The sequence below is a fragment of the Atractosteus spatula genome, chromosome 6 (assembly GCF_055471065.1).
Source record: "Atractosteus spatula isolate fAtrSpa1 chromosome 6, fAtrSpa1.hap1, whole genome shotgun sequence".
Taxonomy (NCBI): Eukaryota; Metazoa; Chordata; class Actinopteri; order Semionotiformes; family Lepisosteidae; genus Atractosteus; species Atractosteus spatula.
In genome coordinates, this window is record NC_142711.1 from 60,640,929 (window position 1) to 60,758,836 (window position 117,908).

At 41.1% G+C, this 117,908-nt stretch overlaps 5 protein-coding genes across 8 annotated transcripts; 3 read left to right on the forward strand and 2 right to left on the reverse strand.

Moving 5' to 3' along the window:
* The first annotated feature begins 7,572 nt into the window (after positions 1-7,572).
* ripk1l (receptor (TNFRSF)-interacting serine-threonine kinase 1, like) lies at positions 7,573-26,297 on the forward strand. 3 transcript variants are annotated; one of them, XM_088919346.1, is made up of 12 exons: positions 7,573-7,755; positions 9,026-9,211; positions 11,324-11,480; positions 13,563-13,700; positions 14,726-14,957; positions 17,097-17,246; positions 18,093-18,169; positions 20,595-20,670; positions 21,266-21,769; positions 22,864-22,935; positions 23,602-23,748; positions 24,497-26,297. In XM_088919346.1, the coding sequence occupies exons 2-12, from the start codon at positions 9,060-9,062 to the stop codon at positions 24,790-24,792; spliced, it is 2,001 nt and encodes a 666-aa protein (XP_088775472.1). In that variant the 5' UTR covers positions 7,573-7,755; positions 9,026-9,059; the 3' UTR covers positions 24,793-26,297. The 3 variants fall into 3 exon arrangements, with proteins under 3 accessions (XP_088775472.1, XP_088775474.1, XP_088775475.1); XM_088919348.1 differs by having other exon boundaries at positions 23,605-23,748; XM_088919349.1 differs by lacking the exon at positions 22,864-22,935 and having other exon boundaries at positions 23,605-23,748.
* A 786-nt stretch (positions 26,298-27,083) lies between these two features.
* bphl (biphenyl hydrolase like) lies at positions 27,084-32,734 on the forward strand. The gene is made up of 7 exons (XM_088918187.1): positions 27,084-27,245; positions 28,082-28,185; positions 28,930-29,096; positions 30,106-30,259; positions 30,888-31,019; positions 31,534-31,657; positions 32,296-32,734. The coding sequence occupies exons 1-7, from the start codon at positions 27,130-27,132 to the stop codon at positions 32,384-32,386; spliced, it is 888 nt and encodes a 295-aa protein (XP_088774313.1). The 5' UTR covers positions 27,084-27,129; the 3' UTR covers positions 32,387-32,734.
* An 809-nt stretch (positions 32,735-33,543) lies between these two features.
* On the reverse strand, positions 33,544-38,904 carry LOC148833131 (tubulin beta-2B chain). 2 transcript variants are annotated; one of them, XM_088918184.1, is made up of 4 exons: positions 38,775-38,904; positions 37,384-37,492; positions 35,832-35,942; positions 33,544-34,927 (listed from the first exon to the last, which is right to left on the reverse strand). In XM_088918184.1, the coding sequence occupies exons 1-4, from the start codon at positions 38,814-38,816 to the stop codon at positions 33,867-33,869; spliced, it is 1,323 nt and encodes a 440-aa protein (XP_088774310.1). In that variant the 5' UTR covers positions 38,817-38,904; the 3' UTR covers positions 33,544-33,866. The 2 variants fall into 2 exon arrangements, with proteins under 2 accessions (XP_088774310.1, XP_088774309.1); XM_088918183.1 differs by lacking the exon at positions 38,775-38,904 and adding an exon at positions 38,226-38,415.
* Positions 38,905-39,826: 922 nt separating this feature from the next.
* psmg4 (proteasome (prosome, macropain) assembly chaperone 4) lies at positions 39,827-42,583 on the forward strand. Its single transcript, XM_088918188.1, has 3 exons — positions 39,827-40,091; positions 41,708-41,783; positions 42,061-42,583. The coding sequence occupies exons 1-3, from the start codon at positions 39,915-39,917 to the stop codon at positions 42,180-42,182; spliced, it is 375 nt and encodes a 124-aa protein (XP_088774314.1). The 5' UTR covers positions 39,827-39,914; the 3' UTR covers positions 42,183-42,583.
* Positions 42,584-42,693: 110 nt separating this feature from the next.
* slc22a23b (solute carrier family 22 member 23b) lies at positions 42,694-99,916 on the reverse strand. Its single transcript, XM_088918182.1, has 10 exons — positions 98,790-99,916; positions 85,194-85,297; positions 83,768-83,922; positions 62,675-62,843; positions 61,274-61,401; positions 57,798-57,900; positions 56,190-56,425; positions 55,534-55,566; positions 51,228-51,351; positions 42,694-48,544 (listed from the first exon to the last, which is right to left on the reverse strand). Exons 1-10 carry the CDS (start codon positions 99,216-99,218, stop codon positions 48,166-48,168), a joined length of 1,860 nt encoding a protein of 619 aa, XP_088774308.1. The 5' UTR covers positions 99,219-99,916; the 3' UTR covers positions 42,694-48,165.
* Between the last annotated feature and the right edge of the window lie 17,992 nt (positions 99,917-117,908).

The following is a 117,908-nucleotide window of genomic DNA, read 5'->3' on the forward strand; positions in this document are numbered from 1 at the left end:
AGTACTTCCAGTTACCATTGTCAATTAAATTACCAATGCAATTAAAAATAAGCCAACAGAATGTTGGCATATAAACCATACTCCAAAGAATAGAATTCAAATCAAGGAACATTACAGCATGTTGCAACTGTACAATGCACCACTAAGACAAGACCTCATTTAAAATACTGCGTTCAATTACGGTCGCCAAGATACGAAAAAGACGCTGGTGCATCGGGATTCAGTCCAGAGAAGAGCAACTAGATTCATTCAAAGGCTTAAAGTAATGTTGTACACTCACAAGCTGAAAGAAGGGGGTTTCAGTATTAGGGGATTTCAAAATCCTTATAGACATTGACATAGTCAACCCAAAGGACTTCTTCTGAATCAACTTGGAAACACACTAAAGGGCACAGAAGTAATCCATTGGGAGGTGCCGTTAAAACGTAGAGCAGGAGGCACCTATTTATAAAAAGGGTTGTGGTAGTATGGAACAAGCCATGCCCAGCGGATATCCTGACTTTTTTCAAGAAACAGCTAGACGAGTGCTTTGCATCAATTAGCTAGAAGATCAAGACCGAACAAGCTCTTATCTGAATGGAAATGACCAAAAAGGTCTTGCATTCCACCCCTGTAACTGTGCAGCCATATGAGTAATGACAATGGCTCACAATGTCAATTTCATCATAGAATTTGTATGAGAATTGTTCAGACTGAATGCAGGCAGCTGTATTTATACAGTATATTAAAATGAAGTGCATTTATGTGTTTGTGTATTTACCAGTGAAACTGACTAATAACCTATCTTCGTTGTTTTAAGATGTAAATACACAACAGGATGATGAACTGTGGGTGATGAATGTACTGTACAATTTGTATATGCTCCCTGCTCCACAATAAGATCTACTCAATACCTACAGATCACACAGTAGCTAGTGGTTCTGAATTTTTACAGAGTTTTAAGTATTTGAACAGAATAGACATTTATAATGAATTAGGTAAGTAAGAACAACATTATCTCTTCCAAGCACTGAGAACCCTTTAATTAGAGTTTGTTTTTAATTGAATAGGCAAAGACCAGACAAAGACAAATAATTACTACTGTAGCTGCTTAGCATGATGTATTTTGCAACGGTCCTCAGAAAATGCAAAAATCTGCATCTTTTCTGTGTGAATTAATATTCAGTTTGATTTTACATCTGACAAAATGTAGCCTTCACAGAATGAGAAGAGTTTCTGTGCAGTGCTGCCCTTCAGATGTCTTTTTATCCCATTTAATCATGCCTTGGGATGAAAAATAAAGCTCCTCATATAAGGTCTTTATCTGCTAAAAAGATTTACAAAGTATGTGTACTGGTCTCCTCGCGTGCTCGGTTCAAAAGCAAAACAGCACAAGGGCTCAAGGACAGAAGATAATGCAAAGCAGAAAGCATACCACACTGGATATTCAAAGGATGCCGTCTGTGAGCCCAGGCAAGACTAAGCAAGAGCTAAGAGTCTGCATTAAACCAAAATATAAAAAAAACTAACTGTAAAACCAGTTAGATCAGCAATTTATTCTGTGTAATTCTATATAATGCTGAATCACTACAAAAGAGTTACAGCACCATCACTATTCCTTCACGACATGGATCAGACGTTTCCATAAAGCCTTCATCAGTTCACCCCAGGTATCCCTTTAAAAAGCTCAGAGAAATCAATGAGATGTTTTTGTACCTGCCACCCCTTTCTTGTATCTCAGACAAGTTTAGAGTTATCAAAGTCACTGAATTTGTGAAGGGGGAAGTGAGAATTTTTCAGACTTATGACATAATTCCTGCAAAGTCAACATGCGGAGCATTCAGATTTGAATGGGCTACGGGGTCTTCTGAACTGTACACTCAACACAAGACGCAAAATGTAGAAAAAGACTACATGAATCAAAAGCTTTAGTGGGCATGGTTCTATTTGTTATTGGAGATAAAAAAAACGATATATTCTACTTATTCAAAACATAAATACCAATCTCAAGTTCCATGTAATTGTTTAATTACAAGAGTGAATAAGAAAAAGCGTTTTGATCAGATTTTTGGGCCCCATTTAATTTCCAGGTATCTAAATTTTGCTCTTCACGGTTTCAGAAAAACCGCTGCGATAAATCACAAAGAGAACGACAACATAAACAGTGTGGTCTGGATTGACGCAATCGCCGGTCTGCAGCTCTTTGGCACCGAAGAAGGTCACGAAAAGTTAACAGGAAAACCCCAGAATGCTCCTTCGTACGGCGCGCAGCGTGCTGAATCACGAACGGGACGAGATGTAGGGGATTTTCGAGATGCTCTGCGCCGCGCTGTGGGCGTCCGACAGGAAATGGTAGGAAGGCAGGGGGGCATGAGACTGCTGCAGCTGTACATTGAGGAAATGGTTCTGAGACGCGAAAAGGGGTTGGTGTGGCGGAGGATATGGAAGAATGAGGTGCCCCGCGCCGAGGAAAACAGACTTGTTTTCTAACGTGGGTGTCTCTGTGTGGAGGGTGGGGGTATCCCACTGTTAGTGAAAACAGCAATGCAGGAGGGACGGTTACGACAGTCACGTTTGCTGCTCCGGTCTGTGCACTTTTGTTCAAAGTGGACAGGTGAAACCGGAGGTCTTCGTTAATTATATTCCGCGGCATAAGAGAGCAGTGGAAAAATCATGGCATAGGGGATCCCTTCCCTGATATCACCTACCACCCTGCCTGGCCCTGGAAGACTTGCATAATTCTGCAGCTCATTGTCATGAACAACTCTGTGGAAGAAGACATGGAAAACATTGGAAAGCACTGCAAAGCCAGCAGTTGTGCAGAAAGCACGGCCGTTATTTATATTAATGGCCACACAGTGCATTTTGAAACTAAAGTTTTGAATGATGGGAAAAAAAAAGTTAGATAAACAAGGTATTGCTGATGGTGACTTTTTCGTTTTTATTTTCATTAAGGTTTTTAACTGTTTTCTAGAAAGGAAACGATGCCCTGAGAAAGAAATGGCTGTAAACCTCAAAGGAGTGTAACAGTGGGGACAGAGATGAATTCATATTCTCACACCTGACTGCTCCATCTTCCGTTTCCAATCGTTTTAACTCTCGAATTTCCTCTGAAAAGAGCTGTGCAAACGCGTTATATGTACTGTGTCAGTTATATGTATACTACATGCATCGAAGTTTCTTTATCATCCAGATATTAAAATTGTTGCTGAACCCTGGAAAGCATAATCCTCTGGAAACAATCCTTCTGTGACTGGAGAAAGTCTTCCTGGTGTATCGTAATACAAATATATTGCATCTATCATGTACAGTACCTCATGGTACCACAGCGTTTCATAAAAAGAGCATTTGGAATACTATACACAGAAAATTTCAATGAAGCTATAGACTGCTCTGATGGCATCACTACAACAACTGTCAAAAATAGTTAAAAACTAAATGACGACGCCCCTACAGAAAAGTTTAGAACATAAGAAAAATTGCAAACAAGATGACATTTGGCCTCTTGTTGCAGGTTTGGTTTTTTTTGCGATCTAAGTGTCACATAGCGTCTTTCAGGACCCTGTGCAGACAGCCCAATCCGGAAGGGAGTGAACAGACACGGGGAAGAGACGGGGAACTGGGCTGGGAGACGAACAGGGGGGCGTGGTCCAGGCAAACAGTCCAAAGGGTGTTCGCAGGGAAATCCCTGGGGAGGCAACTGTGTGAAAGAGTTTTTAATAATATGCATTTGTGTTTAGAATTAAGATGATTGAAAATCAAATGGACATTGTAAAGCAAACCCGTTTCAAGTTGCACCAAACCCCCTTTTAAATTAGCAGAAATGTATAAATATGTTAGATTTTCTGTAGTATTTCTATATGCAGACCTTCATTTGTATTGCCAGAGAAATAAGCTTTGATGACATGTATGTAGAAATAATTATTTTCAGATCCAGTACGTCCTCGTCTTTTTTGTGAATTTAAGAATCTTAGCCACGAGAGGGCGACAGTGCCAGTTATTCATTTGAAAGATGAAAAACAGGTATTCGGGTACACTATATTCTGAATACAGAATATAAAACTAGAATCATTAACAGTGACAATAAAACCGATTTAATAAGCAGCATCTAACGATTCTACTCCATAAATAATCCATTCCTAAAACACTTTTCTTGTAGGAGTACAGCCGCGTCACCAGATCTGACGTGAATAACACTCCTAGAAAAAGCGTGGCAGCCATTGTGTGCCAGCAACCTTTCAATTAAGCAATATTTCAGTTCAGGTGGGTCCGATTGTGTAAGGTGAAAGTCCTTACCCTCAGGACATTCTACTCTTACAGATCCAGGGAGTTTGAATGAACTTTTAAATAATAATAATTCCTTACACTTATATAATGCTTTTCTGGACACTCCACTCAAAATTCTTAACAGGTAACGGGGATGATGTGACAGCAGCCATAGTGCGCCAGTACGCTCCCCACACACCAGCTCTAAGTGGGGAGGAGAATAGAGTGATGAAGCCAAATAATAATACTGATATGTAGTTAGTTGTAACAGGTAGTTAACAAAGTTAGCTATGTGTTTTGTTTAATTTAGTTATAGTGTTTTTACGTGACATGCGTAGTATGTCATGCATAGTAAGGCTGTTGTGCGTCATTCCTGTTCCGGTAAGGCGGGAGAAGGCAGTATGGCGTAAGAGCCAACAGCCTTGCGTTGCTGCTGGTGTCTTGGCTATATGAACGTCTGCCCGGTGTCTGGTATAATAAAGACTCGCTCCCTTTTAGTGCTGGATCTCGTCGCCTTCGTTAAAACCCACGCTTACAATGGCACGACCTGTAGCACTGTTCCCCCAATCAACAGGCTAAGGTTTCACGTTTCGGTATTCTGGTCAAGGGGAACACCTGTTGGGTTACAGCGGCAGGCTTGATTACCCTGGAGACTCCCCACACCAGTACTGAGCAGGATCAGTGTACCTCGCTTCACCTGACCGGATCTGATCAAAGCCAGCTAGAAGGTAGTAACCAAATACACAATACATATGTCAATAGAAGCAGTTCGTGGCATGATACATAACATTAAGTCTCAGTTAAAAAAATATTGCAATACGATATGTGATCAATAACTTTTCAGTTAGATACCTTTTCTTAAAAAAAACAGATATTTCCTTCAGCTGTCTTCTTCAGCTAAACATTCAGCCATTTCTTGCTGTTATTTTGTATTTTAATCAGAATTTGTTTTGGAAAGAATGGCAACTTCAGAAGTGTAGTTATCTGAATAGCGTTTGGAGCCGAATTCACTAGGTGGTGCTATATACAGTATCAAACAAGTGTTTCCTCAAAACTTCCTCAAATTCAAATCGCGTTTTACCAACGAAGATTCTTTTTTTACTGCTTTGGCATTCCTCTTTGTAAAAGTGTGCCTTTTCTTGAATAGTTATTTGTATAAGTCCCTCTTTGTAAAACTGTCTCTTTCCTTGAATAGTTATTTGTATTAGTACATCTTATTATTTTGTTCGTCAAAAGGTATTCGCTCAGCTTTTTGAATGGCAACTCTTAAAAGGCTACAAAAAGGTGATCATATCCAAACAGATACTTTAATAATTAAAGTTTATTTTGTTAATTCAGCTCAGAGATGGAGTGTGTAAAAAGTGGACTCTCCGCCCATCGAGGAAATGGAGTTGCCCATTTCTGCTCAACTGATTTTTTTTTCTTGCTGTAATCTTACCAAACGTTAAAGTACAAATTCTTCCTCAAACCCTCACTGTACCAGTCTATTATTGTTCGGGCTTTGTAGGACACTTTCGTCCGAACCCTGCGCGACAAAAACAAATTGGTGTTCCCCAACTCCCTTCCTTACAAAGTCCTTCGTGGATGTTTTTTTTTTAAATCCACTCAATCTTCCAAAATGCAATCTTGGTAAAACCATCAAGAGAATACAAGAAGATGAAACAGCATGTCGCACTATAACCATGACTTACACAAGACAAAAACAAAAATAACGGGAAATAACAGACTGCTACAGTATACAGGTCTAATAAGGATATCTTAAACTCTAATATTTATACTGAATATTAGAATACATTTTCTAAATGTTATGAATATGAATACATGAGATGTTGTGAATATGAATACATAAATTAATCTGTGTTGTTGACGTAAGTTCGTGCTTTTTATACAGTATATTTGAAAAAGACAGGTGTGGTGACGGCTGTTGGTTAGCCGTGGTCACGTACAGTGTGCGGCCGAGATGTTTTCTCCCAAAACAGAGACTCCACATTTTGGAGGGCTGTGCACCAGCGAGCTCTGAAAAGCTTCAGAATCGCGATTCACTGCTTCCTTTTTGAAACCGTAGACATTGGTGAAGAGGAAACGCCCTGACAGACTCTTTTTCACACCTTTTTACCGTCACACCACCGATCTTGGGGGGGGGGGAAAAGGGCGAGCCTGCAGTTCCATTCAGTTTTTCATCAAAATACAGCTCCCCCACCCCTCCGCAGCAGGCGCAAGGAGAAGCAGCAAACCATAAATATTTTCAGACTGTTATGTTTATTCGCTGGGAATGTACCATTCAGTTAACAATATACCCCTACTTTCTAAACATATCAGTATATTATAATTCTTAAAGTATATTAATATAAGCATATTAAACACCGTCTCGGGCAATTCAGAGAACTTGTGAAGGGCTATACATTTTTCCCAGCCCCTTTCTGAGGTCTCCGGGAAACGTCATTAGTTTAACTCAGATGGCTCATACAGTCTCGGCGCCGCAAGCTTTTCATGAATTTATTTGATCGATTTTCACGTCTCACCTCCCGTCCTTGAGAGCTTGTTGTATCAGCGTGGACGTGGACTACGCTCTGGTCCGCTCGACAAAGGAAGGGCGCCGCCCTGCGGTCGTGGGGTGATCTGTCTCACACCTGGCTGCCAGCAGCGGACACATTGTAGCCAGGCGGTAAAGGCGATTGACTTAGCGCCGTGTTTCGCAATGCTAACCGGTCCTTGACACAACCTTAAATAACTTTACCTATTAAATTGTATTCTTCCAAAGCAGGATGGCCTTAAAACAGCTGGTTCTTGTTACAGAAAAAAAAAGGTTTAGCTTTCAACCCCTCTCGATCTCAGACATGGAATTGGACTTTGGCTCCAGCTCCACCCACGCGTGTTTGCCGGTAGCGTGGAACCGTTTTGCACGACATCTTCACACACACACACAGCCAATATCACATCTGCCTCCATAAGTTATTATTTTTCTTTTTGTGTTACTTTACATATACTTGGTTACCTTATATTATATACATACACACCTGTATACTTCTACGCTTATATATCCTCTATTTTACCGGCACTCATGAGGTTTATTAGTGCTTTGTCGCTGTCGTTATCAGTATCAGTACTATTAAAAGGCTAAAAAATAGGTAAACAGACATCACATCCAAATAGATACTTTAATTCGGTGGTTATGCTCGGAGATGGAGTATAAACAGTGGACTCTCTGATCATCGCGGAAATAGAGCTGCATTTTCCTGCTGTAATCTTACCCATCTTTAAAGTACAGATCTTCCTCAAACCCTCAATGTGCCAGTCTATTATTGTTCGGGCTCTGTAGGACGCTTCAGTATTGCTGGGTCATGCAAAAGAGAGAGGAGATCGGTTGCTCGGTGTCGATTGTTAGTGTCTGAGAAATCGACACCAGTGGGTTTCCTTCTTGTTCTTGGGTTTCGTTTTGCATGATCCCAGACCCGAATATTGAACAGGAAGTCTGAAAAAGTGCTTTAAACGACGGTGGAATGTGTAAAAGTAAGTGAACCTCTCGTAAATTGTCTTTTTCCGATTAATCGTCCTCTGCGGTGTAAGAGTTTTTTTTTTGTAAAGAAAAATATTTCTGCTTTTAACCCTTTTTGTATGATGTAGGAACTAAGGTATTCCGTTTCAAACAAAACGCTAATAATAATGATGTCTTACAATGATGTCTTTTTACGGGGGATGTAGGAACGGCTTTGTCTCATCTGTAGCCTGGGCATTTTGTGAACTGGACGTGTCAATGAAAGATGTATCGACTGGTTTCATCTTGACAGTAGTAATATTGGTTTTGAATACCCGTCCGGTATTTAATAACGCAGGGAACGCTTTCCAAATATGCTAGTGTTTTTAAAGGTACAATATATTTAATAATGCCGATATTAGTATGTGAATATTCTAAGCCTTTTCTATAGGTTGTAGGCACTTTCCTGCTTCGTCAAACTTTCCTGGTTTGTTCTCTGCGAATACGAAAAAGTTTTTCCTCTTGGGAAGCAGGAGAGGTTATCAAACATAATTCAACTTTCTATAAAATAAATCAGAAAAATAATACTAGAAATAGACAAACGTTTAGAAAAAATACCCGATTATAAATATCTCCCATACGTACGTATGTTTCGTTTCCAAACTGTATTTATCAAATGTAATGTTTTCTTGAATAGTGTGGTTTTACCATGGATAGCGCATAGTGCCCTTATCTTTGCAGTTGTACGTAATAGCTACGAAAGGACATTTTGACAAGATTAACGACTTTTAGAATTTACTTCTCAATTCTATTTCATAACTAATAAGATTAATTAAGACCTAAGGGGGGAGGTTGTGTAACCCTGAAACGAAAAACAACCTGATTATGCATACCAAAGTATGAAGAGAGCACCTCCCATTTTCAAAGGAGCAATATGTCTTTTATTGAGACAATTCACACATGGCAGATTTGCAGATGTACATTCGCAACCTCCCAGGTATTCTTGCTCTGCCCATCTGATTTGCTGTAGCCAGTTGTGTGTTTGTCATGGCTTGGCTGGCAGCTATACGGTGTGGACCCTGTAGCCGCACACAGGGTAGATACAGAATACAACAAGTAAGTAAGATCAGATTGGGAGCGTTACGTGGGTACCATTGCGATTGCAGGGTGTGGTGACAGGAGGGCATGAAGCACTTGGAGTTGAGGGCAAAAGCAGACACGTGTAACTGCGTTGTGTACTAGACTGTTGCACATTATACCGTGTTACTGTCGTACTGAGGCCTCTGCCACATTGTTTCTCTGCAGGCTGTCTGTAGAGCAGCTTCTGGAGAGCGGAGCCATGGCTCTGGAGTCCATCCGTATGAGCTCCACAGACCTCATCAAGAAGGAACCGCTGGACTATGGCGGCTTTGGCCAAGTCTACCTGTGCTACCATCAGAGCCATGCTCTGGTGGTCTTGAAAACAGTTTACACTGGGCCACCACGCAATGAGTAAGTCAGACTCGGGAGTGTTTTACAGGATCGGTTATTCTCTGTAGACCTCTTTCACTGGTACTTACTGTGTTGGAGAAGCTGGCCAGGATGATGGACGAATCGGAATAGAACAACATCTTGTTTTCTAATGATAACAAGATACCTTTAGCTTGCAGTGAGATGTACACTGACATTTTTGGGGTTCAAAACTTTGAATGCCAAAATCTGAAATGCAGTTCCCCATGTCAGTAGGGTGTCGTTTGTGTATTGTCAGCTGGGTGCAGGGCTTCAGTTTTGACCACTAAAAGACCTTGCAGGCCACACCTGGATAGCTATTGTCACAGTTAAAATTGGAAACCAATGGCTTTGCTCTGATTGAAATTGATTGAAACTGCACTCTAAGCGAGATTGCAAGATTTTGCAAAAGTAGATGGCAATTTTAAAAATAAACAGAAAATGTCCTATATAATGATGATACCTAATTTTGTGTTTCTGGAAGACCATAAACTGCATCTTCATGGACTGAGTGCAATTGCCTATAGCTTGGGGATGCATAAGACATCAGGGTAATGTATTAATATAAGTCAAATGTGTATGATTTTACCCTGTTAAGGACTTATCTTCACTGTGTTCACATCTGTTTTCATTTATAACATTGTTTTCAGATGTAGTTCTTCTTGGTGTAGAATATATGGCATAGGTGATCATCACAAATCGCTACATAAAGACATTCCCACCTTTTTCTACTTTCTCTTTGCAATGTATTATGTTGCCATTGTTGCATTTGTATTGCTTTATTTGAAATACGTTTACAGAAATTAAGAGACTCATATATGCTCAGTAATTAAATAATTCTGCAACAACACCTTTGTAGCCCAGATCGAGCACGCTTTTCTTCACAGGCAATTGAGAACAGTAGGCACACCTTTACTCAGAGGTTTGTGAGAACAAGCTTCCTAGCCATGCTGCTGAAGCTGATATCCCTCCTGCTTTCAAGAGGCAGCTGGAAGAGAACCTCAGATCAATTAGCGACTAGCAGCCAAGTCAACTATATGGACCAAATGGCCTCCTTTCACTTGTACCTTTTATTATGTTCAATATCAAGTACCTTTTTGTTTTTTTCTTTTTTCACACACTCGTATATCTGCTTATTTGTTGCAGAGTAAGGTTTCAAGCTTTACAAGCTGTGGCTTCCAAACTTGTAAAACAGTTGTAAGAGTGATTCATTTGTGAGTCATGAAATTTGGGTAAAAATGGCCAACACCCATTGGAGTTTTTTGTTGATCTTTATTTTGTTCCCTCAAATTGTCTGTTCTATCATGTTGGTCTGTGTTCTGTAAATACATTGACGTCTTTATAAGCATCATCTCTACAAAACTGGGTATGCAGAGGGTAGTTTGGTGGTTTTTGTGCTACAATGTGAACCATATACTTAATCACCACTTCCTGTTTCAAGTGGTGTTTCACGTCAATAGATTATTAGAAACAAGGCAGGTGAAGGAAGTAGGAAAATTCTCTATACAGTATTGCTAGATATGAACTAGAAATGAACAAAACTGTATAGCCAAATTTTAATGCCTCTGCTGTGGTTGATCCAATGGTTGTGGTTGTGGTAATTAGTCTGTAGCTCAGGACAATTACAATAGTAATTCCTTGTGCTCTTGAGTGCTTCTCATCCCAAAGAATCCCAAAGCTCTGTGCATATAGGAGAGGACTCACTACTTCATAATATTCTGAAGCCCATTTTTATTAACTTGCTCAAAAGTACAGAGTATGTTACTCAGGGTTTTTTTTAATCTATGCATTCCATAAGCACATCGTTTTTAATTGTATCATATCACCATTGACTTTGAACAGTGTACTTGGGTGATTTGTTGAAGACTAGATTTCAACAGTTTGGACACAAAAATTGCACATTGTGGGTAATAATATTAGTAATCTGTCCAATAAACATATGTACAGTATGTATTTCAGTAGTGTGTGATCTTACCGACAAAAATAGGTGCAAATAATTAATATTTTATTGCTTATTGTCAGTCTCTCATAAGAGAGACTGATAACAGAAAACTGAGGTCTGTTTTATTACAATGTTTTCAGTTCGCTGATGCATCCTTTTGTTTTTTACCACAGGAGCAGCAAAAAATCACTCATTTATGAAGGGAACATAATGCACAAACTGAACCATGAACGCATTGTCAAGCTGCTGGGAGTGATTTTAGAAGATGGCGCCTACTCTCTAGTGATGGAATATGTCCCTAAAGGCAACTTGCTTTCTATGCTAAACAATGTAAGTGTTATTTGTTTGTTTTTTTCAGGATATTGACGGTCTTCTTTTGTAACAGGTGCCCTGACATTTTACTGAACAAACGCGACATGGGCCAAAACACTATGCTCCAGATTCACTCCAGAATCTGCAGTGAAAGTCACATGCTAGTAGCTTATGTGATCAATGTTGAACCAATACAAGACATCTTTGACATTGGAACAAGTAATAGGTTTGTTCCATGCTGGAAAGAGAAGAAAGAAAACACAACGTTTCGGCCGTGGAGCCGTGTGAGGGACTTGAAGAAGGCTCCACGGCCGAAACTTTTTCTTTCTTCTCTTTTCAGCATGGAATAAACCTGTTACTTGTTCCTTTGCAACCTACACATGCTGATGTAGCTCCCCACCTGAACTATCTGTGACATTGGCTTGGTATCAGCTTGCGGAAGTAGTGTGGGGATTCGGTCCCATTCCTCTTGAAGAGCCTTGTGCTTGATCAGTGGTCTCTGAGTTTTACATTCCTCACACCGTCTGTGCTTAAAAGCCATCATCACATAACCAACACGAGTCTAGGATGTCATCCTATCAGGATGAACCCACAGGATGGGCATCATGTAAGTTTGCAGGACTTGATCAATGGGGCTGGATGGGCCAGATACCATTAGGCCAGAATGGTCTGTGTATCACCAAGCGGTCAACCACTCCAAGTGGAGTTGTGTGGTAATTAGGCACTGCAAGGACCCCCAAGTCAACTGACCTGTTAGCGTATCATTCGGCACGTCTGCGCCACACTCGGCAATGTCCAGTACAGAGGTTGACACAAAAGGCTGGTCTGCACACAAGCTTGATTCATCATTAGAGACCTGAGCCCATTGCAAGCTCCAGGGCTGATGGATCCACCTGGAGTAACCTAGTCCAGCCTGCAGCATACTGATGGTGCAAAGGTGTTGTGCTCTTGATAAGGGGGACGTATAGGTTCCTTTCTGCATTTTTCTTTCTTGATTTTCGCCAGACTTGACATTCAACAGGTTAAATCAATTCATCACCTAGGCTCAATCCAGTGTTTCTTTACTGAGGTAATTTAGTGCTTATGCAGCAGTCACTAAAATGTATCGCAGTCAGTCACATTGATTGATCAATGAATCAGAATGATGGCAGAATATTTAATCAATATTCCTAACCTGTGTAATTTATTTTTCTAAAAATGTGCCTGCATTCTTAGTGATGCTCCTTTTGACATTTTGGCAGGCATAAAGTGTAGACGTTTGACTAAACGAAGCTGAAAGATGAATGAGAGATTAGTGAAAGAAGCATTAAACATTAGAAGAGCTTTGAGTTTAGAAAGTTTAGAAAACCCTCAACTCATAAAGGGAGCTCTCTTTATAATAGGATGATGTTATCAGTACTGCTTTGAGTCATGTTATGTTGTTGAAAGAATGCTTTTGATAATCACAATTATCATCTGTTACTCCATATACAGTAGCTCATGTGGAACTCATAAGCAACATTTAAGGCAAGTTTAACTAACAGCAGGTCTGGCTGGAAATATTTCAGTAGAAAAAAGTGTGATCAGTCTGCACAATCCATATTTCATGTACTTAAAGTATGTGGTAACTTACCAGCCAGAAAGCACTGAAAGTGTGAAATGAAATATGAATCTCCAGTGTTATTTTTTGTTTTGCGCGGTGTCAAGTTGAGGGAATTGTCAGGCTGCCTTGTAATCAATAACTTCAAAAGGCAAAGATGTTCTAGCTATTTGGCCCATAATCATGGATTAATCATGGAGTAATCGAAAGCTAAAAATTTAATTTATAATTGGCTCAGTCCACCCATATTGGTCAAATGGTCAATGAAAACATAACTTATATGGCATTCTTTGCGTAACTTGTCCAGGTTATCATTGTTTCAAAGTAATATTTTATTCGTTTTAGAGTTGAAACTAGGGTCCGATAAACAAACCAGGAGTATGATTGTGTCTTAATGTACAGTATAGGCAGTTCTTGCTGGACAGCAGCACTCGCGTGTTCTTTGGTTAATTTTAAATTATTTTTCTTCACTGTGCAGGAAAGACACCCTCGAGAATAAGGTCTGCTTTTGTTTGTTTTAGGTGCCCGTGCCCATTTCAGTACAGGGAAGAATTATTTTAGAGATCATTGAAGGGATGGTGTATTTAACCAATAAAAATGTGGTGCACAAGGACCTGAAGCCTGAAAACATCTTGCTGGATGACGATTTCCATATTAAGGTATTGACTCAGACAGTGGACGACAGTTTTGCCTGTTGTGTGCTGTGAAACTGACAATGCACGAGCCTTAGGTTTTAGGGTTTCGTGTTCTGTCATTTAATGTGGACCATGATAGAAGACTCTCATGCATCTCCATAACATTATACATTGTGTTTTTGTTTCAAAAATATGGATGCAAATCCAACATCCTTTTTGCCATTATTGCGTGTCTGTACCAAGCCCAAGCTGTAATGGGAAATTGCGTAGCATAGCCATTCCGAGTTGATATTTGCCATCGGGCTTGATGAGCTGCAAATGGTTTTCCATAGTCTCTACCAACATCGTGACATCAGTGTGGGACGTGCTGCTCTTCCAGTCCATGTTAACTCCCCTGTAAGGCACTGTGGGGCTTGTGACCTGTCGGATGGTAAATGAATCTGACGGGGGGCCAGGAGAGTGTGTTGGGGGAGAGCATGCACGGGTCCTCAGTCCTCTTCCTCCCTGTGCAGCGCAGGAGCTGTAGGAAGGAGCCGAGTCGATGAAAGAAACAGCAGATCCATATCGGGGGTTTAAAACAGGAAATTAGCGCTCAAGTTAAAGGATGAAAAGCATTCAGTATAAATTGACAGGATTTACACTAATGTTTTATGGGGTTTAAAGTTGTTTTTATTTGTGCTGACTTTGTTTTCAGGATTTTAATTTAAAACATTTACATATCTTTGTTTGCATTGCTGTATCTCTGATAAAAACGTGAATATTTAAACGTATTGGTGTGGTCAGCCTTAAAATAAATGTTTGATGTGAATCGGTGAATATTAAATATTCTGTAAAGCGTTGGTCAATTAGTTGCAGAAAGCTAATTATAAAAGTAGATTTTCTTTTTCAAATTAACTCCTTTCGTAAAGCAAAGGGAATTCTTCACATCTACAAGACCGCTCCTTAAGAAAATGTCCAGCTCGAACTAAGTCCAGTATGTCAGGTTGTTGTCCCCTGTGAGACGGCCCAGCTCACGGAGTGGGGTTTTGTCTGCTGTCGTCTCGTGGAAGATTGCGGACCTGGGTTTAGCTACCTGCCAGACCTGGAGCAAGCTGACCAAGGAGGAAACCCGGAGACAGAGCCGCCTGGGGAACAAGTGTGCTGTCGGCGCCGCTGGCACCCTCTGCTACATGGCGCCCGAGCATCTGGAGAGCATTCATGCCAGGTCGACGGAGAAGTCAGATGTATACAGCTTCGCCATCGTTGTCTGGGTCATCCTGACCAGCAGGGAGCCGTATGAGAGTGAGTAGATCCACGGCATCTCACTGCCATCCTGGCCAAATTGCAGGTCAGGGAGCAGAGACCTGCGGCTCACTGTAACCTTTCCTAATGAGCTGGCGCGGCAGTCTAACTCCATCCTCAGCTGGAGTGAAAATCGGAAATCCTGTGTCACCTTTAAGGGGCTGCTGTGCACACATATGCTTCATAGCAGGCAAAGGGTAAGGGGCTGTTTTTTTTATCTGTACTGTTATTTCAATTTTGCATTGCATTGCTAGGCTTCGAGAAGAGAGATGGAGTTCACAAAGAAAGTTTGGGAGACGCGATCTCGCCCAAGTTCACTTTCACCTCAGCCGCCCTACTTCAGAATCATTCCTAATGGGTTTTTTCTGTCCTACAGAAAAAGCTACACATGCCACAGCAAGCCCCTGTGCCTTCCTTGCATTTGTCTTTTGCAGTCCTTCTCCACCTGCGCTGCGTCCTCCAGGTCAACTCCTCACTCATCCAGGGGGGGGAGTCTGAGCCAAAGCCCAGTGGCCAAGGGGCTGACTCTCACCAGGGTGTGTTCAGCCAAATCTTGCTGTGACTGAGCGCTCCCTATACACTTTCAGTTCATATCATTCTTGGGTGGTGTTGCTCCTCATGGAAAAAGTGTCGGCCCGCGTCGTTCTCTGGTAGCGACTAGGGCGCTCCTAAGCTACAGCGGCACGCAGGCGGCTGGGTACCGGTGACCGGGGTTGGGTGAGCTCGAGGGAGCTGTGGGCGCGTGGAAGGCCGGGGCCTTATCTCTTGGAACCACACCTCTCCGATTGGAGGTGCCCCCAGTGGATCCTGCGTGGACTTTCGAGCTTCCCACTTTGGAACAAGAGTCGCAGCTGTCAGACTCATTATAAGGGCGATTACACGTGTGTGTGTGTGGGGGGGGGGGGGGGGGTTAATGGAACAGTAATTGATCTCCTATTTCAGAAAAAGATTATAAAAGAGAAAAGAAGAACATTCGAATGGTCACAGACAGGAGGAGGCCATCCGGCCGCCCTCGCTTGTTTGAAAGTTATCTGTTAATTGATCCAAGGAAGACACATTTCCCAGGGCCTTGTGCTTCTGGACTCTTCTCCACTGGGCAGCTGGGTGCTTAGTGGTGACTTAGGTATCCAGGTCTTGGGACTACTGCTCAGTGTGTTCTGTGGGGCTTCAGTGTCTTAAGCTAACTCTTCCTTGGCTGAGGACTTCATTTTAATCAGGGCCTTTTCACTGTGTACATTTGGACATATCAGACTACTCCCAAAACCTGAGTAGCTGACAATTCAAATTAATTAAGAATCAAGTAAATAACTGAGTGTTTAGCTGAAGTAGAAGATATTATACTGTGCCTCAACAGGACTGGATTCGGGGATCCTTGCTGCAGGTCAGAGTCACCTATTTCACGTAGGAACTGCTTTTACATACGTCATTTCCCCACGCATGAAATTGCAAAAGAATTGCTTCTTGCTACTCCCCTGCAGTTTGAAGCTCTTCTCCTTCCTGCCGCTTTGAAGAAATAAATGCTGCAGTTCCCTTTTGTGCAGTAGTTTTGCTTCCTCTTTGCGTTTTAAATTTGGAACTTCCTATGTGGTGACAAGCCTAGCGAGGGGTGAGAGATGTTTGAACGAGACAACTGTGATGAATTGTGTGCAGTACAGCAGAGGTTCCCAAACCTGGACGTGGAGAACCACACACCTGCTTGTGTTTCTGCTCAGTTACACTGTTGAACCCCTGTTTTGCCTTAACGGCAACATGTTGGATGCTGCCTGTTAACTAAAGCATTTTATAAGTAAAATACAAATAAACTTTCAAGTTGAAAAAAAACTTGCAAATATTCTCATCAAGCATCTTGTTAGTTCAGTTAAGCCTTCAGTTAGATATCTAATCTTGAGGTATGATGGTAATTCATAAAAACTAGTAGGAGTGTGGGTCTCCAAAAATGAGGATTGGGAATCCTGCATTAAAAACGAAACGGGAATAAATTTGTGTAAATGTATCTGTAGTCAACAGAAACAACTTTAATGGGATTCAAGGGGATCTGGAAAATGTGCTGAGATTTCTCCAGGTGATTCTCTTCACGGAACTGACTGAGTGCAATATACCCTTACAAAACCGAAATAACGCAATGACGTTTCTTCCCAGATGCACGGAATGAAGAGCACGTGTGCATGTGTGTGCGAAACGGCGATCGTCCAGACTTGAGCGCCGTTCCCCGCTCCACACCGCAGCCGATGACTACGCTAATGGTGCAGTGCTGGCACCAGGATCCCAACCACCGGCCCAGCTTCACAGGTCAGCTTTAGCAGGGTGTCATGGGCGCTGTGTGCAGTGACATCCATCAGTATGTGGAGGCACTGTGCCATCCACAGGACCCAAGTGCACAGAGGGGTCAAATAACGTGTAGGTATTGTTCGCCAGTATTCTCTGCAGATCATCTTTTTCCTGATTCACGGCTGCGGTGTTGGGCTATTTTTCTCGTAAAATAATTGTTAATTGTGAAGAGAGAACTTTATTGGATTTCTAAAATTCCAAGCGTGTGAAGATTCTCGCAGCCAACAGTGATGAAGCGTTCTCAGGAGAGAGAGAGAGCTCTGTAACGGAGCACTGGAGGCCTTAGCATCACAAGCTATGTCTCGGCCCTTTTGAAAGACTCTTAGTTTATAGAAGAGATTATACTGTATGTTCACTCTGTAAGCCTGGAGCGTCTGAAGGTTTTCATTTCATCGCAGGCCTTAACGGGCTAAACCAGCTGGTTACTGGCTTAACTGGACCCATTTAAATGCTTTACTCCCAGCGCTTCAAAGCCTCTGCTTTAAAGAGAACTTAAAACCCAGCAGATGCACTGTTCCTGCAGCACCAGGCTTGGGCACCCCGGATGGTAGTGCTACGTTCAAAGCCTCTCGTCAACAATATCGTAAGGCAGGGGGAAATGGCATGCTTGTTATTTGACAAGAGGATTTAATATTCACTTTCTCAGAAATGCCGTTTTGGAATACAAAATACAAAGTATTTCTGTGTGAATCAGAAATCCTTTGCAGGCCCTTTCAGGTTATTATGAGAAATAAAGGACAAATGAAACCTTTGGTTGTTTCCAGTTTGTGTCCCACCCCAGTCTGACCATGTGTTCTGTCATTGCAGAGTGTTACGATATTTTCAGACCCTTCTATGAAGAGCAGCTGGAAAACAGCGTGGAGCAGGATGTGCGCTACCTTAAGGTAATTGACATGATTTCAGCCAGTATGCTTTCTTGATTCCTTAGCTACATGTGATTTAAGACAGCTATAGATGTAATATTCTTGTTGCAATTTGACAGGATGTCCCATTCATTCAAGTCTCCATGCTTAAAGAAAGGACACCTTTTCATTCATGATTCTACAAGATAGGAAATAAGATCTTCTCTTATCAATAACCTCTCTTGTAGTAAATATGCTACTGGTCTCTGTTGATTGTAAAGCAGACGGATATTCCAGACGGACAAGGTTCAGAAGTCTTAAGCTGCTCTCATATGATTTACTGTACTGTTCATGCAGATTATCTTGACTACTCTTTCCAGAGCAGCTGTAAGCCTTTTTGGAATTGTTTAAACAGAGGGGGCCTTGTTTTAAACTTCTTTAAACAGCCTGAGGTTATTCTGGAAGTGTTTTTACAGCATCATACAGTCTTAGACCGTGCACTATGATTTAAATTTCTCATTCTGTCAGCTTTTTTGATGCTTCTAAAACATTGTGTGAAAATGAGTTAGTCTGATAACGGCAGGTCTGATTTAGATAACCAGGGAGTAAGGCTAAGGGTGTTGCACAAACTCATTTCTCCTAGAGCAGGAGGGACCTGTTCATAATAAAAGTGATTCTGAACAAATGTAACCTCCCTGCATGTACAGTCTGTACTAGTACTAGCAACGGTGTCCAATCATGGTGTCTTTCAAAACCTGACACCTGTTCAAAGATCTTTAGATATGTCATTTCCTTTTCCACTTTTGATCCATTCACAGTTCTGTGAATAAACAATGAAAAACTGTTATTTTTTTATTTTACTATAGGTAATATTTCTAGATATTACAGATTAGCAGCATGTGTATGTACTATATACTGTACATGCAAATGCATGTAATTGTATACACAGTATGTAGGTGTTCAAGTTATCTCTAAAGAAAATACTGGATGTATCCACGAAAACATAATCTATATATCCTTTTATATAATACTTTCTCTAATTATAAGTTCAAAGAGACCTTTTGCCTTTTTCACTTCCTTTGTTCTTTATTCTAACATTTTAGTTTCTACTATCATTTCCCTCTTTACACATTCAGTGATTTAAAAAATCCCTTTTTTTAAAACGCAAATACAGGGCACGAATATGCCCAGCACTATCCTCAGAATCACTTCATTACAGAAACTGAATGTTCCCACACCTCAAAACGTGCTGAAACACAAACGAGGGTCTAAAATAATATTTCAGAGCAAATCATGCTCTGCCAGCACTTTCAGTCTGAGAATCAGGAGCTAACACTTCAGTCCTGTGATCAAAATCTGCCCCCTGGTGTTTTTTTTACCGGTTATCTATTTTCATTCCTCCCCCCCCTTTTGACACATGTATTGTCTTGTCAGCAGTTCTATACTTTCTTAAAATACTATTTTTGCCCCGTCTTTGACGTGTTTTGGATCTCATGCAAGCTTTTTTAGGTATTTATTTCTGATGCTAGCCCCCTACATCCTTCTGGATTAAGGGTCCATTTTCTCTGCAAGTTTCACTTGTTTGCTAGAAGTGCTAGAGCTGTAGTCTGCATAGTTTATCGATACAGATGACATTTTGTGCCCTAACACCGACGCCTGCGTACGTCTGCACTCCATCTCGTCTCTTGCAGATCTCATGCTGCTTGAAGTCTTTTGTTCTTTTGTAGTATGTCCAGCGCAGATGCCAGTGCCCTCTGCTGTGGTGAGGAAGATCACAGTTATCCGTAGTGCCCTTGTTTGAATGTCTGAGAAAGGGAAGTTTCTCTTTAAAAGTCACCACAGGAGCTCACGAGGGGGAAGGGCTTTTAGACGATACGGCGGACTCCAGTCTCTCTGCTTCTCGAGAAGAGCTCAGAGGTGTCGAACCGTGTGCTGTCCTGCCGTCATGGAAATTAAAAATCAAGCCCGCTCCTTAATTTACTCCTTGGCCAGGGTCTGTCTGTATTGTTACACTGGTCGCGGTGGCGAGGAAATGGCACACAGTGGGGACCTCAGGCTGCCTGAGACCCCGCCCCAGGAAACTGGCACGGGCCCAGAAGCCTGCAGTGTTGTCCGGACGGAGTGGGCCGATCAGGCCGACCTCCCACATCCGTGAGGACTCCCAGGAGGCAGCACTGTGGAGCTGCAGTAGCAGGACTCGGTGTCCACGCCTCTCGTGAGATCGCGGGCGGGCACTCAGCCCTGTGACAGGGATTCAAACCGTGAGACAGACATACAGCCCCAACCCTCGAGCACACTGAGTGGCCACATTTCTCAGTGGAGATGACGACGTGTTTCGATGGAATTATTCCAGTATTTCCGTGCTTGTTTAATCGACTTGATCTTTAGGAAAAATTAGGTCGGCACATGACGCTCCAGTAGGAGAGCCGGTACGCCTGCTCAACCTGATGTTTCTTTTTTCAAACAGAATACGTATGCAGGTCCAGAAGGTTTCGTGGAGAAGGTGAAGTCGCTTACAACCGAGGATTCAAGTTTACCAGCAGGTTTGTTGTTTTAATCTTATGAAAAGATGCTACGTGATCTGCGTTGATGTGATTCTGTACGGTCTTAGCCATGGATGTAGGTAATGATGACAGTTGCTCTGGCCAAAGAGTAGATATTTTTCGTTTTCAGAATTATACCAAATCATGAGTCACTAACAACCAATCTCTGACATACTGGGCCTGATGCGCAGTTGCTAATTATTTGTAAGTTTCTAGACGGTGAAATAAGGACCAATTTTAAGGCTGTCTGTAGATCCAAAAATTGTCCGTGTGTATCAAAATAAGCAAGGTGTATTTTTTATCATGTAACCAATATAAAAATAGAAATATATATATATAAAAACACTGCATTTGTAGAGATGAACAGAGAGGATGGGTGAAATTAGTTTTCTCTTTCCGTATCTGTGGCAAAAACACTGAATAGACAAAACTGTACGTTTGGCGGTCTGACCTTGGCCTGGACTGTGTGTCTTGGGTGCTCACAGGTTCTCCTGAGATGGTTCAGTTCAGTTACAGTAAAAGGTCTGATCATGCTGTGGTGATCACGGATCAGGGAGCTGCATGGGTTTTTCTCTTCCGCTGTCTCGCGCCCCAGACACCCCGGCTTCCCTGCGTAGCTCCGAGGACCGGCCCGTGGAGGCCAGCGTCGAGGACCTGGATTTCCACTCCGCGGCCAGCTCCATCCAGGCGGACGCCGCCCCGGACCCCGGCCTGCTGGAGAGGAAGCTGGAGGACGAGCTGAATTACCACAACTTCGGCAGCCGCCTGGACGAGCCCCAGCCGCCCCCGCCGAAGCAGGTCGGAGCCTGGGCCGAGCCGCAGCGCCGCGTGTCCTCGGTGGAGTCCTGGACCCAGGCGGAGGCCGCGCCGGCCGAGGGGAGGTTTCCCCGACCCCCTGGGCCCGGCGAGAGCCAGCCCCTGGGCCGCTCGGCCAGCGCCGGGGTGGCGCCGGGGAGCCCCTACGGACTCTTCCCTCCGGCGGCTCAGCGCATGAACTCCGGCCCCACGGCCTTCCCCATTCCGGAGTCGGGAGCCGCGGACTTCACGGGGGGGGGGGCGCCTTTCAGCCCCGCCAGCTTCTCTCCGTTTCAGGATACAGGTAGCTCCTTCTGTGCTCGGAAAAACGTCGGTTCACATCGGCCCAGAGGGAAAGGAGAGGCGCTGGGAGGGGCGGTTTATGTGTAGTGACGGGAGAATGTTGAAACACGGGAATGCATGTCGGATTTACACACCAGGTTATATATACATCATCACTGCATACACTTACAAAGCCACACAAACAAGCTAATTATGCTTTACAGTGGGTGGAGCGGCAGCTCTGTGGCTAAAGATCTGCGTCTGTGGCTGGAAGGTTGCCGGTTCAAATCCTGTGGCTGGCAGAGAAATCCTACTCCATTGGGCCCCTGAGCAAGGCCCTTAACCCCAGCTGCTCCAGGGGCGCCGTATAAATGGCTGACCCTGCACTCTGACCCCCAGCTTCTCTCCCTGTCTGTGTGTCTCATGGAGAGCAAGCTGAGGTCTGCGAAAAGACAAATTCTTAATGCAAGAAATTGTATAGGGCCAATAAAGTGATCTTATCTTAAGAACAGGATCTGTTTACACACCTCAAAAAGTGTTATCAAGTTACATATAGAGTTATCAATATGCAACTATTTTCTATCTACCTGTGTAGGTAGGGTGTACGTGTGAAATATTTGTAATGGAAGGAACATGGTTCATTTAAGTTATTGATCAAGGACCTGCAGTATGACCTGTTAAATATCGATAACCACTTCATGGAGGATCGACAAATGCTGAACAAGAAGGGAATCAAAACTTAAAGGCCATGGTGCCTGATTCTTTTCGATAGAATGCCCAGCGACAAGTTGTACAAATATACAGTCTATATGGAGAAGGTCGTTGGCAATCTCCCACTGCGTGCTGGGCTCAGTCAAAACCTGGAGATGGCTTAGGGAGACCATCATCAGGCATTGAAGATGCACCCTGTCTGAGCCTGCAAGGCCCAAAAAGAAAGCAGTTTGCTGTAATGGTCACATGGGCCAAAGAAATGGCCCACAGACCATATACTTCACCGCCCTTGCTTTGTGTCCTGTAAGCCTGCCTCATCAGTGATCTCCAGGTAGGGAAAATGTGACAACATGATGTTTTAAGAACCATGAAATCCAGACATGTTCTGTGTTGGTTTTTTTTTAGGAAAACCTCTATCTAATAATAACATGGCCTGGCCTATATGCAAAAATCTAGAAATTCCATACAGTACACAAGGTAAGATTAAATTTAAACATTTCACTTAAAATAATTGTATGCTAAAAATACTTGTCCAAAAATAATTGTAAATAATTCAGATGGACAAAATGATGCACTATATTTCTATACACACATAGAAATAATATCATAGATATGTCCACAGTAGGTTTTTAAAGACTGATTAGAGTGCTAGATATTTATTTTACACATCATAACACTGCTTATTTGATACTTTTGTTGACACATACAATAAATGAGAGAATCACCATTTTTACTGTGTAACCGTGTAAGGTACTGTAATATTTTGGATGACAGCCTCAGTAAGTTTAAATGATATTTGCATTGTTTGCTTTTAAAGATAAAACAAAAATGATTAGCACAAATGTTTATCTATGATATTTATAGATCTTGTGAAGGCCTTTGAAAAGTAATACATAAGTTTTCTATGTAAAATTTGTAAAAAGATGTATGTTGTACGTGCATGGTGGCACGTTTGTTTTTTGGCCAGTGTAAAAACATTTGGAGTGCAAGAGAAGTCTATCCCCGAAAGAAATCTAAATGTTAATCTGCCAAAAGACTGTTAAATGTACATGTGATTTACATAAATGCAAGGAGTTATTGGTATTATAAACAGTCTGAATTGATAGAACCGTATTAATAGCCCTTGTTTTATTCTTGTTCAAGCAGGCAGCTGGGTAATACAGAATGTCAGTGGGCTGCAGATTGGAGGTAACAATCACATGAGCATTGCAAGTCAGACTTTCGGTTCACCCCATCAGCCATCAGGCACGCTGTGCAATAATATCTCATCAGAAATGTTGCAAAAATACGGTGAGACGCTGCAATATTTATTCCTCCCTGCTTTTAGAAATCATTCATCACTAAGCTTCTCTTGTTGCATAACATGCAGTATGAATTTAAAATGTATTTTATTTAAATATCTACTTTTGAATCCCCCAGAAGTCTAGGGAGTTGAATATGTTAGTATTATAATCCTTACACTAGTTACCTTAAAGTAGATAACTGCTACTTGCCAGGATAAATGGATGTTTTATAACTGAAAAATAACACTTACACAAATGGTATCTTAACAGTGGCATTACAATACAAATCAGTGCTGAACCTTTTTTTCCACTCATATTTTAGAAGTATGAAAGGTTTAGAACAAACATCTGGTTATATAACTAGAACGTATAATTGTGATTATATATGGTAAATATGAATCCATTATATAATTAGGAACCTAATAACAGGTAGCAGTTCTGCAAAGAAGCAAATTGAAAGGGAAACAGTGAAAGTAATCTGATAATTAAGAATGTTGTCTGTTATCCCATTCGGTGTCTTAATTCTGTTTTGTTACACTGCACATGGTAGGGTTACTGTGAACAGGTGTAGTATACTGTACCTCTCCATTAAATCCATACAGTATAATTATTATAATCTTGTCTTGGGAAAACATGATGAACTGCACCACAGTGGCTCCTGGGTCGCGGTGTTGATGTTCTTTGTCCTCAGAGTGGACAGATCATCTGCTCCGAATCCTCAGGTGCTGATGGTGTGTGTGGTTTTTTTCCCGTAGAGAATTACCCAGTGCAGGAGCAGCACCTGGAGCTGCTCAGGGAGAACCTGGGCAGGCAGTGGAAGCACTGCGCCCGCAGGCTGGGGCTGACGCAGGCGGAGATCGAGGTGATCGACCACGACTGCGAGCGGGACGGACTGAAGGAGAAGGTCTATCAGATGCTGGAGAAGTGGAAGATGAGGGAAGGCTGTGCGGGCAGTACTGTGGGAAAGCTTTACAGAGCCCTTGGAGACTCGGTCACCGATGAGCTGATCAATAGATTACTGCATGTGTGCCAGGGAATGTCTACCCCATAAACTGAGCCACAGCACGTGTCAAACCATATTTTAGTCATACAGGAGAACGTGTGACTTATACTGCTTTTTCATATGGACAAAGAGGCATATATATTAAAATATAATGGAAAGCGACTATAGGAAAATCGCTTTCAAATGTTTTAATTCTTTGCTACTCAATAAAAACTTTATTTTTCTGCGGGGGCAGGGGCTGTGTATTCAGACATACAGGCAGGAGTCTTCGAGTCTTCGGTACTTGCAAATTCTAGAATCTCCATGTTATCTTCGGCACCGGCAGAAATCTAAACCAAAGTCTGTACAATAAACATAAAATGTCAGAAACGGATTGTTGAGCGTCCCAACCCACGTCCACAGAGGCATACAAAATAAAGTAAGCAATAGCAATTCCGTTATTCCGTTATTTGGCTATTTGTCTATGTTGGGGGCAACTGCTCCCCCCCACCACCACCCCCCCAAAAAGATGAAAATGGTGACAGGCAAAAAAAAAAGCTGCAAGGCACCAGCTGTTCCCCCCAGCAGAAACCTTTTCCCAATGCCACGATATCTCAACTGCCAAAATGAAAGCGAATGTGCATGGGATTATATCAGTATGCGGATCAAGCTGTGTGAACTCATTCATCCATTCAAGCTTCTCATAACCGCCTCGTCCGATTCAGGGTCATAGGGGAGCACAAGCCTTTTTCGGCCAGCAACGCACAAGGCAGGATACACAGTGGACAGGACACGTCCTTGCCACATCCGAGATTTTCTGAACTTTCACATTTTCAACTTTCAACGTGAAACTAAATATCGCAAAGCTCCAACCAAATTTGTGCCAAGATCGATTTCTGGTTATACTGTATATTCCGACTGTTTTTCATAGTGTTCATTTTCTGTTCTATGCTTTTTTTTCTGATGCAAAGGTGTCTATTTTTTCTTACTTGATGTAGGTGTAGCGGAGCTAGTTCGGGTACGGTGACGTCAGCGCCCTCCCTGTGTGTAGCAGGGACCTCGGCTGCCTGGGCTGAGGGAGGTCTCCTTTAGCTCATGCGGCTGGTTCCCTGTTGCCTTACACCGGAGACACGGGTTCACGCCGGTGTGTGATTGTAAACAATAGGTGGGAGTTCATGTTGGATTGTCCAGGACCCCATATTCACTCCTAAAATCGCGTGGCTCGAGTCTGAACGGACGCTGGTTATAGTTAGACGCTATAAGAAGTTATTTTATCAATGGTGGTTTAATCTATTTCGATTTTTTAAATAAAGATCGGATTTCTGTTTGTGGTAAACCTTGCTGCTGTCATGGATGCATGAGTCTGCTTAATCGATTGTGCTTTACGTGCTAAAAAGTATACAAACGCCATCATGTCCTTCCTAATGTCTGTGTATTGCAAATGTGGATGTATTGGTGCACTGTGACAGTAACCCCAAGACATCCATTGACATTGAGTGTGTCAGGATATGTAGAAAGTTCTTGCCTGATCAAATCACAATATGAATAAAAACATTTTAGTAATTATTTATAAAGGTATAAATCATTTTAGGAGCACCTCCCCATGAAGTTGACAGAATTCCTGGTAAGGTGGGGAGGTCTGTGTTAGAATTCAAAACCTGCGTTGGACTATGTACTGTAACAGATCACACTGGAGAGACAGTTTCATGAGTTGGAAATATTTATTCCATGCTGAAGGTTTATTCCATGCTGAAAAGAGACACAACGTTTCGGCTGTGGAGCCTTCTTCGAGTGTGGAGTTCCTCCAGTGCATCGTGAGATCCCGAAAATAATCATCAGAAAGGATGTAAAAGACATTGAAGCGTCTGATCATCCCCCATTCTGAGTTCCTCAAGCAGGTGTCCTAGTAAGGTGCATATATATGATATGAAAAGAAGATAAAGCTGTCATCATGATTGTAATGTAGCACAAAATAGGTTATATTGTGTATGCACAAAGAGATCTTTTTTTTTCTCACTTCATTTCCTCTATGCTTTATGTACAAACTTCAGAGTCGTTAAAACGTCTAACTTCGGACTGCAACACGCTCTGGACGTTTTGCTTACGCACTTTCGAAAGAAAAAAAAGGCAACACGACTAGTCTCGCTAAATTAACACGGATGTTTTTTTTTTCTTACAAAAAAAAACAATTATTGGACACTCATTTCATCTCGCGGAAATTATGTGATGGGGGTGGGGAGGGCGAAATGAAACATTTGTTCGAGTTGGCGGAGATGGGGGCGGGGGCGAAACACGGTCCCGTTTCGATAACGAAGCCAACACCACCACAAAGTAAAACCACGCAATACCCCGGATGCTGGCCGAAGGCTTTCCTCCCTTTTCGAGGGCGATTCAGGTGCGGGAGAGATGGCGTGGAGGCAGATCTGTCGAGGCTGGAGGTCGGCTCTGCGCCCATGGGCTGCAGCGTCCAGCGGCGGAGGTGCGCTCACGTCCGGAGCGCCCGGGCAGCCGCTGCTGTACTGGTAACGCTACACTTTCAGTGATACTAACGTGTGACGAGCCCAGGAACGACCAGAGGCTTGGCGCATTTTCTTTTGCTCGTTTGGTTGTCTTGGTTGTTGTTGTTGTTTTAATTTAAGAAAGCTGGCACATTCGCCGGCGAGTCCCTGTGTGGAAGCCGGACTCGTTAGTGAAAGGGTACCCTGAGAAGTCCTTGCGTTAATGTAGCGTGCATGGAAAGGGGTTAAACTGTTTTTCAGTTACAGTACATTCAGGCTTAAAAGGTTTCAAAATGGGTTGTATTTAATGTGAGAGGGTGGGGGATTCTGACCCCGGGAACTAGAGATAGAGGTACCTGTTGACAAACAGGATTCCTTGTCATTTCATTGTAAAACAAATGGACTCATGCCAACAATCAAAGTCCCAGCTCTGCGTTTATGAATTAGCTGGGTTAACAACACGGTAGTTTTTTTTTTTCCCCCAGACCGACATTCACACCAGTCCAAAAAAACAGACACAGGGTTTCTTTCGATTGCTGCCTTGGCAGACGGTGTGAGACCGGACTGATGTACAGAGATCCGGACTTCTTGTTGTGTTTGAGGAAAATTAAGATGTTTCACAAAAATAAATCACTTGGCTGTATTGTGCAGTTCACATTCAACCTGGGGATGAGAAAATAAACTTTCCTGGGCGAGCTGTCGCGGCTTTCATTTGACTCTTGGCCTGTCTGTTTTTTTTTTTAAGATGTGTGGTTAGATAACGTTCGTTATTTTCAATAGGTTTGTTCGCTATCGTTATTCTTTTAAAACAGATACTTCACGCATTATTTTGTTGTTGTTGTCGTCGTCGTGTTTCACAGCACCTCTGTCCAGTCAGCCAGGAGGCGGGTGAATGGAGTCGAGCTTCACTATCGACAGACTGGGCACGGAGGGCACGCAGTGCTGCTGCTGCCGGGATCTCTAGGTACAGAGCTCACGAACACAACCCTGCACTTCAAAATCTCGTAATTCTGAGATTTTAAGTCGCAATTACAAGAAATAAAATCGGAATTCTGAGATACAAGGTCGCAATTGCGAGATCTGTGAACAGTCATAGCAACCGAAGAGTAAGTGTACTTTTTGCATAACCTGCAGTTTATATACTCAGTAGTATATATACTGTATATATGCGATACGGGTTTTACTATATTTGTGAGGAGCAAATGTTGGTAACATGCCCCTGCAATGATCTAGTTTGTTGAAAAACAGGCATGAGAATTGTATTTTTTTTAAAATAACAGTAAAATCTTTTCAATCATAGCTCTCATTTTTCAATTCATTTAATTAGTATGAACTGTTATGATACACAGAAATAGTTTGTGTGATGACTACAACACCATGAGTTTTGCAAATGGGTGTTTAAGCACCCTGTTCATTGCTGTGAAGAGACCCCTGGGGTGTTTAAAACTGTGTTCAAAGGAATTTTTTGTTGCATTTTTGCAGTTTGAAGCAGGTAACAGAGAGCACATTCCACAAGCACACGTACTTAAGATTGGAGGTGATACTGTACGCTTTGTGGGGTTCCCACATAATTGAGCTTTTTTCCTTCTAGAAATAAACCGTTTGATTTTGCCTACGCCCTGAGTAGTTCCTCTGTGTTTTGTGAGCCTGGTGCTGTTTTTTCTTAGACTCTCCATTGGCTGTTCTGTATTGCTATTCTGCTTTTAAGGTAGCGGCCAGACAGACTTCGGCCCACAGCTGAGGTCTCTGAATAAAGAGCGCTTCACCATCGTGGCCTGGGATCCCAGGGGCTATGGGCTCTCTAGACCTCCAGAGCGGGACTTTCCCCTGGACTTCTTTGAGAGGGACGCCAAGGATGCTGTGGGCCTAATGAAGGTCAGAGTGCAGTTTGAAATCCAGCCGTGTCTCGTTGACAAAAAATATTCTGAAGTAAGTCAAGTAGGTAGCTGCGTCAGCATGTGTAGGCTGCAAAGGAACAGGTAAAGGTTTATTTCAGGCTGAAAAGAGAAGAAAAGAAACACAGCGTTTCAGCTGTGGAGCCCTTTTCAGGCGTGAAGAAGGCTCCACAGCCGAGATGTTATGCTTCTTTTCTCTCTTCAGCTTGGAAAAAATATTCTGGCCTACAGTAAAATAAGATAACTTTATTGGCCATATACAATTTCTTGTATCAGGAATTTGTCTTTTTGCGTACCCCAGCTTGCTCTCCATGAGACACACAGACAGGGAGAGAGCAGCCTGGGGTCACAGCGCAGGGTCAGCCATTTATACGGCGCCCTTGGAGCAGTTGGGGTTAAGGGTCTTGCTCAGGGGCCCAACAGAGTAGGATTCCTCTACCGGCCACGGGATACAAACCGGCAACCTTCCAGCCACAGGCGCAGATCCTGAGCCACAGAGCCACTGGTCCGCCCTTCAGGAAAAAATCAGTAGCACCGTTTGTTTTACCGCCAGTAGTCTGTTTGCATCAAGACCTTAATGTACTTCACCAATACAATATATGCTCAGCAGATATTATTAATGAGAACGAAAAGGTCAGTTTTCTGCCTTTTGTTACAAGGATAAGTGAAAAAAAGAAAGCAAGAACAGCGCCAGGGGTCAACAAAGAAAACTCAAGATTTTGGATTGCCCATTCGCATTTGGAATCTTCTCGAGTGAAATCTCTTTGCCCTCAAAGGCCATTTTTATGTTTTCCACATCTTCTGTGAATATTTTAAACCCTGTGGTCACAGTACACGTCCTATGAGAAATTCAGTTCCTAATCTGTGTGCTGGGAAAGTTGGTTTATGATCTCTGAGTGAAATCTAAATGGCAGCTTGAGGGAGCACTGATTTCGTTTGAGTTTGCGTGCTCCTCCAAGAGCTCTGAAGGGTGCGTCATTGATTTTCAGGCATTAAATTTTAAGACATTCTCTCTGTTGGGCTGGAGCGATGGTGGAATAACAGCACTAATTGCTGCTGCGAAGTTTCCCACAGCCGTCAGAAAGCTGGTCGTGTGGGGAGCCAACGCCTTTGTCTCAGAGGAGGATTTGAACATTTACAATGGTGAGGTGTGAGATCCAGTATCGTTTATTTTATTGATCAAGGGAAATTAGTGAGGATGGTTTAGTTTTAGTCTATCATTTTCCCTTTCCTATTTATAGAGACACTCACTGCTGTAAATTTGTGGCTGAAAATGATTTTCAGTGCGTCATTTGGCGTCTTAAGAAATTAAGTGCAGGTGTAATGTAGTTCTCTTGGGTAGTGAGGTGATTTCTGTTTCTATTGATTCTTTAAGGTGTGTTTTAAGCTGTGAAATGGCCTGTTTTTATGAACAGTTTTTCATTGTTTAGCCACAAACCCACGAGCAATAAACAAAAAACACCTAACCATAATGCAGCACCCAGAGACCCCTATCCTCTGTTCGCTATCCCTCCCAAATCCATCCCCCACCCAGGAAATAAATCCACCCCATATTCCATCATACTTGAGTTAAGACTCTGGGCTCGCAACTTGGTGGCTGTGGGTTCAAATCCCAACGGAGACACAGCCCTTTCACCTTTGAGCAACGTGCTTCAGCTGAACTCCGCCAGTAAAATACGCAGCTGTATGAATGGGTGCAGATCTCAGTTGCTTTGGGTAGAAACATCAGCTGAATTAAAAAGATAATACTGTTCCTTTTGTTATTGAATAGCTCTGAGAGATGTTTCAGCCTGGAGTGAAAGGATGAGGGCGCCGATGAGGGAGCTGTATGGTGACGAATATTTCGCTCAGACCTGGCAGGCGTGGGTGGACGGCATCAGTCAGTTTGCACAGAGACCTGACGGTGAGACCAGGGAGGCGGAGGATTTGGGAAAAAAGCTTCCGAGTCGGAAAGCTTTTGTGAGAGGATGTGAAATGCCCTGGCACAATAATCAGAGAGAGTCGAGTAATTGAGATATTCCCAACATTTCAATGAATAGAAAGTGTGTTTTATGGTAATGGTTGTTTTTTTTTTACAAGATTCATAGCATTTTTTAAACCTTTTAATCACAAATATATCGCAGGAAATATTGTTAGCAGGTATTTAAGTTATAAAGTGAACGGAGTGCAACAGCAGTAAAGATTCCAGGTGCAGGGTGTGAATTGCTCTGGGACGGGGCCAGTACGCACCTACACACCTGATGAATTCACCTGCTTACAGTTTCTTTTTTTGGAAGGCAAACCCAGACAGGTCCATCGCCAGATCAGGGTAAAGCCATCTTTTTAGTGTCGACACGGCACTCCGATTCCTCCATTGTCTCTGTATGTCTTTTTACCACGTTAAAATACGTTTTGTTTTCTGTGGGTTTGGGTTTCAGGTAGCATTTGTCGGGAGCTCCTACCCCAGATCGCCTGCCCAACTTTAATCGTCCATGGTGAAAAGGACCCCGTGGTGCCACGTTTCCACGCTGAATATCTCCTCCAGCACGTCAAGGGCTCACGGTGAGGCAGCCCGTACCTCCGCCAGGGACGTGCTAATGCGGCAGCAGAAATCGAGCCGCTCCTCGTGAGACATGGCTGAGATGAGATGGGTTTACTGTATTGTGCTGAATAAGGAGGTCGCAGGTCTCCCGGGGCAGAGGAATACAAATCTTCATTAGCCCAGCTTAATGGAATGGCAAATAACTGAAGTCTGCAGTCTGACAGGAAAATTACTGGAAAGGTGGATGGTGCACAATGAATAATTTACGTTTCTTAACAAGAAGATGCATTCGTTGATGCACAGCTACAGTGATCATTTGAGTAATTAAGTTTTAACTGTATTTTGTATTAGCTGCTTTTCTTCATTTCTCCAAAAGAGTTATTCTGGGCCAGGGAGGGAGATGGAACAGAAGTTCAGATAATTAATGCAGCACAGTCTCATGAATATGAAATTGAATTTGTTCGGAAGGATATTGCAAGTTTCACACTAGAAACAGCATTTAGTTTTGTAATGTTTTCTTTTTTTTTGTTTTAATAGATCCCATGGTATCTGCCAAAATGTGAGATCTAACATAGATGTAGAACCCATATGTGTGTGAACTTAAAAATTAGATTTTATTTAAGATACATAAAATCTAAAATCATGTTATTTTTTTCAGGCTCCATCTAATGCCAGAAGGCAAGCATAATCTACACTTGAGGTTTGCTGGAGAGTTCAATAACCTGGTTGAAGAATTTCTTTGCCTTTGATAACTACAGTGGTGAAATAACCCTGAATTGTAAATGTCTTTCGGCATCAAACATCAAAAAGGATATATTACAGTAGCCTTAATTGGCAACACTCATATGTTCCCTAAAACTGATCAGGTTATTAAATCAGCTGTGGTTTTGATTTTTGGAAAGATCAAACAGAATACCGTCGGACATTTGACCAGAGTAGTGTTTTGTAATATCTTGTACTATGTTAAAAGGTGCTGTATATGCCAAACAGTTTGTAGATGGAGACAAATGTTTTGAAGTCTGCAGATTTATCTGCAGATTGGATGATGTGTTTAAAATGATATGGGATAATTATATGTTTATAAAAATTATTCAAACTATGTTTTGAGTATTCATAAAAAAAATTATGAAGTCTTTATGGTACATACTTAAATGTAGTGCTATTTTCTGGATTATAGTATGATGTTTACATACATGAATGTATATATTTTTTCTCTGATATTTTGCACAACTTAACTTGCTCTACTTACCAAAAATTCAGCTGAGTTAATATTTGAAATATTTGTTTCAGAGCAGAAAGTTACGACTAATCTTGGACTTGATAGTCCCAGATGATTGCTAATCTTGGTCATTTGAACTACCCCAAAATTCATTTTAAATGGTGGATATTCATAACCACACTTGACACTGGGTAAATTCTACAATAAACCTCTTCTGCACAGATTATGTGCATGTGAAGTGTTGAGGTTTTTTTGGGTGAGAGAAGACTGATTGAATACAGTGATATATAATAGGGAATATACAGTGAAATATGACTGTGTGTCTTGGAGGTCCACATGGAAATGCATGCAACTCTTTGAGATGTAACCAAGATCAAGAGTGGGTCTCCCTTACGCCCCAAAGTTTTGGTAGTTTACTACTATTATACCCTGAGCCAAGCTGTAGACGTTTGTATTAAGTATACTGTATGTCTGCTTAGCAAGTGGGAACTGGTACTCAAAAGTGAAAAACACTCAAGTCATTTCAAGCACATGTACTGTAAATGTGAGAAACACACAGGCAATATTGTGGCAGAAAGAAGTTATTATTTGCGTGTGTGCTTCTACGGTTATGTTATTGTCATCATACCTTACTTTTGGGATTGAATTTGCGGATTTAAGAAACAATTACAATCACACTGGAAGGTCCACAGTTTAATGCTGGCACACATTTTATTAAGTTTTGAGAGACCTTTAATACCAGACATAAATTAATCATTCACCCCATTTTCCTCACATAAGAATGGGAGCACATACACTGCCAAAATGTTAATGAATTTCTCATCAGTGTGAACAAACAAATTGTAAGAGATCATTTCTGTTTACCACACAACCGCACAAAAAATTCTGCTCGACATCAACCACGGTTACAAAATACGGAATTAAGCTGCATGTCTCAATGATGGTTTTAAAGGCTAAGACTTTAAAAAGTGTGCTTTGAGCTGAGGTGACCCACTGTGCCAGTCTGGACTCTACGCCTCGTCTTCCCCCTCGTCTTCCTCAAACTCTCCCTGCTCATCTGCAGTGGCGTCCTGGTACTGCTGGTACTCGGACACTAAGTCGTTCATGTTGCTCTCCGCTTCTGTGAACTCCATCTCGTCCATCCCCTCTCCCGTGTACCAGTGCAAGAAGGCCTTGCGCCGGAACATGGCGGTGAACTGCTCCGAGATGCGCTTGAACAGCTCCTGGATAGCGGTGCTGTTCCCGATGAAAGTGGCAGACATTTTGAGGCCCCTGGGGGGGATGTCGCAGACGGCGGTCTTCACGTTGTTGGGGATCCACTCCACGAAGTAGCTGCTGTTCTTGTTCTGCACATTGAGCATCTGCTCGTCCACCTCCTTCATGGACATCCTACCGCGGAAAATGGCTGCCACGGTGAGGTATCGCCCGTGCCGAGGGTCGCAGGCCGCCATCATGTTCTTGGCGTCGAACATCTGCTGCGTTAGCTCGGGCACAGTCAAGGCACGGTACTGCTGGCTGCCGCGACTGGTCAGCGGCGCAAAGCCGGGCATGAAGAAGTGAAGGCGAGGGAAAGGCACCATGTTGACGGCCAGCTTGCGCAGGTCGGCGTTCAGCTGCCCGGGGAACCGGAGGCAAGTGGTGACCCCACTCATGGTGGCCGACACCAGGTGGTTCAGGTCGCCGTACGTGGGCGTAGTGAGCTTCAGGGTGCGGAAGCAGATGTCGTAGAGGGCTTCGTTGTCGATGCAGTAGGTCTCGTCCGTGTTCTCCACCAGCTGGTGGACCGACAGGGTGGCGTTGTAGGGCTCCACCACCGTGTCCGACACCTTGGGGGAAGGCATGACGCTGAAAGTGTTCATGATTCTGTCGGGGTACTCCTCTCGGATCTTGCTGATGAGTAAGGTGCCCATGCCCGAGCCGGTGCCCCCACCCAAGGAGTGGGTGAGCTGAAAGCCTTGCAGGCAGTCGCAACTTTCAGACTCCTTCCGGACCACATCGAGAACTGAGTCCACCAGCTCCGCACCCTCGGTATAATGACCTTTGGCCCAGTTATTGCCGGCCCCACTCTGACCTAAAAAATTAAAACAAGAATCATGTGTTTTAGGTTTTGACTGTTTTATTAGAGCAATTTAGGTGTAAAGTGATAAGGGTGGTAAGGGGAAAAAAATCACTTTTAACCCTTTAACGTTTCATTTAATTTGTTCTAACGTTTATTGTCCTAGGCATTTATTCAATAAAGGCAGCTCAGAAGCCTGCAAGCTGAACTGCTTGAACTGATTGAAGATTACTGTTTGTCTTTCTTATGAATAATGAGACAAAGTATTCCCTGTTATAAACCTCATGCCCCCCAAATGAATTATACTTCATGTACAGATACTGTACATGTATACTGTACAGTATCTGTACTTCATGTACAGATACTTCCTTTTGCCGCATGTTAACAATAGGAGGCCACAATTTTGCATTAAGTGTATTATATCTGGAGCAGGTAACTCCTCCTCTGTCCCTATTTAGCTGTAATAATCAGCACTGCAATGCAGCTGTCATCCCCACTGTGACCTGAGTCACTCCTCTCAGCCGAGACGCAGAGACTCACACTTATCTTGCTGCGTCACACCGGGCCTTTTTTTCTTTTTTTTGATTTCCCAGTTTCGAGGTTTCAATATTTGAGTTCCAGTTTGCATACGAGACGACACCCTTTCCTTTCTCAAGAGTGGGTCTCACACGAGGGAAGCAGTCCTGAATACTGAAAGCGCCCTCCTTCCTCTCTTGGCTGACGGTGAAGGGGAATGTCTGTGAGTGCACAGGCTGGCAGGGAGCCCAAACCCACTCCCTAAACCCACTGCGAAGCTGGAAGAACCAGCATACTGTACGTTTAGCCCACTCTTTTATTTCAATTAACGCTGAAACAAACATAAATCTCAGGATGCCGAGGTTGGAACTGCAGGCATTAACACATTCTAACCAAAGCTTACCAAAGACAAAGTTATCCGGCCTGAATATTTGTCCGAAAGGCCCAGACCTGACGGAGTCCATTGTGCCAGGCTCCAAATCCACAAGAATAGCACGGGGCACGAACTTGTTACCTGGAGGAAGGACAAGGCATCCATTGTGAGTCGACAAAGCAACACTTACCGCGTCGTCCACATTGCTTTCAAAACTAATGTAGCATCGCCGCGTCCTGCTGCATTCAAGACAAAACGGATAACCCTGCTGTCCGCAGTGCCAAAGCTGCCGAGCTCTCTCAAAGGAATGCAGCTGAGGACTCTCTTAACTGTGTGGCGTGAGACGGCAGTTTGAATGTTGTCTGTATATTTCTCACTGGTTCCCTTGGAAGACGGCACCACACACACATCTAAAATGTGACATTCGTGGGGCTTCACATTAAATTTCCCCACAGCATATTTATGAGGAAATCAGACTGTAACAAAAACAATTCTGTAAAACATACAAAGGATGGCAATTTATATCTTCTGAGGGAAATTCTATTTGTGTAACAGCCTATTAACTGATATTTTCTTTTCTGATAACCAGAAAGATTTGGATCCCATGAATAGGGGAAATTATGACATTTTTGTATTTTCTACCACAATTTTGCATTAAGTGACATTAAGGGTCTTCTAGTTTCCCAAGACTGTAGAGTACAGGTCTTTACGTTTTAAAACATATCCTTTTCATCATGGACAACCAGAAGGAAAATCTCTGGACTACCTTTTTAGGGTTGCGTTGTGTTAATAAAGCGACTTTTTGATTAACAATTGTTTGATTTTGAAATAATTGTGTGACTTTATTGGTAATATTGTTCTCAGGTTGAGAGACTTAAAAGGCACATTCAAAGCGTTTTGAACGGCCAAAATTTGTTCTCTCCGGAAAAAAAAACCAGTCCATCTAATACTACATTTCCATTTATTTCCACTTTATATCAACTATATTGTCCCTTGCTTGAATATTTAAATAGGTTCTGTATTATATTTTTTGCGGCAAATTTGGAGCAGGTAAGTCCTCCTCTATCCCTGTTTAGTGTCTTGAGCGGAAAAAAACGAGAAACAAAAGTGTCGACTGGCCTAAAATTGAGAAAAACTGTGTCTTAACTGTAAACTGGTATCGTAGAGAAGCCAGTTCATAACCTAAAACACGTTAATGTCTCCCTGTATCCAGGGCAGTTTTTCACTTCGTGCGCTGTCTCAGCACTTGAGGTGCTGAAAAATAGCGCTTTCACTCCAATGGAGACAGCGTGCTTAATTATCTGCTATAGAAATCAATAGCCATAACTACTGATCGTGCTTTGAGGAAAAATATAATTACAACACACCAATCTTTATACCTAGCATGGGAACGAGTCTGTTACCTTGAAGTATCTGAACAATCTTAATTTTAGAAAAGGGAAGCGTATCGGTTGCATTCGGCGTACGTTTCTCACGCCCTGTTTTCAATAAATGCCTGGATAAAGCACAAAATGATGTCTTAAATACACAAATACCCCGTGCAACCCATCCCATTTAGTCGTGAGACGCTTTGGCGTTTTACCGCTTGCTTCATTGTAGTAGACGTTGATTCTTTCCAACTGCAGATCGCTATCCCCGTGGTAGCTACCGGTAGGGTCGATGCCGTGCTCATCGCTAATCACCTCCCAAAACTGAAATACAAAATCACACGAAACTTCTATTTTCTCTTAACTGTATGCGAGACATAAGGTGCCTGAATCGCTTTAGACCAACATGCTATTAACTTTGATATTTTTATGAAATGGGTAAAAAATGACAGGACGTCTAAAAATGGACTATTTAAAAAAAAGAAGATGTCTGTGGACACCTTAAAAAAGCTCTATACAACGAAACGCAAGGAATATTACCGCACTTTCATCTCTCCCAGTGACACGAATCAAAGAAGACCGCACCCATTTCTCACAGAGAGGGGCACAGTCCTTTGTGTACTGAGTAGGCTTGAAGAGCTCATTCACACATTAATGTGGCGAAATGGACAGATCACGCCAGTGAAACACCAGAATTTAGCATAGTATATCACATACCATATGTGGTATTTATATTGTAAAACAGGAATGCGTTAGATCTAAAATCACTTGACTAAGTCATCTGAGTATGTGAAAAGTAAAACGATTCATGATAGGAAATGACAGTGTGTGTCATCCCTACAACATAACACCCTTCTGCATCAAAGAAGTCTACAGACATAAACCTGCACCGTTTCATGTTGATCTGGAGATGACGTGCTCTCTCCGTTTTCTTTTTTTTCCCCTCTGTCATTATGTCCGACAACCGTCCGCGAAGTTGGGGGGGGTCGGCCGGATTATGTGGGAAGACTCGTGAGATGAGGACAGAAGCACAACGCAAAGCGCGTTTCCACCTCACCTTGGCCCCGATCTGGTTTCCGCACTGCCCAGCCTGGATATGCACAATCTCACGCATCCTTGCGGCTCCGTCGGGATCCTCGTCTTCAGCCTACCGAGAACTGCTCCTCTCGCCGCTGCGGGTACTGGGGTCTTATAAACCTGCAGGTCGGGCGGTGCGCGCCGCCGAGACGCACTTTCCGCAGCTGATTGGGTGACGTCATAGCAGCCTGGTTTCTCGGCGGCGCTGCCCTCCTATCGGGGGACGCGCACTTGAAGCGCTGAGAGGGCTCCGCAACGTGTTCGTTTTTTTTTTTATTTCTGTCTCCCCCTCTTAACTTTTTTCTTAAGTTAAAGAGGGGGAAAAAAAGCATAATCTTACTTATTCGGTACCGATTTGTGGGCTGTTTCTACTGTAACTGGAATTCCAGAAGATGCACTGAAAACCTTATATGGATGGGATTGGAAATTGTTTTTTTCCAATCTTATAAGAAACAATCTTATAAGATTGGTGCCGCTACAGCGGTGTCTGGGAGCGGCGTCTACAGTATGTGTGTGGACGGTGTCTTACCCGGCTCTCAGGGCTGTCGTTCCTCTCGGTCTCGAATCTCATTCAGTTTGAGGTTTGTACCGACCGACTCGCACCGCAGTATCAAATGCACCTTGAATCACGAATCGGAGGGCACACCGGCATTCTGGGCTGTGACACGCCTAACAAAATCCGCGACTGCGCTTGCCGAAGAAGTGAAGCGGTTGGTGCTGCTGTAAGCGCCGCTGGCAGGCCATAATTATTCCGCTCACATTGCATTGCGAGACGTGCGACATGACGGATATCTGCTCCTTATCCAGCGGGTGTTTCTCTTCGACGCAGTGGCCTTAAAGTGAGCGCTGTCCAGTCACGTCCCCGGCCTGAGGTCCAATCTGACTGCAGGTTCGCTGCGTACAGACACCCCGAAATCCTGCAGAGTCACCGGCCTGCAGAACCAGGATTGAACAAACCCCGCATTTCTCAGCTAAACCGGCCGACTCGTCGTTGGTCTGTATAGCAGCTGCACTGATTGATGGATAATTTTATTTTCTGTATAAACATATCGAATTAAAAAAGAAAGATAGTGTAAACTGTTATTTGTCATTCCATGCGCGTAGCTAGTTTATTAAAATTGTAACGTTTCATACGCTGAAATATTGTCTGAGTTATTAATAGAATTGACACAAAATGAATTTAGCGAACATTTATTGCTCCTTTTTTAAAAAAAAAGTAAACTCATTCCCTGCAGAGGTTAACAAAGGTGGGTAGCTGCGTCAGCATGCGTAGGCTGCAAAGGAACAAGTAATAGGTTTATTCCCTGCTGAAAAAAAGAAGAAAGAGAACACAACGTTTCGGCTGTGGAGTCTTCTTCAGCTGTGTGCTTGCTTGCAATTCACAATGTGAAGGGAAATTAAAAATAGATATATTAGTTATTAGTTTCCTGCTCAATTAAATATGTATATTAATTACTGCGCGCTCCTAAAAGGCAGATGTTCTTAAAATAATGATAGGCTATTGGCATGCACACCACACCGCATTTCAGCGTGCAACAAGTCGGATCCGTGCCGAGATCGATTAGTCGAGCCTATTCGGCTGCAGCGCAAGCAGGAAGTGACTTGCACGAAGGTGACGGCATGACTGGAGCTGTTCGGGGTCTGATCCGCTTCAGGCAGCACGGGGAGAATGGAAAGTGCAAGACCCAGCGCAAACGAAGGAACCATCTCGGTCCATAATTTTTCCGAGAAGATTCTGGAGCAGGTTGTTCACTTCCATGTTATGAAAATGAAGGACGGATTCTTCCTTTGGATCGGGGCAAGCTCGGTTCTTTCTAATCTAGCTGTGGCCATGTGTAGCAAATATGTGAGTTTTTTTTACTTGATACTACTACTGCTGCTGCTACTAGTAATAGCATTGGTGCGTATGAATACTATAATAACAGAATTGTGTTCTCCGGTCTTCTTATAAAATCGTGTTACTTTAACTGGAATCTGGAAATATTGACACAATTGGATGTGGAATTAAGGGGATGTCCGAATCGACATTAAAATAATCCATCACGGAGCAGTGATACCGCATTGAGTCCTGCAAGTACAATAAAAGTTTCTGAATGTGAGAGCTGTAATTGCTGACGCAAGTATTGACGCCCTGCATCTTCAAAAAACCTTATTCGCAGAATCGCTGATTTTGTCAAATTTGTGGATCTGAGGAAACCGTTTCTCCCACCCACTGTGTTGTATGTAGGTTTATTACATAGAAGTCGTAATCACAATTCCTGGTAGTTCAGGAGATGAACCAGCATTGTCAAGTAAGTGTGTGTAGTGTAATAATTTGCCCCCTAGCAGTGGGAAATGATACTGCATCCTGGGCTCCAGACAACTGGACTGACCTACAGGTTTGTTTATAAGATAAGATCACTTTATTGGCCATATACAATTTCTTGTATTAGGAATTTGTCTTTTCACATACCCCAGCTTGCTCTCCATGAGACACACAGACACACAGAGAGGGAGAGAAGCTGGTGGTCAGAGCGCAGGATCAGCCATCGTACAGCACCCCTGGAGCAGTTGGGGTGAAGGGCCTTGCTCAGGGGCCCAGCGGAGTAGGATTCCTCTGCCGGCTGCAGGATACGAAATGGCAACCTTCCAGCCACAGGCGCAGATCCTGAGCCACAGAGCCACCGCTCTGCCCGTTTGAAGTCCGAGCTGCAGCTCTTTAACTACAGCGTGCTCTGTTGCTGATCTTTTTATGCGAAATGTTTCGTGTGTAAGTGCTGAATCTGGTTGTGGTCCTTGTCCCTGTGTTATCCCGGGCGTCCTGTGAATTTCTCCCTGCAAGGTTTATCAAAGAGGAGATGACGCGTGAATTCGATCCAGGTACTCAAAACCCTGAACAGCATTGACCAAATTGAATCAGTGGGCTTTTTCCAAGAAAGCAATGATTCAAGGAGACAGGGATGCGGGTGGTAATTTGGAATACGGGATAGACAGGTGAAGACACTTGTTTCTACTGTAGCTCCCCCAGGCTCGTATTTAAAACTGGCTTGATGGAATTCTAGGATTTTTCTAAAAGCTACTGGCAGGCAGAATGGCTCCTTCTTGTTTGTAGTCTTTTTATGTGTTTAATATTTATTTCATGTAATACATAAGAATAACACTAAAGATAGGGGGTTCTAAAACATATCCATGACCGTGTATATTGAGGTGCTCTGTTAATGCTTATTATCAGAGTTTGTTAGCAAAAGTGAATGTATGAATTCATACATGAAAAGAAAATGTATCGACGTGTCCAGTTGGCAATAGGATCTGTTTGCTGAAGTGCAACCTCTCTAATTTGGTCAATTAATCACACAAAATATTCTTAGATGAGGTACATTTTAACTAGCTTTATTTATATCAACAGGATCCTGGAGTCGTGCGTTCTGAATTTCTTATGGAAATACTTTGTTTACTGTGTGTTTTCTGTTTTCCCACCTCCAGGACTCTGTACCTTTGGCAACCTTAGTTTTTGGAGATTCTTCTGACACCTCTCCAAGTTCCCTGGCACAAAGATTAAGTAGGATTTTCTTCCTTGTTTTTATAAGGTTTTCTTTATATGCACAGAAACAAAACTGATTCATTAACTTTTAGGGTGCACTACTGAGATAAGCAGATGATGGGTGATTTTCAAAGCGTTTTGTTCAATATTGTAAAGCCAAATAATTGAAAATGTTTTCGTTTAGATGTAATTGTGATTCATTCTTTAGCATATGCCTTCTCCATTAATACAAATTCAGAAGCATATATGCTAATTTCTGTGCTCATATCGTACACTTTTTCTTTTTATGTTCTAGCCAAGAAGACAAAAAAGCAGGTCTTTGTCAGCTACAATCTTCCCTCCACTGAGGCCAACCTCACATTGCTCGTGGAAGACCGAATAAAGAAAGAAATGGAACTTTTTCCCGATAAGTTCTAGACTTTTCAGAGATAGCTTTTCAGATAAAGGAAAGCTCTGTATCTTTTTTTCCTTTGTATTTTTCATGTTTTGTAAGAAAATGTAAAGAAAAATAAAAAAAGTCCCTTTTCCCCCCTTTAAATTATTCTATACATGTTTACTGTGAGCAGTTCTTCTCCTGAGTATTAATTCCAACATTTAAAGCAGTAAATGTATTAGAGTTTTCAATGACTGTATTTACTAGTGCCTTATTTATTCATTTCTGTCACAAAAATGAGATTTAAAACTAGATTGGGAAATTTAGCTATGACTTTCCCTTTCCCTGTCATGCACATACTATATGACTTACAAAGGGTGCTGTTCTATTAGGGTGCTATACTGCATGTACGTCAAGCATTTTTCAATAAATATTTTATGAAAAATTTTTTAACATCAATAGGGTTAGTATACTTGCAAATCATTTGTTTTAACATTGATAAACACCAAACCCATGTCTCACACCACCACAATTTGAGAAGTTCTTCAAAACATGTTGATGTTCAACTTTTTTATCTTTATTACTACTATTTTCACAGGTTTACAAACAGTTGTGATACACAAGGTCATGTCATGCAGACACCAAATGTGTTTCCAGTACTGTATTCCTGGCTCAGTCTACATGTACATCAAAGAGCCGTTATCCAAAGAACACACTTTCCGGTTAATAAAAAATAAGGCTCAGCCTTTTCTGCTGTTTATACAATATTAATAACAATAAAAAAAATGTTGACACTTTTGTTATACCAAAGTCTTTTTATCTGTGCCATGCCAGCACGGTTGAGGCAAAGCAGTTTTAAAATAATAAAGACTCAGTGTTTAAGATTTCAGACTCCTAGAATACACTCTGTGAGGTTTGCAGAATTTTAATACAATGCCTTTAGGGGGAGAACTCTGACAAAATTGACCTTGAGGATACTGCCCTTCGCATGCATCTTGTGAAAACTACAAAAAAGGGGGTTTCTCAGACACAAAATCGAGCACAAAAAACAATAATCGGAAATAAAGAGTGTTCTATGTGTTTAGCTATGGGGAATGTCTTGGAGTAGCCTTGAGGTGCTGAATGCAAATCAGTTTGCTAATACAGTGTGTGATGTCTTTCACATTTGAAATACAATTTCGTTTTGAAAAGGACTAGAGGGCACATGGAGTTCATGCCACTGCAAGTCTTTGCTGCAGTTAATCCCTTACTACCTAAGTGATCTGCAGCACTTGGTTTAATAAAGCAATTAAGCATTAATTAAGTACTTAGTCTATTGAAAGGTCATAGAATCCTGTGATGACAGGAAATGTGGGCATCAAGGTTAACCACTCCTGGCCCATTCCATCATCAATCCCACCAGACACAATGGCAGAAAGATTACTTTTTTTCTTCCGTGTTCCCAGAAGTGTTTGGGAAGCAAATGGAAAACACTGAATGGCTGCTGTGAATAAATAAAGCAGTGACTGAAAGTACGATCCATCCGGATTACGGCACTTGCCGATTAGCAGTCTGTAATGACCGATGCCTTCCCTGAAATTGCAACACCTGCAGTATTTATAAGGCCCGGAATAAATACTAAAAAAACTCTTGATTTTCTAAACTTTTAAAATGATCAAACCCATAAGATATGAAAAAGAAGCAGATAAACGTCGACAGGAATAAGGACACCTATTCTCAATGCAGGAGGACGGCCCACTCCATAGGCAACGAGTTTCACAGGCAGTTTGTCATCAGTCTGTACCACAGGAAAACTGGGCAGAACATCTTTTCATGGCAATACATTTATTTTTTGCAAAGTACATTTTTCTTTGGTATTAATCCAATTCGCTATACCTCTTGGTTTTCGTTTGAAAGGAAGCCTGTTGTTTTTTTTTAGACTGCTGTGGCTTTAAAAACTCTTAGTTGCAAACCAGGAAGTTACCACATTTGATGTCCCTTGTTATGTCTCCACACAGATGCAATTGAGCATTGTTTTATTTTGGACACAGGGGTAACGCTGTGGGTCCTGCGTCACTCTTAAGCTTTCAGCAGTGTAACAAAGGCTCAGATTAAATAGTAAATGCAGTAGTGAGGGAAAATTCCCTTGAAAAGCATCCCGTGCCGCGGATAGTGATTTGTGATTGATGGGTGGGTAAAAAAAAAAGATCTGAGTTCAGGCAGCTACGGGCCCATTACTAAGTGTTGTCATCTCTGATGCACCAGGCTCACACGGTCACTAACCTCACCACCACACCGCTTCTGCCTTCGCAGCAACCCCAGTAAACCATCTCTCACTCCCTCTATCCATTAGGAACAACGGAACAAGACGCAAATGTCACCACAGCCAGACATGTGATGAAGAAGAACTGACAGCCGCTGTTTCATTCTGAAGAGTCTCTTTAAAGAAGCCTTTTAATTTCAGAAAGTGACAAATGCGCCGAGCGCTAATCACAGCCAGCGGGCTTCCTGCAGGCCGGGGGACGAGTGGAGCCGTTAGCGAGCGCTCCCATTGTTAACGAGGCGCTGGAGTGCAGTGCTGCACTGGCCCAGGAAACATGCAAAACCTTGTGCTTCGTATGTCAAAGCTGCTTGTGTTCTTGTGTTTGTCAAATTCTACCGCGAGACTATAAGGATCCGCATTTGCAACCTCGCACCTTGAGGGCTTGCCTTCCTGTCTTTCTGTAAATCCGTCAGGCCTCTGCCTGTACTAGAACAATATTGGCAATGGTAAGAAGAAAGTCACGTCTTGGAAGATAGCACAGTGGTCACCATTCCTGCCTCGTACCTGTGGGGCCCTGGGGTGCTATCTGAGTGGAGTTCGTATGTTTCCCCTGTATTTTTTTCCTCTGGATGCTCTGCTTTCCTCCCACGATCGAAAGACACACTGGTAGGCTAATTGGTTTTTGGAAAAGTTGGCCCAGGTGTGAGTGCGTGCCAGTCTGTGCTGTCCCGCCACGCTGAACTGGAGGAAGTCTGGCAAAGGCATTTACTGAAATGAAATTCAGGCATATATCAAAAACGAGAGCATCTCCATGTTATCTGTCAGCCCCTCCCCTCTACGGTCTATTTCTGTGTCTAGATTCTCAAGGCCGTTTCTTCTCGAAAACCGGGTTCTGTCTCTCTGAAGTATTATGCTTATGTGTCGGATGAGTTAAAATTCAAAAGTCATGTCTTCCAGACAAATAAATCACAAAAAAAAGATGCAGCCGCAAGTGAAGCAAAACCCACAATGAACACTCATCAATTGTGGTGACAGCCGTCAGGCAGTGAAAATGTACAAATACGGGACTAGTTTGCATAAGCATGGAGAAATGCGATTGGTAAGGGCAAGGGAAAATGTCTGAACCCTTCAAAAACCAACCTGTACACGCTATGGAATTGGGCAGCTGTCTGGAAGATAACTGGCTCCAAGCTTCCTTGTCATCTCATTCACCTGACTATAAAGACGTCTGCTGCTTTGTTAAAATAACTACAGGTTACAGTTTAATTTAGCAATGAATAAATAACTTGGTTTAATAATATTTATGGCTTATATACAAGTGCACTGTATTAAAAATTCTAAATAGTGGTTTACATTCATTCGTGGAAATCCTTCACCCTGTTTTCAGAGATTGCAGAGTACTTGGTTTCCAGTGGAATCAGAAAACAGAAAATTTCAAGTTTCAAGTCTGATACTTTCGAGTAAGTTTTGAGAACTCTCTGAAGAGGTCAAGGGGGGTCTTTATACTCCTCCCAGTTTACTATTGCCGTTTCCTTGTGATTCAAGTCTACAGAGACAGGAGGAGAGCATCAGTGGTCAATCAAGTAACGAAACACCAGAGTTATGTCTTTTATCAGGCCTAATACAGTGGCCATGAAGGATTTCATTACATATGGACTATCTTAAATTAAAAACAAAGATAGTCACAGAAACATTGTGCTTTATAATATCAAATACCTGTAGACCCATCTTTCTCTATAGTTTTAGAAAGGCTGTCTAGTGAGGGTTTCCTGGGGTGTTACACAGAATACTAGGCAGCCTATAGCAATATTGAAAGTATATTAACCCTGTACCTACAATGAATGGATCCAACATTCCTTTCACTCTGAGTCCACAGGTAACAGAAACATACAAGGTAACACACAACTCCAGATGGCCAGAACTAATTCGAATTTACCAACATGGGAGAAAAAAAAACAGTAAAAAAGGTCATGTCTGTACAATACATTATTTTACATTCTTGTAAACAGCATTTTTTTTAAATCTACGACCCAAGTGAAGAAGTAACATTATATTAAAATATCCAAGAGCACAATACATTGGGCTGTGAAATCAGTAGGCAGCCAGGGAGCAGGGAAATGATCACAATCTAAAGACGGCATCTGGTGGAAGGGACACAATTTTCTGTGTAATTTCAAAGTTGTATTTTACAAACAACTGCTTGACTCAAAAAATTGGAAAAAAATACATAAAACCCCTGACTTGGTTGAATGCCTTGTTCCTTTCATTCATAATAAAGTGCCACTTTAATTTAAACATCTATGGTAACAGACTTCAAAAGAATTGATATTCTAGGGTCATCTAAATCAAGTGTTAAAAGGTAACACAAAGAATTTCTGCGATTAAGTTCATAGTTACACACCACTATACATTTAATTAACAGGTATCAACAATACTACACTTACTAGAATTAGCTTAAATTAACAACTGATTGTGTCATTGACTTTAGTGCAAAACTGGGGTAATGTTTAGGGTTAACCTAAAAGTGTTGTCACATATAACTGAATAAAACTGGCAACGACTGTAAACACTGAGCTCCACTGATCCATGTCTTATCTGATAAACACGAGGCCATTGAACTCTACGCCCACATGAAAAATAAGAGGAAAACAACCCATCGTGATGTACTGTAGCATTACTGCACTTTGGGAGGCTTTCCTCTGACAGAGCCAGGCCTGCAGAAGAAATAAAAGAGATGGTTTTGTTTGTTCCCATTTGTTGAAGCAACAACGTGAGTACTGTATCTGCAGCAGTATTTTGAAACCGTAGACTTCGCATGTTCAAGGAGCATTCTGAAAAATACAGTTTATTTAAGTAGTCTTGGGAATCCAGAGAAGACAGTTTTAAGTCTCTGTTTTCTATTAAGTAGGATTTTAACTGGTGCCGCTGCCATCTTAATACCAGGTCTTGATTTGCAACAAATCAGAAATTTCTGACTTTCCCTTCTGGAATTCTTAAAGGTCCATTATTTGTAGCAGTTACTGTATGGCAGTTCATCTTGATTACTGAGTTTAAAAATAGCATTATGGATAAGGAGGTATATCCAGGTTAGTTCTAGAAGTCTTCCTCTTTGCTCTTGGCTTTCGGGATTCACAATTTCATGAAAAACAAAGGTCCTCGCGAAAAAAAAAAAGTCTAGTAATTCTCTGTCCGCACTCTTGAATTGAGCACCATCTGTTAAAATGATTTCATAGAACATTTCCGTATAATCAGGCTGCTTCAGTAATTATCCAATCACTTTGGGGTAAAAGATAAAATACCTGTGAGCCAGGCAAATACTTATTTACCTCAGTGACAGAAATTTACTGCCGCCTTCTTTAACTAAATACCCAGAGGTCGTGATTCACTTATGGTTTCGTTAATATGAACGCACGTGATGAACTGCAGATCTCCCAGCATCCATCTACAATAGGCGTTAAACCGAATGACAGATTTTCCAAAACAACATTCAATATTCAGCACAGATAATACAATAAGCAGTGACATTCAGTACAGGCAAATGGCAATTTTACACCATAAAAAAAAACTAGGTTCCTTAACATCCTTCAAGATCTGTCTGCCACTGGTCTTCCAATCCTTCAGGTCAGAGCATTCCCAAACTGCTTTGCTGAAGACCCCCCGCCTTAAAACAGACACCCCTCACGCAGCAGCTCAGGTTGGTGAACCAAAGTCACTTCCTCACGTCTGGTATCACGAGGTCCCGCTCGCCGCGGACTCTGTGGACCTCCAGGGATGATGGGAAGCCATCACGACGACGCCACGCCATTGGCCGTGGTGTTTTCGGGGGCCGCCGCCGCCGAGGCCGGGGGGGCCTGGCGGGCAGGCGTTTCCTGCACCCGGGAATAATCCCTCATCTCGGATTTGGTCAGGAGAAGGTGCTGCTCGCCCCCCTTTTTCGGGGGCAGGAGAGGCTTCCGGGTGTAGTTCTCGCCGTCTGCAAGGGTCTCGGGGAGGCTCTGGTCCCGGCTCTCCGGCAGCAGCAGGATGCAGATGATGCAGATGAGGGTGCAGCAGGCGAAGATGACGTGGTGCAGGAAGTAGCCCTTCTGGTTGTGCAGCTCCATTATGGGGGCGGTCAGCATGCCAAACCCAGCACTGGCGAGCACCAGGCCCAGACTCCCGCCCCTGGGAAGAGAGAAGGGTCAGGACTTCCGCCTCTGAACATGGAGCAGACTCACAGGACCGATCGCCCTCCTCAAGTCAAATTAGCACGTACCTCAGTGCCGTCACCTTCGGAGGGGGGCGTTAAAGCCATTTTATCTCAGCAGAGAAAGTACAAACCTTTCCACTGTAACACGCTACAGGTGAAACTTAACTGGAGATAAAAAAGAATTTACTAGTCTTTCAGCAAAACATTTTCTTGCCTTTTTTTTCACCTGCTACATTTTAATTTTGTGGTATGGTTGCCAGTCTGCTACAGTAAGCATTCATTATTTTTCCACCTTATTAAACAATCTAACGGATGTAGATTTTGAAGGATGGCTGCTGGAAGTCCCCAGGGGCAGACTCGAGTGACCTCTACCCCAGTGCGGACCCTTAAAAACTATAACAAACACACATCCTCATTTCCTCTGTCATATTCATTCATCTTTGAGGATTAAGTTGTTGTTTAAATTAATTAAAGTGGTGATAGAAGTGCGTAGGAGTACAATAAAGTCTCTGCTTTCTCACGTTCAAGAATAATGCTCCACTAGGTGGAGCCAATGCACTACAGGTGCTTCAGCTTATTCGGCTTATTGGCTGTTCTGATCATCTTAATGCTTTGTTTCTGCACTCTGTAAAAGTGCGATTTAAAACTATCAGACTCAATATTAGCTTGCCTAATGAAGAAAAGGGACAATCACACCGGACTAGCAATGCTAAAACTACAATGTTTCTGACAGGCACTCTTATTCGCTCTTTGTAAAGTTGTTACAAACGTATTTTTTTTTGTTTACTTTTAAACTGTGAAATTTTCAGAATTTTATCTGCTTATGTGTCTACAGTATTGACCGACACGTTTGCGCCCAAAACAGATACAACTATGAATATTTTCACTGACATTTTGTTTGTATGAAAAGGAAAAGGTTAAGCCTTCTTCATTACTTTCAATGACTGCGCAATGAACAGTCCATTATAGGTTGTTAGCAAACATATTTTCTTTAATTTTAGTTACACCTCAAACAAACAGAATATTTTAAATATAGCAACACAGGATGACCTACCAATAAGAGGGATCAATTTGAATAATCTAATTTCATTTTGGTTGTATGAATGGTTTGCTGCTCAAGTGCATTTTTACCTTCACTTCACTATCGATTTGCACAGGTTGTAACAGCATATGACATTTTGTACTTTGTGTTGTGGGTATAAGCAGGGATTAATTTCATGATAAAGGCAGGAAAAAGTCTGTTTCTATTCCAGTGCGGAGTGAACCCCTCACTCCCCATGCCAGCCCTCGCACTGGCACAGCTCTCCACTTTTGCTTAGCAAAACTGCTCTTCGTCTTACACAAGTGTTTCTGATGGATTCTAAGATGAGGCCTGTCTGATTTTAATTTTCTTTATGCATCTTGTGAGCATTACATTTGCCTTAAAAAGCATAAAAAGAATGACACTCATAGTCTCCTGTACCTGTGCTAACTTGACCTTTAAAATGTACCTTTTGTCTTTTGGCTTAAGGTTTAACTAAAATTTTACAACAAAACATTTCTGGATCAGCTTCATTAGACTTATAACCTTAAACTTGAGTGTTCCTGCTTTGTCCCTTCAGTCCAAAGAGATGAAACCTGACATCTCTATTTGGCTGGTATTTGCCACCTCTGAAGATGTGTGAATAAACTAGTGAGTGTCCCGTGCTGGACTGATGTCATGTCCCTGGTGCTCTGTAGCTGCCTTGTTCCCTGTGATTGTCTGCTTACGCACTGGCTCACTGCAGATTTCCAAGGACTGAATAAGTAAGTGGAAATGGACAGATGGGTGTTCCTCTGTAAGACAGGGTAGGCATCTGTGAATGACTTAATTTACTGGATTACAGAAACTGCAATCAACTGCAGTGCTGCCAATGTAAGCACACAAAGGATGCATTTTCAATTCCAACCCTGTACAAAAAAATAAACAGCCTGAAAGATCTGCACAATGAGACAAGGTTCCTCTAGTAATGAATTTGGGAACTGATGGGGAAAGTAACAACATCTGGAGAGAGGACTGAACAAGCAGAGCTACTTGTCATTTGGGAATGTGAACGCGCACACTAAGCTGGTTGCTATCCTGCAAAATCTGGATTTTAAAACGGGAGCACAGCAGGGTAGCACTGAATTGAGTGGAGAGGAGAAGGAGGGATCCGTTTTGGACTGTAATTACTGTCGGCAATGGTAGGGAAATCCATTATTAAATAGTTTCACGGAGCAAGCGGTATCGATTCCCAAAGCATCGGCCTGCAGGACCACTGTGGCACATTAAGGGAGCCTCTCTACAGTGGTAAACAGCATCTCAAATCTTCTCTTACTGCAGTGCCTCTGCAGTGCTGCACCAGGCAGATTAACCTTAGTCTGAAGCAGCAGAAAAAAAAAACCCAAGGATATTGCTGCTGGAATTCCTTGATGTTTTCATTACAATCTGGCCGATCCAGTAAGCAGATAACGTGGAACTGCACTGAGCATTTCGGAGCTTGTAGTGTGAGGTGCCGTCCTTCACTTGACTAATAGACTAGAGCTCACTGACTTCACAACATTGATTTATACACAAACAACACAGGTCTTCACAGATCAGGACAACTTCAGGAAGACAGTGGCAAGAGGAATACTGACGCTTGGTTTCCCAAATCTTACCTTATGACTGTTGGGGTAATTTCAGCACAGAAGAAAATGCTCAGGCTGCTGACAGCATGAGAGGAAAACATGCCGATGATGGAGAAAGCAATAGAGAATTTTTTGTTCAGTGTCTCTCTCAGCTCTGGATAGGGTGGAAAAAAAACACAATTTGGTTTTGAAACAATGTGCAAGGACCAATTCCACAGGTTAATTACAATTATTGTGCAGAATTTAAACAAACAACAGCCAAGACACCAGACAAAGCACATTGCTATTTTTGAAGAAAAGTATGTTTTAGGTGCTTGAAAATGGCATGCTTTTCTACAGCTCCTAGGTTGACTGAGTTCTGTGGTTCTGCAATTGCAGTATTTTTTCTTCTCAAGAATCTTTTCAAATCTTACTGAGCTTTGTCTCAGGTGTACATTAGGGTGTTTAGTTTGCTAAAACAAAAAGAAAACACTGTCACTTGAGATCTTGGACACTTTGAAGTGCAATATGTCAGTCAAGTCACAACAACCTAACAACCTAAGCTACATTTCTTGGGTGCAGTTTCACAAAAATAATACTGGTAGTTTATCACAAACAGGTGTGAACAACATGATTCATGATATTTTTACTGGAAAAAACAGTCTGCCGTGTAAGATTTTAGTTCTTGTGTACATAAGCCAGGTTACAGTAAGGCTTGCTCATCAATAAAATTATGAGAAGCTGTCAGAAATACACACAAGAGAAAAAAAGACTAACTCTCCTTGTGAAATTACAAGATTTGCATTCTGTAGTTCTGATGCAGGGAAGGGAAATGTTGGCATCTCACTCTAAGCACAACAATGGAAAATCTTCGCACACACCTACAACACGAGCCCAGAGAGACCTGGATCTTCCCGTCCAATCAAACCATCCACGTCACGCTTTTGAAAAACACAACCTTAAAAGTAAGAGCTTACTGATATTTTCGTGCCCACGGTCCATTTCACTTTGTTCAAACTGATTGATTACAAAACAAAAGACAGGAGCATTCACCAGCCTATCAAACCGGTAGCAAGTACAAACACGTAGGGAACTACCCGTCTCATATTCTTACGACACCCGTCTCGTATTACCGCAGTACTGAGCGAGGAGAGGGCTGCAATGACCTACTGTACCACATTCTCAGCAGCCAGTTTACAGCTCAGGTGTAGGTGGGGGGGACTGGCTTCCTGACAGTTTCTCGAGTGGGCCGGAGTGACACAGAGAGTGACTCAGCTAAAGGATTTAAAGGATGACAGCAGCCTGGGTGGACTCATGGGGTGAGACCTTGCTGCACTGACGAACAGCACCTCGTACATTCATGACACACCATCTCGCCTGTTAGGGAATGCTTGGCAGTGCTTGCTTCTGGGCACCTCTGCTATTAATCACGGGAGTGATTCTTGTCAGCTGGGTTTCCTGAAGTGTTCCACCTCTGTGATCAGCCAGCACACAGCACGGCTACAGCCAGCCGTAAGAGCTGGTAAACAAATGAAGGGCAAACAAAAAAGCATGGCCTCTCTGACCTTGAGTGTTTATGTTGCTTAGCAATGAGATGCTGGTGTCTGCAGTGGGCCCTGCCTCCTTTCTGAATCTCTCTTTTTTTTAATTTTACCACTACCACTAAAAAAAAGTGCTTGACTTGCTCTTGTCAAAGAGTATTTTTTCTGCTTGAGGAACGTCTAGGAGTCAAGCAAAGTCTTCTTCTGTTCATATAATGTACTGTTGCCATCTTCTTCTTTTTTTTTTAACTTTTGGGCCAATCATATTTTTTTTGGGGGGGGGGAATTTTTCTCCCACCCAATTCAGAAAAGCCCATTGCAATTGTTTCTCACGTCTCGGCTGGCGGCTACGAACCCCACGCCCGCACACAGGGAAGGGAAGAGCGAGGAAGAGGAGGCAGACATTTTCCACCCGCCCGTCCCGTCTCTTAACCCGTCCCCAGCAAAACAGGTCCCGCACAAGAGGATCAGCGCAAACGCGACCGGAGGCACCGCTAGCCTCCGAGCCCCAGGGGGCACTGTGCCGCAGAGAGCCTGGAGATCCCTGACCGACTAACCGCGCCCACAGCTTTGCCGAGGGCTCAACCTGTACTCCGCTCAGGTGTCACGTCTGTCTCTGTTTAAGCCCGATATTTTTGTAATTTGGGCTGAAATTAAACACTATGCTGCAAACTATTTTTTTCTTGCTTTCTGTAACCCATTCTGGTCCAACCCAAGCTATTTGTTTGTCCCCCCCCCACCCCCTTTAACTTCCAAGCTCTTTCCAAATCATACTCTTGCCGTTCAGACAGCACTTTTCTTGGAAACCTATCACCGTGCGCTCAAGACTCACATTTTAACACTACCCTGAAAGAACTGCATCACCACAAAAGACAGTGGGGCGTTTTCCTATTTATCTGTGCTGAAAAATAATGTCTGAAGAGAAAGTTCACCTCTGGTGCATTCCGCTGAGTTTATACCTAGGAATGCAACAAAACAAGTTACTGTACTAGGAAACAAAGCTGAGGCGACTCCATGGAGGTTCAGGGAGTTTCAGTGCCATTAGTTTTACGAGGAAGTGGATATACGTAAAAGTTTCTCATTTTTGTTGTTGTTTTGCTTTTAAATATCTAAGCCTTTGCAAAGGAATAAAATTACACCTAACAGTGAAATTGCACTAATTTCATACATTTTGGCCTGAAACCAAACCCATGTGTTCAGAGTATATAAACCATTATTTTTTTAAAGAAAGAAAAACACTTAAACTCCTCCTAAGCAAGAATGTGAAAATAAAGCATAAACCAAAATATAAGGTACTTATTTACTGATATCATACTGCATCACTGTCACCTACAGAGCCACGAAATGGGCTTCTGATTATCAATCGCATAATTATTATATGAAAATACTGTCCTGCTGCACCTCTGCCATGCAGAGAAAAATCAACATCCACCAAAATTAAAATTGTACAGGTATCCAAAACAAATATGTATGTATGATTCCTTGATCTTCCTCCTTCTTCATCTCCTTTTCATCCCTCTGTGTTAATGGCATATCTACACACGATGCGGACAACAGGAACACGCCAGCATCACAAAATCATACCTCCTGTCTGTCTTGGTCTCCCTGACAAGTTGTTAAGTGTACTTTAAAATTCCACCCACACCTGGACCAGGGCTGCTGCTCATATCCTACAGCACGAAACACTCACGCCCAACGATCACGTCCGCGTTGATTAAAGGCAACGAGGTGTTCAGCAAGCTGATCGTTCAGGTGATTACAATATTTGGAGCATCATCGAACCCTCTGTAGGATTCACAGCTGACGCAGATCCCCGTTTTCATACAAAGTCTGCCTCTGCAGTTCACCAGGCCAGTCTCTCCCTAAACAGTGCTGGATTGTGAAGAGATCAATTCACTACACAAAACCAGCACTGCATCGGTACTGCTTTCATCAGTGTGCTCCCGATGTAGATGGCGTTCAGAAGGGCGTTATTTAAACGGGGAAGATCAAAAATGTACTACATTTGTGTACAAAGAACTGATTGGGGTCAGCTTTATCCACCAATCAATCGGTGAATTCACAGAAAATAACAGAAATCTATACCTGAGCTGACATGGAGTATTCAATTTCCAATAATCATTCAAAGGGTATAGTGGCTATCACCTCCCTTGGGCTCTTTTATACTGGGATTTTTACCCAGTGGAAAACTGGGAGTTTTTCCCACTGATTGACGGAAAACACTCTATAATGTGAAAGTGAAAACACAATTCTACAGATCCTCCTAAATGATTCCTTATTAGACTTGTGTCAAGAGACCAGTCATGAATCATTTCCTGCTACGAAATGAAGAAGTGGTTTAAACCTACAAGTCCCACCCTACAATTTTTATACAATCAAGACAACAATAGCAAATATGGTCTCAGTTAATTATGCAACACCACTAACACAGAGGAAACATCTCAAGTGTGTTCAAAGAAAGAATGTGAGCTAGAATTCAGCATGTGAGGTGATGACTGACACTAATAAGGAGAAAAGGTGAAATGCGGACCCCAGTTCTCTCCACTGGGTAAAACCTCTACATCAAACCAGATTACTGTTAGGAGATGAGTCTGGATGATGCTTCTTTTGCAAAAATACATTCTAAGACTTATATTAAAACAATTGTGCTGTTTATTGCAGTGTTTCACAAAAAATAACTAAATATTTATGTTAAGCCTTTTCATTCTCTAATACTTTTGCATCTGCTATTTACAAACAAGTTGTATACCCCAAATTCCATATCTAACACCACTGATCAAAGACCAGAAACAAACGGGTGTTTTTTCGTACTTTACCTGTATCGTGATGAAGGCTGTACTTCCCTATCACTGGACACATCCCAAAAAAAAAGGAAAAGAAAAGCAAGATGAACTCATCAGCAACATAAAGAAGTGCTGTCACAATCACACAATCAGCTTTTTAAAAAGCTTGACATCAGACTGGTTTAATGTTCACTGGTTTTAGCTTAATACACAATACATACCAACACGCCCCGGACTAGATGACATGCTACAATCATGATAAAAGCTGACACAAGGGCGTGTATTTTTACCATGCATTCCCTCGTGACCAAGTGCGGAAAAGAAGGTACAAATGTCAAACCTGGCACTAGAATACTTGAGGGGAATAAACCCCAGTGAAACTTGAAACTGTATAGTACAACGCTGTACGTTAGCCTGTCTCTGTCTGCCTGTCTCTTTAACCATGATATTTTTGTGTTATTGTTTGGGCTCAAAATGATAGACTATGCTTCAAACTGTAATTTTTTTCTTGCCATCTGCCATTCTGGTCCAACCCAGACTATCGCTGTTTTTCTTCTTTCACTTCCAAGCAAATCGTGCTCTTATCGTCTAGACGGAACTAATTATTTTCGCGAACATTGCAGCAATTTCGGCACAGTTTTCCGAGCAGGTCGGCTGAAAGGGTCAGGAGGGGGCAGGAGATGACTCACGGTTGAGGAGGCCGAGCTGCAGCAGCGAGGCCAGTGCCGTGAGGATCATGAACATCAGCAGGCCACCCCTGCGCCCCAGGCACCCCACCGTGGGGCACAGGGCCAGGCAGGAGGCCACGGCGATGCCCGCCATCGTGTAGTAGTCCGCATAGAAATTGTGGAACATGGTGGTCTCCCGGGCCTCGGGGTCCATCATGCTCCTGGCGAAGCAGTGGTGGATCCCGTATCCTGCAAGTCTGGGAGGCAAGGGGGGAGGAGGGGTTAATTAGCTACGGTCGAGATCAACAGAACACAAGATCAGCTGCAAATGAGAGGAGACAAGAGGGTATCGGTTTCAACGAGATGGCAGGGAAGCTTGTTCCTTCCTCCTGCAAACTCTTCGGGCAAAAAAGTGCCTCCCGATTGTTGACATTTCAGTCAGTGCACAGCCGTGTTAATGACCAGGTGGTCACTGGTGGTGATTAATATCTAAAGAAGACACTGTCATGACCCTGCAGTGCAGATTAAAGAAGAAGCAGCTGAAGATCACTTTATTGGCCATATACAATTTCTTGTATTAAGAATTTGTCTTTTCGCATACCCCAGCTTGCTCTCCATGAGACATACAGACAGGGACAGAGAAGCTTGGGGTCAGAGCACAGGGTCAGATATTGTACAGCGCCCCTGGAGCAGTTGGGGTTAAGGGCGTTGCTCAGGGGCCCAACAGAGAAGGATTCCTCTGCATGAGTCCTGGCTTCCTCTTCCTTCAGAGAGATGGCTGAACCTCTGCCAAGCAGATTAAGCCAACGTCTCCTAAGCCTGACTTCTTAATAAACATTCCTGGAAGTATTTTGTTTTATTGTCACTCCAAGTGAAACAATTAATACTCTCTATATTTATACAGTATGTACTTATACAGATAAATAATGAGAATGTTTACACAGAGCAGAAAAAGATCAGTGGATCCCCAAAAGTGATTGAAAGGCAAGATGGCGAGATAAAATCATGATGTCTGAATGGGGAAAATTAGAGACATGTTTGTAGAAGAATTCTGGGGAAGAGTTCATACAGCACGGGATTGACAAAGGATGACCATTATATACAGGTATGTAAAATATTTGGAAGCACTGTGTACCAGTAGAGGCAATAGAGGCTTCTAGAGAGAACAGTTCAGTCTTCCCGGCTGTAACCCCTATATTCACTAGCTTCTGTATAAACGCTAAACTGATGACAGCCTCGTCTTGTGTAATATGTGCAATATGTGCTGAAATTGATTAGCATGTTGTCTAAGTGTGAGGACATCCCAATGTGTCCAAGAGAGTCACCAGATACATTGACCTTAGGTGCTTGCAGGATAAATTTACTGCTTCCTCAGTAAATTTACTGAATAATGTATCAGCAACAATCAGCAACAAATACACCCCACTCCCACCAAGCAAGCAGCTGAATAGATTTCCTAGTAAGAGGAGGAAATAATGCTCTTAAAATGCAATTAATGTTACACAAAGCATTTCAAAATTGAAAAAGAACACATTTCTATGGTGACCACATATCCAGTGAATAACAAAGCAATGAAGAAAACAGTATAGTAACCTCCCAGAATTTAAAAGGTGTCGGGAGTATACTTACGAGTTCACACAGAGAACCACAATGTTCTTCCACAGGTTTCTGGTGCCAACCATCTTCACGATGCAGGTCTTCTTAGGTTTCTTATGAAGTTCTCGTTCCAGTTCTAGAATTGGAAAGGAACAATTGCCTTTATATTCCATTAGGGTCCATAAGCGTAAGAGGATTCCAAAGCCTTTTAAAAACATTCTGTTGGAGCAGCAAAATCCCCAGACTAAGGGTGTACAAGAAAGCTGAAAATAGGCTTAAAATATAACTTAAAACCTAAATTAACAGATCCCTGTGCTGTTGCATATCAAATCAACGAAGGTGAAAAAAAACATCTCGGGGAAAACGTGCCTATTATCTACTGGAATTCATTTACACACAATGTGCTTTAGAGTCGACAGGATTCAGCGTGACAGGGATAGATATGCAGTGTGAAACACCTGAAACGATGGGATTGGGGACCATTTCTTTAACACAAGCTTTTAAGTATGGTCACATAATCATATAGCTAAACAACGGGAACAGAGGGAATTCATATTGCAAACATGCACATTGATTATTTTTTACCTAATATCTTAAAGCTAAAATACACACTTGCACACTCTGGCAAAACCATTGCAGTGTGTTAATTCCACTTCTTCCCTTATTTGAGGAGAAATGTAACCTGTACAACTAAACACACCACTGCAACTGCACTCAGTACAGCAAGAGACAGTCAAGTTCTTAAAGGTTTCTGCCCCAGTTGTACAGTGAAACCAATGTGTATTAAACTGGACCTGAAACTCCACCTGTTCGGACAGGACCTGTATCACACTACAGGCAACTGCGCAATGTCAGTCTGTCAGTTGTCGACAGCTGAAAAATAACTGGTCCCTTTAGCAAACAGCTGCATTCAGCCTATTCTGATCCTATCAAGTAACAACTGTATGTGCAGGAGTGTCTGCAATTCTCTCAGTGTGTACACATGACATTTTGGTTCTTTTCCGTATTTGGCAGATGCACAGTATATTTTACTCAATGCAAGCACACTATTAGCTGAAAAAACAGGTGACAGGTACTGTATATATGATTAAGTAAATATATTTCAGAGAGGTTTGGTGGTGCTGGTGAGGGAGTAGTATTTCACCTAATAATGTAACATCTGCTGTTCTGTGTTTCTGCGCTCTGTTATGCATGAGACCCCGATTTCCAACCTCGTGTATACATAGTTAATTACGACTATTTTCCATATTTATCACAAACTGGTTTTCTTGCCTCGTCAGAGAGCTGGATTGTGCTCCTGTCTCCCAATTACATAAACAGGCTTTTTATTACAGACTCTTCGAAAGCAAGTTGCATTTCATGTTTTTAACAACAGAGTGCAGCTCGACATGTTCCAAGCAGTCAATTCACACTCAGCCTGCACGCAGAAGTCAGCAGCAGTACCTAATGACTTCTAATGATTGTGTTCCTTGCACGTGTATGCCCCAGGATTAGAGAGTGTTTGATCTGTATGTGTTTGAACAATGATAAAAATGAATAATCAGCCATTCAAGGAATCTGCCGGCAGTCACAAATCGCTGCCGATGTGCATCGAAGAGGTTTCTATGGAAACCACATTTCTGCAAATAATCTAAATCATCACCTATACACACAGCATCAGACTTCCTAGCTAAGAGGATACTGCCTTTTATTCAGCAACTGCGGGTCTTCAATTGATTAATTGCCCTAAAGAAAATGCGTGTCCAGTAACAAAGGCATTAGGTTCTGCTTCCAGCTGTCTGCACTGGCAGTTTAAACATTTCAGAGTCTTTCCAACAAACTGAATTTTTACAGTAATGTTCCCTGATTTTTTTATATTTGTGTGTCTTCTGACCTGCTCTCTGCGCCTGTTTCTGCATTTTAGACCAGAGAACTAAAATTTCTGAAGCAACTAAAAATGTTTTCCTGTAATTAAATTCACATTTGGCTGTAAACTCAATGAGTTTAACTTTAAAACTTCTCTCAAAAAAATCAACAGCTACCTGTGGTAAGTAAAGTATCCCATACTTTTCAGACAAATGGATACTGATATAGAACTCCACACATCATCAAAGACAAAAATTAAACTACACTGCGTTAAGTCGCAGGAGAATCACCGCAAATGATAATAATGCACTATCGCATACTGCCACATGTACTCTACTTGTGAGGATGGATACTTTTTAAAAAAGCAAGTGGATTTAAAATCCAACAGCTATGGTGGCTTGTAAAATAACAGACAACACTCTACTGCCGACAATAAAGTTAAAGTTTCAGATCAAACGATAACAGAGGCACAGATGTGTAAGTTGTTCCGAAAGTGGTTTGTTTCTCTTTGCCTACAGCAATAAATATTAGTTATTTTTATTGAAGCACAAGACCATTTGAGTGATCTGTGAAAAGCATCCTTCCCTCAGGGCCATCAGAGCTCAACGCAGAAAAATACAAATATTTTTAGCATGGCCTGTAACCAACTTCATTAAGGACAAAAGAGAAATGGACTCATTGACGTGGGCTGCCAGCTTCCCCCCCACATTAAACACCCCGTGTATAAAAAAACAAACAGCTTTGAAACGAGTTACATTCCCTTTGCTTCTCCCCATTCTGCTATAGCAACGATATTACAAGTAACTACTGGGATTTGTGTTGTTCAGCTCTGAAGCCTGAGGTTGTATCCTTTCAATCTGCCACCACAACTGGCGGTAACGACTTTCAATCTCTTTCAAACAGCCCTAATTAACTTGGTTGCAGCACAGGCAGTGATGTGGTTTCATACATTAACCCAGAGGTTTCAAACTGTTTCTCTTTTCAAAGTAAAATGGCCCGGGCAGTGCAAACACTGATCTGCTTAAAGTTATGTACCACTACACCTTTCTTCTACTCCTCCTCCTGTGAATTTCCCATTTCCAGATGAAAAGCGACTTCTGACCTATTCATGACCCATTAGGAATGGACATCGGAGAATCTTCCCACAAATTTAATCTTGTTTAATCTTGCCAACAATTTATCACACTGTAGACTATCTACAAAATGCTGCCATGTTTGAAGGGATATTGCTCTACGGTAAAAATAAACTATACTGAAATTTGAATTTCTATAACATGACATGTTTGTGTTCCTGTGTTTGAGAGAACATCCCCTTAACACTCATTTTTGTTGTTTACTATTCTGAATTAACCTCCGAATGAGATAGATCCAAAATAACTAGTTTTGACATTCATGGACTTAATAGAAGATGCTCTTAATTTTTTTAAATAAACAGTTTCAGTTGTGTGGTTGTGTGGATGACCTCACATTATCTATTACTTAGTTACTACAGAATAACTACAGTCACCCTGAGGGGACAATTTCTCAAAATGTTGTCTCATATTGACAGGAATACAAGATTAAAAATTAATGAAAATGCAAGCAAACATTTGGAAGCTGAAAACTTCTATTTCTAATTATTTTAACAAATACTGAGTTTATTGGCTGTATCCTCTGTTTCTTACCTGACAAGACTCCATTTGCATCGGACTCTGTGTTAACTTTGTTTTTTTTAGCAATCCTGTAAATCAAGGTTTGGGCTCTTTCATACTGTTGAGTGGCTAGTAACCACCTCAGGGACTCCGGAAAAACCCTAGAAATGAAGAAAAAAAAACCAGTCAGGAAAACTGCAAACATTATTCCCCCCTGCCGCGACATTGGTTCATAAAATAAAAATACCTTTGAGAGTTTTTGACACACATTGCATGATTTAAATTAAACTTTAAGGAGAACATGACAACAGAAGAGTTGAAAGCACACAAAGTTGAAAATGAAAAGGGTCTCACTATAAATACGTGCAACTTCCTCTGTAAACATTTAAAACTATTATTTCCATTTCCTGTATTTAACATAATAGGATAGCAGGGCTATTTTTCAAAACTTTCAGCTTCCAGAGACTCACAGCACACATTTTTATTTCTTGTAAGGAAATTCAGTTTTATATATTCTTTTATACTCTGGACACATGGAGTGAAAACACCTGCAAAACTAATTGTGTCTCTTGTATGAACGTTCTCTTTTAAGAAAACGATATTTGATTTATAAAAAAAAGTAATTTGCCTGTTTCCCAGGAGTTACTGTCTTTGTGAGGATGTTTTTGCCATTTTAATCCTCAAAAATATACTGACACACTATAAGCACACAAGCTTGTTTTCCTATATTTCTACTTAGCAATGGAAACATTTTAACACATTATGAGAACAATGTTGTTAAGAAAAGAAAATAGGTGTTTTAATGTAGGAGCCTATAATAGGAATAGGTAGGAACTTTCTGACTTAATAAATATAGCATGCTTTATTTTTTATTAATGTGTTCCAGAATTCTCCCCTGCATAGACAAGGAACATGCCACATGTGCTCCCGAAACACCAGGTCTTTTCAAAGCGCACATATTATTCTCCTCTTTCCACACCTACGGTTGCTGAAAAGAGCCCTGTAAGTGGGACCAGAGGGCCTGTGTCAGAGCATGTTTGTATGATGCACACAACCCTCCGTTTGCCTGAACGCATAGTGGGAGTAAAGTGCAGCACTACACTGCCTCTGCCCTTCAGCTTGTTTCATCACCTTGCCTTGGGGCAAGAGATTCATAAGATAAATATATAATTTATAAGAAAAACAACATATATAATGTTATACAGTATATGAGAGATTTGTATTTGTATATAAATATATCTGTATTAAAGATAAACATAAATACAGTATTTCTATCTGTATGTAAGAGACAGTATATAAAATAAATATATATATATTGGGAATATGCACAGGATGGCAGACATAGCGCGTTAATGATCAGCTCCACAGGGCATTCTTATTCGCCCTCAGAACATCCTTCAGGGCCTCAGAACCAGCGTCCGCCGTCATTCTCACCAAATGTAGGACATCATGAGAATGAAGGGACAGATGATGACAGCCTGCAGGACCTGCCAGTCGCGGCACAGGGCGGCCAGGCCGGGCATGAGCAGCTGCCCTCCCAGCACGACGAAGCTCGCCACCATGGTCACCGAGAACCGCCTTCCCGGGGGGCACAGCTCAATCCCTGCGGGCGGGGAGAGGAGACAGGGCTTTACCTCAGCGCCTCCCTGGAACAGCCGGCACGGGGCACCGGGGCGCGGGGATCAAGGATGCTAACGTTCCTGCGGCTGTGGGGCATTTACAATTCTGAAAACAACCCTTTTCACGTTTCATTCCCTTCCTTCTACAGTAGCGACATGCCTAATCAAGGTTTCACGAAAAGCTCCAGACTGTTTCAAGGAGCTAGCAAGAGACAAGACTTTGGGGATTTGACACGTTATGGAGAAATGACACGTTACAGTAGCAGATCCAGGATCCTGTCTCCTACGTTATGCTGGACAGGTGTCTGAAATGCTTAACTGCAAACCTCTCCTCTCTGCCTCTCTCTGCCTCTCTCTGCCTCTCTCTGCCTCTCTCTGCCTCTCCCAGACGGACATGTGTCAGCTAGACCCTTCCAGGGTGACAGGGTTTGGATAATTCAGGGCTTGACACCAGATCCATTCAGCCCCGTAGAGAAGCTTGGAATTTTAATTAGGAACCCCCGAGGAACTGAATGATTCTCTCTATTCATCAGCACTATCCGTGCTTGAATAACAAGGCGACTCGGTCCCGTCACAGAATGTTAAAGAGCACTGCCTCAGTTGTGGCACTGTTACAGTCGCACTTGCATACAAACCAATTCATAAAACTAAAAACGATTTGTCTTGCCATATACTTCATAGATTTTAGATTCGCAAGAGGTCAGTAAGTTTTACCTAGAGATTTTTCGTGAAATAACAAGTAAAGATGTCTATTGGTTGTTACAGCCAAATATTAGCATCCAGAAAATGTTCTGACCAATATGTAACACCTTCTGAGACTAAAGAAATAATAATACATTTAGGTTTTAGGTAGTTTGGAGGGATTTTTCTTTTTAGTGAGAGAAAAGTTCTTTATACATGCCATAAGGGCACTAATAATAAAATGAGGAATAATAATGCATAATCACATAATGAAATAATCACATAAAAACTTCTGTGATTACTGGAACTGCTGGATAATCATATAATGATGCAGTATGATTTTAATGCATTTCATGATCATTTTTTCCCGACACAACAAAAGAAGTACAGAAAACCGAAATATTTTTTAAACAAAAAGTTCAGTAAATTGACTGAAATTCCACTACAAACAACAGTGAGACTTTCATCATAAAGAACACATAACAGAACAAGTGTTCATTTGTTTCCATTAATGTTTCATTTGGTACAATGGGAAGGACTATTTAGTTAAACTGGAACATTTCAGGTCAATAGCTGTTATGCACGATCTTCCCTTCTTTCAGTAACTGGTGTTTAGAAGCTCTAGGCCAGAGGTGAGGCACTGTGTTACTGTAATCACAGATCTCTGTTTGAGACGTTTCCCAATGCTACAAACCCTGATGGACCTCCCATACATCCATTTAAGAAAGTTTCTCAAGAAAACTAATTGTAGAAAGATGCAGATTTACTATGGTCGTGACAGAAATCTGACGCCAACCAACGCAGAAGTAGTAAATAAAATGTGGTCAAAACATACCACATGAAATAAATCAGATCCTGCCAAGGGTTTTTTTTTATTCTCTGCGTGCTGCCTCACTGTCTTATTTAGCCGTCATTACTATTTAAATCACATGCTTCTGTACAGCTCTCTATTTCATTTTACGTTAAACTGGCGCACCTAAATATCAAAGAGTATCAGTGCTTGTAACACCCCTTAGAGCTGGGATTGTGTGCCACAGCCAGAATTTTATACCCATGAAATATATGAAATGGCGATTATATTATATTGCAATATCATTAAAATAGAAATGGCAATTCATTTTTGTTTTAGAGAACCAATTAAATAAATCACCAGCCTAAAGTGACAGGTGAATGGCCTTACATTTACCACAGGAGGGAGCAGTCTTTTTTTTCCCCAAACTGGTTATAAGGGAAGAAAGGGAGAGAATGAAACTGATGTCTGGCCTGAAAAAGGAGGCTTTAGTACAAGTATCCAAAAGCCTCAACGTCATGGACAAAGACATCTTCAGAACGGTCAAACACGAACCACAGGGCGCAAGAGGAAACGTCGCGGATGTGCCTTTAAAGCCGAGATCAGGAAGCCCTTCTTATCCAAAGGGTTATGGTTATGTGGAACAAGCCGCCCAGCCATGCTGTTGAAGCAGATACCCCGACTTCTTTCAGAAAAACAGCTGGAGTCGATCAATTCGCTGCTAACTTCCAAACGGCTCAGATGTGCTGAACGGTCTATTCTCATTTGTTAATTTTTTTTTGTGTTCTTAATTACACTATTCCTGGTGTGAATTTCGAAATAGTTGGTCATGACTTTTTTATTCTCATCAAGCTTTATATTGGGGGGGGGAAAAAAACTGATCTGTCTTTAAAAAAGTACTTTTTATTTTTTTAATTTCCATACAACACCGTCAAAATCATTATAAAAAAGCTGATAATGTTAAAGTAAATAGCTAATTTTTAGATTAAATAAATGCAAACATTCAATAAGTTACTAAACTGAAAACAATTTAAAAAGGTTTTTTCAAAATGTAATGGTTTTACTAATTTATAGATTTTTATTAATTATAAATATAATATGTATTTCTATAACCTCCACATCAAAACCATATTAGTACAATATGAATATCTTATATAATATTTAGACAAAGCAGGTCTATCTTTCTACACTTACATTAGCTGGCTGCATTACTGTCAGGTATTTAAAAATGTATGTAGTCAAGGCTGAGATGGTAGCTTTCTGGCAACAATGCTTTCTGCACTAAAAGGAGCCTTGACATAAATGCAAATAAAAGCTTCAGAAATTCTTCTTTTACTTCAACCCGAAATGCTCCTTCCATCACGACAGACAACCTTTATGGAACCCAGCTGAGACTGTGCATAATTTAAAATGTCAATCATGTATCTTTTATGGCTTCCTCGCAACATCCCTTATTAAAACTGGACATTTTGGGTCATTACAGCTCAGTGCTAAACAACAAAGCGAAAGCAAGCAAGTACTGTACGTCCTCAGTGTACAACAGTAAGTCAAGGTTCTGTGGAGAGCATCAAGCTGAAGATGAGGTGAGATGATTCAGCACATACTTGAACTTTACACAGTGAGAAACTGCCTACAGTACATAACCTTCTCATCTGTTCCATTAAAGGTGGTGTGGGCTCATAGCTACAGCACCAGGACTAGGATTTCTGAGCTCTCAGGTTCAAATTCACCTCCAAGCAACCTTGAACACTTCTTTAAGACCCTTCGTACCTTCGACAAGAAAGCTGACCCAAAAACATGAGGACGGGCACCTTTTCCCAAAAGACAGAGCCCTGTACATTTTCTGTGTTTTTGGAATAAAATACAATTGGGCCTAATTTCTGTGTACTGTAATTTTTTTTTTCTGTGAATAGTTCATTACAGCCATCTAATGATGAAGGACAAGCAGTCAGCTATATGCAGACTGTGCAATAGTGTCCAGTGAGAGAGGATTCAGGCCTGGCAGGAAAGGGAATATATCCGTCTTGATGCAAACTACATCTCTCTACTTCCATCAACCTATCAGGAGCTGACAACCTCCCAGCCTGAGATTTTGGTTGAGCTTGTGCAGTAGTTAAAAAAATGAATTTACCGACACCGAAGGATGTAAGCAAATCCAAACTGCCACAGGAGTCTGGTTTAATGATGTCAGTAACAAAACACAGTACTGGCATGCACATGAAATACCATCACATTTAAGTTGAAAAACAATATTGAAAACTGAACCGATGTTACATTTCTGTCACTTCTGCAGCAGAACTCTATAAAGGTCTTTAAATGAAAACCTCAAAAAAAAAGAAAAACATGTTGCAATTTGTGACACAAACAGTCCATGAAGATGTTTCTATTTTGAGTTCTATAGAAAATCACTCTGTAAGTGAGCCAGGCTCCTCTCAACACTTAGAGGAGTGTAGTCAACAGACAGCTGTCAAAGCAGAAAAACCACAAGAGCTCTGAAGGTGCCTCCACAATGCTTTAATTTATTTTAAAAATATGCATACATCCCTGTCCAGGAGGGAAATAGAAATATATCCAGGATTAGCAAGAAAAAACTTTCATCTTTCTTTATAATCCTGACCAGAAATTATATTCATTTTACAATTCAGTATACCGCAAAGCTTGCCTTAAAAAAATCTAGTTTAAGAGTCACAATCTGTCTTGCCAAAAGTTATGTCAACGAGGCAGTGTTCTTGGATAAAGATGCACCATAGCGAGTTCTTTAATGTTCAGAATTAATCAAGCAGATTTACATAGACTTACTAAGAAAATTAGTCTTGTGTTGAAAATGAAAGTATTATGAAACATTACTTAGAATGTAAAAATACCAAAACATGCATACATAATATAATGTCTTATATAAAATAATACAGTCACACACAGACAACTATTCTTCCCTTTCAGGTAATAAATACATTGTGTTAAACAACTATTTTCTAACTGCTTTATCCAACACAGGGTCACTGGGAAGCCATAACTTATCCCTGCAAGCTGTATAAAGCACTAAAAAAATATACAGTACTGTATGTCCACTTCATAGTGAGACAGGCAGAGTCAGCTATCAAAGTTATCTTAAGCAGATAAAAAGATGGGCAAAAATAAATGGCCACTTGGTTACAAAGAATGAACAAAGCCCTTTCATTCCTACAAAATATAAAATCTCAACATAACTAAACATAAATGCCTGAAAACCCGTTTGTTTTCAAAAAGAAAAAACAATTACTGCACCTATTCTGCTGTTCCTACATTCTTTCTTAAATTACCGGCTTAATTTCAGATATTACGGTATCCGGTGTGTCCGTCTGTCGTAATATTTCTTTGAAAACTAAATGTTCTAAAAACTTAACCTTCCGTTCAGAACAAATAGCCTTTTGTAATGATTATACATCTTATCAGGGTCTCATCTACACTTTTCAGATTGCTGGTTTTACAAAGAAAAGGTTAATACCAGAGAAATACTTTCAAGAGAAAGTGGCTTCAGAAAACAAATCCGTAAAAGCGATATGGCACAAACAACAACCAGCAAAGCAGAACAACAGTGCATTGTAGAACACTCTCTTCAATCCTGTTTCATATGACTGCTTATTGTATTGTATAAAGTAAACAGATTGATGACAGGAGTCAATGAGAAAATGTGAAATGCCATTTGTGAAGAAAAAAAAATGGAAACATTTGCCAAGATCCAAATCAAACAAACAAGGACATACTTATTTTCGGGATTCTGTTTTTAAAACTACATCGTGACATAATATGCAGTAATCAAGGTATTGTCTTGCAAAGCTGCTGGTTCTATAATTGAAATGAAATGAATGAAATAACTCGGCCATCTGAACAGAAAACAATTTACAGAGGAAAAAGAACGTACTGCCGTTTCATACGGCTGGTGGTATTCAGACAGTGACACAGCCGAGTACTTGAGTGTAACAGTTCAGGTGAATTACCTCGCTCAAGGATACAACAGCCACCTGGGATTTGAACCCACAACCTCCCAGCTGAAAGCCCAGAACCCTGACCACTGTGACACACTGCTGCTCCATAAATATTAATGTATGATCTAAAACAACCGACAGAAGCTAATTAATCAAACTCAAGGGCTCAAGTCTGATGGTGAAGTGCACTGTGGTAAAGTAAAGTGAACCTAAAATTAATGTGACCTGAAAAGCAAAAGACAATTAACTTCTCCACTTAGTAATTTATTTTACGAAGCGAGCAGCTTGTGGAAAAGACAGATACGTCATCTGAATACATCTGAATAAGACAAATCACATTTGGAACAATCAGTGCCGAGATGATCACAACTGTGCTAATTATCCTTGGTCACTGTTGTAACAAACAGGTTATTGTAGCTCTTCTTGCATTTAGTTTAAGATGTACACTAGTAAAAAATAGTGTGAAAACTTATCAGCACACTGCAGTAATGCAGTGATCCAAGCAGATCATGTTTAATTCACAGAAGCAGTTTTTTTTTTACATACAACATTGTTTCATTGTCAAAAACTATTTGATTTAGTGAGTTAAGTGTAGTCTCATTCACTTGTAGATTTCTGTTGCTTTGTGTTTAGTATTTAAATTAAAGTATTAGAAAGTTGACAAATAAAAAAGCTTTCAGCCCCCTTAGATCACTTGGATATTAGCAGCTAATTGATCTGAGGATGTTATCCAGCTGTTTCCTCAAAGAGGGATAAGAGGTTAGGGTACTTCTTCAGCAACAAGGAAATACAGGATAGTTTTTCAAGCACAGGAACTGAACAGTTCCACAGGGTTTTGCTTAGTTTTCTTGCCCAGTTCCTGAAAAAGCTTTAATGTTGATGTCTTTTTCCCACTGACTTGTGTCGCAATCAGAAACACAAACAGAAACACCATTGTGTTTGTTAACGCTGAACAAGTTGACAACTCCTCCTTTCTGCTGCCAACCTTAATCTCAGGTATCTCAGTCACTAAGTTGATTGTTGTAGCTGGGTGTGTGGAGTTTCCTTCTACCATCGTCTCGTCATGTTTTTATGAGTCACTTTCAGCACATACAGATGAGGGATAAAGCACATCAGCACACAATTGCCAGTGAAACCTTCTTATAAACTGGGAAGAATCAAAGTGGATCTTTCACCACCACGATCAAACAGATGGTAGATTTGTGTGAAAAATTCCCAAAGAGTCTGGAATCATGAAACACTGAGAGTGTATAATAAACATTTATATTTATTTATATTGTTGATCTTTCTTTGGTTTATCATTACTGGCTGTTGTGGTGTATCTCGGATACTTCATGTGTATGAAAAGAAATATGTTTAGCACATCAGACCTCAAAATGAAGAGAATAAACAAGTGGAAATTATTTCATCTCATGGTGGCGAAATCCTTAGCTGCGAAATAATCTTGAAAGCAGTGTCATTCCTTCCGAAAACAATCATATTGCGTCAGTGTGAAGTTTCTCTGCTCATCTCCCATTTTGACTCTAGGCAGCGCCACATGAGCCTGCTTTGTAACCATGGAGACCATGCACACCTGCATGGGCATGACTACTAAAAAATACAAAACACAAAGATGAGAGAAATTTACATCTAACCCTCTAAATACGGAAGAAAAGGCGATGAGGAATCCAAAACAGAATTACAGCTAACATCATTTCCAGTCAGCCACAGTCTCTCACATGACTAATTTACCTTAATGGCAGCCACTCCTTTTAGCACTTCTGCAGAAACACTAAATGCATTATTAAAATAAGCAGGCATAACAATTAATTGATCTTTCTGTTTATAAAGAGATCAATATAATGCCTTAAATACAGCAGTAAAACTGGGCTATCACTAAGTGGCACATTAAAATGTTTGCATTTGCGTACTTTAATCCCATCTTGTAAAATCAGACAAACTGCCCAATTTCTGTTGAGATGTGTGCAGGGGGGGTTATGTCAGTTCTTTGGGGGTGATGGGGGTAGTGGTGTAAATCATATTTTAGATCCCTGATGGAGGAATGTTTTCTAGAAACTTCTTGAACTCCCTTCATTCTCCTCCTATCAAAAGGGCAAAGGTCATGCACAAACTCTAACTTGCCCTCCTGTACAACTACAACAACATATGCTGATGCGGCCTAAATACCGCTGTCATGGAGTACCACTCGAACAGCTTCATAAAGGCATGAAAACTACCACCGCCATTTCAGGATTAACACAAACACTCTCCCAAAGAACAGAAGGATCGTCCCACAGTGACATAAAGACAGAAAAAAAAACTATTTCTTTTCAAGAGCTTGCTGTTATTATTTAACAGCAAATGTCCGTGCACAGTTGAGGGCTTAATGTACGAGCAGCACGAGGAGAATGAGCCAGCAACTGTATTCTGAAACCCAAAGAAAGTAGTTTGTGGATGTCTTTATGTTTTGAACTCTGTTCAACTGGGAAAGAATTTCTGGCAAATAAAATCTAATAACCTCTGAGTTAGTCAAGGCTTTCGACTAAGGTCAAGTTAAGACTTCTGAAAAACATTCAGAAGCTCAGACTTAAGAAACATCTTTTAAAGAGTTATTAGCTACTAACAAGACCAAAACCTGCAGTTTATTCTCACTGTTTGGAGGTCAGACAGCTCTAATGAAGAGATGGAAGTTGTTGAATGTACTGTTCTAATGTTCTAATGTACTGAACAGGAATGTCGTAAATATGGAGTGTAATGTTTTAAAGGCATTGAGTTATGGCTGGTCCAAAAATCATTCACTTTTCCAACAGCTGCTTTTCTTTTCCTAGATACTGCTTTTTCAGAGCTGACACAAGATAAAGTGTCTAGGCGGTGCAGTGGCTCTGTGGCTAAGGATCTGCGCATGTGGCTGGAAGGTTGCCGGTTCGTATCCCGCGGCCAGCAGAGGAATCCTACTCCGTTGGGCCCCTGAGCAAGGCCCTTAACCCCAACTGCTCCAGGGGTGCCGTATAAATGCCTGACCCTGCGCTCTGACCCCAGGCTTCTCTCCCTGTCTGTGTGTCTCATGGAGAGCAGGTTGGAGTATGTGAAAAAAGACAAATTTCTAATGCAAGAAATTGTATATGGCCAATAAAGTGATCTTATCTTAAAGTAATAATAATTGTCTTGAGGCAGACAAGACCGCTCATGGCAAGAAAACATTGTTGTTATGTGTGTAAAATTAGTGAAGAGCTCACAGCAAGCTCTGTGACCCTATCCATTTGTTACATGTCAATACAGACACACATCAAATGCGTAAAGAACGCAGAGCAATTTGTGTGACCTTGACACTCAGCCAGAGGCTGCTCTCTGTGTTAATTGAATTTGGTTAAAACCTCATTTAGATGAATGAGCCAGCCATCTCCCGGATGGAAAAGGTGAACTAACACCTTTTATCTAACACCAGCTTAGGTTTCATTTAAAAACGGCTTTGTAAATAGAAACCAAATAAAACCGAAGAAGGATTTGTTACACTGGAATAGCATCAGACCATGTCCAGTGATGAGTTGAGCAATTTGACAGTTTCTTGACTATTTCTTTGTGGAGAAAAAGTAGGTGTTGTCTTCACATGACAGTGTGTGCAGTGTGTGAAACCAGCTCCTAAAGCTGTTGCTTGGAACAATTAAATGCTTCTTCTGTGACCACACAGCTGCTTATCAGAATTCCCAGGTTTTTCGAAGAAATCGAAGACTTGTGCAAATGCTCGAAATATTTTCTGAAACCAGACTGTCCAATATGTATTCCGGTAAAATAATTATGCTGAACCTCTGGTAACTTTATTAATGTTCACACCATTAAGATAGAATTACATTTTTGGTCTACGTTCAATGAACTGCAAAACTCCTAACTGTCTTCACTTGAACCTTACAGACCCATACTATATTATTCCTTCCAATTTCTTTTCATACATTTTCATAGCTGTGTTCAAGGATGTTGAACGTTAAGAACTTAATTACGACTGCACAGGGTAAAAATTGTGCAAATTCAAGCAATTGTGGTTTTACCAGCATTTCACTTTCCAAAATAAAAGAAAATCTGCTATTTGAATTCTGAAAGCAGTCAGGCACAGTATCAACCCCATAACTGATGTGATGTTCTGTATTAGATGTTCATCATTTTGGTCACAACTGTGTTTCAGGAATCCACCTGTTTGATCTTATTAAGGTCAATGAAATCGCGAGTTGCCAAGGTAACACTGTCAAGAAAGAAGGAAGTTTCCAAGTGTGGTAAAAACGCAGTATTTCCTCATGTTAGCACACAAAGACAGAACATGCTGAGTAGAACATGACATTGTGCAATTATATAAGAATGTATTACATAAACTTAATCATTAGGGAGAAAAATACTAAATTACAAAGACAGACAATAAGAAATCTCCACCCTGCCTTGGGGACTGCATTAGCCAAACCCACTCAACTATTTAACACATACTGGATTTTAATACGCGACATAAACCCCAGGGCGCGGAGACTGAACCAGAGGGTGTAGACCCAGTGTTCTAAGAACACAACAATTTCTACATCAAACTTTGGTGGGAAGATTTTACACAGTTGACATCCATACTTATAAAAGGCTTGCTCTTACTATAGGTTTACCCCCTTGTTATGTATTCAAACAAGGACAAACCAGTTAACTGTCCTGAAATTACAATTAAATGTTTAGGCTGCATATAGTTTATAATAGGGATAACTACAATATACTGTAGAATGTTTCTTGGGAAGAAATTATTTGTATTTTAAGCCTTTGCGAACACAAGTGTTGAATAATGTAATATATACCTAAAAACATTGCTCTCTCACTTAAGTGTCAATAGGCATCTCCTTGTGATTATTATACAAACCCACGTTTTTATGCAGTAGATTTGAATCTTAACATTTTACTATAGCTGAACAAACAAAACTGATAATGGTTTAAATCGAAGTATTCATTATTATTCCCTGACACGCATGGGGGAAGAAAACGACATCAAACTGCTTTTGTTATTTTAAGATTTCCCTAAATGCAAAACTCAGAATGGTTGTTTTTATTGTATATATTCTTTTACATTTTCTCTTTGGGATTCACTTTTCTGACTCTCGCGTAACGTAGAATAAATTAACCCATTTACGAAAAAGAACAGCTTTGCTTTATCTTTCCTGGCTTTTGATCCCTGGAACATCACACAGCGACGCCCACATTCCTGCCACTGCAGTTAGTGAGCTGGAGAAGAGCAGCTGCTGGCAATTCTGAGCCTCAGCTCAGCAGTTCCCGAGAACACTGCTGCTAGAAAGATCCTTCTGTTGCTGAGCGTGTGGTAAATAAGGAGAAAGAAATGGGATGCACCAGGAACAAGCGTATTCTGTCTTCTTGACTATGACAAACAAAGTACAGTATCAGTGCCAAAGAAGATCTGCATAAACCATTAACTGTAAATAAACAGCAGCTTTTCTTTTAGGGGCTTTTGTGTTCTGAGAAAGGGTGAATTGTACTGTACCTTCTTCCCTTTCTCGCAGCATATCCCACAATGCCTTGCAAAATACCCTCAACCTTAACACAGGCAAATGTGATTCAGTTGCTCTCTGTTCTGCTTCAAAGGGTAGAATTCTAACTACAGTATGAATGCCGACTTTGGGGAACAAAATGTTCCGCATTTCTTCCACCACAAGACAAGAACTGAGGTTCATCGGTGGGGGAAAAAAGACAATTCACAACCTAATGGTTAAAATACCCTGGCACGAATCACCAGTACACAAAACAGACAGGGGGTCAGTTCTTTTTTCTTTTTTTTTTGGAGGCACAAACACAAAAGAAAAGTAAGGCATTGCGTGGCAGTGTGGAGGAGTGTTTAGGGCTCTGGACCCCAACTGGAAGGTTATAGGCTCAAATTCCAAGTGGGGAAAGTGATACTTCACCCTTGAGTAGGGTCCTTACAAAGGGCTTCAGGAGTCTCGAACAAGGGAAACAGCCGTATGGTTGAAGCTCTTTCACGAAACAGCAGGATGAGATCGTCAGATACTTGAGCTAAAGAACTCCAGATGAGCTAGAAAGGCCAAAAGGCATCCTACCATTTGTAAATGCTCTCATGTTCCTATATTGGCCTCTGGGGCCTAAAGTCAAACGCTGGGTGCGAATTACGAAAGATAAAAAGTACAAATGTACATCTTGTTTCTCCACAAGTTTCCAGCAGCATGGTGCTGTACATCGAGCCAAGGAATCATGGGGGAGTGATGACTGCTTTAATGAGGAGGTGTGTAACGCAGAGAGACATGCTTCTCAGCAGTCTCTTTCAATTGTTAAGGCGAGGAAGACAGGGGCTCGTTGGGCACTCGTTACACTTCCTCTGAGCTTTTGATGGTAATGAGATTGTACCATTACGCACGCATCATGCCAATCACAACGGCGTTAGAGAGCTCACAAGATGCCCCAGTGTTACTCTCTTTGGGCAAAGTGTGTGCTGTTGCAATGGAAAGATTTTCTACACATCTCAGGAAAGTGATTACCGAAATTCATAAGTGTACAGTACCTGAGACCATGGTCATGCCAAGTCATGCCGCTTACAGACAGGAAAGCAAACAGGGGAATCGTGAACACAGCAATAAACTCACTGAAGCCAGGAGATAACTGATTTTAGAGTTTGTCCGGGTGAAGAAAGTATTTAGGAATTCTAGGGCCGGTGTAGAAGTTGTCCTTCATGGCTCAGTTTCCAGCTCATTGAACCTGAATCAGCCCATTGACTTTAACAATTTGAGTAATCTTTTCCTATGCTCCCAATATTATTCATGTTCAGCTAGTACTGAAAAAATGTCCACGACACTATCACAAGCTGAAGCCCCGCCATTCTTCACTACTAACTCAAAGCTAATTCCAACTGTCCTGAAGAGATTCCGTGTCAGTGCACATAGGATAAAGACATCACTTGCTCAGAAAAATATTCGCCAGTCATGGCTGAAAAAGCCATCTGACTAGGACAACTCCAAAGACTAGCTTGATGTTAATTTTTATATATGTTATAGAAACACAGTCATTAATTACCTGAAACTGGGCTTCTGCTCACCAGAATCTGATTCTCAAAAGATTCTTTAAATATATGGAGATAATTGTTTTACTTGAAAGAGCTCATGGTTTCAGGTTTAGAGTATGATTCAATCATACTGCACATACTTTTTAAATCTGACTCAAAACATTCTGAAAGACTTAACATTTTCACCGTTAACTTTTGATCAGGCAATACAAAGAAATGAACCCACTTGTGTGTGGTGTAGAAAGAGAGACTTGGAGATCCTACACACTACTACACAGGCCTGCTCATAGTCGGCTAGTGACTTGCTCCACACTTGAACCTGCAACATCTGGACCGCAGAGCTCCACCTGCACTTGGGCAACCTTGCTTGCCAGCTGAGCCACTTGGAAAACCTCATCTGTCTCTCCGCTGCCAACAGCAGATGATGTAGGAAATATTCAAATCGGCAAAAAGGCAAAGAACTCACAGAGCACAGCATAAGGAAACATCTGGTAGTGGTGCAGCGGTGATGGGGAGGAACGCAGGCGACAACACCACTATCAACAAAACCCCTACGCAAACAGCATTTCGTCAGCTGTTTTCAACTGACACTGCACATCAGGCTCTCTTTTCTATCTCATCGGCAATTGAGTTTGAGCTTGGAGTTTACATCTCCACTGGGGTACAATTCCCCAGAATGTACAAGAACAAAAGTTCAAATTGGAATATAATCTTTTTTTTAAAAAGGTTCATCGCTCGTTGTAAAAACTGCTTCCGAGGGTACAGCAGCTGCTTTCAGAAACCTGACCATAGAGAATAACACTCCTCCTGTCCCTCCATCATAACGATACACATGAAGATTCGGCCTGCGCCATTCAGCACTTGCCACTAAGAACAAAATGATTAGGAGCTCCTGAAGGTTTGAAAACGGCAGGATGGGAAATATAGAAGAACGCACGTGCTAAATGACTCCAACACAGATCCCAGTATTTTGTTCAACAGCCAGTCATGGCCCAAAGTAACATGGCTGTTTCTCACCAGAATGAGGACAGTAATTATTACAAGAACTGCAGTACGACTGTGGTACGAGTACGAGCATGTATCAGTGAGCTAATACAACCCCAGAAAAAAAGCTGCCGTCGGCCCTCGTGGCCAGCTCATATCCGAGACGAAAGACTCATGGACCACACCCTCCACTTGCCTTCCTTATACCACCAGTGACAAAACAGTTTAACTGAGTCACCTGCACATGAAAACAGATTTTGTTGATAAGACTGTTTATTCCGATTTTTGTAAGGCTCATGAAATAAATCCGTAAATAAACACCACATGCCTTTTGCGCAAAAATATAACTTTTTAATATGGTTTGCAACTAGAAACTCCCAGTCCGACTTATTTGTGGGTGATATGTTCCTCAACTGCTATCATGAACTGCTATCAGAATATCTGAGTAGAATTAATTCAGTTATCTCAAGAAAAAAAATCCTATTATTGCAATTAGTGTGATATGTATATTGAAGACAGAAGGAGCAAAGCTTATGAAAAACCTTGTTTCCTCAAACAAGTGATCTAATTAAAACCAGAACCATAAAGAAACTGAATATGTGACACACACGGTTAGTAAGCTTCTTAATCAATGTCCTCTGTTGACAACAAGGAAATCATTCGGGACAGAAATATATCATTAGAAGACAGTCCTGTTCGGTTAGTAATCATCCCCACCAATATCAAGTCCTTGAATTAAATTTCCCCAGAACAATGAGGAGTAAACAGTAGCTTTGATTTCCCTGCTGATTTTGATTAAATCAAGGATTTAGGTCAAATGCAGTTCAGCATGCAGATCCGATCCCCATCACAGAAGTGCTCTGGAGAATGGGGAGAGAAGAAAACAGCCCTGCTGTATTGATCAGCAGAAACAAAGCTGTCAGCGAGAGTGTCGAAGAGATGCCCATCTCTGCCAAGATGTGCTCTGCGAAAGATCTGGAGATACAAACTTACTCACTAACTACTGCACTGCCAGAAGGAAAGACCAAAACACAGCCAGCCAAACTTGCTTCTAGAATTCATAGCTTTTGATCAGAAAGTCAACGGCTGCTAAAAGGGCCACATTAACCAAGCAGATTAGACTGACAGAAGCACCTGACCTACAACAGTGGGAGATGTATACTAACATGTTCTAACATAACATATTCTACATACTCTACTGGGTTGATGTGAATGTGAGATGATATAGTAGTGAAGCCTATAATGGGTGCATGTACAGTACAGTATAAACTTACACTTAAACTTGCAGGGTTTCACAGTCTGTAAAGAATTAATGATGATTGCATACTAGGTAATGTGGTTCTGGGCAAGCAGGTATGTTTTACAAGCTGTATTGTAATGCCAGATACAATGGAGAATACTTTATCTAATAATGTTTTGCTTATTCCCAGAAACACTGTGTCTCAGATTTCAAATGTTCTCCATTTAAACCTATCAACAGATATCTAAACCAATGGACCAAAGGCAAATCTCATCATTAAAATTTAGTTAAAGCAACAGGAAATTCTTACAAGATCAAGATACCCCAAACGATCAGGGTCTTGTGTGATGTGGATCTGTAACGGACAATTAAGCACAACTAAGGAGTTTCAACCCAACATACATTCTGTACAGCCTTCACAAATAATATCAAGGAAAGGAGTACTTAAGAAGACACATTACCTGCTTCACTGAGCACTATTACCTTTCACAACACTCTACTGTCTAACTACTGTATTGTATTTCCAAGAAGTGTACCAAAACAAACATTTGTGAGAATTTACATAATTACTTAGCACAATAAAGTAAAAACAATTCCAATGAACAATGAAATAATGAATACAACATTAAAAGTTTTACAGTAAACTGGTGTTGAGTGCAGTGGGTTACCATAGTAATATATATCTGCTGGAACACCCCGTTCCAATCTGTATAGCACAAAGTAAATAGTGCACACTGTGAGACGATATGTACAGAAAATTGTCTGATACTATAAAAAGCATCAACTGGGATTACCAGGATAGTGTAGGTGGAGGAATGAAAAGTGGAAATCTTAGATCTGAAACTAGATATTTACTGTAGAACGGAAGTCAAAACAGGCTTTACATAAAACAAATTGGGTAGGCCTCACCAAAAAATACTGACATATTTTAGTGTTGGTAAGAGGACCACTAAAAAAGGGAATAAAATTACTAAAAGACATTTATAACAATAAATAGAAGAGTCAAAACAGATGGACGTACAAGGGCCATGAAGCATTAGCAAAGGACATAAACAGAACTGCGAAAACTGGAAAGTGCTTCTGGAGGAGACTGCCCACAAACAACACAAGCTGGGAGCAGGCCGATTCGGTCAGCTTCAAAGTTGCAATAACCAAAAAAACGTTTTTAAAAATGCATAAAGCGTAATAAAGCGATTTTTGGAAAGCAGGCAGCACAAGTATTGAAGACAAAAGCCTTACTTCCATTTAGCTTGACAGTTCCCTGTCATGTTATTTCACCAGGGCTCCTACTCTGTCTCAGTCCATCTAAGCGAGGCCAGAGTAATTCAGTTCAGTGACACCGTTTTAAACATGTATAAAAAACCCAAGACAACATGACATTTATGGGGAAACGCCAAGAGAGGAAAAACACCAGCAGAGTTAACTTGACATCATGTTTTGCAAAGCGTGAAAGGGCAAGAATCTCTTCCAGCCTGAGGACAATCTGTATTCTACTCGTTGCAACTTGCCTTTGATTAAGTGCCAGATCTGCAGCTACAGCTGAACTCCTATCTTGAACCAAAGTACTCTTCTCCACAAACACAACACTTTGCAAAAAAGCCCTATGAAAAACAGGGTGTGAACGCAGGCCTTGTCTTTAATACATACAGCGCCGAGAAAAAAAAAGTTTGCAAATCCCCAGTTCACGGGAATTACAATTCATACCGTGAAACTTAACGTTATATTAAAAATGGTAATCCTTTAAATTAACCAAAAGGGTTAATATTTACAAACTCAAGGTTTTAGCTGCAATGACATGTGAAGTAAGGGGGACAACCAACTTTTATGGTCTGTTTACCATTACACCTATGTATACAGTACTTTTTCTTAACAATGTTTTTGTTATTTTTTTATCTGTCTTTGTCTTTGTCTTCTGTTGTATTTTGTACCACTTGCTCCTTAAACTGGTCTCCTGGGATGAATAAAGTACTTTGAAGTTAATTTCATGAAGATCTAATTACTTTTCAGGTCTAGAATATACAAGAACACGGATCAGCCGAGGACTGCACAAGTTTATTCGTGGCACTGCACTTTGTATGTTTAGGAAATCCTAAACAAATAAAGTTACCCACCTATGATTTTCATTGTCCTACTAAATGAACAGCATCCTTCCAATAACTTTGGTTTAAAGCAGTAAAGACAAGATTTCTTTGTGAACAGATATTGGACTTTGCAGAAGATGCTGTAGGGCAAAAGGCCTTAAAAATGTCCATACGATGGTGCTCTAACGTGCTGAAGCTAAACATTTAAATACCGGACACCATGTTTTCATGATTTATGACCATGTCCTTGCTATGTCTGATACAGTCATTATAGAACCACCTTTCTAACATAGGCTGTGCTTGTCCACGTGATGTTTGATGGTGGTATTCCAAACTGCTGGAAGAAAATAGAGGTAAATGGAAAATTCAACATGATCACTGTCCTTCAGAAGATTGGCCAAGAATAATTCACAGACAGGTTTAGAGAACAGCCCATGAATTTGCTGGAATTTTAACCCAAAGGCTATTACATTTAACAGAGATTCTGATTCAAAACATTCCTCTTTAGTCCACAAATGCACTTCTGAAGAGGCATGTCTCTTAAGCATCTTGAAAGCAAATCCTTTTCTGTTGTTTGCTGTTATATGGACAACAATTCCTTTCAAACTAAGACAGCCTTCTTAGTCGCTTATTTCTATAATACAGCACCAATTCACCCCCATACCACAGCGTATTACACTATTTTGCATGAACCTGCTCTGGGGATGTGAGCAGTTTCTGTTTAGGTTTGTATGAGGTGATTATACTAAATCGCACAAATTGAACAATATGTTTTTACTGCTTTGTTTAATTAAGTCTCCCTCGATTTTCTTATCCTCTAGATATTGAAAACAAAAGGAGAAGAACAGTCGAAAAGACAGAAAAGAAAGGAAGTTTGTGTACCCACCGTACAAACTATACTAAACAGTTTTCCACTTGAACATACATGCTTCTAACTCTACAGGCAGCAAAAAAAAAATCTAAGACAAGACAAGTAATTACAGTTAAAAGGCACCAAACCTGATGGCGTAATGTTTCAAAACAAAATTTCTGATTTTGAGATTCTCTTACAAACATAGTAAAATGAAACTGCCAGCTACTTACAGTATATATATATATTCATATCCCTCAATTCAAAATCAGCAGTTAGTCGACTGTGCTCACTTCTCCAATCTTTGCATAAACACAGGATGGGTGCTTTAAGCGAACACCTTGCTCTGTAACATGGACTTTCAGAGCCATCTGCTGTTTTTTACACTACAAGTCCTACCCCAGAGTTATCACTGAATGCAGGAGGGGTGGGACTCTAGCAGTAACACACAAGAAAGCTTCACACGGCCTGCAGACCGTTAGGGGTTGCTGATGCACAGCTTGACCAAACACAGGCCACCCTGCTCTCTACCAGTCAAGCGTTCCTGCATGGGGAATCCTGGTCACGTAGCTGCGACAGGAACAGGCTCTAAGGACCATAGGCCTCTTCCGATGCTACAAGAGAGCGCTTCTACTGGCTGAAGAGCTCTCAAGTGCTCAGATTTATACCTGATGTAGAAAATCCAAAGCACACTTGATGGTTTTAGAATAATTTCTGTTTAATCTCCAGAATTTTCATTCCACCTCCATGAGAGGGTATTTTTCATCCATTCCGGCTAATAATACGGTGAATAAAGTAAATCAAGTCAATATGCCAATGACAATAAGAGAAGATCAAAATCTATAGGTGTATTTGTTGGAAGCCCAATTTACCATGTGTTATCACATGGCTTTCTGAAACTGCGCCAAAAAGACAGCTTTGTAGACTATTTTAAGAAGCCTTTTAAGATATTATATCTGCAAAGCCTTCAAAGAACATATATAGTTTCCAAGGTAACAGCAGAGAACACATTACGATGACAAGGAGTCAACCCACCATTTCTAATGCCCTTGGCTCCCTGCCCGAACTCCGGACATTCATTGCAACAGTGCAGTTTAAACAGGCGCTGTGTCTACTGCAAGGTCAATTATGAGCCAGTTACAGGCATTCTTCCTGGACAAACATTTAGTCTGACATTGCATAGGCTATTTTAGAAGCTCCATCAATCACCAAACATACTACAGGACGTAAGTGCACAATAATTGACCAAATTAATCTCCTAGACGAATAGGCTGTGTTCATTAAGACACCCACCACTCACACCACACCTTTTATTTTCTGGGAAATTAAAACTTATTTTTACAATGTAATGCTTCAACTTAAATATGTCCTAGCATAGGCTTACAGTGAAATTTTCAAGCAAACTAACATAACCGCCAATGATAAAGAATGAAATGCTAATGAAAATGCAGATTCTCAAATGCTACTTCCAATCTGTCTAAGCTCATAACTGTTCCACTTCAGCCATCACAAAGAGATTCATCAAGAGTTCTCCCATTCTCTTTCCACTGTGAAAAAAGCAGATGTTGCATATATGTAAACATACTGAGATGGACTTCAGTCAGTTGTTGATGTCAGCAAAGTAAGACTTACACAATACTCTTCTTAAAGGCCCATCTGACCTTTTTTAGAAAGTGCCAGTCGTTTTCTGCTACAATATTTTTATTGGAGGTCATTGACTTTACAGACTGCTGAACTCATGTCCTGGGAGAAAACAAGAATGCTGAGTAATTCTGAGGAAACAGCGCTGCCAAAACGGGATATTTGTGTTCTTCATTGTAGGTTGAAAACAGACTCATTTTTTAACTCTAGAAACCTTCACGAGGGTCATAGCTGATACTTTGTACACCCTGCTTATCTTTGGGGCACTTTGTTGTTTAGGAAACAATAATATGATCACAAGACATTAATCCCACAAGTCAATGAACCTGATGTTTCCATTTCAAACCTGCACTCAGTTTAAGCATGAAAAACTTCACGGTAAGCGAAAACCTAAATAAATCGAAAAACAAATCATTTGAAGAGATGTAACATAGAATAACAGTTCAAACGTTCTGCCTTGAATGTGCCTAATTACATTAGTTCTATGGTGCAAGAGACATTAATTTAAGACAGGAACTCTCATACTCTGGATGGAGAATAAACTCTGCCAGAATAGGTAAAAACATACCTCAGCAACTGGAAAGTAGTTGATCTGTAATTGTAGTTAAATATTTTTCATAATTCCTAGATTTTTGTCATCACCGCAGAGTTACAAAATCTAGAGGACTGTAAGCTGTGTTACTGAGATTTGATTTATTTCCTAAACTACTAAACTACTAAACTGTAAGAGGCTGGGGATCAGCAGCGACACCAAATTAAAATGTTGGCCAGATGCCCAAGTGCTGCTGCCGAACGGGGGACCCAGAGAGACACCCACAGTGATGGGGGAAGAGGGAGGGTGCTGGTATGACATCGATTTACTCTCCTGCTCTGACAGGGTGACACAACAGAACCTTTCCAGCACTGAGCAGACACGATTACAAGGGGGCCCGAGCACAAGTATCCAAAATCCTCAAGAGCACGGGCAAAACGAACCCAGAGGACTTCTTCAGAATGAACGGCAAAACACGGAGCAGAGCGCACGAGCGGACACACGGTGGAAGTGCTTTAAAAGCGAGAACAGGAGGCTCTTCTTCACCAACAGGGTCGGGACGGTGTGGAACAAGCTAGCCAGGTGTGGCTGAAGCCGATAATCTCTCTTCTTTCAAGACACGGCTGGATGAGATCCTTAACCAAACGGGCTAGATCTTTCGAGTGCCCGTTCGTGACTCTATGATGTCACTTTTTAATCCTTCCTTTCCTCCAAAAAATTCATGTTGAGACAATGAACAAGAAAGGCTACCAAGTGGAAATAAGTAGGCAGTTTAGAATGAAATTATAAAATGTATTCCCCTTATCCATGTCTTACTATTAATCCTAAAAGTTTTAAGTATTATTAAAACCAGCTCTGTTTCAGCCTCAACCATATGTGCATGAATCACGGTTGAACATGGGATGGCTTGACCAGGCGCATAAAAAACAGAGGTTACTGTGAAGCTGTGAAGGAGAAAATGAACAGACGGAATGTGCTTCTCTGAAAAGGACACAGCTGAAGTCCCGTTAGCACTTCATTTTATGACAACAATTTATGTATTCGACTGTTGACACTGACAGGAGGAATGATCAATTACCACATCTGGCGAGTCAGTACCGCAGTTTAGAGAATAAGAGGTACTTACTCATTACATACAAGGAAAGCGTGATCCCTGCTAGACAAAATCCTTCAAAGAACCTCAGCGAGCTAAACATCGGCACATCCACAGAGAAAGCCACCGTGAGGCCGAATATCAGCATGAATACCACTGATGTAATTAGAACCAGATGCCGCCCAAACCTGAAAGACAAAATGGCAGATAATTAGAGTATTTACCATACTGATGCCTTGTGGAATTTGCAATGTTTTGGCCCACTTTCACCTTGCCTGAAGGCACTGAGTTTCCCCTTCAGCAGTGCCACAGGGGCCCCTCATCATAGCCTGCCTGATGCAGAGCTTCTGCCCAGCCACGAGCCCAGAGGCTCCGGCTGCCCAGACCCATCCCTGGACAGGACACGAGGCCACTGTGAGGCAGGCACACGCAGGGACAAACCCAGAGACAATCAGCTTGTCCAGCAAGAGGTGGGAGGAAACCAGAACATTTGGAGAAAACCCACAGACAAGTACAACATTAAGACGCCACACGGAGGACGCTCCAGTCTCGAATCGAACCCAGGACCCAAGTGCTGTGAGGCCAAAGTGCTAACCAGTATGCCGCTGTGCCACCTAGAATGGCCATAAAACCCGACTGGTGTAAAAAAAATCCATATGTATACTCTTAATCTCTTCTTTATTTACGTAACCTGAAGCTCACACAACTGAGACAACACCAGTTTCGGAAATTGGCACAGTGTACACCAAAAGTTAGAAAAATTAAGCATAAAGTTAAGTAAACATGGTAACAACTGTAAATGGTTATGTTAGCTTGTTAATAATCTGGCTAAAGTTCATTATAAAAGCATATCAACACTGCACTTAAATGTTAGCTGTCGCAATAAAATTAGTAAGAGGAGCCAAATGGCGCCTCTCCTTTGCAACTTTCCTTATGTTCTTAAGCGTGAAACACAGCCACGTCTGGACTGTTTTCATGAGCAGGGCCTGCCAGCAGAAGGCGGAATAAGAAATGCCTCCTATGACCAACAATACACTGGAGCCAAGACAGAAGAGACACATATGCCCCCCCCCCCAAAAAAAAAACCTTTAAGAAATTCAAAAAAAATTACAAAATAGTGGAGGCCATTTGGTCCATCTAATTGATCTAAGAATCTTGTCCAGCTGATTCTTGGAAGAAGTCAGTCCACTTGTGCCCTCCATTTTGTTTTTCACTATCCATTCTAAAGAAATCTGTGGGGTGGAGTTCGTCGATACCTTTGCTCCCCTCGTATTCGTCTGGCTAAAACTGATCAGTTCCTTCAGCGTTCATCTTTCATGTAACTATAAAAGCAAGCGTGTTTACCCTGATTTTTTCACCTGTGCTAACAAGCCCCTGTGGAATGGCATAGAGCAAATGACAACACTTACAAACTACCTGTAAACACTGGTAAAACACGGGAATAAGGAACGGCACTTACCAATCTGCTAGTACTCCCATCACCAAGTATCCAAAAATGGAGCCCACCAGTAGAGAAAATTTGGCAATGTGGACCTTCCAGGCTGATTGGCATACCAAGTCCCACTAAACAAAACCAAAACAAAAGCATTTTAACCATTTTTTTTCCATTAAGACACGAGTGGTTGCGAAGATAACTCTCAGGATTTAGGATTCTTTTGTAGCTGTTTCAGCATCAAGCTTCACTTGGAGATATTACTGCCCGGCAAACTACCTCCAAACCTGAAAGGGGTACATCACGTTAGAGCTACAGGAGCAGCAATACAAGTCTTCTGTGGTTTAGATTACTTGTGTACCGGCGTGCCTGCTGAAGCTGTCTTTCTTAAGGTGGCTAAGGGGATGGAGCCCGGATCTGGGTATCTTCCAGTGTGTGCAGACTGAGCTCTGACCTCCTCTGGACAGTCTCTCACTCCCAGGCACGCCTGTTTCTGCTATCTGTGCGAGTACCACAGTCCCGCTTCATTATTTCTCTGGACAGTCACAGACTCTGACCACAGTTGAAAGCCACCCTCCACCTCCACCTCCCGCTCCACCTCACCCAAAACTCCACGAAAAACAAATACATTAAAATCATATCATAAGGTAAGCAAAAAACCAGAAGAAACAGTTTGGTAAGGCAGTCTTTTTCCTTGTATTACATTATAATGTTGTAGAAAAAATTTAATTGTCAGGGACTCAAGAACAAAAAAAAAACTTTTGGCTTTGTTCATTTTTTAATGCCCTAAAAAGGATTAATTTAGAATTTCTTTTTTTCTTTTTCACCCATTATCAGTGCTGTATTAAGAAGCATTCTTCAGACACTTCCTCTTTCCCTTCAACCCAACACATCACGCGGTTTAATAAGCAAGGAAAGGGAAACAAATCTTTTTGTGACGTTTTATGGCATCTTCTGTGCTCCCAGCTGTCAAAACAATTTATGGCGTTTTATAGCACAATAAAGACCAGAGGGTCTTCACAGCCTTCAAGGCCCCAATCAAGAGAATGTGGAAAGGGTTTTTTTTTAAAGACAAGATTAAGTTAGCAAAGGCACCATCTTGCTCTGGGTCTTTCAGGTTTCATCTAATTTAAAGTAAGGTGAAAGCATCCATAGTTAACCTGAAAAAAGTGCAGTAAATGAATTTAAGTACTTTAAGTACTTTATATAAGTATAATTCTGCCTGTAGGAGAGCCTACATCACGCCCATATAATTCCATGAAATCGGTGCCAGGCTGACTGGAGCACAGGAGCTGAATTTAAACCGAGGTACATTAGCCGCACACACCCACCTAGCACACCTAGGCTGAATCAAGCAGCGCAGTAAAACACCCACAGCCTGACATTTCCAAGAGAAAGACCAGCAACATTACAATCACATCTCGGATGGGGTCCTAGGTGTTTCATTTGCATGTAATTTATCAGCATTGAAAGAATATCATTTTGCTCTCCCCCATATAAATTGTTTCTAAAACCCCATTAATTTCAGACCAAATTGGCAAAATTACGCATTATTCAAAATCCGAATCCCTGACGCACCCTCATAGCTGGTGGCTACCTGCCTTGTAGGAATCAGCACATGCAGGGATTCGCAGCACCTACCCTAATTGTGAACCCCATGCAGCAGGTTTAATTTGAATGGTATAGCTATACACTTTGGTAGATAGCCATACATTTTGGTAGACATCGGTACACTTGGCCCAAGCTGATCCTGTCTGTTGTGTTTAGGGTTCGAGAGAGCATGCGACTCCCTGGCTTGGACTGGACACCAGTCCAACGCAGGGGTTCCTTCCAGCAGTGCTGGTCTCCATTCATACAACTGGGTGAACTATAGCAATTGGATTACAGAGCCTTGTTGGAGGTACAACTGCAGTCTCTGCAGAGGGGACTTGAACCCACAACCTGTCAGTTATGAGACCAGATACTTACCCACACACAGTATGCTGCCACAGCTATACATTAAAGGACTATTATTTATACCAAAGATGAAGAAAAAATTCTGGAGATTAACTCCTGTGTAAACCTGCAGCATCTAAAACTCAAGTTTAGTAGGCTCTGGGAGGATGCAACACAGACACCTACAGTACAATACTTTCATGTTTACTCAGTTGTTCCCTGACAAACACCACATATCGGATAAGGACAATGGACAGACTTTCCTTTTTATGGTAAATGTTTATTGTAGTACATGAAATGAATAAGCAATTTTGTGGCGTCATGAAAAAAAACCATAATGTTTATAGAACTGGGCGTTTACAGCCAAAGACTTAAGAACAAGACTATTGCAACTCAGTATGCAAACAATAAAGTTTGTCCAGGTGTGGCTGAGAGGTATCCGAGCTTACGTAGGATCAGACTCTAACAAAGAAAGGTGCTGTTTCATTCCTGTTTTATAACAGAAGCTCTTTGGTAGTTTTCAGAGAGTGTACAGAAAACTGGGTCTGTATTACTTCTATAAGTGAAGCTTCCATGTCCAACTGCCCCTGTATTCAATTCCCAGGCATGTTAAGAGACACATTCGGATATAGCTGCCCTCTCACACACTTCATTCCTCAAATGTTATGTATTGCATCAATATACACACTCCCCTCCTGAAAATCCAAATATTTGAGAGGGGAATTGCAAAAGAGAAAGGTGGTGAAAATCTCCCTGGAAAGTGAATAGGCTGCAAATGGGCATGTCTAAAGTAAAGCACAGGCCACCTTAAAGGGAATCTGGAGTATTTCTCCCTTCAAACGAAAGCTATAAACAGAAACATGGGCTCATAAAACCTTCCAATTAGAAGAGGACAAAGGACAAAGGACCTGACTTTGAAGGACATGCTGCCCCTTCTTCAGTGTGTCTCTGCACAGTTTAATTAATTAATTATTAATTTTAATTGGCAGATGCTTTTATCCAAAGCAGCCATTTGCACAGCTGGGTACTTTACTGGAGCGATTCGGAGGAAATTCCTCTCTTACACAACAGGAACATCCTACCTAGGATCAGAGGCCACAGCCTTCCAGTTCCGAGTTCTAAGGCCTCAAGCCTGCCGCCTGGGACAGAGGCCTCCAGTCCCAGTCACAGTGACCTCACCGCCTGCTGGGTTTATCTCCGGCTCGCACCTTCCGCCATCTAACTGAGCCCCACACTGAACTAAGAATTCGCTGAAGCGGCGTTTCTGAATTGTTTTCAGCTCTGCAGCTATAAGGGGTTTGAAAATTAACTTCCAAATATGTTAAAACTTGAAAAACCGCAACAGAACCTATTTTAAAGGGCTAACAAATCACATTAGTAGTTCAATGAGGCTGGAATGAAAACCAGCAGACAATGGGGTCACAAAGAGAGGGACTGGGAAGGCCAGCTGTAGACACCACTGGATGAGAATAAAAGAAATCTTACCTTGTAAGTAAGCTAAAAAAACTATATCTCCTACATTTTACCCTAGCTTTCACTTTTCTACATGTGGCATTTTATGACACATACACAATTAATCACATCAAAAGCACCAAAACTAAACATTCACATGTGAAACTGTAGTTTGCATTGGGGATTTGGCATGGAATTCCCTTGTTTTTTATGTTAAACTGAAATCTGTTCAGTAAAGTTAAACTATCTGCAAAATGTCAGTCTGCTTCATGTGCAGAAAGTACAATTTCAGTTCTTGAAAATACTAAATGGAAAAAGATGTGTAGCACATGTAATCCAGCAACATTTGAAAACTTTAAGGGTCTGAATACTTTTGCAAGGCAGTGTATATCTCTTAGGGTTTACTGAACTTGGCTCAATTCTCCTCTCAGTCCTGTTTGTCCTAAACTAAAGACAATTAGCTTCTTTAGCTATTCTGTAAATGACAATTCCCTCAGTCAGGAAATCATTTTTGTAGCTATTCTCTGAAGAATGCATATACTTAACATTTCAAGCCATTACTTTATTACTGATTTATTACTGAACTTGTTTGCACTGCTTTTAATTAATGCTACATAACTACCCTAAATGAGTGTTTCTTTTGAGATTAATTTCCTAATTTGGATTTGGAACTCAAAAAGGTACTCTGTAATTTGCACGAGTCAGCACATTTCTAAAGAGTCTGTTTTAGATTGAATCAAGATCATAAAACAGTAAAAGCTTCTTTGATTCCAGACATAAGCAAAAGCAATTTCCAGATGTAAAAAACAGAAATCTACCGTGATCTTGGAGGAGATTACTATTAATTTATTACTATAAATAGCCACTGCTATTTGTATGTTTGTATAATCCAGCTACTTGGTCTAAATTGATGCAGTACCATTATGTTCAACATAATTTTGGTCCATATTTGATTAAATGATTGTCTAAGACTATATTAAGAATCCAAATATTCAAAGCAACTGAGTTCATATAACTCCTACTCTATCTGCTGCATCTGAAATATGATTAAAATTTCTGTCTTGAATCCCAGCAGTTACTGTTTAATGTGTCAACACCAAAGATGTCATTATATTCAGCACAATGGCTTAGTACTGGCAAAATTTAACACTTCTAAAACAGACTGTTTCTACTTCCACGGCTATAGCCTGTAAAATATTCATCACACATGGTTTTGTGAAACAGTTTGTATATCAAGCCGAAGGAATAATCTCAAATACTCTGTCCACACTCAAATTAAATTATGAGGCATTTTAAAAAATGATGCATCTAACACGCATATAATTTTGACCATTGCACAGTTGATATGCATTATTGTAAACTGCCAATATACTTAAAATGTATGCATAATTTCAATTTTGTATGAACATTTATGGGTCACTAAAGCTATTCCATTCTTTCCAGGGCTACAGAATCCATCGGCTGTTGTACAAGGAGAAGCTGCTCGTCCTTGTTTCACAGTGACACGATGGTAAGGACGTTCGTACTAGGCAGAGAAATGACTGGAGATGATCTCCAGTCAGTCTAGAGGACTCTGATCAGCCCGGAAAAACAGTCTCTGATGTGGAAAGCAGGGTAATGTCTGACCACCAACTACAGTTTGCAGAACTTGCATTAGAGTTTGGCATTTCTGTCAGAAGCACTGACACTACAAATCATGAGTGAGCACAGGAAGAGTTCCTGCTAGCTGGGAGCCAGAAAATCTTAAGTCAGCAGAAAACGATATGACGAACATTCAAAGCTATTTTATGCCAAATCCTGATAATCTAGCGAGGAGGAGGGGTTCAAGCATGTTCTTTCAAAAAGCATGCAAACAAGACAAGAATAATGGTAAAACTACAGATGTCTTTCTTTCCTGAAAGAAAGAGCTTTGTAAAATAAATCCATATAGATGAAGGTCCTGCAGCAAATGGCAGTAATAATGGAAGCTACTTAAAAATAGCCTTCAAAAAATGAAAATAAGAGTTGCAAAAGAAAACTTGACTGGCACACAGCGTGGATGAGCAGGGTCACATTAGTCTCCTCTACAGTCCTCTCAGTGAATTAAAGGGGAGCTGCAGTCCCAATATCTCAAACTTCTTATTAAATCTCGGTAACAAAATTAATTCACTGGCGATATAGAAAATTTTTAAAAATTTGAATTAAGCAAAAAATCGTGAACTTTGTGAAAGTACTTTAAGTCGCCGTGTTGTCGCAAACCCCTGGTCTTGCCACAGGCGAGAGCGAGACAGGCATTGTGACGTGATGCAGCCCTTCCTGCTCACTAGTCACCACAATGACTCGTATAATGCGATGGATGAGCAAATAATTACAGGTCGTGCAGCAGTCATTTCACCGCAGAAATGTTCCAACGTGCTCTGCATGCAGAGTTAACAAGTAGTATTTGTTGGCAAAACCCTCTCTAAGTCAAGAACAATGTTTCTGATGGATGGAAGGAGATGTATTCACAAGCCTGCATCACGTCACCGGAGGTTTTGTTGCCTTGGTCTGCATCTCAGAACACGGTGCTGCGCATACCTGGAAATTTAATCCATTTTGTGTTGTAAATTGGAAGTTTTACCTTCATTGTAGTTTTAAATGCACTTGTCAATGCTGATTCCTTTACCTCCTAAATATAAAAACAGTTGCAGGTCCCCTTTGAGATGCCATGTACTGTGCATGAAGAGATGCAGTAATATTCAAGCACAAGACTCACTGTATAAGTGGAGATGAGGGGTTTGCCTCCTCCAGTCAAGACCTGCAGGTGCCTGGACCGGAGCCCACCTGCTAATCTCCCTTAGGTGGGATAAGATCTTCAAATAAACACAGGGCTTCTATGAAGTGCCTGTGAACCATTGCTATTTATGAGGCAATCAGTTTGATTAATTCATGGGGTGAATGTTGACAGAACAATCAACATGAGTTGGTTTCCTTATGTTTGAAGGCATGGGACTACTTGTAAATCGGTACACAGTCCACTAACCATTGACCCTTTTCCTTCCAATCTAGGTGTACTTGAGGTGCAACAGTCGTTCCCATGAGTTCCTTACAAGAGTAAGGCTTGTCCAGTCCCCATTGCTCTAGGGGTTCAGAAAAAGTTTCTCCATGGCTCTGACTCAGGCCTTTTAAAAGCCATAGCAACTAGAAACAACCATGGTCTGCAGGTCAAAATTCTCTCTCTGATGGCTAAAACCCCTCACATCTAAAAGGTAGAAGATCAATATGTGCTTGATTAATTGTAAATTGCAGATTTAAAAGGAATTTTATTAGTCAAAGTAGATATGGGGACCATGGAGGTCAGAGTAGTCATGCAAGGCTCTTCCCGGCAAGAGAGTTTCTTGTGCTCAGCCTGACTCTCTCCTTTTGTCAGATCAATTCATCTTTGTGTCAGAATGGACGCAGTATACCAACACATTAACAGCTAACAGAGAGCACTTTCATAGAGTAGCTTCTATTCATGTGAAGAAAACAGGGGAGAGCAAGAAATGACAGCTCCAAGCAAACAAGGCTGAGTTACTGTACTTCACCTTCAGTAAGTGAAGACTAGTGACCAACCAGGGCTTTGCCAAGTCAAAGGCCTTTTTATACCTTACAATCAAGCAATTTGTATTCATCATCTTAAATGAACGATAAGTAAAATATAATTTATATCTCATTATCGGGTGATTTCATGCATCCGATTTTAAAATAAAAATATTGTATTCAACCGACTGATTTCAAACAACCATGAGTACTGGGACAAATTTTATTTCAGTACATTTCAGAATGCAAACATTAGAACTTGGCTGCGTATCATCTGAGGCCATAACTAAAAGATGTCTGTGGCCCACCAAACCGCTTGTGTGATCTTCTGAAATGCTTCATCTCACTTTTGCTGTAGTCACTTTGAGTTCTTTCTTATTCTTTGTTTCCGACATATTTTTTTTTCTTTGGCATGTAAAGTTATGCTCAGTTGGATTTAAATCTGGAGATTTATAACTCTTTTCCCCCGATGAACACCTTGGTTGCACTGTATATTTTGGGTCACTGCCATGTTGCAGGTTCAAGTGGTACTCAATAGGTATGGAAGCATTTTCTTCTGTAAACATCAGAATTCTTACACCCACCATTAATTATGTCATCATAAAGATCAGTGAGCCAGCAACAAATGAAAATGAGAAAAATGACAATTGTTTTGTAGCTTAATATTAAGTTATAATTGAATATCTGGCTTTTGAACTATTGGGCTAACAATTAATTCACTCAGTATCCAATGTCTTTTTGAACAAACATGTTACTATATTTTAATAACAAAATGCTTTTTCCCTAGACCTTTAACCAAGCTTGTTACAGGACATTGTACAGCAATGTGTCAAGAATAGATAAGAGTTGGTTGTGGCATCACTACGTCATACGCTGAAGCTAAACTAGAGAATAAAGAGAATGTGAAGCCTTAGAATGGAACACATTCTAGTTAAGCCTGGAAAACATGTGGCTTCGCAAGACAAGTGCTCTGAAAGGTGTATGACAACTAGTCACAGGAGAGAGGCTGATATCATGCTGCTGTTTGCTTTGGGGCATACTTAAAACTGCAAAAGACAAAAATAACCTGCATGCTGTACAGTATAAGTTTCCCTCACCAAGACCGAAATCACAATGACAAAAGCCTCTGAAATTCATGGGTTAGCTCTGCAAAATTTAGTCGGCATTCCCACCAATATCTCCAAATACAATGTCCAAATGTACCCATTCGAGATTTGACACTGGATAGCACATAGAGGCCATATCCGCTCCTAAACAGTGTTATCCCCTGATAAACTGTTAGACTTTCCTGAGCATCCTAGATAAGCAAGGGCACGTTGAAATCTCACAGGGCTTTGAGAGACACACTAATTGACACTACACTCCTCTCTGAAACAAGCTACATAAAAATGAAAGACCGCAAAGTCTGGAAGTGATTAATAAACATTAACAGCGGTGGAAGTTTTTTCCTTCTCTCAGGGCTATAAGCCCTGCTTTAGCCATGAAGACTCACGTTTCCTTTACAATTCCAATGCATTACAAGTCTTTTTTCAGATGACTCCCATCACATCCAATCATAAAACCTGTAAAAGATCAGATTTTAAAAGCCCAGTGTAAATCGTTGAGTTCACGTGACTTCTTGCATGTTTGCTACTTCCAGTCAGCCGTTTCAGAAGTCACAACAATGACAATCGCACCAACACTGCAACAATGGCAGTGCTCTGTCCTTTATAAGTTTAGTTAGGCTAGATTTATCACATAAATAAACAAAGTGTCTTTTAAAGACACTCAGAAACTCCCTTCTCTAAAGAAATGCTGTTTCAGTCACATTTAGTGCACAGTCAGACATTTGGCTTAGCTTGCAATCACGGCAAATTCCCCTTTGCCAGTCAATAAAACAGGCGGGTTAGAAACTCACTAATAAACACTGCACAAGAACAAAAAAAAAGCACTCTTAATCTCTTCCCTCAGCTGCTCATTTCCGTACATGCATATCAGCGTTTTTACACTTACACCAACTGATAATGTTAACAATGATCCCTTTCTCAAAACAATCAGAGGAACAGGAAGACACGTTTTGCGATACAGGGCAAGACATGGAAATGACCGCAGCCACCCCTGGGATGACACTGTCGAGCGCTACCACAGTAAAAACGAGCTGAGGAGCAGTCAGCTGGCCAGCTGTGTGCATTCCGCTGCTGCAAGGACACGCATCTAACTGCGCAAACGGTCACTTATCTCTGTAAATGAATTGCGACTACATATACTCGCATATTGTAAATGATACTCATTACTTTGTGAGTAACTCAAAATAAACATCAGCCTATATATCTTTTTCAGTCTTACACAACTACAGAATGAACAAGGGTTTTTTTCCCCCCAAACAGGCTGGCCTGTTGCTGTTATTTAGAAATTCCAAATAGCCCCTAGGGTTTAAAACGCTGTTGCAGGCTTTCTAATTTCTACTTTCTGAAATTGACTTAGTGTCAATAGAGTGCTAGACACCTTGTTACAAGATACAATTATAACCAAAACGTGATGTCACTTGTGCAATTTTCAAACAAGATACAGTTGATGTGATCCACAAGCTTACATAGCAGAACTTAAAAAACTGAAAATTCAATCACCACAACAGTTTTGAATAAAGACTTTGAAAAAAGGCTTTATTCAAAAGCTTTATTCACCCTTCATCAGAAGGCCTCTTCTTCCTGCCAGGGGTGTTGCAATCCAGAATCCATGCAGGAATATAGGGTGCAAGAAGGGGCAATACCAGTGCATAGCAGGACACTTACTCACTCCCACACGGGGATCGTTTAAAGACACCAGTGGACACACAGAGCTTGTCTATGGGAAGCAGGAGGAAACCAGACCCTGGCATGAACCCACTTAAACACAGGAAGAACTTGTAAACCCCACAAAAATATACCCCCATCCCAGAATCAGACCCAGGAGCTAACAGGCAGTGGTGCTTCTTGTCATGCCACCTTTGGATACAACTATAATTATTCATTCAATAAAATTATCATAAGACTGCAAATAGCCGAAGTTCACGAAGACAGATGGGTTTTTGCAGTTTTCAGCGACCGTCCTGAATGTATTCATTTTAAAACGCTTGGACGTAGAAGATGGTCTTTTCAGAAAGCCATTCTAATGACAAGTGTGGAAAAGCAAAGAAAATATATCCGTCATTGCCCTCTAGTCTGAATTTATCTGGATCTGTATGGTTGGCTACTGAACCGGTTTAGGGATTGAAATCAATTGCTACATTCACCTTCAAGGTTCAAGACAAGACCTGCCTGGCTGAAGACTTAACCGAAGTATATTAAGTGATAAAGAGAATTTAAAAGCTTCAAGGTAAAAAAAAATCAATTACTGAAGAGTCCATTTTTGCTTTAAATGACTGTGTTTCGGGGCAGCATGTTGGCGCAGTGGTTAGTGCCTGGGCGCTGGGTTCAACTCCAGACCTGTGGTGCTATCTGCGTGGAGTTTGCATGTTCTCCCCATGATCACGTGGGTTTCCTCCGTGTGCTTCAGCTTCTTCCCACAGGCCCTGGTGTGAGTGTGCATGTTTGGGTCTGTGTTTGCCCCATGTTGGACTGGCGTCATATCCAGTGTGTGTCCTGCCCTGTGCCTGGTGCCTGCTGGGATAGGCTCTGGCCCTTCTGCGACTCTGAACCGGATGAAGAGGTTAGGAAATGGATGGATGCTTCCATTTGGAAAGACGCGTCCTACTGGGGACTTTGAGAAATGCGAGATGGGCTGGAGTGAAGCTCTGACCCAGTTTACATCACTTCACCCTTTGCCCAATATCTGTCCTGAGATAATAACAAGAGAAAGCACAATTCTCTCCTCTGAATAAAAAGGATAACCATGACTTGGCAATACGAAAGAGGAACTTCAAGTGTAAGGAGGTGCTCTGTGTCTCTTGCTGGGAGTTGCATTCTTCTGCAATTTTGTAATAATCATTTTAGGTTATCGTACAATATATAAAAACAGGGATAAACCTTCACAGCCATCTGTGGTATTTTTTCTTTTTCTTCCATACTTAGTATAGTAAAAGCATTTCCATTGTCCAACTTTTTTGTTTACCTTTATCATGTAGCAGCCTAGACGTTCCTAATCATAGGTCAATTTTCTGGTGCCTGGGTACAAAAACAGCCTTCAGCTACTGGAACAAAAATGTCTACAGCCTTTATATAGGTTCACATAAGGGTTAGAGAGCATTATCAGTAATAACACAGCTCAACACTGCTCACAGACATCTATGTGAGGGTGTTACAGGGGATGGCTTACTCTTTATAATGGGTAAACATCAACAAAAATGTCAAGAACTGTATACCACAGGAAAAAAAAACACTGAACCCTCACTGTTCTGTAAGCAACTAAAATACAAACCGTCACACCAAGCACATGTCCTCAAGTTATTTTTCTTCAATCCTAGGTTACAGTTTAGAATTCCAAATAACAGCTGAAAATAGAAAACGGCAATCCATTAACTACTTCTTAGTCAAAAAACATGTACTACTTTGAATGTTTAATGCCTGCAAGTTTTCTTCCATGAGGAATTGTGCAAAACTTGTCTCTGAGACATAAATATATCTTATCATATGGTCTGTACGTATCTATTCCTGCTCTTCCCTGTTAGTTTAGCAAGACCTAACTTTTTTAAAAGTTGACTCTGTTACAGAATGCTCCTCTGGTTTCATTCAAATTATTGTCTCCATAACTTTACATAAGATAGGAGTAAGACTTACTGCTTTATAATTAGGCTGGTTTGGTTTTGTCACCATTTTTGGGTGGAATTTTGCATCTGGGAATAACATAATACAAATGGGAAACAACACTACATAAATCAATGTATGCATTCTATGTTACTTTCTCTAGCAGCTGAAAATAGTTCAAAAGCACTTGCTAAAGAAGCAAGGAGGATTCACAAACAACCCATTTTATATTCTAAAAATACACCATAAAATGAGTCATTTTTTGGCATTCTGATCATAGGTCTTCAACAGAAAAAAGGCTCTAACTATAATTGAGGGTTAAGAAAGCTGCCACCAACACTGACACATCTAACATTACTTGATTGCAGTATATACTTTTGGACTATGAAAAATGAAATCAACATTATTTTCATTTTATTCTCCTATTTGTGGTTTGCAGTGGTTGTGCTGTCTGTTTTGATGAATCAGCAAATGCTTTTTTGTGCATAATGAAAGACATTTGGGGTTTGCGCACTAGATGTGCACTCTGTGCTTGGAACAGTGTCCCCTTTTTTTAACAAATATTGAAGCAGCTTTGAGGGAAATTTCCAAGGATTCACCTAAACAGTAAGCAACGTTTAGGCAGTGCAGGATTTTCTGAAGCAGGCACATGCTGTATTCAGGAATCAGTCTCTGGCTCTCAGCGTTGTCATCACTGTTAGCCGAGGAAATCAGGCAGCATCAATAAGGGGGTGACAAGTCAGGTAATGACAATCATCAGCAGTCACGATTGTGGAAAGGAGAGGGACCCACTACAACAACACAGGGCTTGTCAGTTGAATATCAGTATGCCAGTGTCACCCGGCACATGAAAAAATAATGATCGTGCCTGACAGATGTTACTAATGGAAGCAAGAATTGGAGAAATCGGGCTTCTTTTCCCCCTCATGACTCTTTTGTTGAGCCATTCGAACTGTGGTGTTTTATTGATTTAAACCATTATTAACGAGCCGTGAGCAGCCCCGGTATAGCTTGGTCTGATGGGTGGAACTGCCCACACAACAGAGTAGCATTGCTTATATAACAGGACAGCCAGATCAGCGGCAGGATACTTGGCCGCGTCCTTTGTTCTATATATCGCTATGGCAGGCAGAGACAGCACTCATTTCAACATCCAAACGAGTTGGGATCGATGCCCCCCCGGCTAGGTTACCCTGAACACCTCAGCTCGTTACACGATTTACAATGCATCATCAGCCGAAAGTATCACCTTCCTGCTAATAACGCAATCTGACAAAAACGGCTGAAGTCTCCACCGAGGGTTTCCCCATTGTCCTTAACACCTAATCAGCAATTAAGCGTTTAGACAAGCGAAACGGATGTAACGCTGTACGCACTAGGGGGTACAGATACGGGTACTGAGTTATAATTCATGTCAATACAAACTCCCCGGTATATTGTGTGTGCCCGAGTTTAGACACCTTTTCATTAACCGTATCAACATATCTTACTATTGCGAGGTCTTCATGCTGTCAGTCTGATCCTAATCAAGCTGATTACAGCTTTCCAGAACAGTGAGCTTAATGCTTCCAGACATACTGTAAATCCGTGTGCATATCGCAGGTGGATTCCACGGATTGTTGGGTTTTTTTTTTCTGTTGGGGGTTAACTAAAGATGTAAATTTGGGAGTCAAATAACAATACGAAGAGTTGTGTATTTTAGTTACTTTTATGTCCCATGCTAACCATCGCGATTCTTATTTGAAGTGCTTGCCGTCTTACGTGAGGTGCCCAACCTGTGCCATTTTAAAACGCTGTCTCCCCAAAAACTGCACGTTTTTTTTTACCTGTGGTCCACCATCACGGCCGCATTTGGTATCGAAATACCAAAGAAATGTAACGCACTTAGCCCGGGCGTGTAAGATTACTAAAAACAATGTATCGTTATAAATGGAAGATCGGCTCAACGCGCTAGATGGGCTTGTAGCTGAGGCTCAATTCAAGTTACATATCTTACCTTGGTAACCACATTTTGCACGAGTCCCGTATGCATCTGGTATTTCCACTCGCTGCACATGCATTGCGTGTCGTTGTTATCGCTGCGATTGTCAGCGCCGCGAGAAGGCTCCGCTAGCGAGCTGGCGTTTGTAACGTTCACGGGCGACAACGAGCTCGCAGTCCAGTTCCACGCGTGGGCCGGGTGGGTTACACAGGTGCTAATTGGCTGAGCTAGAAGGAAATAGTCAGAGAACTGGCTGAATCCGATAAATAGCACGGGAATCCAGGTCAGGACGACGAGCTCTTTCTGGTATTTCCCAAAGCCCCCGAGAAAGGGCCAAACAGAACCGTCAATATCCCACAGCAACCGCGGGGCAGCCGTTTCGGACGCCACGAAGCCGTTGTTTTCGGGTGGGTGATCCTCCGTCTCCAGCCGGACCACAGCCATCGTTATTGAATATTCAGAGAGAGACTCTGTGGCACTGGCGACCCTGCCTGTTGTCGTCTGCACGGTGCGTCAATGCCTCGTTACAAAAGAAACCCCCTACGCAGTGAAAGACACGAATTAGGCTTCGCAAAAAAAAACATACAAAAAAATACCCGATCACTCCGAAAAACAAACGGGAAAGAGCGCGCTCGGGGGTTTCACCTTTCCCCTTCAAAGTGATCTTTAAAAAACACCCTTTCTTGTCAACAGCTGGTCGACCGAAGCGAGCCGGCAGAGAAACTCCCAATGAGGCTCGGCAAAGGAGAAGCAATACCCTCTGTCCTCCTGAGCGCCGGCGTTGTTTTCCATTTGGCTAAAACCCGGACGAGCAATTCCGACAAACAGGTCGGTAAACTGTTCCGGAAAGAGTCCAAAAGCGACACTACTAACCCTGCCCCTTCCCTGCGGGAGCTACAGGTAACACACCTGTGTAAACTCAGACCTCTTGGCGTGATAGGCATAGTTCTGCGTAATCGCAGCGCATACCATCGCATCCGGAATCCTGTGGATTAATACCAGGAAGGAAATACAAAAAAAAAAAACTTGATATTTCTTACGCTGCGGGCTGGCGTGCTTGCCGATCACCCGGCTCTATTGCTCCCCCGTGGCGTGGAGAAGTCACGAGCAGCGTGCGCGCCTGTGTCTGTCAAGCTGACACCGCGCTGCGAAAGAGCCGCATCCTGGCAGACGTCCGCCCCCGGCGCCCAGCCTGCCGGCTATGATTGGAGAAGCCAGCCCGGCTCCTGGGTCCTGCCGGCACACAATTGGGCATTGGACCGCAGGAAGGCAACAAAGACCCCCTTTGTTCTCTTTCTTTTTATTGTTCTCCTCCAAATAATGCGATACACAGGGCGAGAGGGAAGCGCGGATCCCGGCGTCAGTCCCGACGTGTCGCCCCCCCGCCCTAACGCGGCCCCTCGTCCTGAATATCTTTCTTTTCCCGGAGACGCTTCCCGAGGAGAAGGGAGCCGGGTAGTCAAAATGACGTAGGCGGTAAAATTAGCCGGGCTTGGGTTTCACCATGCTTCCTAATTCGGCCCCAGAAAATGACAGCAGAACCTAAGGGAGAATTATAGTAGGATTCAAAACGTCCGCGTTTATTGGTGGTCTGTAGTGTAACCTCTTGAGAGAGCCGTTTTCACCCTTTTTCGAATACAGCTCTTGAACAGTTAAAACTGGAGGCAGCTGTGGTGCAGTATCATTTATATTGTCAAGCGTGTGTTGTAGCCCTTTCCCTAACCATGCCTATTATACTTCTACCGAAACTGTCGAGCAGAGAGAGGTTAAATATTTACCATGCAGACGCCGCAATGTGCGCAGCGCCGTCTACAGCTGAACCTGTCAAGTTCGCACCCGGCGGTGGAAAGCTTTCTAAAACGTCAGTTTGCCTGCTCGCAGGTACACACACAGAGCCTATTCATCGTGTCCTTAATACATCGTGTACTTAATACAGACACAGTTTTCATCAGTAAGCACGGAGTGCACGGACGCTACACGGGCTGTATCGCTTTTAACAAGCAGGTGTGGGGTAGTGGCGCTGGTGATTTTGCTGAACTAATAAAATAAAAAAAAAATGGGACTGGCGAGTTCAGTTTCAGCGGCTTGTGGGTAAGGTAGTTTCCGCGATTTCCCAGAGGGAGTGAATTGTGCGGGACGTCAGTAACTCGCTGTCATCTTCGTGTTACTGATATGGTTGAAGCCGATACCTGGTCTTCTTTGGAGCAACTGCTGCAGATCCTTGGATTAGCTTCTAACTACCCAAACCAACATTTTATACGGTGTCTTATTTTATAGTAGTGTATAATGCATCTATTAAATCACACTGACCCCCCACCCCCACCTCTTTTTATAAAGGGTATCAGTTCGTGCCAATTTCTGGCATTTCTAAGACGATTAGAATTATAAATGGAAATCTTCCAACATCCAAAAACACAACTGATTGTTTGGTTCATTATTTAGTTGATGGTTCTAAATATATTTCATTACAGTAATAATTTATTCTTTAAAAGAGAAGACAGATCTAATGCCAAACACAAATAGCCGCGATTTAGTAGTCTCTTTTTTGTTTTTAATCATTCTGAAAAAGCTGGATAGATCATCTTATAGTTTTAGTAGTCACGCGAATTCAGCTTAACAGACAGTATTTAAAACATTTTCTTTTTTTGGTATCTGAAAAACAGACAGACATAATTACAAAACGTGCACTTTTTCAGATGGCTAAATATGAAGTCTTCTGACACGTTTTATTTGCAACTGTCAATAAAAGAAAACACGCAGTGTGTATACGTACAATTGTTTTCTGCCGTGTAGCTCAAGCAAAACAGTGACACGATCCGCATTGAAACTCTTGTTTTTGACGTTAACCTGCCCTTTTTTTTTTCTAGGACGGGGTTATTGCAGTTGTGTTGCTTTCTTCCTTAAAAGGCTTAAAAGACTTTTTTTTTACCGGTTAAATGTCCTCTTTGAGATGTGAAAGCGCCTGTTATACAATCTTCCCAATGGCCATAGAGGGACATTGGACCGACCTATTTTTCCTTAAGAGGTACCGATCAAGCTCGGCATCCTCTAGTATCTGTGATCTGGCGAGGTCCGGATACGGGGTGCCAAACATGGTACTTCTGTGGAAACTGTTGGCAGATGTTCATCTTTCCGTCTGTTTGAGCTTTTGTTTTTCAAGGAAACTGTAATAATGACGATTCCATGTTACTTCAACTTTGCTTTGGCCTGTTATATTGGCGGCTCACTCTTGCTGTGGGGATTTAATCATACTGTACATGTAAAGACAGGAAGACTTTAGCTTTTCTATTGTATACTCCAGTTTACAGCAAGAACAGAACAATGAAAAGCTGATTGAAAGGGTCTCACGATTAAACAATCTCTTTATTAGTAAAGCATGGTGTGTTTTTTTTTTCATTCAGCCTTTGCCTCCACCTGTTGTCTAATTTGTAGTACTGCAGACGGAGAAAATACGTGTTGTTTTGGAGATTTATTGGCTATTTCTACTGTATGCGGTTGTTTAGAATGCAGCAGGTTTCATGAAAGTTAAAGACGTGTTGCCCGGCTTCAGATAATATCAAGAAACGTTGTTTTTTTCCATAACATTTTTAAGGACCGAGTATATGGCACATTTTAGACCTGGAACTTCGTCAAATTTCCGGTACGCAAAAGCAAGTACTGCAGCGTTTTATTTTGGTCTCTAATACGGCATAGGGTGACCAGACGTCCTCTTTTCCCGGACATGTCCGCTTTTTGAGACCTACAATATGAGTCTGACCGGGATTTAGAAATTTCCAAGAAGTGTCCGGTATTTTGTTTTGCTCGTTACTCAGACTGTGTAAACAGAGGCCTACATATTTTCGTTCGTTTCGTGCATTACCGGTAGATGTTTTGAACTTGCACGCAGCGTAGCTCGAAAAGTTTTGTGTGTGTGTGTATGTGTGGCTGTTTTTATGGCCATGAGAATTAACAATGTTTAACTTGTTTGATTATATTTAAAAATATTTCGGTTTTTTTGCAACCAATGAGAACTTTTCCTAAGTTATAATTTTAATGTCTTAATTTTTCCTCAGATGTTAAGACGTTTATTGTGTTGATTAAAAAAATGTTTAAAATAGAGCTATATTTTTATTTTTCCTTGTTTGCCATTACAGAAGAGAAATAGCAACCCTGAAACTGTTAAAGGTTTTACTAAGAAGTTTAATAAATAGTAGAGAGTTTAAAATGATTTTTTGATTATAAAGATTCATTACTTTGGAGGCATGTGCCGAGTGTCGATCCCCCCCGTGCTCTTTTTTGAAAACCAAACTATGGTCGCCCTATAATAAGCAATTCGGATTTAATGAAGAATAGATAAAAGTATATATTCAAGGTAGATATTTTTAAATAAATTGCTATGTGCTTTGAATCTTTTTTAAAAAAAGAAAGATGTTCACACTGTTCGAGTTTGTATTGTTAATCTGTCATTATGCGGACCGGTGAAAGTACATTTTCAAATCTGCACCGTGTGAAATCTTTTTCAAGAAGGCGACAAAACTGTGACACGGCGGGTTTTTTTTAAAGATTATTTTCAATCCGTGATCCCAGTACTTCAGCATATACAGTACAGTACAAATCGTCACCGCGTGTAGAGTGAAGTATCCGGACTCGATGAATTGCGCCTGCCGTGGGAGTGGAGTGCTCCCCCTAGTGGACAGGAGACATTTCACAGGTAACAGTTCTAGTGCAGGGCTGATGTGATGCTTTCAGCTTTTCCTGACAGTGGTCATTTTTATGCTTGTAGTGCTGTACACCACGGCTTGCTTCAGTATATTGCTTGCTCCTTGTACTCTGGATATATGTTAATTTAAATCAGAAGGTTGCAAGACTGTACCAAACTGAATCTGTACTAGAACAGATTATAAAGCTCAAGTAACTGAAAGACAGTAACTGTTTTTAACAATGAAGGATGTAAATGCACTAGGAATTCTATCAGTTTCTTAAAAGTATTTTAATACGTTTTGTGACCTGTAAGAAGGAGCATTTAGCAAAGCCCTGTTTTATATTCTAAAAAGAACAAGGAGACCTTTCTAAGCTCATTTTTTCAGTGGCCTTGAGGAACAGTCTAGTTGTAATCACGGCCTCACTGTAATGTCTCTTTCAAGGTCAACAAACAAATGAGTAAAAAGATGTTTTTCCACTAACGTGACCCTGTCAAGATGTACCTACCAAATCTCCTGGACTTTACAAAAACAAACAATAGTCATTAATAATATTTGCCCCAGTAGTGCTTTCATGTCATTTTCAATTACAAATTAGTAACTAGTAAACTAGAACATAGAACTTTGGATCGGGCATTTATCATATATCAGATGTTCTGCTTTACAATGTCAATGTTAATACACACTTTGTGAAACAGCACTGTGTAACCTGGATCGCAGCATAATTGCATTAGCCTGCTGAGAAGAAACCTTAACCAGTGGGTTTTAGACGCGATTAGTTGCATAAAAGTACACCAAGGATTACCAGTATTTTTAAATATGGCTGAGCCTAGGCCAAGTCATCCCGATGGATTTCTTCAGAATAAAGAAGCCACGAGCAGGAACTATGTGAAAGTGCAGTTAAAAAGCTGGGATCAGGAGGCACTTCTTAACCCAAAGGGTTGTGGGAGCCTAGAGCAAGCTATCCAGCCATACTGTTGAAGCCGATACATTGGCTTCTTAAAAATAAAAACAAACAGGTGAATAAGATTCTCGGATCAATTAACTACTAACTCCCAAATAGACAGCAGTTAAAATTGGCAGCAGACTGCCTCCCACCTCTCAGGGCCCGAGACTGACTCTGCACTGAATCGCTGTCGGGATGGGTTTTGTAAGTGTGCATGGCCGTGTGGCTTTTCTCCAAGTGCTCCCGTTTTCTCTCAATGCTCCCCGCTATTGAACTGGGAGTGCAGCTCTCCACCAGTGGGCTTCAGAGCACCGTGCCTGCAAACCCCTGTCCCCCGCTGGCTTGCTATCACTCCATTTTGATTTCGAGAGCTGTGCTGTTGGAATAATTATATTTTGACGAATAATCTCACCAGGACAGATTTTGTGAAAATATGAATGGTTACAAGAAATAATAAAGGAGAACTGCAAAGTAATCATTTCAGACACATTTGAGTATAGAGTGTCATGGGAGATGAGTCAAGTAAAATGTGAGGAATTATTTCCTCTTTTGCTGTGCTGTAAAACAGTGATTGCAAACGGTGGCAGTCTTATGAAAGGGCAAATCTGAAAAATGTCTTCAGTTTTGCCACGGTTGTACGCTTTACTCTCTCACTGTACATCCTGATTTTCCTGTGATGTCACTGTGCTTTCATTTGTGTGCCATTTTGCCACAGCACAGAACAGCACAGGTAGCGATGAAAACCTGCCTAAAATGTTTGCCTACTCATTTCAATAACAACGAGCAAAAATGAAACTGATTGGCATCAGGACAGAGCAAAGTGAAAGAATGAATTGACGTGAAACAATTAAGTTTGTTCTGTGTTTTACTTTTGCTTTGGAATTAGAATTGACCTTCAGCTGCTGAGTTGGGAGGCTGTCATAGAAAACATGTCTTTTAAAAAGGAGATAATATGTTGAATATTATATCCAGTCAGTCCAACAGCTGAAGTAATCTATTCTGTCTTCTTTTCATTTTGACACTTTTGATTTTCAGCAGACAAAGAGTTGCTCATGTTCATATGGTTTTACTGACAAGCTGCTAAAGTAAGCGTAAACATTCTGAGTCCGTACACCTTGTGAATTTGTTGTTTTCCAAAGGTTAGTGACTCACAGATGCCTCATAAACATTCCTCTTGTGGGGTTTCCATGGATACACAGCTGTAAGTTTTATATAAATCATTTAGAGTTTGTACTGTTAATGATATACAGTATGATCTAAAATGAGATTAAGGTATATATTAATTATATGCTTCCCTTTTAAAAACAAGTGGGCAGTTGGTTCCTTAAATGGCATTTAATGAGCCTAGGGCACAGGTACTGTAAACCAAGCGGAATATACTACCATTTTAATGGTTTCTTGGTTTTAAATCTTCCAGCAGACCTTACGATTCCTATCAAAAACTTACTGCGAAGGCAGTGTAAATGAGAGAGAGAAAAGACAAGCATTTTGTACATGCTGTACAGTATCTCTATAAAATCTCACCAATAAATGTTCTGCTTTTTGGTTCTAAAAAACTCCATCTGACATTTCCTGGCTTATATGAATATGAGGTTTGCCTGTTCTTTTTAAATTTACAGGTATTTCTATATCTGATCCTCGATGCAAAGAAGTAGCTTGGGAATTTTACGTAGGTTTTTAAATAAGATGCATAAAAACTGAACAGCTGTGGTTTCATGTTTATAAAGAATATTATTATATTATTCTTCTTTCAGTAGTTATTCTGTTTGAAGGTTTACACAAGACATTTAAAGAATGTGCACATTTCATGGATTATGACTATTAAATACTTATTTTCAGTACATTTGAAGACACGGAAACATGTAGTTTCAATAATCTTTATTTTATTTTAAAATGGTCACTGCAATTATAACTATATTAAGGTGTCTTACTATTAAGACAAAATCAGATTGTAAAATCCAAGACAGCAAGTCCTTTTATGTTTATTACTCATGTATAGTACAAAGATGTTGTGAAATGACAGAAAAGTCATCATTTTGCTAGAAATCTGTATGAATTTATAATATATTGAATGTCATACAGTATATGAAGTTATATTGTTTGATTTATTGTTAAGAACTGTGCAAGATCTTCACAATCCTATATTCTGCACTCTTAAAGAATTGAGATTACAGAGCCTGTGCCCCTTGAACATTTATTTAACCAGAGAATTAGATTTATTGATTGAATCATTCATTGTATTTTTTTCACTAGGTTGTGTGTGGATGGCCTAAAAGTCCTGTAGATAAATAATTTGTTAAGAACACTCTGATACAGTAGTATTGTGTGTACTTTAGAGGTTATTGCTTAGGAGACATGCTGAAATTCATTTTTGAGATATTCATATTATGCAGCATTCCAAAGACATGCTGTTTAGGTGAACTGGCATCTTTTAATTGTCCCTTGTGTGTGTGAGTGTGCACTTTGATGGACTGGCGTCGTGTATTCTGGCAGGTGTATTCTGCTTTGAATACAAACAGAAAGCTGAATGTCATTTTTTGACATGAACCAAATGTGAATTCAAGGCTTGAGAATTAATTTGTATGAGTCATCCAACACTGTGAATAAGATTGCCAACTGTTTTTGACAGAGTTGCAAGAGCTTTGGTGTCAGTTATCCAAGACAATTATTCCAAGGTAATTAATCTGTAATGCTAAAAGTGTCAACAGAGCTATGTGACAGAAACTCTGATAAACTCTGTTCACTTACCATAACACATTGTTGAATATCTATAATGTTATCAGAACCAGACTAAATATATCAACCTGCTGTGAATGCAGGAAATGATTTAATCTCTAAACACCTGCCTGTGTGAGCTAAATTTTGTTCTGTGCTCGCCTATGATTTAATTATGTAATTGATCAGAATTAAGGTGATGATGATGATGTTGTTGTTGTGTTTATTGCATCTTCTTAAGAACTGAATAAGAAAAAACACGAACACAAGATAATTTAACCTGACCTTCATAATCTGTTTAATTCAGGTGAAAAATTCCATACTTCCTTTTGTTTTTGAATGTTTTGTTGTGTATGTTCTGTAAACAGGACAATGGCACAGTGGTAAACATTGTTGTCTTGCAGCACTGGAGCCCTGGGTTCAGTTCCAGTTCCAGGCCTGGGGTGCTCTCTGCATTGAGTTTGTATATTCTCCCCATGTTCACAAAGGTTTCCTCCGGGTGCTCTGGTTAATTAACTGAGAGGTTAATTACTCTGTGGGAAAAACCGTCCCTGGTATGGGTGTGTGTTCGTGTGTTCGGTCCAGGGTGTATCGCGCTTTGCACCTGTTGCTTGCCAGGATAGACTCCCCCAGTATGAATACAAATTTCACAAGAAAAACACAACTGAATGACTGAAATGTAAAAAAAACAGCTAACAAACTATTTTTTATGAAATATTTGAAAATGAAGTAAAAGATCCTGTTTTCATGTTCCAGCTTGGGGGGGGGGGGGGAGATAGGATAGAGTAAGGATCGTTTCGATGTGACTTCAAATACCAAAACCAGCTGTTTGCATTGCTCAGTCAATGAAACAATTGTTTACACCGTCTGGCAAACTCTGTGCGTCTGTGTGTGATACAGACTAGGGCCAGTCATTACTTCATTTATCATAGTTGGCTTTGGCTTGTTTTTTTTACCTTTCCAGCTGTGGAATAAGTAGATATCTCCATAATCAGAACATAGAGAGCAGACTCCTTAAAATGATAAGAAATGAAACTCTAGATCGGGGATCTCCAAACCTAGAGTCTTGTACGCAACCTGTTTCTCAAGATTGAGAACACTTGAAAATTGTTGGTGCATTAAGCAAGTAATATATTCAATTAAGAGACCTCTTGTGTTTGAGGATGGAATTGTTATTAGGTTTTAGTCTCAGATGATCACTAAATTACTTAAGTTAACAAATCACCTGCTTAAATGGCCACAAAGAAATTGTCCCAAATCTTTTAATACCTGGTGATTTCATACAAACATACAAACAGAGTTGGTGAACCTTGCTCCAGAGAGAGCTGTAAGCGCTGTAATAAAACCCTCACAACAGTATATTGTTCTGCAAATCATTCTGAGTAAACAATAAGGTTTTGTTGTGCTGTGCACTTAATCTAGCAGAGAGATCTATGTGCACTTGCAGGGGTTCTTGTTTGTCATTTTGGAATCATGAGGTGCTGTGCATTACTGACTTTAACAGGCTGTTAAATAATCATGAAAGGACAGCATGAGGATAGAACATAGGAACCATTAAAGTCAGACATCCAGTAGATTATTAATTCAAAAGGAATTATGATACGTTTCATAGCAAACATATTTTCAATGCAATTAGTGTAACACATCAAGGTTAAATCAAAAATCGAAGTTAAATCAGTTAAATCAAAGTCTGTTTTCATTATAGTGCTGACAACCAATGAAACATGCCCAAACAAACAAAAACTAGAAACAGGTTTGTATACCAGGAACTGTGATGCATTTTTTGCAATGTTATTTAAACATGAATAGATAATTCCATGAAAATTTCGAGATTCAGGATATACTGTACAAACTATTAGAATATTTACAAACGACTCTGCCATGTAGCAGCAGCATGGTCAATTTGTATCCAGTGCGTTTTCGGAAATTACAGGCGTACGTGTCTGATAAGGGGGCCTTTTTTAGAAAGCATTGCTCTGTCGTTGTTTTTTGAAACAGAAATAGATCAATTATTTTTTTCATGATATTGTCTTACATGAATGCGTATCACAAGTGGCACCAGCACTCATATGAGCTGTGAGAACATGTCACAGCAGTTTGCTTCATGGCTCATCTGCAAGCTTGAGAGAAAGAAATTCTCTCGGCAAGATGACTGCTGTTAGAGAGAGGCTAATACTGCTCCCCCCCCAACCAAAAAAGACATGGCTGGTGCTCTAAGACAACCATAAAATGTGAATCACAGTCTCCAACACTCAGTCACATCTTTCACAAGCAGCAAGCAACATCACCCTCCCGTTATTTTCATGTGGATTTTTTTGGATAGCTCAGTGCATCAGCCCCACTGGTATGAATGGCTCCCAGACTCCAGTACCGACATTGCAGGGTGGAAATTTGTCACATTGGTTCAACATATCTTGCCAGGGAACACAGACGAATCCCAGACATCATTAATAATTTAGAGAGCTGCTCTGAAATTGCTTTCTGAAGAACAGTAATGTGGCATATGAATGTCAGTCACTTTCTAAACCCCAATTCAGCTCCAGACAGTTAATGAAACTTTGTCAGCATCTTCCGTCCCCTCATTTGGCCACAATTGTCATGCTTTCTTAAAGATACGTCATAGCTTCCTGCCAGCGAGTCTTATATTATACAATGCATTTTCAGATTTTTTTTTTCAATTCTTTCAGATACTTCTTCCTCTTCAAATGCAGACCTACATATTTGTTCAAGATTTTGCATGTTTCATAACCAGTAAAAAAGACGTGAAAAATGTTAACCCCTCATTGCTCTGCACTCTTCTGAAGAAAATGAACATTAGATTGCTCTTGATGAATGAACAAGCTAGCGGTACAGTTATTTACACTTATGATCACCTAGGGAATATCTCATACTGTACATGACTGAAGTAATCACACAGTTACTAATGGCACACTCAATCAGTTCACTTTCTTTAAAGTACGTGTATTATAAAGTGGTTCCACAATTACATATGTAATGTTTAGAATCATGTGCCTTTGTGGCCTTGTGACAGTATTATCATCGGTTTGGGCTATTCATTTTATGCGGTAATCTGTATGAACTTAAATATAATTTAAAATGATCTGGTTTTTGTTTTAATTAGGGTCATACAAAACCAGCCTTGGAATAGTTTGTTAATAATGACGACAATAGGCTGTCTTGTACTTGCACTTCATTTGTCATTTCAACACAGGAACAGCGCCCATCAAACAAAAGCACCACCCTCAATCTCACAGAGCACCCACGCCTTCTTAATTTTAGGCTGTCAGAACACACATCTTGTTTTAATGCAGGAAGTTAGTATTTAGTTAGTATTTTTTGTTCATTCTGTGAATAACAGAAGACCTATGTCCATAAGGAAAGATCGTCTCTCGCATGAATTTCAAGTCCTTTTGCTCTTCATCTTTTCCCAGTGTTTTACAAACATATATATGTACTCAGCAAATGAACACATATAATAAGAATGGATGGTTTTATTTCTGTGAACTTTAACATAATTTCATAAAAGGAAAAATAGAGCAGAAATATTGTTTTGGAAAGGACATAATGAGCTGGCAGTTTCTTTTTTCCACATTTTCTTTAAGTTGATGCCAATTGGCTTGAACTCTGTGCCCAGATATGTGCTCAGATGCCACCATCTTCTTGGATATCTTGTTTAAAACCTGAGGAGTCCAGGCAAGTTACAGCAGGCAGGGTTTATAGCTCTCTGTGAAGAAGCGTAGTCTTTCATCCCAGAATGATTAACTTGAACTTGGCAGAGTTTCCCTAGTCCTGCTCAGGTCTTAGGTAGGGAGAGAATGAAGGGAACCATTTTGTAAAAAATATAATTGAGTCACCACACCCAGCTCCTGTAGCCAAAAGATTTAATGAGTCCCACCCTAAGGAGAGACGCCTCTGCAGGTAGCATGTTAGGACAGGGGGAAGAGAACCCCGAGCAGTTTCACTGTCAAAAGAGCCCCAGGCATCAGTGTCCAACTCGAAAATAGTTGCTGTAAATGTGAACTGTGAAATGTGAAAAAATATTTATCCAGGTGAAACGGGGAAACGTGTTGATGCTTGAACAATGTTGTCAGTCAAAAGTGTGAACAAAAGAAACAGAAATGATTATTGGAAGGACTATCCTTCTTGAAGGTAAATCATCAAATGAAACGTTTACTTGGTAATCCTCAGTTTTCTGAATGTCTCTCCTTCTCACACATACTGTACACACCCCATTTTGGTCACAATGAAAAGGATATAAAAAATCTTTGCTAAGCTGTTATCTTGTTTCTCTCCCCCTTTTCCGAGATATCTCAGCGGTCCTGCAGCTGCTTGGAAATCTTTGCTTCATCTGTTCTGTATCAGCAGCTGCACATTGTGACCAATTTTGCGAATGTGTATCTGACTGTTCCTGAAGGCACATTAACACCTTCACTGCAGCACGGTTAAACAGCAACACTAGTGGAACGCTCATACGTAATTTACTTTGAAGAAATTTACACACCTTTGCATAGTTTAGAGTTTAGGTGTTCTTCTTTGGCATTTTCTATTAACTTATTTATTTTTTTCATTCTTATACAGTATATAATGTATTACCCAGAGGAAAAGTGCTTTGCATACATAAGGAAGAACCCACTTCATCCACAACTGAAGTGTAGCCCCCACCTGGGTGGCCTGCAGCAGACATTATGTGCCATCGCTTCCCCTAAACAGCAGCTCAGATAGAGAAGAGAGAAATATCTTCTGCACCAGAATTAACAGGGAACTTTAGGGAGGTCAGATTTCTCCAGCCAGGACACTGGGGTTAACACCCCTACTTTTGCAAGAAGAAAGAGGTTTATTGATGACCAAGCAGCCAGGACCTTGGTTTAGCATCTCATCTGAAGCATGGCATCTCCTATTGCACAGTGCCCTGGGCAATCCTACTGGGCCACTGATTTCGAAACTGTAGCTCAGAGGAATGAGCGCCACCTACTGGTCCACCAGCACCACAAGGAGCGGCAATCTGGTTTTTCCACTGAAGTCTTCCATCCCAGCAATGACGAGGACCAGCACTGCTTCACTTCCGATGAGATGGGGGGTATCACTGCCTTTACCGGGCCTTGGGCCAGAGCAGCACAGGCTGACAGGATTCCCAACAACTGAAATTGGACCATGTCAGCAGAATGACATACAGTTCATTAAAATGTTTAAATGCACATTTCTCATCATATCCTTCTGATACCAGTTTTATTTTCAAACTTTTATGTCAGGGATTGCAAGAATTAACACTGCTCCCAGACTCAAGAAATAAATTTAAAATATTATTAGTCAAGAAAAGCTTATTTATAAGTGCATACATATGCCAGTTGCTTAGGAAACATAATTTCATAAACTTTGTTTTTAGATGCATCTAAAAACAATTCAGAGACAATCTGGGCATGATACACAGCTACCACACTTAAGAAAAACATTCATATCAAAGAAAAAACAGTTTTATTTTTAAAAAAAAGAATTTAGAATTAAGGGGAGAAACGTCATTAGTTGGTTTCTCCTGAGTTTCAAAACTAAAATGTCAGTAAAATGACATAAAAATATATCAATTAAAACATGAGCATGAAACTTTTGAGAAACTATATAGCAATACACCAGGTGTTCACTGAAAAGAAAAATGATTGGTAGCCAAACTGATAAAAGTCACAGTATAACATTAAATATTTGGATTACTGTTCTAATGCTACAGTTACCACCCTCAGTTGTCGTAGTCGGGTAACGTAGTCTTTTGCAATAACTGTATTTTGGAAACATGATTTTGACAGGTTCTGTTCTGACCCATTAACATAAAAAATGTCCACACCTCTTGGGAATTTTCCTTCAAAACGTTTCTTATTTTACGCTGGTTGGGTTTTGACTGAGTATTTTCGCGCCCTTTTCTCATTTCGGTGTTGGAGATAAATTAAACATTGATAGACATGCTCGGCAGTTACTGGATTAATGATTTACGCTCCTCTGTGATACGTATTGGTGGCTGAGTTTATTACTGGGATATCCGGGGCTTACTTTTCAAACATGATTATTAGTGTCCCACAGTTACCATTTCCCATTCTACTTTTTAGAGTTTGTTATGAAACTGTATCGAGTTTCAGACATAACCATGAACACATCTTATGAAACCTTAATATGTAGCAGTTATAATGTTCCAGATGATTAACTAATTTTAAACGTAATTTACGATACGGGGAGCAAATGTATATATCTGCAGCTGTGTATTATTGTAGTGCTTAGATTTAGTTCACTTCAAATAGACTTTGAAGCAAGGTACCTGCAATGAAATATCATACCTGCTTTGGGTCTGTCATGTTTTCTCTTGCTTCACTTCAGCGATCAACAAACATACAGAAACAATACTATACGTTTTACTGACAACAGCTTGTGGTTATTAACAGATATGTGATCTGATTTCGCTTTTTAACCATATAAAAATATATTATGCTTTTGTAATTTAGGAACAAGTAAAGGTGTATTCCATGCGGGAAAGAGAAGAAAGGAAACCTGAAAGAAAGGAAAGGGCCTGAAAGAAAACCTTACAATGACCTTCATAAACCACCTTCCACGATAAAATACTGAGATTATATGGGTGGAACTGGAGTGGATAAAATTGAACAAAAAAGTTTCAATACTAAAATAAAAGCCAGATGACTTAATTTTTTTGACTACTTTTATCCACTTATTTTGTGTTTTTTTCTATAATTTTCTTAGAAGCAGTCAATATCCCGTCGTGGTGTATTCTTTGTTTACAATAACATGCTGTATTTGTATTTCAATTTGATGTAAGAACATTAATTTAATGTATGTTCAGCTGCGTATCTCTTTCACGCAAGAGGGCAAAGCGTTTTATCTTTGTGATTGGCATCATTATTCAACTTGCTCTAATCAAAATGGAGAATCTCGTACCCACATTGTCCATGTGTATTCGTTCTAGTCTCCTCATTTTTCTTTGGGCGCCGGAGGAACCAAAGTTGAAGACCACCTTTTTCATGTTTCAAAGTGCCATTCTGAAAGATTTACAAATTAGCAAACGAGTCTCCAAATTCTCCATGGAGCGCGTCTTTTGTAGAGCGGTTGAGCTGTTACACGGCAGCTCGACCTTTATAAGAATCCTAGATAGATAAAAGGGTGTCTCTAGATTATATATGTAAAGCATATGGCAATGCATGAAAATACCTAGACAGCCTTTTCATTTCACAATTGCTCAACAAACTGAATTGAGGACCCAAGCAAACGGTGTTGTAAGGCGATAACCAGGCTCACTTTTGGGAAAATCACCTGATACAAGACTCCTATCAAGAAAGAAGGTATAGTAAGCGAATAGACAAGGCCAACGCGTACATTAGTGGCAAGGCGAGGTCAAGATGTTCACAGAACGGGAATTTCTAAGGACGTTTCTATTGATGGGTTTCTGGAACAAAAAAAGAGCCATTCTAATAACTCTTACAATGGCATTTAAAGATAATATGGTAATCAATACAAATACCTATTTTAAAGGTTTAATTTTCATATAATTTATTTTTATCCAGTTCATAATTGAAATGAATGTTTTGGTGCTGGTAATAACATTTTTTTCTCGTGTTAATGTCTGGATCACTGTCAATGTCTTTACAATATGTTACCAAATATTCTGCTGACTCTTCTTCACAAGAGCATTTCGCTGCTATTCTTCAAATTGAGAAAACAATCTATACAGAAATGAATCTGAAAACTTTTGTGCTTATCGACACGATTTCTCTCTTTGGAAAAAAGCCCGTGAGATCAACAAACTGAGATTCCCTTCTGTAAGGTGCTAACTACGTCCTACGAGTTTCTGTTCTGAAATTTTAACAAAAGAAAAAAAAAACACTTTGGAGAAAAACAGCTATGGAGTTTTATAAAGACATCTTTACCCAGACACTATATCATTGAAATTTATATCACAGTTACTCTGAATATACTTCAGAGTAAATGCTTTTATGAATGTACTGTAGAATACTATATAATTTATGATATAGAAGGAATGTCTCCATACAACAAAGTGGAGAATACACAACGTTAATTATTTCTTTCAATTTCTCTCCGTTTTTTACGGATACATTTTGCAAAGAAGAAACAAACTGTATTATTTTATACTGAAATCCCTGCACCGAGAGAAGTTTTCATCAAATGTGAGTTTAAGCAGCCGTACTGCCTCACTGCGCGGAGCTTGCTGAACTGTAATAAAAGAAAGCGCTCTGTGTGGGGGCTTTGCTGTCCTGCCAACAACGCCACAGAAAGCGGTGTCCTCATAATGTGTTTCTAGCGTCAATACTGCGGGAGACATCTCACTTTTCGTTCGTGTCCCTTTAACTAATTAAACATATTTAACAAATTAAAGACAATTGGTAATGATGGTGGATTTTTATTTGCCTCTGCTCTGTGCAGCTTTGGTATTTTGTATTTATTTTGTTTAGGGGAAAATGTTTCCATGACGCTGTAATCAGCTCCGCCACAGTGCACAGAGGCTGTACTCACCGATGAGTGAAATTCCAGTGCAGGGTGTTGGTTGTCCAACAGAGCCACACCCAGACCTGAACTGCCACCACTCAGCGTGCCTCCTCCCCCCCCCCCCCCCCCCACCCAGGCTGTTGATGCATAACGAGCAAACATTATCCACTTGCTGGTGGGTGGGACGGCGGACCTGCGGGAAGCACAGCGTGACTCGTCTAGCGCCGTCGAAGCCTGAAACCAGAGGACTGTGCAAATGCACAAAGGTGGATTTTATTAAAAGCATTGCAGGTGAATGCAGAGTGGAGTCTGAAAACAAACGAACCAACAAGTGCAATGGTAGTGCAAGCAGACCCGCACAGACAAAATAAAAGCGCTCGCTGAAAGGAAATCATATCTACTGTATGTTGACGATCCAGTCTTTTCTTGACATACGTGTGTGGAAGCTAGTTGTAAATAATTCATCAGAAGTGTATTGTTTTAGTGAAAGTCAGTCAGACCAATACAATGACAGAATGGGGAACAGACATTATTTCAATACGGAGTCAAATTATGACTTCTAAATGTACAGCAGACAATAGGTGAAACAGAGCAATACGATCCAGGGTACAGAGACTCAATTAAACAGGTGTTACAGCAACACAGGAGGTCAAGTGCAGCCTGAACACATGAGTCTTGAGGAGGGGCTGGAGGACAGTCAGAGGAGGAGGGGAGAGATGGTGCAGGCCCTCTTGTCCCACTGACTGGAAGAGTTGTGGTTCAGTGGAGGGAACTGTCTCACCACTTCTCACACTGTTAATCTTAACTCCAAGCCTAGCCTGGCCAGGAGGGTGTTCAGTCTAATACATACGCAGTAGATGTCAATGTCACTAGGCAAAATGAGCTATAAGGGCACAACAGCTCTGTCATTAGCTGCTAACTTTGATTTTAAATGAGTAAAACAGGCAAAATGAAAAGCTGTAATCACCTTTCTTTTGTACAGATGTGTTTGGATAAACATGTTGGAAGCAGGATGACTTCATCGTTTCTGAAAGAAAAGACTTGTGGTCTGTCTTTTAGGGCGGGGTCCTATGATCAGCCAATCTAGAGCAGAAGAACAGACACAGACATAGAGCAGGAGTTGTGTCACTGATACTCTGGAAATGTAAATCAGAGCAGTAGATAAGCAGGAAACTACTGAATGTGATTGCTAGAGTAGTTAAAGGTGTGACTCGTGCTTTAAAAGTGCAACAACTTCTTTTCGTAAATAAATATCATACATCAGTGGTATTTTGCAAGACCCACTAACTGCTCTTTCAGGTTCTGACTTGATGTGTGTTTTGTATGATAATCTTGTGAGAGATTACATCAAGCCATTAATGCTGACTAGGGTCAAAGATTTCATTTATCTTGGCAGATGCTCAATTTGTGAAAAAGAACATTACAATTACCCGATTACAATTAGGAAGAGACCATTTCTGTGAAACAGTGCTACTCTGGAACAGATGTCCTGCTACAGGATCTGAGTGCAGGAGGTTTGAACGGCTGAGATTTCGGAGGCTGACGGGAGGTGGTCAGAGTCAGCGTGGCCCTGACGGCAGGAACGAGCTCAGAGAGGGAGCGTGGGAATGGCGAGGACTGCCAAGAAGGCAGCACCTCACCAGTCAGTGAGCGCAGGAGGAGGATGGGAGGGGCAGTAGGCTGGAGGTGGGGTGGGGGGGTAGTGAGGTGAAGTAAGCTTTGCTGTCTGCAGAAAATGGTTTCTACAGCGGTGAGAAAAAAAAAATCACTGATTCCAAGACAGGGCGGATAGATGGGCACACCCAGTCTGAGTCACCGATTCTGCAGCAGGCAAGACTACATGTGTGCATGGAGATCAATCACCACCTGAACTTGCATGCATATAGACAGGATAAGATAAGATCACTTTAGTGGCCATATACAATTTCTTGCATTAGGAATTTGTCTTTTCACATACCCCAACTTGCTCTCCATGAGACACACAGACAGGGAAAGAAGCTTGGGGTCAGAGCATAGGGTCAGCTGTTTACACAGCACCCCTGGAGCAGTGGGGGTTAAGGGCCTTGCTCAGGGGCCCAATGGAGTAGGATTCCTCTGCCAGCCCCAGGATTTGAGCCAGCAACCTTCCAGCCAGAGGCGCAGATCCTTAGCCACAAAGCCACCACTCCACCTCTGATCATGAAAGGACAAAAAAGCAGTTCAGGAGATACAGCTCGAATCCCATCAAGCCATGACATTGAGTTAAATGAAGATTTAAAACCTTTTTGTCTTTAAGTTGTCTGAGCATCCACTCAAACGTTG

Bases quoted from the DNA above. Each gene is read 5' to 3' on its own strand.
- psmg4 (XM_088918188.1), top strand. From the start codon at position 39,915: ATGGAAAGTGCAAGACCCAGCGCAAACGAAGGAACCATCTCGGTCCAT. The intron at 40,092-41,707 runs GTGAGTTTTTTT...TCCCACCTCCAG, and splicing joins TGGCCATGTGTAGCAAATAT to GACTCTGTACCTTTGGCAAC. The intron at 41,784-42,060 runs GTAGGATTTTCT...TTTATGTTCTAG, and splicing joins TTCCCTGGCACAAAGATTAA to CCAAGAAGACAAAAAAGCAG.
- LOC148833131 (XM_088918183.1), bottom strand. From the start codon at position 38,282: ATGCGTGAGATTGTGCATATCCAGGCTGGGCAGTGCGGAAACCAGATC. The intron at 35,943-37,383 runs GTAAAACGCCAA...TCCTTCCTCCAG, and splicing joins CTACTACAATGAAGCAAGCG to GTAACAAGTTCGTGCCCCGT. The intron at 34,928-35,831 runs GTAAGCTTTGGT...TTAATTTTTTAG, and splicing joins GCCGGATAACTTTGTCTTTG to GTCAGAGTGGGGCCGGCAAT.
- bphl (XM_088918187.1), top strand. From the start codon at position 27,130: ATGGCGTGGAGGCAGATCTGTCGAGGCTGGAGGTCGGCTCTGCGCCCA. The intron at 30,260-30,887 runs GTGAGGTGTGAG...GTTATTGAATAG, and splicing joins GGATTTGAACATTTACAATG to CTCTGAGAGATGTTTCAGCC. The intron at 31,020-31,533 runs GTGAGACCAGGG...TTTGGGTTTCAG, and splicing joins GTTTGCACAGAGACCTGACG to GTAGCATTTGTCGGGAGCTC.
- slc22a23b (XM_088918182.1), bottom strand. From the start codon at position 99,218: ATGGCTGTGGTCCGGCTGGAGACGGAGGATCACCCACCCGAAAACAAC. The intron at 57,901-61,273 runs GTAAGAAACAGA...TTCCAATTCTAG, and splicing joins TGCAAATGGAGTCTTGTCAG to AACTGGAACGAGAACTTCAT. The intron at 55,567-56,189 runs GTGAGTCATCTC...GGATGTGTCCAG, and splicing joins GCAGCTCGGCCTCCTCAACC to TGATAGGGAAGTACAGCCTT.
- ripk1l (XM_088919346.1), top strand. From the start codon at position 9,060: ATGGCTCTGGAGTCCATCCGTATGAGCTCCACAGACCTCATCAAGAAG. The intron at 13,701-14,725 runs GTATTGACTCAG...GTCTCGTGGAAG, and splicing joins ATGACGATTTCCATATTAAG to ATTGCGGACCTGGGTTTAGC. The intron at 22,936-23,601 runs GTAAGATTAAAT...TTCTTGTTCAAG, and splicing joins AATTCCATACAGTACACAAG to CAGGCAGCTGGGTAATACAG.